This window comes from Lethenteron reissneri, chromosome 14, assembly GCF_015708825.2.
Source record: "Lethenteron reissneri isolate LAM-NWPU_2019-01 chromosome 14, ASM1570882v1, whole genome shotgun sequence".
NCBI classification, from domain to species: Eukaryota; Metazoa; Chordata; class Hyperoartia; order Petromyzontiformes; family Petromyzontidae; genus Lethenteron; species Lethenteron reissneri.
The window spans coordinates 7189469-7332542 of NC_083792.1; the positions used below are offsets into that span (position 1 = coordinate 7189469).

The window sequence follows — 143074 nt, forward strand, 5'->3', positions numbered from 1 at the left end:
TGATGGGCAAAAGGGGCCCTGGGATTCTGAGACTTGCCACAGAAAATGTCACCACTCAGCCACCAAATAACCACACGTGGAAGAACACCGCTCTCTGTGTCAACTAAAGCCGTAATTATAATATATATTGGGGGGGGGGGGCACATCCCCCCCAATATATATTATAATTATATTATAATTATATTATAATTACGGACTTGGACACATCCCCCCCCCAATATTCAAATATGCTCAAAATGTCCCCCCCCCCCCAATATTTTGCTCTAAAATTGATTCCTGTTTATATGATTGTGGTTATGGTTGTACTTTATTAATCCTTAATCTCTGCAATTACATACAATGAAACAAGAATAGGTAAAAAAGAAAAAAAACTTAGCAATGTAATACAATACACCATTAGAAATTGTAAAAAAAATCATAAAAAGTCCATCCCATGTGTTAGTGAACTTTTTAAATATTTTAAGCAGGAGATGGCAAGAAATTAGTTTTAAATTTTGATTTTTTTTTTCTGGGGGGGGGGGGGGGGGGGAGACCCCCAGACCCCCTGGAAAATTTGGTCCCCCCCAATGTTGACTCCATGGCTACGGCTTTGGTGGCGGTCGGTAGTGTGTGTGGTGGTGGTGTGGTTAGCGCTACGTTGCGCTATGAACCCGGCCACTCGAGTTCGATTCCCGCTCACGGCCAACACCGGTGACGATCATCTGAACTGGTGCAGGGCCTCCCCTGGTGTGGTGTCTAAAAAAGCATTGGGACTGGGGAGACAAAGGCGGCCGAGCGTGGTGCTGGCCACTCACCCCCTCGTGCGCCATTTCGGCCTTCATAGGTGCTCGCTAACAGCACCTACCCCTACAGTCTGCTAAGGCTACCTGGGGGATCTTTGTGGTGTGGGACAGTTGTCCGCAGTCGCCCTCCAGCAACAACGAAGGGCAGAGTAGCGACCGCTCACAACAATGAGCGGAACGCCGGGCGGATAAAATACAGCAAGTTGGCACAGTAGGGGGTACAGCTGGTGGTGCATCTGTAGTGGGTTCTTAAAGACGGCGTAGACGGATCGGTCGAGGCAACGCTGTTTATTACAGAGGGGGCTATTACAGCACAATGCAGCCGAACACGTGAAGGGGTAACGGCCCCTTCACCTGCTGCCCGAGGAGCTATGCCTCTGGACTAGCTCGCCCTATCCCTGGGGCTAGGGTCTCGGGATCCTCCGCCTAAGGGGGTCCTAGGGGAGGCTAGTCTGACCTGACCCAGCCAAGGTACAAGTCTCTGGCCACTGGGCCACTCTGGCCCGGCCCTGACAAGGACGGCAGGTCAGGTGAGTCCCAGGGTCCTGGCTGGCTGGTCTTCAGTCTTCAACCGGCTCTTCTCTTGTGCTGGGCAACACTGCCCGGACCCTCCCGGGGCCCGGCCTTTTATCCTGCTCTGTGGCTTGCTCCGCCCTTGCCACGCCTCCCTTCCCGAACCTTCCACCAGGTTCTGGAAGGGTGACATCATCCCCCCACAGCCCCCTACCCTGGGGGTTGGGGTCTTCGTTCCAGGATCCGTTTCCCCGGCTGACTGTTGGTGCCTTGGGCCATCGTCCCCTGGTACCGGCTCAGCCCGTTGACTGCCCCCTATTGGTAAGGAGTGGGTACTACCCAGAGACGGTGTACGTTCACCCAATAACACCGTTACACATCTACAGGTGATCTCAGTCAGCCAACCCATGGCACCTGCTGGGTCTGTCCCCAGACCTCCGCCTGTCAGCGAGCCTTCGACACTTCACGTGGCCCCAAAGTGCACCTAGCCTGGCACAAGCGCCGCAGTATTGGGCCTCCCCTAGATCGACTCAGCCTCAAATGAGTACCGTTGTGCGATATGTAAACATTGCTACCGGAGAGACGAGGCTGTAAGGGGGGATTTTTGTCTTTGGTGTGGGGAGCGGTGGCGCAGCGGTTAGCGCGATGCGGTACGCACCCGGAAGCTAGGAGATGTTCACTCCCTCGCCTGGTATACAGGAGGTCGTGGTTTTGATCCTGACCCTGACGCTTGCTGCTGTATATTTGGAGTTTTGCGGCGTCTCTCTCCCCTTGGTCGCGTGGATTTTTCTCCAGGTCCTCCGGGTTTTCCCCCTCCACATTTAGAATCGTGCGTTTAGCGTATCTGGCTGCTATAAATCCACGTGGTGATAAGCCACTTGGCGTTGAGCTGTCATTTGTGGCCAGGTCGCGTCTGCAAAAAAAGCTGCAAAGCTCACTGGGCCTTTACCTGGAACAATAAAAGTAGTTTACTCCAATTCGATTCTCGCTCACGGTCAACCACCGGCGACGATTATCTGAACCGGTCCTGAGCCTCCACAAGGTCGTCTCAGCCTCAAACGAGTACCTGGTGCGGTGTGTAAACATCAGAAATGGTGAGAAGACAAAGCATGTCGTATGATTCTACTGAAATTATACCCTCCCAGGATGTCGTATGGCTGATGGGATGTGTAAAACATATTTTTATTTTGTGAATTCACAGATAGGTGAAGGAGGCGGGTTGTCTGATTATAATTTATAATTAACTGTAATTAACAAAAAATAGTCACTTTTTTTAATTGACCAGGTAAGGCCTGAGTTACATAGCTCTCTTATAGAAGCGACCTGGAAACAAATAATAGATCAACAAAGTAGCTTAACACGTGGAAATGTGCTTGCCATCGACACTATCTATAGCCGTTAAGGCTATTGGGGGAATATTTGTCTTATGACACTCAACCGAGTGCGTGCAAGGGGCTGCTAGTAAACACCTCCACCTTGCACTGATTTAACAAAGAACTACGGTTAAAGGGGTGATTGTTTACCCTGCCACAATTCCAAATCCCCCGGGGAGCATTCCAGTACATATGTAGGGCTGTTACAGAGGGGCTGTTTGTGTAGGGCTGTTTGCATAGGGGCTAACGGATAACAAACACAGTGGGCGGGGACTCCGTGAGCACACGGGGTGGTGCCCGCAACGACGTCCGTACTGGACGGCGTGAGGGGGGTTTCGATCCTCTAGGGGGGTATAAAAAGGGTTGAGCCAGAGAGCTCGGGGCTCAGTCTTAGTGTAGTTAAGGGAAGAGAGAAGACCGGCCAGATAGGCCCTGGACTCCCCCTGGGACGCCGCCCTTGTAAGGGCAGTGCAGGCTGGAGCCAGTGGCGTGGTCCCGGAACCAGAGTCAGACCTCTGGGATTCCGGGTACCGTAGCCCGACTAACCAGTGTCGGGCCAGACAGCCTCCCCTAGCCCGTTAGCGGAGGACTCAGCTAGGAAGGCTAGCTAGGGGTGAATTCCCAGTTGTACGGGTGAGGGGGCCGATACATCCCTCCAGTATTGTAAAGACATTGTGCAAATAAATACGTGTGCCTTACCCCGTTGTCCACGCGTCTTCAAGAACACTTCATCTGGCGTCAGAAGAACCAAGAACATGGACACGCGCCAAACAGCTCGAGCCAGGGAACAGCAAACGGAAGACGCCGCCGAAATTGTCGAGCCCGAGATGGCTCAACAAGACGACGTGCAGCCGGGGCCGGACGCGTTCTTGCCGGAGTATCGCCATGGAGAGGAGCAGCGGACAGACCACCTGAGGCTGGCTCACGAGAGGCTGGCGGAACTGCTCTACGCCGCTGCCGCTACGCTGGAGAACATCACACGGCTGGGGGCTGGTGGTCCACCGCGGGGCGAGGGGAACCGGCGTCCGGAGCGCCTTCCCGCCAATTCTGAAGATTCGAATTTTGAATTTCCCGCCATCGACGCGGCGACCGCTAGGGGCGTGGCCAACCTCAACCTGGGGTCCGACATCGGCCGCGCTGGGGCTGCCGCATCAACGACGGAGGAGGGCGCGTCATCAAAGCTGCGACAGGCGATGCCATCTGCCGTTCGCGCCGAGACGCAGCCGGGTCGGGGAGACAGCAGCCCAGAGGACTCCACGGCAACTGCTGCGCTGCATCAAAGGCTGCCCCCACTTAAAGAATTCGTGGGCGCAGAGGGCGACTGGAGCGGCTTCCGAAGACGCTTCCTCGCCCACCAAGAAATGGCTAAATGGACAGACGCAGAAGCTCTCAACGCCCTGCCGGCGCTCCTGGACGGCGACGCGCTTGCCGCTCTAACATCGGCACCGAAGGAAAGGCGCTCTACGTTACCAATGGCGCTGCAGCTGCTGGGAGGGGTCTACGGACCATCGGCGGAATGTAGACAGGAGTTCTACGACCGCAAGCGGGGAGAAAAGGAGTCGCCCCTGGCGTACCGAACGAGCCTCCTGGCGTTGGCCAAGTCGGCCTTCCCCCGTATGGATGACGACGGCATCGACGCTATGGTGACGGAGAAAATACTCCTCCTGGCTGACGATCTTGACATCGCTGTCGTCGCACAGGAGGACGCGGAAATGACATCGCTCCAGGCGGCGCGGCTCCTCCACGCAAACCTCCTGTCGCTCCGGCGAAAAGCCAGCAGGGCATCGGCGGGGCGTGCGGTGGCTGCAGCCACCCTTCCGACGGAGGAACTCTACGCCGTCGACCACCGACGGCAACAGGCGACGAGTGCACGGCCGGGCCAGGACGGGTCGGGCCGTTCCGACCATTCGTCACCTCCGACGTCGCTCCCGCGGTGTTTTAACTGCGGCGTCCGGGGCCACGTCGCCTCGGGGTGCCGCTCTCCTCGTCAGCGCGGGACGACACCTCACCGGGACGACGGGCCTCATCCCAAGCTCCACCATCAAAAACCGGCGAGTCGCGGCACCCCACACGTTTGGCCCACACACACACCCGTCACGCACTCAAACACCGCGACGAGAGGGGGGCCGGTATCACGCACCATCGCACCATCACGCACCACTCCGGGTACCCATATCGAACCCGGCCAGTGGTCCGTGCTGGCCGATCGTGTGGTTGCCGCATCGTCGGGATCGTCGGCCGTTGTGGGGTACATCGACGGGGTTGAAGTGCGCATCCTGGTCGATACGGGAGCATCGGCGACTATTATTTCGGAATTAATTTATAATATTCTCCCCGTCCGGAGTCGTCCCTTGATGCCAGTTAACATACCATTCTATGCGGCTAACGGGGGCTCACTTGGCATCATCGGACAAATTCGTGCCCAAATTTGCATCGGGGAAATAAAATTGTCTGGGCCGATTTTTGTTTCTTCCTCGCTGGCGGTTCCGTGCCTGCTGGGGACGGACTTCCTGGCCAAAATGCCGATTGTAATTTTGATCGACCAGGGGTGCATAGAGCTTCCATCGGGCAGACGCATGGCGTTTCTGCCATCGCCGGTTGCGACTCGGACGGCGTTCGCGACGGTGCCGGCGCTCGTGGAAAGAACGGTACGCGTTCCTCCGGGGACGCAAATGCTGGTACCCTTGAAACTTCGGCGGCCCCTCGTTAAGGGTGCTGGGGCACAAGGGGTACTGTTGGGACTGTCTAGGGCCGGGGTTAGTGGACCTGACTTACTACCGGCCCAGACCATAGTGAGAGGGGATGGTGAACCCTTCATCGCGGTCCTTAATGTGGGCTCGCGGACGGTGGTGATCCCACAGGGGACCGTGCTTGCTCACGCAACACCGGTGCCGTGTGAGGAACCCGCCGTAAATTGCGTCAACACTGTCCCTGCGTCGCGACCGCATTCGGACAGCGATGAAGGGTGGCTCGAGGCGCTTTGTGCGGGATCGACGGACCTGTCCGATTCAGAGCGTCAACAACTTAAAACATTACTGCGAGAATTTTCCGACGTTTTTAGTCGAAATAAATATGATTTGGGTTGCACTCACTTGCTGCGTCACCATATTGACACGGGTGACAGCGCGCCAATTCGCCAAAATCCGTTTCGGTTGAGTCCCGCCGAAAAGGACCATGTCAAATCGGCTGTTGATGACATGTTGGCCGCGGACATCATTTCTCCTTCCACCAGCCCTTGGGGAGCGCCGATCGTCCTGGTTAAAAAGCAGGACGGTTCGTTGCGGTTTTGCGTTGACTTCCGGCGTCTTAATAAAATTTCGGTTGCCGACGCATACCCGCTCCCTCGGATGGATGAATCGCTTGACGCCTTGGCGGGAGCGCGATTCTTTTCCACACTCGATTTACTTTCGGGATTCTGGCAGCTTCCTCTGGATGATGAGTCAAAGCCTAAAACTGCTTTTCGTACACCGCACGGCTTGTTTCAATTCAACCGGTTGCCGATGGGCTTACACTCAGCGCCGGCAACTTTCCAGCGCTTAATGGAATTGGTTTTGGCTGGACTGCAATGGGAGTCGTGCCTCATTTATTTGGATGACGTTATCGTCTTTGGAAAAACCTTTGATGAACATCTCCAGAGGTTGCGGGCGGTTTTCCTAAAGATGCGGGCTGCTAATTTGAAATTCAAGCCCCAAAAATGCCATTTGTTGCGTGATTCGGTGCGTTATTTGGGGCACATCGTGGGACGCTCAGGTATTGCTACCGATCCCGCCAAAACGCAGTGTGTCAGCTCCTGGCCGACTCCCACCTCGGTGGGAGAGGTCAGGAGTTTCATTGGGTTCGCGTCGTATTATCGACGGTTTGTTGCTGATTTTGCGACAATTGCTAAACCCCTGCACGCTTTAACATCTAAAGGGGTTCGGTTCCACTGGGGTCAAGAGGAGGAGGCTGCGTTCCGCTCCCTTCGGGACGCCCTGGTGAAAGCCCCTCCCTTGATCTACCCTGATTTTTCGAAGCCCTTTTTGCTCGACACCGATGCGAGCAACACGGGTATTGGGGGTGTGCTTTCCCAGGTGGTTGATGGCGTTGAACGGGTGGTCGCATACGGTAGTCGGGTGTTGTCTCCTGCGGAGCAGAGATATTGTGTCACCCGTAGAGAACTGTTGGCAATTGTTTTTTTCATCCAACAGTATCGCCCATATCTGTACGGTCGGCATTTCACCGTCCGCACAGATCATGCGGCACTACAGTATGCCCTGCGGGTTCAACAACCATCGGGACAGTTGTCTCGATGGTTGGAGGTCCTCCAGGATTTTGATTTTGAGACAACTTACCGTAAGGGCGTTCGCCATACCAACGCGGACGCTCTGTCACGCATGCCAACCACCTCGGAATGTGCATGCCTCCTGGGGTCGGGACGTTGCAGACCTTCAGGGGACGCATCGGTTCCGATCCTGGCAGCCACCGACGACGACGAACCACTGCCTGATAATTCGATCGAACTACAGGGAAGGGATTCCCTGTTGGGGTTGCCCGTCACTGAGTGGGGGCGCCTCCAAATGGAGGATACCTCCCTCCTCGGGTGGCGTCGTCGCGTCGGGGGTGCTGGCCGGGTGAAAGGTGATTCGGGTGCATGGGAAATGGTACAGGGTCTGCTCATGCATTGGGACGCGAAATCGCAGCGACATCGGCTGGTCGTCCCTTCGGAGTTGCGAGGCAAAGTGGTGTGGGCCGCGCATGAGCGCCTGTTACATCTGGGGACTCTAAAGACCCTTGCACTGATACAACTAGATTTTTTTTGGCCTGGTATGACGAAGGATGTTGGGGATCTTTTGAATTCATGCCCGCGGTGTGCGCAACGGAAACCGCCGGCACGGGAGTCTAACCCGCCTTTACAATCAATCAAGGTGTCCAGAATAAATGAGCTTGTCGCGCTGGACATCTTGGGCCCATTTCCCGCCACCCCCAGGGGCAATAGGTATTTGCTGACAGGAGTCGAGTATTTTACGCGCTGGCCCATGGCCTGGCCCCTTGCCAACCAGTCGGCAGCAGCCATCGTGGACGCCTTTGTTCAGGGATACGTCCTGGACAAAGGTGCTCCGGAACGGCTGCTGACCGACCAGGGTAGAAATTTTTCAAGCAAATTGCTTAAACAAGTCTGTGACCTCTTAGGCACAAAGAAAATTCGGACCTCCCCGTATCACCCACAGACAGACGGAATGGTCGAGCGCCTGCATCGCACCATTTCGTCTATGATGGCACAGCAGGTCTCAGATTCTCAGACTGATTGGGACCTGCATATTCAGGGGGTCTTGGCGGCATACCGGATGGCACCCCATGCAGCTACGGGATTTTCCCCCTTTTTCCTTATGTACGGTCGCGAACCCGACCCGCCTGTTCGCGCCCAGCTGCAGATCCCCGACCCGCAAGGAAAAACTAAATTGGCTGACCACGTCAAATTTAATCTGGCTAAATTAACAGAGGCGCGGGATGCTGCGAGGTTGAACTCGGACCTCCGTCAAAAGGCGAACGAGCGCCTCAGGCTGGGTCGGGCGCATGTAATACAGTGGAAACCGGGGGACAGGGCATGGTTGCACTGTCCCCAAGTACCCCTGGCCACCTCCCCTAAGCTGGCGCGGCCGTGGCGGGGCCCTGTGGAAGTGGTCGAGGTCTTGCGACCACAGTGCGTGCGCATTCGTTGGGGGAAGCGGCGATGGTTCGTGCACCCCTCTCGGTTGAAACCTTTCGTCGCGGTACACAAACCCACTTCACACATGCGTGGCCAGACGTGTGGGGGGTCGACCGACTCACTAGCTCCGTCTCCACCGCGCTCACCTAATGCCTTGCCGGCCGTGCCACCTCCAGGTGCATCGGGACTGACGAGCCCGCACCCACCTGCTGCTGCAAGGGACGCCGCGGTTCCCGCGACGTCAGACGCGGACTCTATACAAAACGAACAGCCGCCACCGGCGGGTTCGCCACCCGGGATTGCCCCGTGTGACGGGCCTGCAGCAAGGACACGCGCAAAAATGCGCAGACTCTTATAGCGCATTGGACGAACATTTTTTTTTCTTCTTCTCTCTTACGTACGGTTGCGTGGTGCTGCGTCGGTGGGGAGCTCCTAGCACATTTTTTTTGTGTTGTGTTGCATGTGTGTTGCGAGTTCCCTGCTTAACCTGTATATATGCGTCACTCTTACGGTATTCGTATTTATTCAGGGGGGGTGCGTCGGATTGTTCCCTTCGGGGTTGTGGGTTTTGTTGTTGTCATTGTTGTTGTTGTTGTCGTTGTTGCTGTTGGTTCCTTCATGTTAGCGTTAAAAACGTTTTTTAAGGCACACGCGGGTATCCAGGGGTTAAACAGCCTTTATTAAAGTTGTTGCAGCCGGGACGGCTACGAGCTGTACAGGGGGGGGGTGATGTAGGGCTGTTACAGAGGGGCTGTTTGTGTAGGGCTGTTTGCATAGGGGCTAACGGATAACAAACACAGTGGGCGGGGACTCCGTGAGCACACGGGGTGGTGCCCGCAACGACGTCCGTACTGGACGGCGTGAGGGGGGTTTCGATCCTCTAGGGGGGTATAAAAAGGGTTGAGCCAGAGAGCTCGGGGCTCAGTCTTAGTGTAGTTAAGGGAAGAGAGAAGACCGGCCAGATAGGCCCTGGACTCCCCCTGGGACGCCGCCCTTGTAAGGGCAGTGCAGGCTGGAGCCAGTGGCGTGGTCCCGGAACCAGAGTCAGACCTCTGGGATTCCGGGTACCGTAGCCCGACTAACCAGTGTCGGGCCAGACAGCCTCCCCTAGCCCGTTAGCGGAGGACTCAGCTAGGAAGGCTAGCTAGGGGTGAATTCCCAGTTGTACGGGTGAGGGGGCCGATACATCCCTCCAGTATTGTAAAGACATTGTGCAAATAAATACGTGTGCCTTACCCCGTTGTCCACGCGTCTTCAAGAACACTTCACATAAACTAAACCACGTGCAACTCACACACCCGTAACAAAGCACAAACAAAGATACCTCAATTATCTACAGGACCTTTTTATTGGCAGTGCAGTATCAAAAATATTGAAACAAGATTCCTTGCAAGAGGTGGTCTATTTGGTGTTTTAACATCTGAGCGCGCACGTGTTACTGCCAGTAAGGCTCAAGCCCAATAATCGGCCATGTAGCCCGCCCCAGAGGCTATTTGGGGGCAAGTAAAGTGGAGTTCGGGGGCATCAACTATGAAGGCCTCCTACACGGCCGCCTTTGTCTCCCCACCAGTACTGATATTTACACACCGCACCAGGTACTTATTTGAGGCTGAGTCGACCTTGCGGACGTCCAGGACCGGTTCAAATATTCGTAACCAATGTTGGCCGTGGTGGGAATCTAACTCGGTTTGCCGGGTTCCCCATACACAAAGATCCTCCTTATAGGCTTAACAGACTGATGGGGAAAGTGTTGTTTTCGAGATTTTTATTTGGCCTTCACAAAGTTCAATTTATTGATCTTCCCCTTATACGTTTAAAATAAGGCATTTCAAACGTAAAGTACAGAACATTTACAAAACAAATAAGCAAACTACGCAAGCTGCATTTTTAACAGACTCAGCAGTAATGCTCAAATTAACAACTATAAAACTAAACTTATTTTTCATTTTACCAGGTAAGGCCCGCTGAGCTTCTTAGCTCGTTTTCAGAAGCGACCTGCCACAAATGATAGCGCAACGAAGTGGCTTATCATGCAGAAATTTAGAGCAGCCAAATTTTCTAAACGCGTGACGTCGATTATACATTCTAGAGAGGGAAACCGGGATGACCCGGAGAAAAAACAATCCACGCGACCACGGAGAGATGCAAAATTCAGGTATACAGGCGTCAGGGATCGAACGTACAAACTCCTGTATACTAGGCGAGATAGTTAACATCTCGCCACTGTGGCACCCCATTACACAGCAATGCCAAACCGTGGAACCGATTCTTTAACAACTCCGGGTCAAATCCCAAGATCTTTTATTGTTATCACGTTCGTTTAACGAGGCAAAGCCTCACCGAGTCTCAACTCTTTCTCAAGAGTGTCCTGTTCAGGTTCTGCAGTAGGGGGCGATGTTACTTCTGCAATAAACGACTTCCACGACGACTCCTGACTGGTGTCTTTTACTCTTTGGTTCTTTCGGTAAAGTCACGTAGTTAGAAATACAATAAAACAAATCACGACGTTTCGATCGCTTGTGGTGCGATCGAAACGTCTTTCTCTCTCCCCGTTCACGCCTCTTGCTAGCGGCGTGCCCGGAGGAGATGCTGCTTCGCTGGGGGGTTCGCCACGTGGTCGTTGGCGAGGAGAGGTCGAGCGGCGATGCAGTCCTGACCCGAGGCTTCCCACACCGACCCCGAGTCCTCTCCAGGCTCTCCTGCCTCTGCTTATATGCCTCCCTCTTGGGACCCTCTAGATTGTTCCCGAATATTCCCCGTAGCGCCGCCCGTTACCTTTTGCCGAGATGGAATCCCAACTCCAGATTGGATAGCGGTCACCCAGCGGTGGCCATGCAGATGTCCCCTGTAACCCCCCCCCACCCCAGGTGGCGCTCTCTCATTACACTTCTGCTGCAGCTATTTGTGATCCAAATCGAGTGAATTGCAGGGAAATTGTTCAGCATTGGGGATTTTGGCGAATACCGGCTACATTGTGTGTGTGTTTAGCTATGCGAGGAAACCAAAGACACTCATGCAGAACAGGGGGGGAGACATACAAACTCCTCAAAGACAAAGATCCCCATGTCTAGCCTGAACAGACTGTTGGGGCGAGCGCTGTTTGGCTGGCACCTATGAAGGCCGACACGGCACACGAGGGGGTGGGTGGCCAGCAACACGCCCGGCCGCCTTTGTCTCCCTAGTGGCGATGTTTACACATCGCACCAAAAGATCATTTTAGGCTGAGTCCACCTAGAGGAAGCCCATGACCGGTTCAGATAATATAATCATCACCGGTGTTGGCCGTGAATGAGACTCGAACTCGGGTCGCTGGGTTCGTCGCGCAACATGCTAATCGCGACACTACCACTCCCCACAAACTCCTCACACGCTCACCCCACACCCTCACTCGTGCTCACTCTCTGACTCCCACTCTACAGATCAGGGCAAGGGCATACAAACTCCCCGCAGAAATACGCCCGAGTCAGCAATTAAACCCACGAATGTTTTGCTGTGGGGCACAAATGTTCCCACTGTGCCGCCCTGCCACCCTATTTAGCTTCACCTCCAGTTGTTGTTGACTGTTGGAGCAGACAGTCGTTTGTGACCACGCCAGATGGCATCTCGAAGATAGCAACTCACTATCTGATACTCAACACGGTTTCCTGCCTGGTTTTTCTTCAAGATAGGCAGCATTTGAGGGCTTGTGCAAGACTCTACATATCGCCAATGGCATTGACAATTCTGCTGCGTGCGATGCAACAGCTGTTGACTTCGAGAAGGCATTTGAGGTGGTGCCTACCCCACGACTTGCTCAATATTTAAAATGGTTGAATGTGGGAGTTTACACAAAAAGGGTGATTTTTTTGGAGCAAATTATATTATTGTTGAGCAACAGGGCTGAGGCAGGTCAGAGTGGTGACATCTGGAGTCCAGCCGGGCAATATTAATGCTCATCTCCATGGATGACCTGTCAGGTGCCTTAGCTTCTTACTTCGTCAGGTATGGACAAGTAACACCCATGACAGACGCAAGCAAGAGGAGGCTTTCATTCAGCAATGGGTTGGCAAAGGGCTGTGCATTTCTATTCAACATAATGACGTCAATATTTGGACGTCTGTTACGTTATCTATTATAGTAATATGTTGTTACCCTTTTGTCTGGCACCAAAACTGACACCTTTATACAAGGGATCAAGTTTGCAATAACCACAACACAAGCAGTCAAAATGCAAACAAAAAGAGACAACTCTGATAATATGCACTGTCCTTGAAATAGAGCCTAGTCTCTTTTTGTTTGCATTTTGACTGTTTGTGTTGTGGTTATTGCAAACATGATCCCTTGTATAAGGGTGTCAGTTTTGGTGCCAGACAAAAGGGTAAAAACCTATCACTATATCTTGCTACTGGCAAAGGAGGTCTCGTAATGTAAACGTTATCTATTATCATGTTGAAAGTGCCAACATTTAAATCTCTTCAGCTCGAGTCAGGTAAGCACATTCATTATCCGCGTGCAGCCACGAACATTACTCTCACGTGGCAGGGCGGGTGGCATCTTGACGCCCCCTACTCTGTGAACCAGGGGTCACTTGAACGTAGCTCTGTGATCCCCGCGTCCGCGTGCCTTTCTCCAACACGCACGCAGGGTCGCACTGCTCGGCGAGATTTCCGCATCGATTCGTCGCCTTTAGAAGATGTGTCGTGACGCCGATTGCGAAACTCGGAACAGCACTGGAGGTGTAGAATATTTCGAACAGAACAATTAACCAGCTCCTGCTGCCACGACCACCACCCTCATCGTGCGATAAACGAGCCCAGTAAAATCAGCAACTACTGGCCCATAAAACAAACCGGTTTCCAGTGTCACATAAGTCTGGGGAACTGGGGCGAGTCCCCAATCCCATTGTGGAATTATCATTCCGGAGAGCGATGGGCAGGGAGTGAAGGATGCGGGATGGAGGGATGTATTCTAGGAGGGAGTGGAGGGGGGGCATTGGTGTACGTAGCTGTGGAGTGTGCAGGCGGTGTAACTGCACCGGGCGCAAAGGGCAGAGGGGCCCAGGCGACGGTCTGTGAAGAGAGTTGGGGGAGTGTGTGAATTGGACAGAGGGGGGCGGGGGGGGTGTGAAAAGGAGGGGGGGGGGGTAGGCTGGAGTAGGGGGGGGTATTTCATTCCTTGCAACCACGGTAGGCCACTGGGGGAAGGAATGGACGGATTGAAGGAGTGATCAACAGATGGTTTGAACGAGGGAGGGAAGGAGGTATTTGAGAGATGGACAGAGGGATTGAAGGAGGAATTGGGGAGTAATTAAAAGGAGGGACTGAAGGATTGAAGGGGGAGGAAAGGAGGGGCTGGTTGCAACTAGCGCTCATTACAGAGTTGTAGCCTCAGGGACATAGGGACCCAACCCCATTCCACATTCCTATTCACGCTCCTCCTCTTCCTACTGCTCTCCAACTCTTCAAAGTCCGTTTGCGCTGCCGTGCTGTGCTCTCCCCCTCCCAGGTTCTCTGCCGCTCTCTTCTCTCTCTCTCCCTCTCCCAGCTGCGCGTGCGAGAATCAGCAGCGCCCTTTGCCATGCAGACGAACTCAACACGCGGCTCGGCGCAAGATCCCGAGCCGCACCTGAGCCAGGACTGGGGGTCCCTCCGGGCGCAGTGCAAGAGAGAGAAAGCCCTCTTCTGTGACCCACTCTTCCCCGCGGAGCCAAAAGCCCTGGGACCCCCAGCAGGGACCACCGCGGCTCCAGAAAAGGCGCCTCTCGAGTGGCTGCGGCCCCGGGTGAGTGGTAGAGGTCGGGGTGGATGGGTTTGATTCCAGACCCGGGCGGAGTCGGTGGATGAAGTTCGTGGTGGGGTGTGTGTGTGTCTGCCTCAAATGAGTTCGATTCCCGCACACGGGTCAACACCACCAGTGACGATTTTCTGAATTCGGTCTTGGGCCTCCGCCGAGGTCGACTCAGCCCTAAATTAGTACTCTGGTTCGGTGTGTAAACATCGCCACTGGGGAGACAAAGGCGGCCGGGCGTGATGTTGGCCACCCACCCCATTGTGTGCCGTGCCGGCCTTCATAGGTGCTCGCTAACATAACTTGCCCCAACAGTCTGTTACAGGCTATACGGGGGATCTGTCTTCGGTGTGAAATGATAGGTGTGGTGTCTTTCGTGGGTGTTTGATGTACGAATGGGGGCGCGTATGTGGTGTGCGTGTGAATTTGGGGTCCGTGTGTGGTGTGTGTGACGCGTGCCATGCCGGCCTTCATAGGTGCTCGCTGACAGCACTTGCCCCTACAGCCTGTTGAAGTCTATACGGTGGGGGGGGGGGTCTTTGTTTTGGGGTGTGTGCGTGTGGGGTGTGAGAGGGGTGTGTGTGTGTAGGGTGTGAAAGGGGTGTGCGTGTGTGTGTGCGGGGTGTGTGAGTGAGGGGTGTGTGTGGGGGGTGTGAGAGAGAGGTGTGTCTGGTGTGAGAGAGGGGTGTGTGTGTGTGTGTGGGGTGTGAGAGAGGGGTGTGTGTGGGGTGTGAGAGAGGGGTGTGTGTGTGTGGGGTGTTTGTGGGGTGTGTGTGTCTGGGGTCTGAGAGGGGTGTGTGTATGTGGGGTGTGTGCGGGGTGTGTGTGTGGGGGGTGTGTGTGGGGTGTGTGTGTGTGGGGTGTGAGAGGGGTGTGTGTGTGTGGGGTGTGAGAGAGGTGTGTGTGTGGGGGTGGTGTGTGTGGGGTGTGTGTGGGGTGTGTGTGTGTGGGGTGTGTGGGGTGTGAGAGAGGGGTGTGTGTGGGGTGTGAGAGAGGGGTGTGTGTGGGGTGTGTGTGGGGTGTGTGTGTCTGGGGTGTGAGAGGGGTGTGTATATGTGGAGTGTGTGCGGGGTGTGTGTGTGTGGGGTGTGTGTGGGGTGTGTGTGTGTGTGTGGGGTGTGAGAGGGGTGTGTGTATGTGGGGTGTGAGAGAGGTGTGTGTGTGGGGGTGGTGTGTGTGGGGGGTGTGTTTGTGGGGTGTGTGAAGGGTGTGTGTGTGTGGGGTGTGTGTGGGGTGTGTGTATGGGGGGTGTGTGTGTGGGGTGTGAGTGTGTGGGGTGTGTGTGTGTGGGGTGTGTGAGGGGTGTGTGTGTGGGGGGTGTGTGTGGGGTGTGTGTGTGTGTGGGGGGTGTGAGGGGTGTGTGTGTGGGGGATGTGTGTGGGGGGTGTGTGTGTGGGGTGTGTGTGTGTGGCGGGTGTGAGGTGTGTGTTTGGGGTGTGTGTGTGTGAGGTGTGTGTGGGGTGTGTGTGTGGGGTGTGTGTGTGTGGGGTGTGTGAGGGGTGTGTGTGGGTGTGTGGCGGGACGTGGCACAGCGACGCGAACTGCGGCGACCCGAGTTCGATTACCGCTCACGGCTAACATCAGTGTCGTATTATTGATCCGGTCCTCGGGGCTCCCCTAGGACGACTCAGCCTTAAACGAGGAGTTCCTGGTGCAGTGTGTACACGTCAGCACTGGGGAGACAAACCGCCCCCTCGTGCGCCGTGCCGACCTTAATAGGTGCTCGCGAACAGAATGTGCCCATGTCGCCTACACAAGATGAACTGTGAATTTGACAGTGTTTCGTGCGTGAGGGTGTGGTGTGCATGTGGCGTGACAGTGGGTGGACGGGTGTGCGATGCGAGTTACATGGGGTGCAAAAGCGATGTAGTCGTGTGTGTGTGTGGGATGGTTTTGGCAAGACGTGATTGGTAAGTAGGTGAATGGTGAGTGTTTGGTGATGGAGTATGTTAGTGCAATATAGTCGAGTTCCATAACTGTCAACCCAAACGGTTTGCCCCGTATTCTTGCACGGCGATATTGGGTTTTCAGGTCCATATGTGGGGGTCGCTAGCCCCCGAAATCCCTCCCTCGATAATGCTAACGGCCGGGCTAGCATCATCAATCGCCCCCCCGCTGCTAAGCGAACCGCTGCTAAGTTCCTCACCCATGGTGTGGGAGCCGTCGCCCGAGGGTTCCACTCCACCGCGGGTCCGCGTAGCAGGCATGGTTAATTACGTACGCGCACACCCACACACACAGCTCTGTACGGCACTCACTCTTGCGCTTCTCTGCGCCGCGCTGGCCGCTCACGTTACAATCGCGCACCTGGGGTACGCCGATTACGCACGCCGCGAGCTTACGCACACACAGTACCACACGCGTTCCCACACGCAACCCGCGCGCTCAGCTCCGCGCAGCGCTCACTCACGTGGCGAACCACTGTGCACACAGCGCACCCACACGCTCACACTGCACGACAAGATCACGCGAGACCACGCTTCGCTATTAATGATTTATTATATGCCACCTGCGAATTGATGTTGAATCAGTGAGTCGACGAGGCTGGCCTATTCCACTAAACCTGTACCTATTCCCTATTTATCGGCTATGATTCTAATTCCCCTTCTTACTCACTGTTAAGTGTCCACGGCGGTCCGCCGATCCTTCTGTTAACCGCGTGCCTCGGTGCGTCGCACGGACGTCCGGGTCGCTGGCTCGAGCTGCGTCTGGTCGCCTGGCGCTGGAGTAAGAGAGCGATTTCCCCTCTGCGCTCCTCTATTTATCCTCCCTACCTCCCAAAGGGGATGCTGCGCTGAACAATGGGCTCGTGCACCCCAAGCCCGCGCACGGCAGTCCCCAGGCGCTGTTGATATGCTAATCAGTGTGCTGCGTGCAAGGCGTAAATCCTAATTACTCCCTTACCCTTCCTACCAATGGGGCTTGCGCGCTCAAGCGCAATTATCCCAACCCTCCATGACTATGCGCAACAGCCCCTGTGACCCCGCTATTCATGCTGTCCCGTGCCTCCCCTGCTTGCCCCGTCGACTCGTGGGGGTGTGTGTGGGGGGAAATGCGCCTCAACCGCGGTGGCCGAATGCCCCACGCCGCGACCACACCATATTAAGGCCGGCAGCAGCGCCGCGGTACCACGTAGCACGGGGGAGGTCATCCAATTCCCTGATCGCCGGAAACCGTGAGAATTAATCCCGATAAGGGTCTCTCGGATAAAAACCGGTCGATCAGGTAACCTTCCCTTCCAGCTCTATGGGGGGGGGGGGGGGGGATGCGTGCGGGTGTGTGCTTATGTGGGGCGGGTGATTGGGGGCAGTGCGGTGGGGGAAGCCGGGCGGCTCCCTGGCTCGGCAGAGCGGCCCCGTCGCTGTGGCACCACATAGCCCCCCGGGGTGCCAGTCCCCGTCCCGGGTTGACTTGAGCACCTCGCCTGGGTTGCCCCCACGAGGTATCGCCGCGGGGTCCGCGGGATTCGCCCGGCCCTTGTGGTTGGCCTCGGGGGTGGCGGCTCCGTCTCCTGGGGCTCCGGCGGGGGTCTCCTCCTCCATTCCAACGGCTCCCCTCGGCCTCTGGCACCTGCGGGCTGGGGAACAAACTCAGAGGCGGTGGGGTTTAAGGGTCGCCGTCCTCGTCGCCCCCGGCCCCGCCCGGGGCCCCTCGGAGCCCGGGGCTCCGTGGGGCCCATGTACTGCGCGAGGCCCCCGGGCACGGGGGGTGGGGGGACCCCGGGGTTTCGGGGTACTTGGACGGCGGGGCTCCCCCCCTCGGGGGCTGCTCGCCACGGCTTCAGTCGGCGGATGTTGACCACCATCTCCCGGCCCCTCTCTCCTCCCTGAATCAGCACCGTCCATGGTGAGATCTGCCGTCTCACAATCCAGGGTCCTCGCCAGTAGGTGGTCAGCTTCCCCACCTGTCCGGCACCGACGCGGGGAGTGTACAGCCACACCTCGGAGCCCGCAGTGTAGAAGGGGGGCTCCATACGGGGTCGGGCGCCCTGCTCTTGCCGCTGGTGCGCGGCCTCTCCGTGCGGGCAGGCTCGGCCCCTGGCCCCTCGCAGGGTCTCCAGCAAGTGCTCCACGGGGTGGCTCCCTTCCTCCCGTTGCGGCGGAGGAACACCGAACAGCAGATCTGCGGGCAGGCGAGACTCGCGACCAAACATCATTAGGAACGGGGTCTGTCCTGTAGAGGTGTGAACGGCGGTGGTGTAGGCGAACAGGGCATAGGGAAGGTGTTCGTCCCAGTCCTGTTGATTCGCGGCCGCCATGCGTTTAAGCTTCCCGGCCAGAGTCTGGTTCATCCTCTCTACCATCCCGTTCGCCTGGGGGTGATACGCCGTGGTTCGGTCCTTCTGGATCCCGAACTCTCGGCACAGCGCCTGAAATAATTCGGCCTCGAATTCACTACCCTGGTCGGTAATGACTCGTTCGGGGATCCCGCACTTAAGTACATAGTTTTCCACGAAGGCCCGGGCCACTACAAGGGCTGTTTTATCTGGGATAGCCACCGCCACGGGGTAGCGGGTGAAGTATTCCACCGCTACGAGAATATATCGGTTGCCCCGGTGGGATCGTGGAAAGGGCCCCTGCAGGTCGATTCCGACCAACTGATTCGTCCGACTGACTCGGAACGGCCTCAGGGGTACCTGGTACCTCGCCGGCTTTTGCCCACACTGCTGACAGGCCCGGCAGCCCTGCACCCAGGCGGCCACATCTTGTGCCAATTTGGGCCAGAGATACTGGCGACGCAGGGTCTCCCGGGTGCGCCGTTCCCCATCATGGCCCCCGAGTGGGTGGTCATGCACCAGCCGTAGCAGCTGGGGTCGCACCTGGGCAGGAACACAGATGCCCCCCGGCTGGCCGGCCTCGGTTAACTCCCGTACCACTCCGTTCCGCACACACAACCGGGCATACAAACCGCTCCAGGGTCCTGGTAGGGCGCTCTTTTCCTCCCGCAGTGCCGCCTCCACTGCCGCCAGATCCGGATCTCGCTGCTGGGTCTGTCTCAGCTGCTCGTCGTTTAGGCCCGGGAAGGCGCAGCCGACGTCCTCCTGGATCCGTCCGATCGGGTCCCGAGCCGCGGGTCCCGCGCTTGCCGGGCGGTCGACGGGATCCTCAGTGCCACCTGTGAGGGTTTCTGTGGCGCACACTGCACTCTCCCTCGCTGGGGGGGGGTCAGTGGCCGCGGCCTCTCGGGGGTCCGTTGCCTGCCGGCAGCGTCCCCCCGTGAAACACGGGCAGGCCTCCTCCGCCCTCGTCTCGAAGTACACCGTGGGTCGCCTCGATAAGGCGTCCGCGTTTGCATGCGTCCGGCCAGCCCGATACTCGATTTGCAGGTTGTACTCCTGCAACTGCGCCAACCACCGGGCCATCTGCCCCCGAGGCTCCTTGAATGTAAGAAGAAACTGCAGAGCATAATGGTCAGTGCGTACGCGACATCTCCTGCCGTACAAATACGGTCGGAACTGTTTGCATGCGAAAATCACGGCGTACAACTCTTGGCGGGTCACGCAATAGTTCAGCTCGGCCCCACTCAAGGTCCGGCTGGCGTACGCGATGACTCGTTCCGCCCCATCCTGTACCTGTGACAACACCGCGCCCAGCCCGCTGCTGCAGGCGTCGGTGTCCAAAATAAAATCGGTGGTAAAATCGGGGAAAGCGAGGGTGGGGGCGTGGGTGAGGTGGTCTTTGAGAGTGGTGAAGGCCGTCTGGCAGGCCCCCGTCCACTGGTAGGGGTGCTTAGGGGAGGTGAGTTGGGTGAGGGGGCGTGCAATCTCGCTGAATCCCTTTACAAATCGACGATAATAGGTGGCGAGCCCCAAAAATGATCTGATCTCCGTCAGATTCCTTGGCCGTGGCCACTCCACTACGGCGCGTACCTTCTCCGGATCGGTGCGCACGCCTGCCTCGCTGACGCGATGCCCGAGGTACCCCACCTCGCGTTGTGCGATGTAACACTTACGTGGCTTGAGCTTGAGATGAGCCGCTCGCAGCCGCTGGAACACCTCTCGAAGCCTGGACCAATGCTCAGACAAAGATCTACTGAACACTATCACATCGTCCAAGTAAATCAGGCACTGTTCCCACTGCAAGCCCCGCATCACCAACTCCATCAACCGCTGGAACGTCGCGGGCGCGTTAGTGAGTCCGAACGGCAACACTCGAAACTCAAACAGGCCCATCGGGGTGGTGAATGCTGTTTTTGGCCGATCCTCCTCCGTCATCTCCACCTGCCAGTAACCGGACGCCAGATCGAGGGTGGAAAAATACCGCGCTCCTGCGAGACTGTCGAAGGTGTCGTCGATGCGAGGTATGGGGAAGGCATCGCCGAGCGTGACTGCGTTTAGTTTACGGTAATCGACGCAGAATCGGGTTGACCCATCCTTTTTCGTTACTAGTACCACCGGGGCTGACCAGGGGCTCGCCGAGGGCTGAATTATGTTATCGCGAAGCATGTCCCCAACTGCCTCTTTGATTTGGGCGCGTTCGGGTGCGCCCACTCGGTACGCAGGGAGTTTGATGGGTCGGGCTGCACCGGTGTCAATTTGATGCTTAACAAGGTCGGTCCGACCCACGTCCGAGTCGTGTTCGCTGAACACGTCGGCATACTCCCGCAGTAACTCGCGCAGCCGATCGGCCTCTCCCTTAGGTAAGTCCGCCCATGGTACATGTAACGCGTCGAGCAGGGGAACGACCTCGGCTCGGGGAGTCGGGCCGACTCGCCAGGCCAGGTCCTGCTCACCCTCAGGACGACCGGGGTCCTCAGCCCAGAGTGCGAACACCGAGTCGTTAGAGTGGCGTGCGTGCAGGGGGTGTACTGTGGCTATCGGGGTGCGCCGTCGCAGTATCGCGGGGGTATTGTGGGGGTTAAACATCCGCATAAACAATCGGTCCCCATCTGCGTTTACCAACGTGGCGGATCCCACAACCCCATACCGTTTTGCCAACTCCGGGTGAGGAGTTAGCATTACCTCCCCTGATGGTCGGAGCGCGGGGTCGGTGGGGGATGTTGCCACCGGCACCAGCATCTCGGTGAGCGGGCCGATGGTGACTGCCGTCGTCAGGATAGCGGCCACAGGTGCAAAGCGGCGGCGCGTCGGTTCTCGTCCCAGGAACGGTATCCGCTCGCCGTTGCTCTCCATGGTGGCGCATCGCTGGCGGGGTTGCACGTTGAGTCCCAGCCGTTCTAAGAGGTCGGTACCTGCGATACACTCGTGACACAACGCACTCGACACGTAGAACTCCTGGGTGCACACCTGACTGCCTATGCGGACCTCTAGGGTGGCTCTCCCCAGCAGCCCCATTCCGGCTCCGCTCGCAGTGTGCAGCGCGCGGTCCGGTGCCTGCAGGTGACGCACGTCGACCCCGATCGCGCTGCAGTGCGCTGCGCTCACGAGCGAGGCCACCGCCCCCGTGTCCAGCAGGATTCGGGTACGCACTCCGTTAACCTCCCCTTCCACCAGCGACGTGGCCCCCGTGATCCCCGCCACCAGCTCCCGCAGCCAGTCGCCAGGAGTCACCGTTTCCGTGGGCGTTGTTGCTGGAACCTGTGTGGAGATCACTCGCTCGCCATTATTCTCATTATCGTCCATTTGTATCGGGACCGCGTCGATTGCACCCCTAGTTGGTCCGCTCTCTAGGGGGCGTTGGAGTTTAACCCCCCGCGTCTGTCTCGCTCGGGTGATTTCAGGACAGTCCCTCACTAGATGCCCTCGGCGATCGCACATATAACATGCCCGGGGAGGGGGGGCGGTTCCGTAGCGGGTCCCCTGTCCGCTCCCTCCCCCCCCATTACGCCGCTGTCCACCCTCCGCCTCTAGTCGGGCTACCCTCCCAGATAACCCTCCCACCGTGGCGCGTAGGTCCCCCATTTCGGATCGGATGGTCTCAACGGAGGATTGCAGTTTGGTCATATTTGTATTTGCTTCCTCGCGTACCTGGGTTACCCTTTCACCTACTTGGGTTATCATATCTCCCATGCCGGCCTGTAACCCGGCTACCCACCCCGGGGTCGTCTCGTTGGGTCTCTGTGGCTCTCTTTCCCGGCCCCTTACCGTCCTCGCGAGCTCCTGTCCCTCCTCCTCGTCTTCCGAGAGCAGGCTCGCAATGGCGCGCTCTCGTCCCAGCCCCCGGAGCTGCGCGCGTTCGCTGTGAATTCTTTCACACTTACGTGCGCGCTCGACAAGGGTGTTAAACGGAAGACGTGGGCAGCTCATGTCTGGCTGCCACCACGCCGTGCGAGACAGGTACCGCTGGATTTTCTCGGCGGCCAGTTCCTCAATAACATCAGTTGCGTACCCCGGGCGTGCGATCTTTGTTAACTCACGCACATCCTCGGCGTAATCACGTAGATCTTCGCCAGGTTGGCGCCGGCGCGCCTCTAAGGCCGATTTTGCTTCCTCCTCGTCACGCGTGCCAAAACGCTGATCGAGTCGGCGCATCAGCTCCTCTAGCTGTGTCTGTGCGCTCGCGGGTAACGCTTCTACAAAATCGGCTGCCCGCCCATCAAGATTCATATTAAGTTGACGTACTGCCTGCGCGTCCGTCCATCCATTAATTTCCTTGGCCCCTAAGAGATTGCGGGCGAATGCCTTCCACGAAGGGGCCCCCCGGCCGGTAAATATTAGTCTTATTTTAGCGTGAGGTAACGCGGGGGTCCGTACCGCTTCTGACACCAATTTGTGGGGGTCGCTAGCCCCCGAAATCCCTCCCTCGATAATGCTAACGGCCGGGCTAGCATCATCAATCGCCCCCCCGCTGCTAAGCGAACCGCTGCTAAGTTCCTCACCCATGGTGTGGGAGCCGTCGCCCGAGGGTTCCACTCCACCGCGGGTCCGCGTAGCAGGCATGGTTAATTACGTACGCGCACACCCACACACACAGCTCTGTACGGCACTCACTCTTGCGCTTCTCTGCGCCGCGCTGGCCGCTCACGTTACAATCGCGCACCTGGGGTACGCCGATTACGCACGCCGCGAGCTTACGCACACACAGTACCACACGCGTTCCCACACGCAACCCGCGCGCTCAGCTCCGCGCAGCGCTCACTCACGTGGCGAACCACTGTGCACACAGCGCACCCACACGCTCACACTGCACGACAAGATCACGCGAGACCACGCTTCGCTATTAATGATTTATTATATGCCACCTGCGAATTGATGTTGAATCAGTGAGTCGACGAGGCTGGCCTATTCCACTAAACCTGTACCTATTCCCTATTTATCGGCTATGATTCTAATTCCCCTTCTTACTCACTGTTAAGTGTCCACGGCGGTCCGCTGATCCTTCTGTTAACCGCGTGCCTCGGTGCGTCGCACGGACGTCCGGGTCGCTGGCTCGAGCTGCGTCTGGTCGCCTGGCGCTGGAGTAAGAGAGCGATTTCCCCTCTGCGCTCCTCTATTTATCCTCCCTACCTCCCAAAGGGGATGCTGCGCTGAACAATGGGCTCGTGCACCCCAAGCCCGCGCACGGCAGTCCCCAGGCGCTGTTGATATGCTAATCAGTGTGCTGCGTGCAAGGCGTAAATCCTAATTACTCCCTTACCCTTCCTACCAATGGGGCTTGCGCGCTCAAGCGCAATTATCCCAACCCTCCATGACTATGCGCAACAGCCCCTGTGACCCCGCTATTCATGCTGTCCCGTGCCTCCCCTGCTTGCCCCGTCGACTCGTGGGGGTGTGTGTGGGGGGAAATGCGCCTCAACCGCGGTGGCCGAATGCCCCACGCCGCGACCACACCATATTAAGGCCGGCAGCAGCGCCGCGGTACCACGTAGCACGGGGAGGTCATCCAATTCCCTGATCGCCGGAAACCGTGAGAATTAATCCCGATAAGGGTCTCTCGGATAAAAACCGGTCGATCAGGTAACCTTCCCTTCCAGCTCTATGGGGGGGGGGGGGGGGGGATGCGTGCGGGTGTGTGCTTATGTGGGGCGGGTGATTGGGGGCAGTGCGGTGGGGGAAGCCGGGCGGCTCCCTGGCTCGGCAGAGCGGCCCCGTCGCTGTGGCACCACACATACGGCGAACAGCTGTTTCGATATTTGATTTTGACTGAAAACTTTCGTGACTGCTGGAATTCATATTCTTTGGTTTTTTCGGTAAAGTCACGTAGTTAGAAAAAAATAACAAAAATAACAAAAATAAAGTGGATAAAAAAATAATAATAAACCATTAATGTAGACTGTAGCCTGGTTCTTAATCGGAGCGAGTGTACTGGTTTTATTTTTATTCACTTTATTATTCAAATTAGTTTCTATCTACGTGGCTTTACCGAAAGAACCAAAGAATATGCGTCTATTTGTTTGTGTTTCTCCCTTGTGATGAGACTTTGTAGGATGAACGTCGAGATGTACAAGGGGCACGGGGTGACCAATACGGTCTGAACTGCTCTGTAATGCGGTAGGGCACTGATCAGGGGTGGTCAGCTATGGAGTTCTCAGGCAGCAATGTTCTTTTTCCGCAGATTTCGGTTGCCTTAATTCCTGTACCATGTCGTGTTGTGCTCGCGTCAGTTTGGTGACCTCTTGCAAATGTGACTCATCCTCTTGCGTTCTCACGGCTGGTTAAACAAGAAAACAACCCCGCGTGGCGGTGTTTAACGTCGTGAGCGGTGTTGTGTTTGTTGTTGCTCTGTGGAGTTACACTATTGTTTTTGTAATTAAATCCGTCTCGATTGAGTCATGCAGAGCAATTATCAGACACCTGAAGCATACGTGGCTGGGTGCGTGTGTGCATTGCAGAGTTGATTTAGGGTCACGTGTAGGTGTGCGGAGACACATGTGGTCTGTGTCTTCTTCGTATGAGGGATGTGCTTCCGAATTCCACGCACAAAAAAACAGAAAACATACCAATCCCTATCCACACACGCGCGCGCATCTGCATTGAGTTTACGAAAATCGAAAACATCCCCGTAAACCCGTCCTGATATCCGGACCCCGACTACAATACTGGCCCCCTAATACTGCCCTCCTAATACTGACTGCAGACCCCCAATGCCGACGCTGAGTACTTACCATTCAATGAAGACCCCTGATACGGACAACCTCCACCCCACCCCATCCCGCAATGCAGATCCGTTTACAAATCACATGTTTAAGCCGAGCCGGAATTCTGCCGCTGTCACATCTGGATAGAATTCAAAGTAAAAATCAGCGGTCAGAGTGATTGGTGAGCCAGCACAGACGGTTCTACTCCGGGTCAAAACAACCTCGATTATGGATCATATTGGCCGCGAGAGCCAACGTGCAATAAAACGTACTCCAGTCACTGGCTCAAGTGTTACCACTTGCGCCACGTTGTAGCATAGACCACATTCACTCACACCGCCCCCCCCCCAAGCCATCGCTCACGCCCTACGCTTACCCCACTCGCCCCGATTCTCTCTCTCTCCCCCGTAGGAAATTTGCCCAAAGCCGTTCTTCCTTCTGGACGGAGCTTCAACAACAGACATATGTCAGGGAGATCTGGGTGAGAGGAGCTCACCACTGCCGATCGACACCGGCTCATCATGCACCTCTCACCACCTCTCATGTATCACGTACGCTCACGACCTCACCATTACCCACCCATTCCTCATCACGACCTCCTCACCTAAACACCCAACACCCTCCCCCCCCCATGTAACCCTCACCACCTCACCAACCTCCTCACCTTGAAGCACCGACCACTCTTCTCCCAGTAACCCTCACCTGTCCTCCCGCCAGTGACTCTAACCTCTCCCTTACCCCGCTCCTTCACCACTCCCCCAGTACCCTTCACCACCATCATACACCCTCAGCCAAAACCCTCACTACCTCCCTGCCAGGTAACCCTCACCACCTACCCTCCTCTCTCACCCCCAGTACTCCTTACCCCTCACCTCACCTTTCACCCCTGACCTCACCACTTAACTTCCCCTGACCTACCCCCTGTCTCCCCACATCCCTCTTCACCTCACCTGGTTCCCTCACCCCCCCCACCGACCCCCACCCCACCCCGTTCCCCCTATCCCTTCACCCCACCCCGTTCCCTCACTCCCCCCGGCTCCGTCTCCCCGTCTCCCCGTACCCCTCACCCACCTCACTCCCCCTCACCACCTCCACCCCAACCCTCCCCCCGCAGGGGACTGCTGGCTCCTGGCCGCCATGTCGTCCCTCACGCTGGAGCCCGCCCTCTTCGAGCAGGTCGTGCCCGCGGGACAGGACTTCGGCACGGACTACTGCGGCATCTTCCGCTTCAGGGTGAGCGGCTTCGACATCCCGGGCACCGGCACGTGAACGATTGGAGGATACAGCCCACGCCGCGTGAGGCCGTGGTAGTGTCGCCCCGGGCGGCCATCGGTGCAGAACTCTCGATGAACAAAGCAATTGGCTTGGAAGCGACTTCCAAACTGGCGTTGCCGCCGACTTACTTCGGGGGTTCGTTCACCGTTTAAGAGAGCGACAACAATGTAGGCAGCGTGGCTTGTAGAAAGGGGAACTCATGTACAGCAACTCAATCACTGCTCTTTCTCTCTCTCTCACGTAACGTTCGCGATGCACATTCATTGCCACGTGTAATTCCAGCACGATCTCTGCTGCCAACACCAACACCTGCACTGAGTCCACGTGGTGCTCCCACCCTGGCCGTGTAACCCAGACCTTTCCCTCCAGCCAAGCTCGGCCCTCTCACCCACCCAACACACGATTACCGTCGCCGAAAAAGACCTCCTCGGATCTTTCGGTGACCCGAACACCTCACCAGGGTGGGGAACCTTTTTTCTGCCAAGGGCCATTTGGATATGTGTAACATCATTCGCGGGCCATACAAAATGATCAACTTAAAAATTAGCTTGTTATATTTGGTCAAACATTTCAATAACTCACCCCTAATGTGATGGCTGGAACAGACCAAATGATTTTGCGGCAGAGGTCACAATCGGGTACCCGATACTCGTACCCTACCCGATACCCGGCTACCCGTACCCGGCCGGGTACAGGTACGGGTACCCGTTTGCGACCCTGGTGCGGCCGGGTACGGGTACGGGTAAGGAATCAAAACCCGTTTGCAACCTCTGTTTTGCGGGTCTTATACGGCCCGCGGGCCGGACGTTCCCCACCCCCGAGAAGCACACCGCGTGCCTTCTAAGCCAATCAGAGCCGAGCACCGTGTCCCGCTCAGCACTGCCCCTATGGATCATCGAGTAAACCACCGGAGTCACTACGCTCCTTCAACGAGGAGGAGGAGGAACAAAAAAACGTCACAAACTCTCCTCTCCTGAAGCCCTCTCGTCGTGGCCAGCAGACCTCGACGTTGCCGTTTAGCTCACGAACGTGTCCGTGCTATATGCAAGAATGAAACTGATCACCGATCATTATCAATTTGATTACATGCGTGGGGAGGGTGGTGGCCTAGTGGTAATGCTTGTGCCTCATAGCAAGATAAACCTTGGTTCGATTCCCGACTCGGGCGCCTTTCTGCGTACCCCCCCCCCCCCGTGCCTCCCGTGTCCCCTGTGCCCCCCCCCCCCCAGTTCTGGCAGTATGGTCGCTGGCTGGAGGTGGTGGTGGATGATCGCCTCCCGTCGCGGGGCAAGCGTCTCGTGTACACGCGCTCCAGCACACGCAACGAGTTCTGGAGCGCACTGCTGGAGAAGGCCTACGCCAAGTGGGTACTCGCACAGCTGGGTACTCACACACCGCTGGGTTCTCACACAAATATAGCACCGTATGTGTATCATTGTGTGTGTGTGTATCCCCGTGTGTGTGTATCACCGTGTGTGTGTGTGTAAGAGGTAGGGCCTTACCATCAGCCCCACCAAAACGAAGCATCTGCCTGGGTATTTTGTACCATCGGGCACTCCACCCCACAACTGCCAATCGGTGATGGGGCAGTTGTGGAGAGAGTTGGGAGTTTCCCATACCTGGGCAGTGTGCTCATGACTGGCTCCGGTTTAAGAGCAGAGGTCTCCCTCCGAATCAATCGAGCAGCATTATATTTTCATCGGTTGCATAACGCTGTTGGGAAGCTACCTGGTCTGTCGCTCCGCACGAAGCTTCAGGTCTTCTCGGCCACAGTCATTCCCTCCCTTCTCTACGCTTGAGAAACGTGGACCCCCCTAATGGGACATCTTAGCCGGTTAGAAACATTTAGGCTGGCCTGCCTACGATCAATCCTGGGTTTAACCAGGCTGGATTGTGTGAGGAGCTCACAAATCCTCGAAAGATCTGGACAAAGTCCCATCTGTGAGCACTGCCAGCAGGCAAATGCTACGTTGGCTGGGCCATGTTGCCAGCATTCCCAATCACCGCATACCCAAACAGCTTTTGTTCGGCTGGATCGAGGGGGCTAAACGGGCGCGGCACGGGCTCGAGAAGAGATGGAGTGATGTGGTACAGGAGGATGTGGAGCTGAGTGGACTTGCCGATGACTTGTACCAGCGGTGTCAAGATCGGCCTCTGTGAAGGAGGCTCGTGAAGGACGCTACTGAACAGTTGGAGGCAGTCGCCCTCCAACAACAACAGAGGGTGGAGGAGCGACGCTCACAACAACGAGCGGAGCGCCGGGTGGCTAAAGCACCGCAAGTTGGCACAGTAGGGGGCACAGGTGGTGCATCAGCCAGTCATCTCGGTCATTTCAGTCAGTCGACCCGTGGCACCTGGGTCTGCCCCGTGACTTCCTGCCAGCAGGCGTTCGACACTTCACGTGGCCTCAAGGTGCACATGACCTGGCACAAGCGTCGTGGTGACGTCACTGCCACTTAGTGGCGAATGGCGGTTGTTGTTGTTATTGTATCACCATGTCTGTGTGTATGTATCACCGTGTGTGTGTTTGTGTGTGTATCGCTGTGTGTGTACGTATCACCGTGTGTGTGTATGTATCACCGTGTGTGTGCGTGTATGTATCACTGTGTGTGTGTATCACCGTGTGTGTATCACCGTGTGTGTATGTATCACCGTGTGTGTGTGTATGTATCACCGTGTGTGTGTGTGTGTATCACCGTGTGTGGGTGTGTGTACATATCCCGTGTGTGTGTGTATGTATCACCGTGTGTGTGTGTGTGTATGTATCACCGTGTGTGTGTATGTATCACCGTGTGCTATGCGCCAGGTTGAACGGCTCGTACGCGGGGCTCAAGGCCGGGAAGATTCTGGAGGCCATGGAGGACTTCACGGGCGGCGTGGGAGAGTCGTACCGCTCCGACCCCGCGACCCCCAAACTCTGGCTCTGCGTCACCTCTGCCCTGGCCGGCAATGCCCTGCTCGCCGGCTTTATAAAGGTGATACGTACAGTCTTGATTTGAAGCTTTCGTGACTGCAGGAATCCATACTCTTTGGTTCTGTCGGTAAAGTCACATAGGTATAAAATAAAATAAATCACGACGTTTCGGGCGCAACACAAGCGTCCGTCATCAGGTGAGAAAGCGTGGTCTGCTGCTGAGGCGGACTGTTTTAAAAGGTTTGAAATGGGTGTTGCCCAAGGGTCATAAAGAAGTGTGCGGGGCTAGTGAAGTTAATGTGAGAAATTAGCATGTACCTGTAGGATCAGAGAGCGGCATCCTCGGCGAGGGCACGGAAGTGGCTATGTTAATGTGAGAGATTAGCATGATGTTAATGTAAGATCTTAGAGTGGCCTCCACGAGCCAAGAGAGAGTGTAATCCAAAGGCATGAGAGTGCAATGCATAGGACATGTGAGCATGAGAGATCTAAGAGAGAAGCATAGAGACAGAGAGAGACACAGAGAGTCGGAAATAACAGCTGTCATAGTCAGGTAGGATGGAAACATCACAGTCAGTTAAGACTTTACCTGGTTAATAACATCCTTCCAATGATTGCTCAGTTTGTACCCATCTTCTCGAGTGAAGTTGTGTCTGTGTTTATATATCTGGATGGCTTCATGAGCAAATCTCTGAAGGTAGCCGGTAGGTTTGCAGAGTACCTCCGTCTTGGAAAAATCTATTTCGTGTGAGCCCACAGCGTTAAACAATGATCAGCAACGGCCGAGGTATTGGTCCTACCATGTTTCAGATCTGCCTTGTGTTCACGAACGCGGTCCGAGACATGTCATTTCGTTTCCTCAATGTAACTGCTACCGAAGGTACAACTCAGTTTGTAGACTCCAGGATATTGCATGTCAGGAATGACCTCCTTCACGGATTTTGTGTACTGTATTGAATCGGCCCTGGATCTTGTGTTTGTTTAATATTCCTTTGCCTGATGACGACCGCTTGTGTTGCGATCGAAACGTCGTGATTTGTTTAATTTAATTAAATTTCTAACGACGTGACTTCATCGAAAGATCCAAAGAGTATGAATTCCTGCAGTCACGAAAGCTTCAAATCAAAATCGTCACTGGTGTTGGCCGTGAGCGGAGTGCTGCTAACCACTACGTCACCGATCCCAAACACGCACACACACACACGTGACACACGCGTGTGTCGTGTTTCCACGTAGGTGGCGAGTCCCGCGGAGGTGGGTCGCGTGAACGAAAGCGGGCTCGTGCTGGGACACGCGTACTCCATACTCGCCATGGACACGGTACGGAGACACGGGGACCACGGGGACACTGGGGCACGGGGACTTGGGGGGACATCGACACGGGGGCACAGAGATACGTGGACATGCGACCATGGGGACACAGGGGCATATGGACACAGGGACATGGAGATACGGGGACATGTGTACTCCATACCCGCCATGGACACGGTACGGAGACACAGAGAAACAGGGACAATGGGGACACGGGGACACGGAACACACGTACTCCGTACTCGCAACAAACACGATGCATAGACACAGAGACACGGTACATGGAGACGCCGAGCCACTCCGTGGTGTGTGAACAAGACGCTCCCCCACCTCCCCGCCACCCCCAGGTCTCTACTCAGGGGGGATCCGTGCGCCTGGTTCGCCTGCGAAACCCGTGGGGTCGCCAGGAGTACACGGGGGCCTGGAGCGACAAGTACTGATCCCCGTCTATCCCACCCTCCCTCTCTTCATCTGTCCATCTTTTCATCTCCCCTCTACTTCCCCCCAATGTCCACTATCCATCTTGGATTTAACGAAACTGGATTGTGCGAGGAGCTCACAGATCCAGACGCAGTACCATCGGGGAGTGCCTCCGGCAGACGAGGCTGCGTTGGCTGGGTCATGTAGTCCGCATGCCCAGCCACCGCATGCCCAAGCAGATTTCTGTTTGACCGGATAGAGGGGGCCAACCTGGCGTGGCACGGGCTAGAGAAGAGATGGACTGATATGGTATGGGGGGTTGGGGAGTGGACTTGTTGATGGCTGGTACCAGCGGTGTCAAAATCGGCCTCTGTGGAGGAGGTTCATGAAGGACGCTACTGTGCAGTTGGAGGCAGTCGCTCTCCGTTAGAGAAGCGATGCTCACAATAACCAGTAGAGAGCAATGGGCGGCTAAAACGCAGAAAGTTTTCACAGTAGGGAGGTTCTGTTATCTCAGTCAGTTAACCCATGGCACCTGGGTCTGTTCCGTGACCTTCTGCCAGCGACCCTTCAACACTTCACGTGGCCTCAAAGTGCACCGAGCATGGCACACGCGTCGTGGTGACGTCACCACCACTTGTGCCGAACGGCGGCAGTCGTTGTGTGTGGGTGCATGGGTGTGTACCGGCGTGGTGTGTGTGGCGTGCACCACCAGGGCCACTGAGTGGAACTCGGTGGAGCCACAGGAGCAACAGCGACTCAAGCTCAAGAAGTCAGAGGACGGAGAATTCTGGTGAAATCATCAACACCGGCATCATCATCATCACTCACACACTCAATAACCCCCTCGCCCACCACTCATCCACTTACCCACCGACTCCCTTACGTATTCACCCATTCACTCACCCCCCACCCACCCAGCTACCAATTTGCTCACCCACCCACCCACCCACCGAGCCACCCACTTTCGTGTCGATGGCGCCGTCTTCCGCCCAGGATGTCAGTGGAGGAATTCACGAAATTCTTCAGCACCATCGAGATCTGCAGCTTCAACCCCGAGGAGACGGAGGGGACCGACTCGGCCGAGGCGGCCCCGGGGACCCCAGCTCCACCCTCGTGGGCCCTCACCACTCACGACGGACGCTGGATCCCCGGCTGTTCCGCTGGCGGCTGCAGGAAATACAAAGGTGACTCCTGGGAATTATTCGGGAATGTTTTGTAAATCTTACAATGCATAGATGTAGCACCCTCCCTGATAATTGTATGATGATGATAATGATAATCTTAATAATCTGTGCACTCCGATGGCGCTTGCTTAGATACATGAGCAACTCAAAACCACCTGACGTCACATCTCATCCACAAACATTCGAGGGGCACCCCTGGTGGCAGCTGTCCCTGTGCGCCGCAAAGCGGCTCGCAGCACCTGGCCTGCAAGTGGGCATCAGTCTGCCAGTAGCGGGCTCATGATTGCTGCCGTGTGCAGTCCCAAATTGAGTTAAGAACGGTGCAAATGCCAAATTAACGTCATGTTAATTTATATATATAAAAGGGAAATTTGTGAATATGTGTGTCTGTTCGAAATGTTTAGCATACTTCCCGACATGCAACAAACTTGAAATTTGGCATGTGGGTAGCTTCCAGACTGTACACAATGCAAAAAGTATAAAAATAGACTTTTGTATTTGGGGGGGGGGGGGGGGGGGGGGTGGCGCAATAATGGATATATTTTGCACGGCAAGTTAGCGGTGACGTCACGTCTGTGATGTCACCCGCATGCGAAAGCGTCACGCAGTGTGCCTGCTGACGTCACGCATCCCCCCCCCCCCACCCTCCGCGTAGGCCGTGTATTAATCCAAGACAAGAATCCAAGTCCCGGGCGAAGCCGGGTAGTAAAGATAGTTAGAGATAATTCGCGAATCTATTTACCCAGGATTTTATTTCGGCCGGGGTTTGTGTAGGTTGATGGCCCAGACAATATCCCCGCGCACTGCATGCCACATCCAGAATACCTCCCTCTCTCGCTATGTGCTGTGGCTACCACGAGCCAAGGTGCCACGTGCTCTCATCTACCAGCAACCTGGAAGACTGCTCGGCGAGAGATGAAGCGCTGGATTTACCCGTGTGGCTTGTGAGTGACGAGGGAATGATCGCAGAATGAGTCGGAAGTCGTTTGGCCCTGAAATCGGATGAGGCAGCAATGACAAAACGCTCTCCCAGGACGCGCCCTCATCTCTCTCGAGATCTCAGAAGCTAAGCGGGCTGTTGAGCCTGGATAGTGCTCGTTGTGGGCAGCAGAGGGAATTGCAAGAAACTCTACTACTGTACTGTGCTTCTATGCCCCCACGTCTATGCTCGCCGCATTTACCAACCCGTGCTGACCAGCGTCGTGGTGAAGTATGGTCAAATAACCGCTCCCCCCCCCTCGACCTGCAGTGTGCTGGAGACTGTGGATTTACAAATCCACATGTACAGGATAGTTCTGGGATATTTCAGGACTATTGACATTCCACCTGCACCCCCCCACCCCTCTCGCGACCCCACAGTCTCGTTCTGGACCAACCCCCAGTTCCGCCTGAGTCTGCGTGCTGGGGACGAGGAGGTGGGGTCCCGAGGAGGAGGGCCAGGAGCAGCCCACCGGGGAGGAGCGGCCACCCACTGCACGGTGGTCCTGGCCCTCATGCAGAAGAACCGCAGGGGGGGGGCGCCGGCATCCAACGGGAAGGGGACCCCTGACTTCCTCTACATCGGATTCGCCGTCTACCCGGTGAGTCACCTCGCCGGGGTCACGGTGGCCTCGTGAAGGTCACGGTGACCGTGTCGGAGACGGCGAGGCGGTGTGCAGCGCGGTGGTGACGCTGGTGCCTCGCGGCAAGAAGGACCCGGGTTCGATCCCCGATTAGGGCGTTTGTCTGCGTGGCGTTTTGTATGTCTCCCCATTGTTCTGCATGGGTTTCCATTCATTGTAAACTGGGCTTGGCCAAAACATCCCAATGCTGAAAAATGTACCTGCAGATCACTCAATTGTTATCACAAAGACAAAGATCCCCTGTATAGCTTGCACAGACTTTTGAGGCAAGTGCTGTTAGCGGGCACCTATGCAGGCCGGCATGGCACACGAGGGTGGCCGGCACCACGCTCGGCCGACTTTGTCTCCCAGTGATCACACACACACACACGCAGCAGCAGCATCGCCCCCCTACTGTAAAACTTGGCAGGACCCTCCTGAACAAGGAGTCTTGAGACTCAGTGAGGCTTTCTTGGGTAAGCAAGCGGAATACTGTAGCAGTGATAATAATTATAATCAATGAATGATTTACTTTTACCCGATGCGGCAGAATGAGTAGGGTACAATACGAGGGGCATGTGGATGCTGTGAGGAGGCCCTGGTTTTAATTGAAGTGTTGTCTGTGTCTGTGTCTGCACAGGTGCCAGAAAAGGTGTGTACAGTGCAGGGTGCAGTGAGTACTGGGGCCAATCGTCACCACCACCATCACCATCAGCATCGTCAAAACATGCGGCATCATCAATCTATATCACCATCAACCGAATTAGAACATCAGTAGCTGATTTGCACATCAGTTTCATACATTCAAAATTCAAGACAAGCCACAGTAGCGCGATCGTGGCCATGCAAACCAAACTATGCACCATACACATTAAACCCATACAGACACACGAAGATGCATACAGATATACATAGAGACATATTGAGAAACAGAAAAATAAAACACAGAGGCACAGAGACACATAGAGACACACGGAGACTCATGGAGACCCACAAAGATGCATTGATAACAAAGCATATTCGTGTGATTGTGGCCTTGCAACCCAAACTATGGACCACACGGTAACCCACTGCAGTCTGTCCTCCTTCGATGTAGGAGGAACAGCAAAACGAGACCATCTCCAGCTCCTCAAGCCCTCTCGCCTTGGCCACCAGACATTGGCATTTTGTCCATGAACATATTGCCATCATGCGAAATAATAGAATTGTCATCATCGACACACACGCACAATCATCACTGCTTGCAGCAGCATCATGATGATCATCAGGGGGCTGTGTTCTGGAGCCACTCTCCCTGTCCCATCTCTGGGTCAGTGGCCACGAGCAGGAGGCGATTGCTGGCGTTGGGGCGGGGGGGGGGCGTGCCCACGTGACCCCTGCCCCCCCTTGTGTGTAGCTCCGCAAGCAGAAGGACCCCCTCCCCTCCTCGTTCTTCGTGACGACGCGGCCCGTCGAGGAGACGCCGGGGTTCTCCAACGCCCGCGAGGTCGGAGGTCACGGGGGACACGGGGGACACGCGGGAGACGCGGGACACGCGGGACGTGGGGGACACGGGGGACGTGGGGGACACGGGGGACGTGGGGAACACGCAGGGACACGCGGGGACACACGGGGGACACGTGGGACATGGAGGACACGCGGGACACGCGGGACACGGGGGACATTCGACACAGGGGCAAGGGGGACGCGGGATAAGAGAGGGGGGGGGGCATGGGGGACGTGGAACACATGGAGACAGGTGACACGGGGACACGGGGGACGTGGGGACACGCGGGAGACGCGGGGACACACGGGGGACACGGGGGACATTCGACACAGGGGCAAGGGGGACGCGGAACAAGAGGGGGGGGGGGCATGGGGGACGTGGAACACAGGGAGACAGGTGACACGGGGGCCACGGGAGACGTGGGGACAGGGGCACATGGGAACACGTGGTGCCACTAGGACACGGGGACATGGGGACGCAGGACACGCGAGGGACACGAGGACACGGGGGACACAGGGCACAGAAGAACACCCAAACCGCTGGGACACCCCCCCCCCCCCGCCTTGTGTCGCAGGTGAGTGTGCGCGCCCGCCTGCCCCTGGGCGACTACGTGGTCGTCCCCTCCACCTACGAGCCCGACGTGGAGGGCGACTTCTTCGTGCGCGTCTATGCCAAGCAGGAGAACCGCTCCCGGTACGAAGGCAAAGCTCCCCGAGGGGGTGGCTGGGTGGCCGGAACCACGCCCGCGCCACCTGTGCCACCCCACCAGTGCCGATGTTTACACATCGCACCAGGTACTTACTCACTTAAGGCAGAGTCGACCTAGGGGAGGCCCAGGGCTAGTTCAGATATTCGTTGCTGATTGTGAGCGCAGTGCGCTGACCGCTGCGACACCGCTCCCGGTACCCTCACCACCTCCTCACCACCACCTCTTCGTTCTCACCCCCACCCCCCCTCAGGAAAGCGGAGCCCCTGAAGTGCGAGTTTAACGGGAGTGTGAGTGTTGACGGACCACCACCACTACACCACAACCATAGTCACCACAACCATGGTCACCACCACCACTACACCACCACCACTACACCACAACCATAGTCACCACCACCACTACACCACAACCATGGTCACCACCACTACTCCACCACCACTACACCACAACCACCACTACACCACAACCATAGTCACCACTACACCACAACCATAGTCACAACTACACCACCACCACTACACCACAACCATAGTCACCACCACCACTACACCATAACCATAGTCACCACCACCACTACACCACAACCATAGTCACCACCACCACCACTACACCACAAACATTGTCACCACCACAACTAAACCACAACTATAGTCAACAGTTCAGCAACCACCACTAAACCACAACCATAGTCAACACTACAGCCACTGCTATCATAATCACAACCAACAACCACCACAACAACCACCACTAAACCACAACAATCACAGCCACCACCACTAAACCACAACCATAGTCAACAGCACAACAACCACCACCACAAAACCACAACCATAGTCACCACCACAGCCACCGCTATCATAACCACAACCAACAACCACCACAAGAAACCACCACTAAACTACAACAATCACAGCCACCACCACCACAAAACCACAACCATAGTCACCACCACAACAACCACCGCCAGTCACGACCATCACCACAACAGAAACCAACAACAACCACGACCACAAATCGTTGCAGACATTTGGCTACTCTTGTTTATCTGATATCGTTTTTGTTTATGTTGTTGTTTGTTTTTTATGTTGTTGTTGTTTATGTTGTTGTTTAGATTGTGTTCGCCGCTCCTGCCCCCACTGAACCCGAGCTGGATGACGCCGAGTTTCAGAAGTTGGCGGGCAGAGTAACAACAACCCCAACCATCACTACCAAACAACCACACAACCACCACATCACCAGACAACCACCACACCACAGCCACTGCCAAACAACCACACATCAACACAACCACAACAACTTCCACACTGTAAGAGCCGTAAAACTAAGGCGTAAATACACGAAGCAGCTAATGGTAGGTGTAGTGGTGATGATGGTGGTGGTAGTGGGGGTAGCGGTGGAGTTCGTAGTAGTGATGTTGATAGTATTGGTGGATATCTATGGTGGTGGTGCAGGAGATGGTGGTGGTGATAATGTTGGACATGGTGATATTGGTGATGGTGCTCGTGGTGATAGTCTTGGTGATGGTTGTGGTGGTGATTGTGGTGATTGTGGAGGTGGTGGTTGTCTTGGAGGACGAGGTGGTGGTGGCTTTCTGTAGCTACAGGGGAGATGTTGTGGTGGATGTTTCTATGGTCGTAGTGTCTGTGGTTGGTGTTGTTGATGTTGTTGTTGCTGCCCCTGGGTCCCTCCCTTCCCCCCACAGGATGGACGAATCTCCCTGTCTGAGTTCACGCGTCTCGTCAACTCAAGTAAGTGGGGGGCACAGCGGTAGTGGGGGGAGGGGATGACGGCACACTGGGGGGCACGTGGTGCATGGGGCAACGCATGGAACAAATTAGGAGTATTGGGAGCATGGCATGCAAAAGGCACGAGTTGTGGGGGTACATGGGGCATAGCGGGCTTTTGTACTGGGGGGCTATGTGAATGTGAGCGGCACGGGGCGTGGGGAGCGTGGGGGGCACGGGGTGTAGGAGGCACAGGGAATAGGGGGTGGGTGGGCGCAGGGATATCAGAGGCATCATCAGCGGCAGATGGACACGGCTTGTGGGGGGGCACGTGGACACGGAGGTCACGGGGGAGGACACGGAGCGGTCGAACGCGGACCTGAGTTACTGGACCCCCCTGCCCCCCCCCCCTCCACTGCAGGGTTACCTGCTCGGAGCGCCCTCTCCATGGACGCGTGTCGCAGCCTGGTCTCCTTCCAGCCCGGCGTATCCTCACTGCCCCGACCCCCACACCCCCCCCCTCCCCAAACTGTCGAGATTCTAATGTGGCAATGTTGCTTTTAATGTGAATGTTATTAACATTATTGTTTAAACTCGTACAATGGAGATCACAGCAGCGCGGTCAAGAGAGCAATGCAGTAATATCCATTGTTGTGCTGTACTTCTGTGCTCCCACTTCGGTGCTCCCGACCTTGGCCGACCTGCACTCACCAGAGTGGCGAGGCAGGGTTTGACGACACCCACGAATCGCGCGGCGTGGTGCGTGGGGGTGCCCTCATCCAGCAGTGGATTGACAGAGGCCTGCACACGAGTGGCAGGCTGGCAGCGCCTCACAGTCAGAAGGGCCTGGGTTGAAATCTCGACTCTGGCACCGGTCTGATAGACTTTGTATGGCCTCCCTCTGTTCTGCGTGGGTTTCCTCTGAGTTCTGTGGTTTGCTTCCATAGCTAATAAAACGCACACACACACACACACAACGTAACTGATATTGGGCCAACATCCCCAATGCTGAAACGTTATTAGCAAATGACAAAATTTTGGATCTTAAAAGGCAAAGATACCCCGTATGGCCTTAACAGACTGTTGGGGCAAGTGCCGTTAGGGAGGATCACACACAGCAGCAGCAGCAACAACATCGCCCTCGACTGCAAAAAGAGCTTGGCAGGACCCTCCCGAAGGAGAGTCTTGAGACTCGGTAGGGCGTTGCTGAGGAGGAAAAAAAAACAAGAGGGAATGATTGGGACGTATGGTCAATGACGATTTGAGTCCAGGCTTGGATTCGTGCGGGCTGAGGGGTACGGAGAGGCACCCTCAGAAAGCCCGCCATGCGTGCGAGGCAGAGGTCGCAAACGGGTTTTGATTTCTTACCCGTACCCGGCTGCACCAGGGTCGCAAACGGCTACCCGTACCCGTACCCAGCCGGGTACGGGTAGCCGGGTATCGGGTAGGGTACGGGTATCAGGTACCCGGTTGCGACCTCTGGCGCGAGGGGGCAACACGCGCAGTTCCGCACAGATGTCTGTCACGGACCCACTTGCTGTACTGCCATCTGCTGGCTAAACGTGCAGACCCAGCGGGGTTGGGAGTCTCGCAGCTCACGGTGGCATCTCTGCGTGATCCACCAACCCTGCCGTCCAGGATTGGGGAGTTCAACTCAAGACTTTAATTCTGTGGATATGTAGCTGCGGAGGGAGGGGGGGGTCGTGGCAGGGGTTGTGAATGGGGGGTCAAGGTGAAGGTCACGGGTCGATGTCGCGGTCAGTTATGTCCAGTTTTCACTTTGACAATTACAATCAACCACTGACCACCACCAAATTCACCACCCCACCACTCACCATACACATACAACCACCACACACTACACACAACCACGAACGCAATCACCACACACTACCGCCACTCACCACACACACACAAAACCGTGAACACAACCACACTGCCGCTCACCACCGCTCACCACCACAGAAGAAGAAGTCTCTGAGGAAGTTGAATCTGGAGGAAACTCACCAGTCCATGGTCGTCGTGAAGAAATTACAGGTGCCGCTCACCACTCACCATTCGCTGCTCACCGCTCACCACTCCCCACTCACCATCCACCAATCACTGCTCGCCGCTAACCACTGTGCCACCGCTCCACTCCAAATAATACCTTCATATGTATGTTATATTTGACACATATATGAAGGCAACACTCGCTACCTCCTCACCACTTCCTTCTCACCACTTATGGTTCACCACTCACCACTCCTTCCTCACCCCCCACCGTCCCCTCCCCCCCCCAGGCTGTATTCCTGGAGTTTGACCGCGATGGTTCGGGCGGCATGAGCACCTTTGAGCTGGGGCAGGCGCTCGCCCAGTGTGGTACATTGCACGATACACCACGATGCACCGCACCGCGATACACCGCACCGCGATAGACCGCACCGCGATACACCACGATACACCACACCACGATACACCACGATACATCACGATACACCACACCACGATACACCACGATACACCACGATACACCACGATACACCACACCACGATACACCACGATACACCACGATACACCACGATACACCACACCACGATACACCACACCACGATACACCGCGATACACCACGATACACCACGTTACACCACGATACACCACGATACACCACACCACGATACACCACACCACGATACACCGCGATACACCACGATACACCACGTTACACCAAACCACGATACACCGCGATACACCACGATACACCACGATACACCACGATACACCACACCACGATACACCACGATACACCACGATACACCACGTTACACCACGATACACACGTTACACCACGATACACCACACCACGATACCCACGATACCCACGATACACCACGATACACCACGATACACCACGTTACACCACGATACACCACGTTACACCACGATACCCCACACCACGATACACCACGATACACCACACCACATACACCACGATACACCCGTTACACCACGAATACACCACGCCACGATACACCACGATACACCACGTTACACCACGATACGATACACCACGATCACCACGATACCACCACGCCACGATACACCACTAGACACCACACCACGATACACCACGATACACCACGTTACACCACGATACCCACGATACACCACACCACGATACACCACGATACCACTATACCCACGATACACCACTAGACCACCACCACTTACACCACGATACCCACGATAACACCACGTTACACCACGATACACCACTATACACACACGATACACCACGATACACCACGATACACCACGATACCACCACGATTACACCACGATTACACCACAGATACACCACGATTAACCCACCCGTACAACCACGAGTACACCACGATACACCACGTTACACACGATACACCACGATACACCACGATACACCACGATTACACCCCGATACACCAACGATACACCACGATACACCACGATACACCACGATACACCACCGATACACCACGATAACACCACGATACACCACGATACACCACGATTACACCACGATACACCAACGATACACCCCGATTACACCACGATACACAACGATACAACCACGATCACCCCACGATACACCACACCACGATACACACGATACACCACGATACACCACGTTACCACCACGATTACACCACGATTTACACCACGATTACACCACGATACACCACACCACGCACATACACCACGATACACCACGATACACCACGATACACCCACGATACACCACGATTACACCACGATACACCACGAACACCCACGATACACCCCACCACGATACACCACGATAACACGTTACACCACGATACACCACACCACGATACACCACGATACACCACGATCACCACGATACACCACACCACGATACACCACGATACACCATGATACACCGCGATACACCACGATACACCACGATACACCACACCACGATACACCACGATACACCACGATACACCACGATACACCACACCACGATACACCACGATACACCACGTTACACCACGATACACCACACCACGATACACCACGATACACCACGATACACCACACCACGATACACCACGATACACCACGATACACCGCGATACACCACGATACACCACGATACACCACACACGATACACCACGATACACCACGTTACACCACGATACACCACACCACGATACACCACGATACACCACGATACACCACGATACACCCACACCACGATACACCACGATACACCACGATACACCACACCACGATACACCACGATACATCACGATACACCACACCACGATACACCCACGATACACCACGATACACCACACCACGATACACCACGATACACCACGATACACCACGATACACACACACCACGATACACCACACCACGATACACCGCGATACACCACGATACACCACGATACACCACGATACACCACGATACAACCACACCACGATACACCACACCACGATACACCGCGATACACCACGATACACCACACCACGATACCCCACGATACACCACGATACACCACACCACGATACACCACGATACACCACGATACACCCACGTCACACCACGATACACCACACCACGATACACCACGATACACCACACCACGATACACCACGATACCACCACGATACACCACGTTACACCACGATACACCACTATACACCACGTTACACCACGATACAACCACGCCACGATACACCACGATACACCACACCACGATACACCACGATACACCACGATACACCACCCACGATACCACCACGATCACCACGATACACCACGATAACCCAACCACGATACACCACGATACACCAACGATACACCACACCACGAGATACACCACGATACACCCACGATACACCACACCACGATACACCACGATACAACCACGATACACCACGATACACCACGCCACGATACACCACGATACACCACGATACACCACGATACACCACGTTACACCACGATACACCACGATACACCACACCACGATAACACCACGATACACCACGATACACCACGATACACCACGATACACCACACCACGATACACCACGATACACCACGTACACCACGTTACACCACGTTACACCACGATACACCACGATACACCACGATACACCACGATACACCACACCACGATACACCACGATACACCACGATACACCACACCACGATACACCACGATACACCACGATACACCACGATACACCACGCCACGATACACCACGATACACCACACCACGATACACCACGATACACCCACACCACGATACACCACGATACACCACGATACACCACGCTACACCACAATACACCACGCCACGATACACCACGATACACCACACCACGATACACCACGATACACCACGATACACCACACCACGATACACCACGAAACACCACGTTACACCACACCACGATACACCACGATACACCACGTTACACCACGATACACCACACCACGATACACCACGATACACCACACCACGATACACCACGATACACCACGATACACCACGTTACACCACGATACACCACGCCACGATACACCACGATACACCACACCACGATACACCACACCACGATACACCACGATACACCACGATACACCACGTTACACCACGATACACCACGCCACGATACACCACGATACACCACACCACGATACACCACACCACGATACACCACGATACACCACGATACACCACGTTACACCACGATACACCACGATACACCACGATACACCACACCACGATACACCACGATACACCACGATACACCACGTTACACCACGATACACCACACCACGATACACCACGATACACCACACCACGATACACCACACCACGATACACCACGATACACCACGATACACCACACCACGATACACCACACCACGATACACCACGATACACCACGATACACCACGTTACACCACGATACACCACGTTACACCACGTTACACCACGATACACCACACCACGATACACCACGATACACCACGATACACCACGATACACCACACCACGATACACCACGATACACCACGTTACACCACGATACACCACGATACACTGCACCACGATAACCCAGAAGTAGATTGGGACATTTCCTAGGAGTGGGGGGGGGGGGCAGTCCTTAAATGTGAAGCTTCTTCAATGGGGCCTGCATTAATACAAAAAAAAAATCCAAATTCCATTATCTGGCAAATATAAAAAAAATAGCAACTTTGGGGGTGGGGGGGGGATTGTAGGTGTGCTGACCTTGAGCCGTGTGTGGCGTGACCCCGCAGGTGTGAAGCTGCGCATGGCCGTGTACGAGCGCGCGTGGACGCGTTTCGCGAGCGCCGACTCCAGCCTGAGCCTGAGCGCCTTCGTCAGCTGCGCGTGTCGCCTGCAGAACCTCTTCAGTGAGGCCCCCATCGCCGTCCTGGCAAATCGTCGATCATCACCACCATCGCCAACATCGCCATCATGGTTATCTGATCATCACGATAGCCAGCATCAACACCACCATCATGATTATCATCGTCAACATCGTCGTCACAATAGCCAACATCAATCACCATTATGGTTATCATCATCGAGGAGCATAATCCATCATGCAAACTCCGGTCATCCGCGCAGTGGTTTTTGGCTAACCGTCGAACAAAGACGGTCACCGCATCACACGCTTTCAGATGCGCTTCTTCGGCCGTCTGGAACGCTCTTCTGTCCAATAATAGGAAGCCACTGGAGCTGTGCACTTTCAAATCTACATTGAAATCTCATTACTTTAGAACAGTGTTTTTGTATTTAGTTTATTATCCTTCCCCCACACTGACGATGAGCACGGTTGGCTACGTACGACGCGAAAGAAGTTCAACATACGTACATCATCACGATGGTCAGCATCAACATTAGCATTTATCATAATCAACATCATCATCATGACCATCATCAGCAACATCATGGTTATAATCATCAACATCATTATAATTATTAACATCATCATGATCATCACTACTATTAGTATGCGTCAACACTCATTAATTGGCTGCATTTTTTAAATAAAGGACCGCAGAACTTGGGGAATTGTTGGCAGTCCCAGCTCGATGCCTGGTTGCTGCTTTAACCACTCGTCTGTGGTTCCACAGCAATCGTGGGATTCAATTTGCGTGAGCGACGACGATGAGATGCATACAACTAATCGTTTATTGTCATCAACATCATCGTTCTCATCGCCACCATCGACAGCAACATGACCAAAGCCGTCGTCAAAAACCCACCACCACCGTGGACCTTCATAACTATGGACGCTCGTCAACCATCAGCGACCGTAACAAAATTAAAACATCAACACATCATCGGTGTCGGGTCACGTGACTTGTGCCCCCTCTCCCCCCTCCCGCCCAGGTGTTTACGAGGTGGAGAAGGAGAGAACGGGAGAGGCACTTCCCGAGTTTGACGAGGTGAGGCCAAGGAGATAGTCTCCGCCTGCCATCATCGCTCCACCCTCACGTCACCCCTTCGACATTCCACTCCGCCCATCGCTCTGCACACTTCATCACTTCATCCACACGTCACCGCTGTATACATCACTCCGTTCACCTATCCACCATCCATCCACCCATTCCTCCATTGCTCCTTCCACCCATTCATCTGCACGTCAACCCACATACCATCCACCAACGCTCGTCCTTCAACTCACACCATCTTGTTCCTGCTCCCACATCCCCTTATGCCCCCCTCACATCCTTCCCCCCCCCCCCCCCCAATTTTATCCCGACTATCCCTTCTCCCCATCCTCTCATGTCTCTGCTCCTCACATCTCTCCCCTTGCATCCCCCCCACGTCCCCGCCTGGTGACACAGTGGGTGACTGCGTACATCGGGCTGTGATGAACCCGGGTGACCCTGGTTGACCTCTGGTGACCTCGGATGACTCCAGCTCACTTCTACTTGGCTCTGGGATGGCTCATGGAGAAGTGGTGATGGTGTGATGACGATGATGCTGCTGTTGATGATTGTTAACATGCCATTTATTTACCCGGGCCAACCTTTTTATCAGAAGGGTCCTGCTACATTGGGATGTTTGGCCGTGAATTCCGTAGTTAATGAGAGCATGGCTGCATGTGGGAGAAAAGCGGTGAGGAAACCCACCCTCACCTACAGCACTTGGCAAGCCCTGGTGCTGGTCAACCCATCCAGGCCCTAGCCTGCTGAGCTTCATGATGATGGTATTTGATGGCAATGGTGATGGTAATGGTACACAGTGAAGACGATGGTGATGGTATTAACAGTATTTTGTTATAATGGCAGTAATGGTGTTGGTGGTAATGGTGCAAACATTAGCAGTGAGGTTAGTTCTAATCAATGCATTGATGGTTTGTGGTGATGGTGTTGACGATAATACAGGGATGCTGATGTTTGTGGTCGTCATGACGGCCATGATGATATTACAGTATTTGATGATGATGTTGGTGGTAATTATCATTGTGGTGGTGATGGTAGTGGTAATGATATTTCGGTAATTGTGATAAGGATGGTGACGTCGATGATGATGATGTGTACAGGTTGGGTGTTAGTCCCCTCTCTCTCTCTCCAAATAAACAACACATCGTTTTCACCTCCTAAAACCCGAGTCTGTGGTCGAACTTCGTTTTCACCCAGTAGAGGGCGTCACGCACACGCAGCTTGCATGACAATTACACTTCATCTCACGGATCCACCTCGATTATTGGAATGGGTTAATACTGGTAGGAACCCACTGGTTCCACCAGCCCACAGGGGATTATTGTGTCCGTCCATCCGTCGTGCAGGGAGGGGCTGGGTGGGGAGGGAGGGGCTGGGTGGGAAGGGGAGGCTGGGGAGGGGCTGGGTGGGGAGGAGAGGGTGGGGAGGGGCTGGGTGGGGAGGGTGGGGAGGGACTGGGTGGGGAGGGTGGGGCTGGGTGGGGAGGGGAGGGTGGGGAGGGGCTGGGTGGGGAGGGTGGGGAGGGGCTGGTGGGGAGGGTGGGGAGGGGTTGGGTGGAGAGGGTGGGACTGGGTGGGGAGGGGCTGGTCACCCCGTGGTGCCCCTATAAAACTCAACGTTTAACCTGCTCACGCCGGCTTGTGCCCGCCCTCACAGTGGGGCATATTTGCAGAATACACCACGCCGCCGTTGACCCTGGCCATTGACCGAGCAACCCAACGTTCCTACCAGCTCCCTCCGCAGGAATGTGTTTGCTTAGTAATGACTATGCAGTTAATATCGACTTAAAGCTTTCGTGACTGCAGGAATCCATATTCTTTGAGTCTTTCGGTAAAGTCACGTAGACAGGTTAAAAGAAAAAACTACGTTTCGATCGAAAATAACAAAAAATTACGACGTTTCAATGGAAACGTAGTTTTTTTGTTATTTTCTTTCAACCTATCTTCGTGACTCGTGACTGTATCGAAATACCCCAAAAAATGACTACGCAGGACAGTACATTATATTCCAATATTGAATTATCTGCGTGAACGAGACGAAGATAACATTTATTTATTTTGTTAAAAATAATCGCGACGAAGGTGGGATTCGAACCCACGCGTGCAGAGCACAATGGATTAGCAGTCCATCGCCTTAACCACTCGGCCACCTCGTCTCGTTGGCCGCGCCCCCGCCTCGCGCCACTAATAGGACGAGTTCTGTGTCCACGAGCTCAGAGCAACGCAGAAGATAACTGGGTCCATGTGCGCCTGTGGTGATCCAGAACAGAGACGGAAGAACGTACAAGTATAACCCGTAAAAACAAAGTTTTCACTATAAATCCTTTATATGCGTGGCGGCTAGAGTCCTCTCGTCCTCTGGCTTGAGATGGCTGCCACCTATGGGTCAGATGATTGCATTGCACCATTAAGCAATTGGTAATTAAATATAATATTTTTGTCCTAAAAAGTGTAAAATTTTGGAAAAAAAAATTCACGAACATTAATTGTCACGCACAACGAGTCTGTGTGGAAAATGTCAGCTCGATTGGATCACGGGAAGTGGGTTAAAAAACGACCGAAAGATTTGCACTGTCGTAAGCAAGCAAGCGAACTTAATATAAAGGATTTAATAAAGACGCAATGCCCCGATCCGCAAATCCGAAGGAGACACCGCGGCGTTCCACTCCGCGGTTTGTCTGGTCTCGACCACCTTGACTGTGACATTGGAGTTATTGCTCTGCCTCGAACATCAACCATACGAAAGGGGCCGTTCATAAATGACGTCACGCACCTAGGGGGGGTCAGAGATTTGTGACGATGTGTGACGAGGGGGGGGGGGGTTGAGAAATGTGACGTCACATCAAAATGCGCAACTTTAAATAAATATAGACAACGCGTTCTACTTAATTAAATTGACTTTTTAATAAATGTTTCTCCTACAACATCAGAGTGCAGCGCCGCATTAAATACGCACTACAATGACAATAGTTTAAAGCGATTTGAAGCATGTTTTATTTGGGGGGGGGGGGCAGAGCTTTGTGACGTCATATTTGAGGGGGGGGGGTCTGACTTTTTGTGACGCCGTGTGACCAGGGGGGGTTCAAAATTCGTCCCAAGTCGTGACGTCATCGCCTACTAATTTATACGAGTGACGTCAAAGCTCACGAAACTAACTTATCAAGTCGTGACGTCATCGCCTACTAATTTATACGAGTGACGTCAAAGCTCACGAAACTAACTTATCAAGTCGTGACGTCATCGCCTACTAATTTATACGAGTGACGTTAAAGCTCACGAAACTAACTTATCAAGTCGTGACGTCATCGCCTACTAATTAATACGAGTGACGCTTTGCCCATGATACGCGACGTCTGCCTGTGACGTCAACCGGCCACGCGCTTACCCCCGTCACGTGACGTCACCGGCGGAAGCAGTAGCGGAAGTGAAGTGCGGCGGGGCGATGAAGGCGTCTTAGAAGAGCGGAGCCGCGTCTCCCGTGCCCGCTCTCTCTCGTTCTCTCTCTCCTCCCCCCCGTTCCTCCTCTCTCCCATCGCTCTCCCATCTCTCCCCCCACCACCACCACCACCCTTCTCTCTCTCCCCAGGGGTCGCGGGGTCGCAGAACCCCGACAAGATCGGAGACCCCCCGGCGCCTACGGCCTAGCGGACAGGCCTCTGCCAGTCGACTGTAAATATCAACAACAGCAGCAGCAGCAGCATTTACACAAATATCAGTGACAACACCTACAGGGACACAATCATAGTAACAACAACAACAGCGACGGTACCAACAGCACCTATAGCAACTACAACATCGTTTATAATTACATTGACAGCAGTAACGATGATTATACAGTAGTAACACAAATACAACCGGCACTCATAGCGATAACTACACGACAACAACAACACTTATGTTGAACACGTAGCTGGCTTTCGCGACCAATATAATAAAGGTTTTTGTGTTAGATCGCGTTAAGTATAAATGTGTCACGTTTTGTGTTTACGTGACAAACCTTACCGGCTGTGTCGGGTGGTGGAGGGTTACGACACAACATTTATACTTAACGCGATCTCACCCAAAAAAATCTGTATTTTAAACAACACGTATGAGAGTAATTAACATTGACAATAACGCTTATTGCCACAGATTCTATGTTTCAAGTTAACTGGTGGCAATAATTGTAATCGCTGTACAAACAATGGTAGTACGAACAGCAGCATAAACATCAATAATAACAGCGATGGTAATAGTACATGGTAACGGCAACGCTACGACGGGTGACAACACAAACAGTACTCGTGAAAACAATATAAGCAAGCTACAGTAACAACGCCAGTCGTAACCTAATCAAGTTATAATTAGCGAATGTACGATAATAGGATTCGCAACGGTAACCCTATTAATAACATAGTCAAATTTAACATCACCAGCAATAACACTGATTCCAGAAAGAATACAAATACGAAGTCCAACGCTAAAGAAAATATTGTACCATGAATGTCAAACATAACAGTAGCACTAGTCACAACGACAATACTCCTCAACATTAAAACCCAACCATAGCCACTCTAAACACAACTAGAATACAAAAACGACGATTATAACAACAATAGTTATATAATAGTAATACTGTGTTCTATGACGAGCAAGAACTTGCTATGCTGTGTGGCGCTGGAGTATTTTGGGCGTAAATCGTTTAAAGTACAGTGGAGCTTTTACAACGTGCAATGTTTACACGACTCAAGGAAGCGTGATTTGTATTAACTTATGGCAGGGGTCGGCAACCTACGGCTCCGGAGCCGCATGCGGCTCTTTACGGGCTGCTTCTTGACGATATGTACGTGTGTACAGTATGTACTCAGATGCATTGCGGCTCTTGAAATACTGAATTTTGTACCGAATTGGAAAGAAATGGCTCTTCTTGTTATTTTGGTTGCCGACCCCTGACTTATGGGAATTTCCAATTCCTCTGGCGGGTTAAAGTTGTGGTTGTCTGTGTGCCAGACAATCGTAACTTGTGTGTGTGTCACTGCCTGTGTATGTGGGGAGCGGTGGTGTAGCGGTTAGCGCGCTGCGTTACGAACCCGGTGACCAGAGTTCGATTTCCACTCACGGCCAACACCAGTGACGATTATCTGAACCGGTCCTGGGCCTCCCCTAGGTAGACTCGGCCTCATGAGTATCTGGTTCGGTGCGTAAACATCACAACTGGGGAGACAAAGGCGGCCGGGCGTGGTTGCTGGCCACCAACCCCCTCGTGTGCCGTCCCGGCCTTTATAGGTGCTCGCTAACAGCACTGTTAAGGCTATATGGGGGATTTTTGTATTTTTGTATGTTACTGTTTGTGTGTATGTATGTATCACTACCCTTTTTGTCACTGCCGGTGTTTATCACTGGTGGGGAGCGGTAGTGTAGCCCTTTTGAGTACGAATCGTGATGGATATCTGAACTGGTCCTGGGCCTCCCCGAGGCTGACTCGGCCTCAAATAAGTTCCTGGTGTGATGTGTAAATATCGCCACTTGGTAGACAAAGGTGACCTGGTGTGGTGCTGACCACCCACTCCCTAGGGTTCTGTACCGGTCTTCAAAGTTGCTCACTAACAGCATTTGCCCCAACAGTCTATTAAGGGCTATACGGGGGATCTTTTTCTTTGTGTCGCTGCCGATGTGTGGTTGTGTCCCGGCCTGTATTTGCTTACGTCACTGCCTGTGTGTGATTGCCTGTGTGTCGGTGCCTGTGTGTGTGCTTGTGTCACACCACACGAAGCTCCGGGTCTTATTTGGCCACTGTCATGCCTCTAATGGAACATCTGCTCCACTTTGAAACTTTCAGGTTGGCCTGCCTATGATCCATCCTGGGTTTAACCAGGCTGGATTTGTGAGGAGCTCACATATCCTTGAAAGGTCTGGACATATTCCCATCAGTGAGCTCCTCTGGCAGGCAATGCTGCGTTGGCTGATTCATGTAGCTCACATGCCTAGCCACCAAATGCCCAAGTAGCTAGAGGGGGCTAAACGGGCGCATCACGGGCTGGAGAAAAGATGGACTGATGCAGCACAGGAGGATGTGGAGCAGAGTGCACTTCGTAACGACTGGTATCACCGGTGTCAAGATCGTCCTCTGTGGAGGAGGCCCGTGGGTAGTTGGAGGCAGTCACCCTCCGACAACAGTGGAGGTCAAAGGGACGACACTCGCAACAACGAGCGGAGCGCTGGGCAGCTAAAATGCAGCAAGCTGGCACAGTAGGTGGCCAGTCATCTCAGAAAACCCATAGCAACTGGATCTGTCCTCTAACCTCCTGTCTGTGAGCCTTCGACACTTCACGTGGGCCTGGAGTCCACCTGTCCTGGCACAAGTGCCTTGGTGACGTTACCGCCACTTAGTGACAAATGGCGGCTATTGTTGTGTTTCATCTGCCTATGGGTAAGGTCACCTGTGTATATTTCACCTGTCTGTGTTTCATTAGTCCGTGGGTGTGTTTCTTGGATGGGTGTGCGTTTCGCGTCTCTCTGGGCGAGGTTTATGTTCACAGATCTCACTCCTGTGCCATCCCACAGAGACAGGCTGGTGGGGGGGATGCGAGGGGGCCTGGGCCCACGTGGGGGGCCTTCCCAGCGTGGGGGACCGCTGTTCATGGGGTACCTGTCGGCCGCCCTGGGTGCCCTGCTCGTGCTCGCACCCAGCCTCGCGTATGCCGCCGTCGTCATCAGCACCCGTGCCGCCAACGTCATCAGCACAGGCGAGGAAACTCACCTGACACCGCCTGACACTGTTGGCACAACCTCATATACCATCAGACAACTGCGGAACACCAGATCGTCACTACCGGTGCTGTTGATGCTATCCAACCTTGCCCTGGCTGCTGCCAGATCCTGTAGTTGTTGCCAACTTGACACCCCACTCTGAAGGCTCCGTTACAAAATCCCACTCGCTGGTTTAGGTCTTCCCCTTAGTTACTAACCTCTGGTTGCCAATCCAATGCCTGTAACTTTCCCTCCTCCACATAGTACATGGTGTCCATCACAACCTCGATATCTACGACACTTTTCCTGCCACACTTCTATTCGGAACTTCCGAGTTGCTTACTTTTCCACATTATTCAATTCCTAGCATCCTTCACACACACCTGTATTCAAAGGCCAGAAGTTGATGTTTTTCTAGTTGCTTTACAAAATTGTAATGACAATATTGTCATTACAGTAAGTCCCCCGGGTTGCGGAACACCCGACTTACGAAAATCCGACCTTAGGGAAATGGTCCCATAAATCATGGAGATTTTTTTTATATGCGCAAGTAATGCGGGGCGGTGAGGTTGAATACCGGGGAGTGAGGCGTAAGGCGGGAAGCCGCCTTACGCCTCACTCCACCAAAACGCCACCTTCACGGAGCCCGAGCTTCACTAGGATTAAGGTAAATGGAATTTTTTGTAGCGTTACGTAATTTTTTTCCTTTTTGTAGCATTACGTAATTGTTTATTTTCTATGTTTAGAACTTTTTCCCCCATGTTTCTATTGCTAGTTTTCTTCATTTTAAGTTTATTTCACGAGTTATTTACTGGATGTACTTTATTTAACACAATTACGCTGAGGTTGCTTATGTTATCATCTAACAGCGATCGGAGAAGTTTAGGCCCAGCCTAATGCACGGTAAACGAACATTCGGAACGGAGCGCTTTCTGTTAACACTTAATATTAAAATGTTTCTCACGACGTTTCGGCCACAACGCAAGCAGCCGTCCTCAGACGCTGTCGCCTCGACAGACCTGGTTTTCACCTGAGGACGGCTGCTTGCGTTGTGGCCGAAACGTCGTGAGAGTTATTTTATTATGTTTTATTTTTATTATTTTATTACTTCCCTTCTACGTGACTTTACCGAAAGAAACAAGAAGATGAATCCCTGCAGTCACGAAAGCTTTCAATCGAAAATTCAAATGTTTCGTGGTATTGATAAACAGTTTGATACAATGATAGGGGTTTTCCCCTTTTTTCTAGCAACAAAACTGAAACCTTTTGCAAGGAATCATGCTTACATTAACCACAATACTTGCAGTTAAAATGCAAACAAAAAACAACACTGATAATTTATGCATTGTCCTTGAAACTGATTGGTCCACACCAGAGACAGCTTTCCTTAGAGCCTAGTCTCATAGAGTGTTCGACCAGAGGACGCCAAAAAGGCGTCATCTGGTCGAACACCGTTGTTGGATACAGTCTATGTTCCATTCGTTTAATTATGGGTCGTGTTAGGGTGGATATTCGATTAAATGAAAGAATCGTAGGAAGTGCAGAGCATATGTACAGCGATACGATACAGGTAACGATAGAAAACGGACGACAGCGTGATACGGTACTGAGAGAAAACGGACCTAGTAATTGGGCAGGAGAGGCACAACTATTTCCAGCTTTGGGATTTTATCGTTCATTTTGGGGGAAAATTGTTCAGTTTCCGACATACGGAAAATTCGGGTTACAGATTGTTCTCGGAAACCTAACCCTTCCGTAACCCGGGGACTGCTTGTAAATACTAATTCTGCTCCTGCCAAACACGGGAATTCCCCACAAACCAATCTGAAGTTTCTCTTCCTCGTGGGACACACAAGCCTCAGTTCTATTATAACAGTTCTCACAACCTGCTCGTCCGACCTCGGGTGTGATACCAACCGCGGAGGTATCACGCGTCACCTGACACCGCTGAAAACCACATCGCAGCCTTAGCATGTGGCTCAGCAGCAGGGGAGGTCATCGCGCTCATGGTGTCGCATTGGGCCACAGATACAATTACAGTACAGTGTAATCATAGATCTCAATGTCAGTCTGTTCGTCTCTATGTTAGCATGTGTCTCTTACCTATGTGAGTATGTGGATACTCTGTGTCTCTATCGGTGTGTGGGTCTCTGCATGAGACTCTGGGTCTCAGTGCTACTTGAGTCTATGGGTCTCTGTGTGAGCCAATAAAATAAATGCTATACAGACACAGAAGGCTTATTTATTATACAGAGAAAGGCAGTCAGTCATAGGCAGAGAAGAGGAAGGTCTTGAGCCTGGCCTGGCCTGAAGTCAACTGCACAGATGGGTGGGGGAAGGAAGTACCAAACTAGAAAAATGAGCAACCTCCTAGATCTTTTCCTCATGTCCCCTCGTGTCCCCGTGTGTCTCCTGTGTCTCCCGTGTGAGCAGTGGGGATAAAATGCGTTAGTCCTCGCATAGACCATGCGCTGCCAATGGAGACGCTATGGGAGGTCGGTGCGATGCTGGAGGTGCGGTGCTACCCAGGCTACCGCCTGCAACTGCCCACTCGCCACACCGCCCCGGATGTCGCCGCGACTCGCTACCCCGTGTGTCTCGGCAACGGAACCTGGGACTACCAGCCTGTGTGTGCCGGTGAGATGCCGGTGCCAGTGAAGGGTTAGAGTGGCAGGGTGGTGCAGTGGTTCCACTCGTGCCTCACAAGCAAGACGGCCCTGGTTTCGATTGCTGGTCAGGCACCTATCTGTGTGGAGTTTGTATGTCCTCCCCCTGTTCTGCATCAATTTCTCCTAGAATCTCCAGTTTCCTCCCAGGGCTAAACATCTCAAAGCTGAAAAATTACCTGCAAATTACTCGCGTAGTAACATCGCCCCTACTTCAAAAACTTGGCATGACAATCCAGAGTCCTGAGACTCGGTGATACTTTCCTGGGGATACATGCGTACGAAAAATAATCATTATACAGTTGTTGTAGAGTATAGAACTAGCTCTAGACGGAATATGGGCTTATGTACGGAGGCTGCGTTTTTTCTTTGCCAGGTGCCAGGCCATTTGAAACGCGAGTGAACCCTCGTTGAATATAAAACAACGGTGATAAAATAAACAATGTTAAGTATGTAAAAACGGCAATCGTCATGGCTACATCGCTCCCGTGCATGCTAATACATCGTCGATGCAACGAGAGTGCCATAACGGAACATCCAACCATTTTAGATATATATTTTAAAATATCCTGTTAAAAAAGTTTCAAACGCAGATCCTTGGGCACGCTGCCCAGGTGTGTGTGTACCTACATGATACTAGACAAAAATTCCCATCAACACTTAACAGATAAAATAACATGTTATTCCATCAGCCTCCATCTAGTTACTCTTTGGTTCTTTCAGTAAAGTCACGTAGAAAGAGCGCTTTCTCCTGCGTCAGCAGTTCTCCTGTGTTCGTCTCACCTGCTGACGGTTGCTTGTGTTGCGATCGAAACGTCGCGATCTATTAATTTTCTATCTACGTGACTTTACCGAAAGAACCAAAGAGTATGGATTTCTGCAGTCACGAAAGCTTCAAATCACTCAATCTAGTGATTCTCGAATAATCAATCATTACTTTTAGCAGTGGACAACTCTCGGCTAGTATAACTTCTCTGAGCCTCAACAGGAGGGTCTTGCCTATTAAACCGGAGCTACTGGACGACCTGCTGTTCTTGGCAAGAGCACTCCACAAACAGCACAGCGGGGGGGGCGGGGGGGGCCCATTCAGCACAGTGCAGATGGCATAAAACTCAATCTCTGCTGGCGTGGTGGTGGGAGCAAGCGATGAGGGTGTTTCGCGTGCAGGAAGGAGCTCGATGGATTGTTACATCACCGCGTGGTCACCGGCGGTGATACATTTGGGAGGCCTCATCCAGCAGTGGATATATCGTGGTTGATAATGATGTCAAGGAAGTGTCTCGCTGGTATGAGTTGCGTACAAGACAAGGGCTATTTGTTTTGATGGTGGTTGTTGTAAAACGGCTGCACCCCCAGTCGTAAGATTTCATTGCCTGTTTTTTTCTCCTCGCCCGGGGCAGCCGGGGTTTGCGACGGTGCTCAGAGCGCCATCGTCACAGGCCAGAGGCCAGGGGTCACAGCTCGGGGCTCCCGGACCCTGTGTCCCGCATGTGTGGTGGCGCTCCTGGGCGAGTTGTTGTCTTGGCGAAGTCGGGTCGGGCGGCGGTGCAGGGAACCCGGCGGTGTGTGACGTCGCTGTTGGGCGGGTTTGTGCAAGAGAGGGGAGAGCGGGGAGGCCGGTCACGCCACATTCCGTGTGGCCTCCCGTCACGTGTACAGTGCGGTCGCCAGTGTGCGCTTTGACGCCGAGACTAGAAAACCCACAAAGGCACAGATTAGTTTACCGATTAAAAACAAAAACTGCGAGTGTGAGGTGTGTTCGTGTGTGTGTCAGTGGGGAGCGGTTGTATAGCGGAGTCAGAATTAAACTTCAGACGCTGTCTTCGACAGACCTGTTCTCCACCTGAGGACGGCTGCTTGCGTTGTGGCCGAAACGTCGTGAGAATAATTTGATAATGTTTTATTTTTATTATTTTATTATTTCCATGCTACGTGACTTTACCGAAAGAACCAAGAAGATGAATCCCTGCAGTCACGAAAGCTTTAAATTGAAAAGTGTAAGGCGTGTTTGTGTGTGTGTCAGTGGGGAGCGGTTGTGTAGCGGTTAGCACACTGCACTACAAAACCAGCAGCCCTGGTCCCATTCCTGCTCACGGCTAACATCAGTGATGAATATATGAACTGGTAATGAGCCTCCCCTGAGTCGACTTAGCCTGAAATTATTACTAGGTGTGGTGTCTTAATTATCACGTCTGGGGAGATTAAAGCGGTCGAGCATGACGCTAGCCGCACCACTCCACCTCGCGTGCCTTGCCGGTCTTCATAGGTGCTCACTAACGGTACTTGCCGTAACACGTAACAGTCTGGTAAAGGCTACAAAGGGATCTTTGTCTCGTGTGTGTGTGAGTGTAGGCTGTCCGGAGCCGCAGGTGCCTGACAGCTGGGTGAGCGCCAGTGGTGTCACCCCTCCGGCGTACGGTGGTGCGGTGGACATTGAACCGAGGGACGGTCATGAGGTGGTGCAGGTGGGAGGCGGTGGGAGGAGCGTTGGCGGGGTGGAACCGGGACTCAGATATAGTGACCGATAACGCAGGGAAAGGTTTGACAGGGTAATGGGATGATGTGCCGAGAGGTGGATGGGCTGAGCAACTGATGGGTTCACTGATTGAGTAGTGGGTAAGTTGGCTGGCTGATGCAATGACAGGCTGACTGATTGATTGGTGGATGTGTTGACGGGGTGATTGGTTGACAGGTTGATGAGTTGACGGGTGGATTGTAGACTAACAGGCTGACCGGTTTACTCATAGATGGGCTGACTGGTTGACTTGTTGTTAGGTTGACTTGTTGTTAGGTTTGACTGGTTGTTAGGGTTGACTTGTTGTTAGGTTGACTTGTTGTTAGGTTGACTGGTTGACCTTTGTGTTAGGTTGACTGGTTGACTTGTTGTTAGGTTGACTGGTTGACTTGTTGTTAGGTTGACTGGTTGACTGGTTGTTAGGTTGACTGGTTGACTGTTGACTGGTTGACTTGTTGTTAGGTTGACTTGTTGTTAGGTTGACTTGTTGTTAGGTTGACTGGTTGACTGGTTGACTTGTTGTTAGGTTGACTTGTTGTTAGGTTGACTTGTTGTTAGGTTGACTGGTTGTTAGGTTGACTTGTTGTTAGGTTGACTGTTGTTTAGGTTGACTTGTTGTTAGGTTGACTGGTTGACTTGTTGTTAGGTTGACTGGTTGACTTTGTTAGGTTGACTGGTTGACTGGTTGTTAGGTTGACTGGTTGACTGGTTGACTGGTTGACTTGTTGTTAGGTTGACTTGTTGTTAGGTTGACTTGTTGTTAGGTTGACTGGTTGACTGGTTGACTTGTTGTTAGGTTGACTTGTTGTTAGGTTGACTTGTTGTTAGGTTGACTGGTTGTTAGGTTGACTTGTTGTTAGGTTGACTGGTTGTTAGGTTGACTTGTTGTTAGGTTGACTGGTTGACTTGTTGTTAGGTTGACTGGTTGACTTGTTGTTAGGTTGACTGGTTGACTGGTTGTTAGGTTGACTGGTTGACTGGTTGACTGGTTGACTTGTTGTTAGGTTGACTTGTTGTTAGGTTGACTTGTTGTTAGGTGACTGGTTGACTGGTTGACTTGTTGTTAGGTTGACTTGTTGTTAGGTTGACTTGTTGTTAGGTTGACTGGTTGTTAGGTTGACTTGTTGTTAGGTTGACTGGTTGTTAGGTTGACTTGTTGTTAGGTTGACTGGTTGACTTGTGTTAGGTTGACTGGTTGACTTGTTGTTAGGTTGACTGGTTGACTGGTTGTTAGGTTGACTGGTTGACTGGTTGACTGGTTGACTTGTTGTTAGGTTGACTTGTTGTTAGGTTGACTTGTTGTTAGGTTGACTGGTTGACTGGTTGACTTGTTGTTAGGTTGACTTGTTGTTAGGTTGACTTGTTGTTAGGTTGACTGGTTGTTAGGTTGACTTGTTGTTAGGTTGACTGGTTGACTTGTTGTTAGGTTGACTGGTTGACTGGTTGTTAGGTTGACTGGTTGACTGGTTGTTAGGTTGACTTGTTGTTAGGTTGACTTGTTGTTAGGTTGACTTGTTGTTAGGTTGACTGGTTGACTGGTTGAGTGAAATGTTTGACTAGTTGACTCTGTGAATGGCTGGATTGCTGTTGCCAGGCGGACGTGGGGGACATGCAGCAGTTTCCGGTGGGCTCAACGCTGGCGTTCTCATGCTACCCGGGCTACGTGCTGCAGGGCGCACGCTCCATCTCCTGCACAGAGGCGCTCAGCTGGTCCGCACGCCCTCCACAGTGCCTCGTCTCCCAGTGTGAGTAGTGGGGAGGGCTGGGAGAGTGAGGAAGGGAGCAGAAGGGAAAATTGGAGAAACTGGGGGAAGAGAGAAATGGGGGTAGAAGTGGGTGAGAGGGATAGAGAGTGGGAGAGAGAAACGTGCCTCGTCTCTCGGTGTGAGTGGAGAGAGTGAAAGAGAGTGCAGGATAGAGAGCGAGGAAGAGGATAGACGAGAGAATCGTGGGGGGCAGAGTCGGGGAGTGACGTCAGAGCCTCACAGTGGAAGTGAGAGCAAGAGAGAGAGAGCAGGATAGTGAGGCTGTGGGAGAGAGCTGGAGAGATAGTGGAGCAGAGAAAGGAGCTGAGAGAGGAGCCGGTGAGATATGGCTTCGGATTGGGGAGGCCTTCATGCAGCAGTGGATTCATCATGGTAGGTGATATTGCAGTGTTGTAATGGTGCCATCATGTGCATACCTGTGTGTGTGGTGTGTATGCCTGGTGTGTGTGGAGTGTATGATCGGTGTGTGTGGAGTGTATGTGTGTGTGGTGTGTATGACCGGTGTGTGTGGGGTGTGTGGTGTGTATGACCGGTGTGTGTGGGGTGTGTGGTTTGTATGGTGTGTATGCCCGGTGTGTGTGTGGTGTGTATGGTGTGTGTGTGTGTGTGGTGTGTATGACCGGTGTGTGTGGGGGGTGTGTGTGGTGTGTATGACCGGTGTGTGTGGGGTGTGTGGTGTGTATGACCGGTGTGTGTGTGGTGTGTATGACCGGTGTGTGTGTGGTGTGTATGACCGGTGTGTGTGGGGTGTGTGTGTGTGTGGTGTGTATGCCCGCTGTGCAGTCTGTGAGGTGCCCACGCGGCCGCCCCACGGTAGCTTCCTGTGCCACCCCGGCCCGTGCGACCGCTACGTGGGGAACACGGTGGTGGAGTACTATTGCGACGCAGGCTTCACCCTCAAGGGGGAGTACCGCTTCATCACGTGCCACAAGGGCGTGTGGTCGCCCCCGCTTGAAGTCGCCTGCGTGCCCGACTCGGGTCAGTGCTGCTCATGGCCCCGCGCCGGTGCCTTCAACATAACACGAGCCCCTAACACTAATGCCTAGAATCGCACTAGCCCTATCCCTAACCTTAACCCTACTCCTCCTATCACTTATCCTTACTGAATGCTAACCCATAACACTAACCACACTGAAATTGACCTTAATCCAAACATCTATTAACAGATCACCCTGAATGATCCCAACCTGAGTTGATTCTCGGCCACCAAAAACATCAGTGGCGAGTAATAATTGAACCAGTCCTTAGCCTCCGCTTCACGAAGCCGCGCTGACCAGCGTGGTGAAGTATGGTCAAACAACTCCGATGGCTGACACAGTGTGGGGAAGTTTTCATTCAGAAGGGGACTGGCAAAGGGCTGTCAATTTTATCTCCCCTCTATCGAAGCTCCCAGGAAACCTTTGCTCAGTGGAAGATCGCTCATTCTCCTCTGCTGTCCCCACAGTCTGGAATTCCCTTCCCCCATTCGTCCGTGCTATCGACTCCCTGTTCAAGTCTCGACTGAAGACCTTCCTCTTCTCCTTTGCCTGACTGACTGCCTCTTTCTCTCTAGTATAAATATGCCTGCTGTGTCTGTGCAGCATCTTCTAATGCGATCAATTTTCCATACTATAGATAGCCATAGACTCACAGACCCGTAGACGCACATATAGACCTATTGAGTGACACGGAGACCTGTAACTGAGACCTGCATCTGATTGCCTTCATAATATAAGCATGCACCCCGTGTCTGTGCGGTGTGTTGAGATGCAGTCACATTAGACGTGTTATAAGTCCACATTGTGTTGTATTCTACTTACCCACTGAATTCCAATTGTGTCCACCCCCACGTGTCCACCCTGCGTGTCACGTGTCCACAACGAGTAGCGGACCCAGGTAACGCCCGTGGCGACAAGTCGCTGACGTCGCCGTGGGCGATCGTTGCCGCGACGGCGAGCTCCGTCGTCATGGTACTGCTGCTCATTGTTGTCCTCGTCATGCTGCAACCTCGACTGAAGAGCCTGCGGCATGCACGGTGAGCAATGGCCACGAGGTGTGGGGAGCTAGGATCTGGTGTGGAGAGGGGCGATGGGGTGTGGGGAGGGGTGGCAAGGTGTGGGGATGGGTAATAGGGTGCAGGGAGGTGTGGAGAAGGCCTACGATTTGGGGGATGGGACGACGAGGTGTGGAGAGGATTGGCGAGGTATGTGGAGGGATGAGTACTTGGTGCGGTGTGTAAACATCAGCACTGGGGAGACAAAGGCGGCCAGGCATGGTGATGGCCACACCACTCCTTTGTGTGCCGTGTTGGCCTTCGTAAGTGCTCGTGAACAGCACTTTGTCCAATGGTTTTGAAATGCTAAACAGTATCTTTGTTTTGTGTATATGCGTGTGCACGTGCAGTCGTGAGCGCGGCATATCGGGCTCCGGCGCCACGCTGTTGGTGGATGGCGTCCCCGTCTCCCTCCCCTCCTACGACGAGGCCACTGGGGCCTCCGCTCTGAGCTCCCCACTCGAGACGTCCGGGGTAATCCCAGGGGCACCCCTCTCCCCGGCACAGCCCCCCACCCTGCTACTTCTACACCAGCAGCAGCAGCAGGCGCCCGCGATCCCCGGAACCCTGCTGCTTACGGGGATTGGCCCGGCGGGGTCCCCGCACGCCGCCGACAGGCGTCAGGGGCCGTCCGCGGAGGCGGGGGTCTGCGCCGCACCGGCGGGGGTCGCGTTTTCGGACGGTGACGGAAGCGAGGACGGCACCGGCAGTCTACTGTCCATGTCTCTGGCGGCCTGCGCCGAGGGTGAGTGGTGCGGTGGGTGCCGTGTGGCGTGGAGTGGTGGGGTGCCGTGTGGAGTGGTGCGGTGGGGTGGGGTGCCGTGTGGAGTGGTGTGGTGGGGTGCCGTGTGGAGTGGTGCGGTGGGGTGCCGTGTGAAGAGGTGTGGTGGGGTGCTGTGTGGTGCGGTGGGGTGCCGTGTGGCGTGGAGTGGTGCGGTGGGGTGCCGTGTGGAGTGGTGGGGTGGGGTGCCGTGTGGCGTGGTGCGGTGGAGTGGGGTGCTGTGTGGCGTGGAGTGGTGCGGTGGGGTGCCGTGTGGAGTGGTGGGGTGGAGTGTTGTGTGGCGTGGAGTGGTGCGGTGGGGTGCCGTGTGGTGTGGTGGAGTGCCGTGTGGCGTGGAGCGGTGGGGTGCCGTGTGGAGTGGTGTGGTGGGGTGGGGTGCCGTGTGGAGTGGTGCGGTGGGGTGGGGTGCTGTGTGGCGTGGAGTGGTGTGGCGTGTTGTGATGCTGCGGGGGGAGGGGGTGTGTTGGTGTGTGTTATGATATGGTGTGGAGGGTGCTGTGATGTGTATCGTGGTGTGTGTAAAGCGGCAGTGTGATGTGATATGGTGAGGAGTAGTTTGATATGGGGTGGTATGGTGCCGAGTGATATCGTGTGTGATGTGGGTTATGCTGTGGAGTGGTGTGTAGAGTGGCATATAATGATTGTGATGTATACAGATGTGGAGCGGTGCGTGGTGTATAATGTTTGTGAAGCATTACGTATGTGATGCGGAGTATAATGTTTCCATTGTCTGTGTGGTGTGGGCTGCGGTGTGCAGACACTCCACTGCTGGATGAGTGACCTCTCCTGGCTCCGACACCAAAATCTTCACCTCGCGTTCTTTAGGCTGCCAAGGCGGCGCCAATGGGAAGCGCCCCCCCCCCCCCCCACTCAGACCCTGCCCCCCTCCCCTCTCCAGTTTTAGCTTTTGTTTAAATTTGTTTTTGTTTGTAAATTATAAAATTAAAATGTCGACTTATTTATGGTGTAATGTGTGGAATCAGCAGCGGGTGGTGTGACTTGTATCGGCCTTCTTTACTCTCTTCTGTATTCTCTCATACTCTCCACCCCCCCACCCCTCCCCCCCCCATCGTGCCCCCCTATTTCCCACGTGTTGGGATTGCTGGCGGGGAGGGGGGGGGCTCTGTTGGTTTGGCGTTGGGGGGCGGTGTGTTTATCGTTTATGCGATGGAAGGTGCACGCGCGCGGTGCATGCTTTTAGCTCAGCTTCCTGTTCATTCGATTGCCGTCAGAAGAAGCCAAGGTTTACACTTTACGATTCTTATTAAAAAAAATACAAAAAAAACGGTATTCACGTTAGTTTTACTGTAACAGTCGTGATTGTGAGGAGAAATTCACGTCTGGGTTCTAATAAAGTCATTGGCTGTTTATGCGGTGGCCTTAACATTCACGCGGCTCCGAGGCCCTCCTGTACTCTCGGGGTGCGTGGTACCGGGTTTGTGTCGAACCGGTTGTGTGGTACCGGATATCTTGTACGGGGTGTGTGTCACACCGGGTATGTTGTACCGAGTTTGTTGTACCGGGTGTGTGTCCAAGAATGAGGCTCTCCACCACCTTCGCTTGGAGGTTTGGAGAGCCGTGCCGTGAGTGGTAGTTGGACATGGTAGAGATGGACATTGCCTCAACAAGCCTGCGATCATAAATCACTTGAATTCGATCCAGATAATAACTTGGTGCCATATCTCTTGCTGTCCTTAAGGGAAAGACTGGCGATCTGATCTCTAACCCCTAGGAACAGGTTTACAGATTTGCTTTTCTGTGAGGTCTTGGGGGAGGAAAAAACCCCTTGGCCCAGACAACATCGTGGGGGTAAAATGGGGCTAGACCTTGGGTTTGTGGAGCCTATTGGAGGAATTGGCCACCGCCTTTGGCAAGCTGATGTGTCATCTGCTGAGGAAGTGCCAAGAACAATCTAGAACCTGAGACCAAGTAAAACCATTGGGAAGAGATGAGCTCCCAAACGAACTTTCTAAGGGAGGGGTATGATTGCAGGCCGCCCTGCATGTCATTGCACCCGCTTAGACTCAGGGATGGGAGCCACAGGATAGGATGCCCCAGTGGTCCACAGTTACAAGAAGGAGGACCTCACAAAAACAACTATTGGGGAATCCCTGGCTTTACTGAGTTGGGAAAGTTCCTGGTAAGGACAATTCAACGTCTTGCTTGCACACACGGGGGAGGTTTGCAGAGCCGTGATATTTCAGGCTGTTGAGGTCCTACATGGATGCCATTTTCCCACTTGCTCTGCAATAGCAGAGGTTTAGAGAATTTAAATAGAATCTACATCTCTGCTTTATTGTCCTCATCTTCTTGGTTCTTTCGGTAAAGTCACGTAGAAGGGAAATAATACAAAATAAAACAAAATAATTCTCACGACGTTTCGGCCACAACGCAAGCAGCCGTCCTGAGGTGAAGACCAGGTTTGTTGGACAGTGTCTCCCCGACAGACCTTTTCTTCACCTAAGGACGGCTGCTTGCGTTGTGGCCGAAACGTCGTGAGAATTATTTTATGTTTTTATTTTATTTCCCTTCTACGTGAATTTACCGAAAGAACCAAGAAGATGAATCCCTGCAGTCACGAAAGCTTTACATCGAAAATTATTGTCCTCGTCAAGGCGTGAGATACTATTAAGAGACCAGACTTTTGCTCACGGCATGCCCAAGTAGTTTCTGTTCGGGTAGATGTAAGAGCCAAGCCGGGTGCGGCACGGGTTCCAGAGGAGATGGGCTGATGTGGTACACGACGATTTGGAGTGGTGGACTTCGCGATGACTGGTACCAGCGATGTCAAGATCAGCCTCTGGAGGAGGCTCATGGATGGCACCACCGAGCAATCGAAGGCTCGTAACGAGTGAAGCACCGGGAGGATAAAACGCAGCGATTTTGCAAAGTTGGGGGCACAGTTCGTGCATCTGCCGGTCATCTCAGTCAACTCGTAAACTTTGGCCTGTCCGCCAGCAACTGACCCACGCATCACGTGGCCCCAAAGTGGACCTCGCCTGGCACACGCGCCGGTGGTGATGTCACCGCCACCCTGTGGCGAAAAGCGGCTGTTGTGAAGGGGTGGCGTGTGTCTCGTGTACACATCGGGTCTCGGTAGCTGAGCAGAATTTCAGCCTGCATAGCGCTGGGGTGGGCGACCGCTGTGCATACCGAGGTTGGCTATAGGCGGCGGCGGCTGCTGCTGTGGGGCGATGTGGTGGCCAGCAGAGGGCAGTACACCAATTATAAATTGTTGTCCTGTACTTCTACGGTCACGTTGCCTGTGCTCCGCGCCCTGAACCACACTGCACTGACACAGCGTGCAGAGCGGTGCGACTCCGCGCGACGTGGTCAGGACCTCATCCAGCAGTGAGTGGGTTGATCAACAAAGGCCCCCCCCTGTACGACGAGTGCACGCTCCCTACGTTCACCGCTAGGGGGCGGCCGAGTCCCGGGGTAATGGATGAGGCGGCGCTGCTCACGATCTCGCTCCACCACGTGCTCCGCTCCGTGTTAAGTTCAGGCGCTCACCTCTCCCATCCCGTGGTTCTTTGCGCGCTGTCGAGCTCCTGTTCCGTTATTTCTGCAATCATCCAGCAGTGGGTCGACCCTGGTTGAGGGCGATTAGTAAACACAAATCACAGCGCTGTTGTAGCTCACAAACATTATAAAAGTAATATGTGGCCCGTACGGGGATCGAACCCGCGACCTTGGCGTTATTAGCACCACGCTCTAACCAGCTGAGCTAACCGGCCACTGATGCAGGTGGGGGTCGCTAACGCAGCAGAGATAGCAACGTCTCTCACCACATACTCACCACGCAGAGTGACATCCTCACCAAATACCGCATAAGCAGAACTAAATTGTATCTCCACAAATAACAAGAATACTAATAAATTCTAGAGTTTAAGCTTTCGTGACTGCAAGGATTCATATTGTTAGGTTTTTTCGGTAAAGTCACGTAGGTAAAACAATAAAATTAATAAAAGTAATCACGACGTTTCGGAGGCAACACAAGCTTCCGTCTTCAGGTGGAACCGTCACAGCCACGACAGCTGTATCAAGTAAATGAGAGATTGCAGGAGCTACCACTCCGTATATATAATACTCCGTATATATACTTTTATTAATTTTAATGTTTTACCTACGTGACTTTACCGAAAAAACCTAAGAATATGAATACTAATAAAACAAATGTTCGTGCATGTGGCTGTCTTTCCAGGCAAACATGACCGACCGCATTTGTTTAAGCACGTGGTTTCGACGTTCTGGGTCTCATCAGCAGAATGAGACTTGATAAAACAATTGCTATTGTGTTACCAGATCTTAATGTCAGCGCATGGCCATCACCATCATTAACAGCCATGCTCAATCCACTGCTGGATGAAGGCATCCCTCCACACCAAGCTGCCACCACCTCTCACGATTCTATTCTTCTCATATGCACACGTTTTGTTCTGGCGAACAGCAAAACATGGGATTTTACAATGCTTGTAAGGAAAATTGTGAGATTTTAAAAACTTTGTGAGGTAAATGTATCTAATTCATCCCGTATTCAATCGCTTTATCATCTAATTCATTCTTACCTCATTCACGCATATCTCTCCTTCAATTTCATTTTCACCTCATTCAATCATTGACACCTCTCATTCATTCGTATTCTTTCCTAATTGAATCACTAGTTTCCTCTAATTAATTTTCATTATTACTTAGTTAAATCACTTATGCCTGTTATTCATTTCTCATTCTGGCCTCATTCAATCACTCCCTCAAGTACCACCCACAAGACTTCCTGAGACTCCAATGACTTCGTGGCCTAGCCGTTGCTAGGGACACCGTTCCTCGGGACATCGTTGCTAGGGACACCGTTGCTAGGGACACCGTTGCTCGGGACACCGTTGCTCGGGACATCGTTGCTAGGGACACCGTTGCTCAGGACATCGTTGCTAGGGACACCGTTGCTAGGGACATCGTTGCTCGGGACATCGTTGCTTGGGACACCGTTGCTAGGGACTCCGTTGCTCGGGACACCGTTGCTCGGGACACCGTTGCTAGGGACACCGTTGCTCGGGACACCGTTGCTCGGGACACCGTTGTTCGGGACACCGTTGCTAGGGACACCGTTGCTCGGGACACCGTTGCTCAGGACACCGTTGCTCAGGACACCGTTGCTCGGGACACTGTTGCTAGGGACACCGTTGCTCAGGATACCGTTGCTCGGGACATTGTTGCTAGGGAAACCGTTGCTCGGGACACCGTTGCTCGGGACATCGTTGCTAGGGAAACCGTTGCTCATGATACCGTTGCTCGGGACATCGTTGCTAGGGAAACCGTTGCTCGGGACATCGTTGCTCGGGACACCGTTGCTCGGGACACCGTTGTTCGGGACACCGTTGCTAGGGACACCGTTGCTCGGGACACCGTTGCTCAGGACACCGTTGCTCAGGACACCGTTGCTCGGGACACTGTTGCTAGGGACACCGTTGCTCAGGATACCGTTGCTCGGGACATTGTTGCTAGGGAAACCGTTGCTCGGGACACCGTTGCTCGGGACATCGTTGCTAGGGAAACCGTTGCTCATGATACCGTTGCTCGGGACATCGTTGCTAGGGAAACCGTTGCTCGGGACATCGTTGCTAGGGACACCGTTGCTTGAGACACCGTTGCTAGGGACACCGTTGCTAAGGGACACCGTTGATAGGGACACCGTTGCTAAGGGACACCGTTGCGCGGCTGACAATTGGCCCTCTTGGCCAACAGAGAAAGGTTTTATTCCCTAGTGCACATAAGCACGTTAGCGTAGCGAGCTTTTGCATTTTGTAGTCCACATAATGAGTTTTTCGTTTATAACTCGGCAACCCAAGGTCGTATAATCTTTTTTTCTGCTTGCACACCCTCAGACAACGGGGCTATCAAACGATTCCAAATGTGATCAAGTAGCTATAAAAAAAATGTGGATTTGTATGAAGTGTTTTAAAAGTTCGTACGTCCATACAGACAGCCAAACAAAACAAACAACTAGGTTATGTGAGTACTGTATATATATAAATACAGATGGATAGATTGATCCGCCTGGCGCGTGCACGCGAGCTTTCCATTCAATGAGCTGCTCTACATCATTTCCCCGTCACTATCCTTGGCCATCTGCCTGTGCGGCGCTTCTCCACTTCACAGTGATGATATTTATTATTACTGCGACTACTACTACTACAGGGTTCCTTGGAACACTTTTCAGAGTCAATATCATTCAGTTACACAAAGGCTCCCAACAATCAGCCACGACTACGATGATGTTGATGTCTCTCTCTCTCTGTCTGTCTCGACGTGAGCCGCGTTCATAGCGGACTCCCATTTCGCTCTGTCCGTGATATTTACTCAAGGTTACAGGGGTGTTAATTCTAGATTTGAAGCTTTCGTGACTGCAATGATTCATATTCTTAGGTTTTTTCGGTAAAGTCACGTAGGTAAAAAATTTAAATTAATAAAAGTAAAATAAAAATAAAATAAAAATCACGACGTTTCGGAGGCAACACAAGCTTCCGTCTTCAGGTGGAACCGTCTCACTTGATACAGCTATCGTGCTGTGACGGTTCCACCTGAAGACAGAAGCTTGTGTTGCCTCCGAAACGTCGTGATTTTTATTTTATTTTACTTTTATTAATTGAAAAATTTTACCTACGTGACTTTAGCGAAAAACAAACCTAAGAATATTACAGGGGTGGCCAATCTGTTACAGACCCAAGGCCCAACAAGTGCCCGTGAGTTCCGTAAAGAGGCAAGTGTACAATATATAGCGGCGGGTGATTTTGGCACAGCACGGGAGACATTCGTTCTTCCTCGCTACGACTGTGAGAGCACATTCTACGTTATGCCCCTTCGACAGAGACGCGTGTGATGGATTAAAGAGCCGCATGCTTGCTGCTCAATAACTTTTCATTGGATAACTCCATCCAGTTGTTCAAATTGCTCGTGGTACTTAATTCGCTGTTTTCCACGGCTTCTTGTGGTACCTCTAATTATTTCGGTCTAACCCACACTCATATTCAGTGTTTTGTTTTCTTATTACATGTCCAAGAAATATAACTTTGGCTTGCCCCAATTATTCTCTTTCATTTTCTGAGGAATCATACACGAGCGAGAAGTCAACAGCAGCAACCAGAAGGTGAGGGAGGCAACAACTATCAACAATTGCCCAAGATCTGAAATCCTATATATATGTTTTCAGCCAATTAATGATGAGTGTCCATGCACGTCGACCAAATGTGTGATAATTTCGCTAATTGTAATTAAAATATCCGAATGGGGGGGTGGTGATAATAGCAACATGATACACTGGCTGACAGTGGCGCAGTGGTAACGCCTATGGGTTCTAGTCCCGACCCGGGCACTCTGTGTGGAGTTTATATGTACTCCTCCTGTGATGCGTAGTGTGTGAGTGTGTGAGTGTGGAGAGTTTATATCTTCCCCATCCCCTGTGATGCAATGCGATTGCGTGAGAGTGTGAGTGAGTGTGTGGAGTTTATATGTACTCCCTCTGTCCTGCATAGTGTGAGAGTGTGAGAATGTGGAGTTTATATCTCCCCCCTCTGTGCTGCAATATGAGTGCGTGAGAGTGTGAGTGTGTAGAGTTGAAATCCCCCCCCCCCCCCGATGCAATGTGAGTGTGTGAGAGTGTGAGTGTGTGAGAGTGTGTGGAGTTTATATGTACTCCCCCTAATATGCAGTGTGTGTGAGTTTGTGCACCTAGCCTGGCACAAGCGCTCTGGTGACGCCACTGCCACACAGTGGCGAACAGCTCTTGTTGCTGTTCGAATTTGCATGTGTCCCCCTGTTCTGCGATGGCTTTACTCCCATAACTAAACACGCAACACACGCGTAAGATGCAACTGGCGTTGGTTAAAAACATTCCCAATACCTAGACATTACCTGCAAATGACTCAATGGGAATTATACATCGCAGCGACATCGCTCCGTAACTGCGAAAACCTGGCAGGACCCTCCACAAAAGAGTCTCAAGACTCGGTTGGGCGTTCCTGTGTAAGCAAGCGGAATGAAAAAAACCCCAATAAAGTATACTGGGTTTGTGGTTGAAAACGAAGGCTCTTGGCTGCGTGAGTTGGCTCAGACAAAAGCGATGCCAATGGGGGGGGGGGGGGGGTGAGGTTACCTGTGCGCGAGTCACGTGGTGCGGGCTCTGGGTCGTCTTACCTGGTGAGGGGCGGGGTGAGGGGCGGGGTGAGGGGCGGGGTGAGGGGCGGGGTGAGGGGGGTTTCGCTGGGCTCCTGTTGCCTGTGTGAGGAGGAGTGGCCATGATGAAGACGTCCCCCATTAATCGGCACCGCGCAATCAGCGGCGGTGATTTGTGAACAGGAGAGAGTGGTGACAGCGGACAGGTGAGAACCTGTCTCCCCTTGTCTCTGTGTCTCCCCGCGGAAACCATTTGTCTACCTTCTTCTATCTCTCGGTGTCTCTCTGCTTCTCTGTGCCTCCCGTATCTGCCTGTCCCCGTGTGTCTCTCCGTGTCTGCTCCTGTCTCCCCGCGTATCCCTATGCCTCCTTACGTCTCACCGTCTCTCTCCCAATGTCCCCATATCTCCCTTGCCGTGTGTTCCCCCCCCCCTGCCTCCCCTTGTCTCCCCGTGTCTCCCCGTGTCCCCCCCCCCGTCCTGTCTCCCCGTGTCTCCCCGCGTCCCCCCCGTCCTGTCTCCCCGTGTCTCGCCGTGTCCCCTCCCGTTCTGTCTCCTCGTGTCTCCCCGTGTCTCCCCGTCCTGTCTCTCCGTGTCTCCCCGTGTCCCCCCCCCCGTCCTGTCTCTCCGTGTCTCCCCGTGTCCCCCCCCGTTCTGTCTCCCCGTGTCTCCCCGTGTCCCCCCCCCCCGTCCTGTCTCTCCGTGTCTCCCCGTGTCCCCCCCCGTTCTGTCTCCCCGTGTCTCCCCGTGTCCCCCCCCCCCCCCGTCCTGTCTCTCCGTGTCTCCCCGTGTCCCCCCCCCGTCCTGTCTCCCCGTGTCTCCCCGTGTCCCCCCCCCCCCCGTCCTGTCTCCCCGTGTCTCCCCGTGTCCCCCCCCCGTCCTGTCTCTCCGTGTCTCCCGTGTCCCCCCCCCCGTTCTGTCTCCCCGTGTCTCCCCGTGTCCCCCCCCCCCCGTCCTGTCTCCCCGTGTCTCCCCGTGTCCCCCCCCCGTCCTGTCTCCCCGTGTCTCCCCGTCTCCGCACGTCCCACCGTGCTCCTGTCTCCGGCAAAGGTCACAGAGAAAATACGGGAAGGGGGGCACTTTTGCGGAGGGGGGGGCACAGTGGGAATAGGAAATACGTGTAAGGGGGGTGGGGGGATAAACGAGGCACAGGGTGGGTTGGGGGGGGAGGGGGGTTAGAAGGGGTCACAGGGGTCACGGAGGCGGGGGGGGGGGAGTAGGAGGTTGGGGGGTTCAGACCCCTTCCGCCCTCCCCCTCTGGGGTCCCCGGGCGTGAGTCCCACGAGGTGGCGGATCTCGACTCAGACTAAACACAACGGCGGGGGCGGACAGGCGGGGGGCGGGCGGGTGGGGGGGGAGGGGACAATTTCCAAAATTCCTTCATCTGGGCCGAGAAAACCCGAGAGACGCGGGGGGGGGGGGGGGCAGAAGCCATGGGTGGCCCCCTCCTCCCTCCGTGAGACGTGAGAACCACGAAGACGTCTGACACAGACACAGCTGTAATCACGGCTTCATCTCTCTCTCGATCTCTTTCGGAACGCCGCAATAGGCTGGCTTGGAGTTGTGATTTTCGGCGTAAGGCACTGCCACTAGAGTGCACGAGGAATGCATATACGCATAAGAATTGTACATTGTTGTACCACCGTATAACCCTATAATCCTGTGAACAGGTTTATAAAATGGGTAAGAAAAATAATGCGAGTAGGACGTGACGCGCCGATATAATTAGCGCTAATTCGGGACTGTTATGGCTGAGATTAAGCACCCGGTATAATAACAACGCAACAATGCACGGAGCTTTCCCAATCCACTGCTGGATGAAAGCCTCCCAAGCCCCGTCGGTCATTGAATCGTCTGACCATACTTCACCACGCTGGTAAACGCGGATTGGTAAAGAAGGGAGGGGGGGCGTTAGGAACGGTGCTGATAATTAAATCGCCACTGATGTGAGCCGTCGTCTGGACTCAGACTCAGGTCGTCGGGTATCTGACAGTGCAGTGGCCGCTAACCGCTGCGCGACCGCTCCTTCGAATGTAGAACTCTTTCATGGACATCTTTTTCACAGCCCATCAGTCTTGTCGTGATCTTACCTGGCGAAATAAGGCCGTGGTGGCTGATGAGATGTGTACACTTTTTTTATTTTTTGTATGCAGAGAGACACATGAAAGCGAATGTTCTGCGAAATTTTTGTTATTCCAAAGAACACAGGATGAGATGTTACTATCCTTTGTGCAAGCACTTCTCCACAACGACGCTATAACGAACACTTTGTGTTATATAACATAATTTTGCGTCCAAACTCGGACCCACATCTTAGTGAAAGTGGGCCCTTGCCTGTAACCATCTGGCAGTTTACCAGCAATTGATTCCAGCGAGCCCCACGCTGCTGATGAGACACTGAAGGTCGAAACCGGCCCCACGGCCAGATGGGATTTTTGTAAAAAAAAAGAAATAAGTTATTACATTTTCTGTGGAAAGACAGATGTATGTTGGAGACGTAAAGTCTGCTCGTCAAGTTGGTGAAATAAAGGACGTCACTCACGGTGCGGTGATATCAACAGTCTCTCACCTGGTTAAATAAACAGCCGTAAATTACTGCCGACATCGAATCCCAGTGCTCGTTACCTTGGCAAGTAAAGGACGTCACTTACGGGCGACGTTGAATCTCGGTGTACAGTACTTTCTCCTCGTTAAATAAAGGCAGTACATTCATCTCAGTTGTGCTCTCTCAAGGTATCTCTACCAACATTAATGATGATTTACAGAGGGCAAAGTCACGTAGAAGGGAAGTAATAAAATAATAAAAATAAAACATAATAAAATAATTCTCACGACGTTTCTCACGACGTGCGTTGTGGCCGAAACGTCGTGAGAATTGTATTTTATTATGTTTTATTGTTATTATTTTATTACTTCCCTTCTACGTGACTTTACCGAAAGAACCAAGAAGATGAATCCCTGCAGTCACGAAAGCTTTAAATCGAAATTTCCAGTGGGCTTACGGTTAATTAAAGGACGTCCTCGTTTTGCGTTTGTGGTGACGGGAGGGAGCAGGGTTGGGTGCGTGAACCCCACAGATAACCCGGTCCGGTTGGACTCCCGTTCTGTGACGATCCCCTAAGTACAAGCCCATCCTATAGGAGGGGTCAATGAGAGACCCCCCCCCCCACGCCGCCTCATCACCGTGAAGGCGCCTTCGTGTGATCGGGGAGGGGGCAGCGAGTGGAAGCGAGCGTGTGTGAGAGTGTGTGCGTGTGTGAGAGAGTGTGTGCGTGTGTGAGAGAGAGTGTGTGCGTGTGTGAGAGAGAGTGTGTGCGTGTGTGAGAGAGTGTGTGCGTGTGTGAGAGTGTGTGCGTGTGTGTGAGAGTGTGTGCGTGTGTGTAAGAGTGTGTGCGTGTGTGGGAGAGTGTGAGAGAGTGTGAGAGAGTGTGAGTGTGTGAGAGAGTGTGTGCGTGTGTGAGAGAGTGTGAGAGAGTGTGGGAGAGTGTGCGTGTGTGAGAGAGTGTGTTCGTGCGTGAGAGAGTGTGAGAGAGTGAGGGAGAGTGTGTGCGTGTGTGAGAGAGGGTGTTCGTGTGTGAGAGAGTGTGAGAGAGTGAGGGAGAGTGTGCGTGTGTGAGAGAGTATGGGAGATTGTGAGAGAGTGTGTGCGTGTGTGAGAGAGTGTGAGAGAGTATGGGGGAGTGTGCGTGTGTGTGAGAGTGTGTGCGTGTGTGCGAGAGTATGGGGGAGTGTGAAAGAGTGTGAAAGAGTATGGGAGAGTGAGAGAGTGAATCTGTAAGTGTGTGTGGGTGTGAGAGTGTGGGAGAGAGTGAATGTTTAAGTGTGCGTGGGTGTGAGAGAAAGTGTGGGAGAGTGTGATAGAGTGTGGGAGAGTGTGATAGAGTGTGGCAGAGTGTGTGATAGTGAAAGTGTGAGAGATTGTGTATTGTAGTGTGAGAGAGTGTGAGAGAGTGAATGTGTAAGAGTGTGGGGGATGTGAAAGTGTGAGAGAGAGAGGACATGTGTGTGAGAGTACAGTATATGGGGGAGCGGTGGGGTAGCGGTTAGCGCGCTGCACGAAGAACCCGGCGACCCGAGTTCGATTCCTGGCCAACACTTATATAAATCGGTTCTGGGCCTCCCATAGGTTGGCTCAGCCTCAAATGAGTACCTGGTGCGATGTGTAAACATCGCAGCTGGGAAGACAAAGGCGGAGGTGGGCGTGGTGCTGGCCACCCACCCCCTCGTGTGCCGTGCTGGCCTTCATAGGTGCTCGTAGACATCACTTGCCCCTACAGTCTGTTAAAGCTATAGGGGAGGGGGGGGCTCTTTGTGTTGAGCAGATGTTCTTGCTTGGACTCAGCGTGCGCTCAAGATGTTTTGTGGATGCGCTTATACCGGAACAGATTGTTGGCGATTCCATGTCCATGGGCTGCACAGAAGTCTAACAACTTCCTCCCGTTGTTATTGAGCTGATCTGGCCCATGCCTTCCAATCACTCAAATTCAAAGTGTTTGCGTCACGACCCCACGCGGGCGTTATCGTTCACCCAACAGGACGACTCTATCCCGCGGGGCCACGTTAGCCAGCACCTTGAGCCTTGCCTGCATCCCACCAATCGTGTCCATCTTCGGTGGGGGCAAAGGCAACCACCACCATTTATCACCTCCTGTTGATGGGGAGGTGAGTTCACAGAAGCCTCGGACTGCCTTCCAAATCTACAGGGTGCGTAAAAACATGTTAACGCTTATATGGGACTATCGTTTTCAGTTGAAAAGGAACGGATAATACACTGTAACATGTTAACACGTGCCTGGAATCTTCTCCAGGTGGTCTCCAGAGCCCGGAGGCACATTTCTCGTGGTATTGTTGCAAATGCTCAGAAGTGTTAACATCTTTTTGAAGCACCCTGTATTTAACCCTAGGACTGTAGAGGACTGTCCATCCCTCGTGGTGACAGGAGCCAGAACCAGTACACAGAGGCCGTACTGGTCCAGCTCCCCACAGAGAAGTTGCAGCCTCTCCTCTCCAGTGAGCATTCGTGCATTCCACGTGGCCAGCCGTAGTAAATGGTTCCGCGAAACCGGGGTTTGGCCAGGGGACGTCATGGACGCCCGTGACCCATCGGGCCTCTGGTGCATGCTCACGGTGCATGTCCATGTGGTTGGCAAACCAAAATAACAAGAAGAGCAAACATTCGAATTCGGTAAAAAAAAAATCAATATTTCAAGAGATGCGATGCATTTGAATTCGAGACGGTGGTCCTGATTAAATAACTTCCGCGGAGCAGCCCTTGAAGAGGTGCACGCGGCTCCACAGCCGAAGGTTGCCGACCCCTGCCAAAGCACAATCTGTGGCCGCGGCTCTCCGGTTCGTGACGTGGAGGGATCATTCGCGCCTCGCACCGCACCAGAGCCCCCGTTTTCCTCTCTCGTGGCTGGCACGTTGATAACGGCCGTGGCCTCGCGGCGAGAAGGGCCGAGGTTCGATTTCCAATTCGGTCGCCGTTTCCGCTGTGGAGTTTTTGTAAGTTCGCCCCCTGTTCTTCACGAGGTTCCTCTGGGCTTTCCAGTACCCTCATATGGCCAAACATCCCAATGATGAAATTATTGAGGATTACGCCTCCGACTGTGACAACTTGATGGGACCCTCCTGAAAAAAAGTCTCGTAAGGCTTTCCTGGAGAGCCAAACATCATGCAATAACATGAAGATTTCCCCATTGTAAAGTGAGGATGCCATGAGATTGTCTAATATCAATCAGCCCCCCACCCAACCCTGTGGAATTGCTGACACTGCATTACGGGTGGTGGCATAGCCCAGGGGAAGGGGCATGGGCCAGGGGATAGGGGGCATGGGCCAGGGGATAGGGGGCATGGCGCTGCTACGGAGGAGCGTGAATTTGGGTGGATCACGCGGACGTCTGGTGGGGCAGGGCCCAATCCAACCACCCCCTAGTGCCGGCCCCAGTGGAGCCAAGCGGTGCGTGAGATCTGTCCCGGGCCTTCCTGAGGCCGACTCAACCTTACTCGAGCACGAGGCTCGCTGTTTTAACATCGCTGCTTGACAGACAAATGCGCATGGGGGTTGTTGTTGGCTGCACCACCTCAGAACTCGCGCCAGCGGTCTGCAACGGCACATGGGGGGGGAGGGTGGTCTATGTGCTTCGTGTGTTGTTTGAGAGCTGTGTGTGTGTGTGTACAGAGGACACACACACAGCTCTCAAACAGCACACGCGCAACATACACACACGACACACAAACCACTCACAGACTCCTTACAACGCGCATACACACATTGCACACTTATCTCACACACACACACCTGATATAACACCAAAGACAAAAATCCTCCGCAAAGCCGGCACAGACTTAAGCGAGCCGGCACCTATGAAGGCCGGCAGGGAACACGAGGGGGTGGGTGGCCAGCACCACGCTCGGCCCCAGTGTCTCCCCTGTGGCGATGTTCAAACACCGCACCAGGTACTCATTTGATGCTGAGTCGACCTAGGGGAGGCCCAGGACTGGTTCAGATATCGTTCGTGAGCGGAAATTGAACTCGGGTGTGCACTACCGCTGCCCACATATACATGTAACCCACACACACCCCTCTATATACCCCTCTTACACACACACACCTCTACACACCCCTCTTACACACACACACACCCCTACACACCCCTCTTACACACACACACACCTCTATATACCCCTCTTACACACACACACCTCCACACACCCCTCTTACACACACACACCCTCTACACACCCCTCTTACACACACACACACCCTCTATATACCCCTCTTACACACACACCCTCTACACACCCCTCTTACACACACACACCTCTACACACCCCCCTTACACACACACACACCCCCCTACACACCCCCCTTACACACACACACCTCCACACACCCCTCTTACACACACACACACACCCCTCTACAGACCCCTCTTACACACACACACACACCCTCTACACACCCCTCTTACACACACACACCTCTACACACACCCTTACACACACACCTCTACACACACCCCCACACACACACCTCTACACACACCCCTCTTACACACACACACCCTCTACATACCCCTCTTACACACACACCTTTACACACCCCTCTTACACACACACCTCTACACACCCCTCTTACACACACACACACACACCCCTCTACAGACCCCTCTTACACACACACACACCCCTACACACACCCCTCTTACACACACACACCTCTACACACCCCTCTTACACACACACACCCCTCTACAGACCCCTCTTACACACACACACACATCCCTACACACACCCCTCTTACACACACACACCTCTACACACCCCTCTTACACACACACAAACCTCTACACACCTCTCTTACACACACACACACCCTCTACAGACCCCTCTTACACACACACCCCCCGCCCCCCGCTGATGCTGTGATAAGCTCTGTTGGTAGGGGGTGGGCGTTAGAGGAGGGCAGGGGGATGGGGGAGTGGTGTTGATTTTCCTCCCCGATCTGATCGGGAGTCGCGATTAAAACGGAACAATTACAGAGCACGCGGTGGGGGGGCAGGAGGGGAGGGGCACCCCCCCCCCCCCCCCACTCTCGCCCCCACTGAGAGTTTGAATGAAGCCGCTTCTTCTTGGGATGAAACGGCGCGAGACGGGGACGACGACGACGATGATGGCGGCGGCGAGTTTATGATGATGAGTTAATGATGAGTTGATGATGATAATGACGGGTCTTTAATAGTGGTCATTAGGTGATTATGCGGTAGTCGTGATGACGATGGTGACCGGAGACGACAGCGGAGGAGAGCGCGAGGGGTGGGAGGGGGGGAGCTGGGAAGAAGAGCGAGCGGAGAGTTCGAGGAGAGAGCGGAGGGAGAGTGTGGGGACAGGGGAGAGTGTGGGGAGAGGGAAGGGAGAGTGTGGGTCAGAGAGGAGAGTGTGGGGAGAGGGAAGAGAGAGTGGGGAGAGGGGAGAGTGTGGGGAGAGTTAAGGAGAGTGTGGGGAGAAGGGAGAGTGTGGGGAGAGGGGAGAGTGGGAGAGGAAGAGAGAGTGGGGAGAGGGGAGAGTGTGGGTCAGAGGGGAGGGTGTGGGGAGAGGGAAGGGAGAGTGTGGGGAGAGGGGAGAGTGTGGGGAGAGGGGAGAGTGTGGGTCAGAGGGGTGAGTGTGGGGAGAGGGAAGGGAGAGTGTGGGGAGAGTGTGGGGAGAGTGTGGGGAGAGGGGAGAGTGTGGGGAGAGTGTGGGTCAGAGGGGAGAGTGTGGGGAGAGGGAAGGGAGAGTGTGGGGAGAGGAGAGAGTGTGAGGAGAGGGAAGGGAGAGTGTGGAGAGAGTGTGGGGAGAGGGGAGAGTGTGGGTCAGAGGGGAGAGTGTGGGGAGAGGGGAGAGTGTGGGGAGAGGGAAGGGAGAGTGGGGAGAGTGTGGATCAGAGGGGAGAGTGTGGGGAGAGGGAAGAGCGTGGGGGAGGGCAATCCTCTCGCTCGACTCGGCCGCTCGCAAAGAACAAAGCGCCTCTTGCCAGACCCCACCACGTTACATCGCCCGCAGCGTTACCCCTCCACGTTACATCGCCTGCAGCGTTACCCCTCCACGTTACATCGCCTGCAGCGTTACCCCTCCACGTTACATCGCCTGCAGCGTTACCCCTCCACGTTACATCTCTTGCAGCGTTACCCCTCCACGTCACATCGCCTGCAGTGGCGTTACCCCTCCACGTTACATCGCCTGCAGCGTTACCCCTCCACGTTACATCGCCTGCAGCGTTACCCCTCCACGTTACATCGCCTGCAGCGTTACCCCTCCACGTTACATCGCCCGCAGCGTTACCCCTCCACGTTACATCGCCTGCAGCGTTACCCCTCCACGTTACATCTCCTGCAGCGTTACCCCTCCACGTTACATCGCCTGCAGCGTTACCCCTCCACGTTACATCGCCTGCAGCGTTACCCCACCACGTTACATCGCCCGCAGCGTTACCCCTCCACGTTACATCGCCTGCAGCGTTACCCCTCCACGTTACATCGCCTGCAGCGTTACCCCTCCACGTTACATCGCCTGCAGCGTTACCCCTCCACGTTACATCGCCTGCAGCATTACCCCTCCACGTTACATCTCTTGCAGCGTTACCCCTCCACGTTACATCGCCTGCAGTGGCGTTACCCCACCACGTTACATCGCCCGCAGCGTTACCCCTCCACGTTACATCGCCTGCAGCGTTACCCCTCCACGTTACATCGCCTGCAGTGGCGTTACCCCTCCACGTTACATCGCCTGCAGCGTTACCCCTCCACGTTACATCGCCTGCAGTGGCGTTACCCCTCCACGTTACATCGCCTGCAGTGGCGTTACCCCTCCACGTTACATCGCCTGCAGCGTTACCCCTCCACGTTACATCGCCTGCAGTGGCGTTACCCCTCCACGTTACATTGCCTGCAGCGGCGTTACCCCTCCACGTTACATCGCCTGCAGCGTTACCCCTCCACATTACATCGCCTGCAGCGGCGTTACCCCTCCACGTTACATCGCCTGCAGCGTTACCCATCCACGTTACATCGCCTGCAGCGTTACCCCTCCACGTTACATCGCCTGCAGTGGCGTTACCCCTCCACGTTACATCGCCTGCAGCGTTACCTCTCCACGTTACATCTCCTGCAGCGGCGTTACCCCTCCACGTTACATCGCCTGCAGCGTTACCCCTCCACGTTACATCGCCTGCAGTGACGTTACCCCCCCACGTTACTCGCCTGCAGTGGCGTTACCCCTCCACGTTACATCGCCTGCAGCGTTACCCCTCCACGTTACATCTCCTGCAGCGTTACCCCTCCACGTTACATCGCCTGCAACGTTACCCCTCCACATTACATCGCCTGCAGCGTTACCCCTCCACGTTACATCGCCTGCAGCGGCGTTACCCCTCCACGTTACATCGCCTGCAGCGTTACCCCTCCACGTTACATCGCTTGCAGCGTTACCCCTCCACGTTACATCGCCTGCAGCGTTACCCCTCCACGTTACATCGCCTGCAGCGTTACCCCTCCACATTACATCGCCTGCAGCGTTACCCCTCCACGTTACATCGCCTGCAGCGTTACCCCTCCACGTTACATCGCCTGCAGCGTTACCCCTCCACATTACATCGCCTGCAGCGTTACCCCTCCACATTACATCGCCTGCAGCGGCGTTACCCCTCCACGTTACATCGCCTGCAGTGGCGTTACCCCTCCACATTACATCGCCTGCAGCGTTACCCCTCCACATTACATCGCCTGCAGCGGCGTTACCCCTCCACGTTACATCGCCTGCAGTGGCGTTACCCCTCCACGTTACATCTCCTGCAGCGTTACCCCTCCACGTTACATCGCCTGCAGCGGCGTTACCCCTCCACGTTACATCTCCTGCAGCGTTACCCCTCCACGTTACATCGCCTGCAGCGTTACCCCTCCACGTTACATCTCCTGCAGCGTTACCCCTCCACGTTACATCTCCTGCAGCGTTACCCGTCCACGTTACATTGCCTGCAGCGGCGTTACCCCTCCACGTTACATCGCCTGCAGCGTTACCCCTGCACGTTACTCGCCGCGTTACTCGCCGCTCGGGGGGCTGTTTAAATCCCCGCCTCCGATGCCAGAGTAAACTGTTTAAACGACACGGGGGGTAGGGAGGGAGGGCATTGCTGGGTGGGAGACGGGGTGAGTGGGGTGGCTGGGTGAGTGGCTGGGTGAATGAATGGTTGAGCCGATGGCTGGGTGAGTGAGTGGGTGAGTGAGTAGATGGGCGAAGGGGTGAGTGGCTGGGTGAGTGGCTGGGTGAGTGGCTGGGTGAGCAGGGGAGTGAATGAATGGCTGGGTGAGTGGCTGGGTGAATTAATGGTTGAGCCAGTGGTTGAGTGGGTGAGTGAGTGGGTGAGAAGGTGAGTGTTTGGTTCAGGAAGTGAGTGGCTGGTTGAGTGGCTGGGTGAGTGGTTGGGTGAGTGGCTGGGTGATCAGGGGAGTGAGTGTCCTGCTGGGCAATGTCTGGCCATGTTTGTCAATGGAGGCTCTGGGCCCGCGTCAATAAGAACGTGCCTCCTCACGTCACCGCGGTGAGGGACGTTACCGCGACGAGGCCGAGTACAGTCTCCAGTCGAAACATCCACCCTCACCCCCACCCTCACCCCCACCCTCACCCCCACCCTCACCCTCACCCCCACCCTCACCCCCACCCCCACCCTCACCCCCACCCTCACCCCCACCCCCACCCTCACCCCCACCCTCACCCCCACCCTGACCCCCACCCTCACCCCCACCCTGACCCCCACCCTCACTCCCACCCCCCATCCTCACCCTCACCCCCACCCTGACCCCCACCCTCACTCCCACCCCCATCCTCACCCTCACCCCCACCCCCACCTCCACCCTCTCCCCCACCCTCACCCCCACCCTCACCCCCACCCTCACCCCCACCCTCACCCCCACCCTCACCGCTGGTGTCTGTGACGAGCGCCTCCCTCCCTCTCGCCCCTCAATCCCCGCGTTCTCTCTCCCCGTGTAAACATCTCTCTCTCTCTCCACTCTCCACTTACTCTCCACCCCCCGTGCATCATCGGCTCCCCTCTCTCTCTCTCTCTCCCCTCACTCTCCACGTGTAAAATACCTCCTCTCTCCTACCTCCCTCTTCTCTCTCTCTCTCTCACCTCCTCACACCGTGGAATCCCCTCTCCTCCTCATCATCCTCACCCCCTTCTCTCTCCTCGTATATCGTCCGTCTCCCCTCCCCCTCTCTCTCCCCCTCTGAGTATTCCCGTTATACCGTCTCTCCTCTCTGCGTCTCTCCCCTCTGTCTCTCTCTCCCGTGCCCCCCCCCCCTTCTCTCTCCCCATCTCTCCCCTCTCTCTCTCCCTGTGCCCCCCCCCCCCCACGATCTCCGCCATGCGTCTCAGGTGACGCAGCCCGAGCGAGATTCGAGCCGGGCGAAGCAGGAGGAGGAGGAGCGTGGGGATTCGGGGCTCCCGGTGGCTCCCGGTGGCTCCCCGTGAGAGCCCCCCAACCCCTCCAGCCGTGAGTCTGTGAGCGCCTCGCAGGAGGAGGATGCGTCACCGCCGGCGGCGCGTGGCTGCGCTCTCCGCGCTCTGCCTCTCCCCGTTCCTCATCTCGCTGCTCAACGTCTTCCTCCTGCTTCTCCCGGGCGCCATGGAAGACACGGACGCGCCGCGCACGGCCAAGCCCCGGCACGGGAACGTGGACACGATGGACGCGATTGACACCGTGGAGCTGGGGATGCTGCCCCCGCCCCCCGGCGCCGCGGGGGGGCCCCCGGCGGAGGGGCCTGCTCCGCTCCCTGGCGCGCTGGGCGGGGGTGCGCGCCCTCGGGGGCACGGGGGGCGGCCACGCCGAGCTGAGCCGCCTCATCCGCGCGCGGCACGCCGAGGTGAGCCGCCTCCGGGCTCTCCACGCGGGGGGCTCCCCGTGGGGCGGCGGGCGCGTCTCGGACCGCCGCCTCATGGAGACGGGGGGCTACCGCCACCTGTCGAGGCGGGGGGGGTCCCCCCTCTCCGTCGCCACCACGGCCTCCGCCGCCGCCGCCGCCACCAAAGCTGGTGACCCCGAGGAACCCAGGTCCCTGGGTTGCGCCGATTTGGCCACCGTGTCTGGCCTCCAGTATCTGGGCAGCGGGTACACGAAGGCCGTGTACAAGGCGGTGCTGGGGCCCCCCTCGGGGTCACCCTCGGGCTGGAGGGGACCCGTGGCGCTGAAGACGGTGGATTTGGGAGGCCACGATATGGCGACATGCGTGAAGGAGTTTGGTGACCCGGACGGATGCTACCGGCTCGCGGCGGCCAAGCTGCTGAAGGAGATGACCATCCTGGGTCGACTGAGGCATCCCAACGTCGTGCGGGTGAGGCGTGCTGGCATCGGCTGAATCATCTACATCCATCGGCAGAATCATCGTCATCCATCGGCAGAATCATCGTCATCCATCGGCAGAATCATCGTCATCGGCAGCAACGGTAGCATCATCATAATCAGCAACAGCAGCAGAATGAGTCTGCTGAAGCAGTTGTAGCAGATGTAGAATAACCATCATCATCTGTAGCGTCATCAGCAGACATTAGTATCAGCAGTAGTAGTAGCAGCAGTTCCATAATCATGATCGTCATCAGCATCATCAGCAGGGGTAGCAGCAGAAACAGCAGCATCAGCAGTAGCTTTATTGTAAACATAATTAGCATCAAACTCCATCATCAACAACAGCTACATCAACAAAAGCATATACATTATCATCAGCAATGTTATTAACATTATTGTAATCATCGTTACAATCACCGTCATCCTCAACATTAGCAACATTCTAACCACCATCGTGATACACGCCTTCATCATGCTCCTCTTTATCTGCAACATGATCAACATCATCAGCATCCTCAACATGATTCATCATCATCATCATGGAGTCTACTACACTCCATCACCATAGATGCCATCAAAGCCATGAGTGTCGTCATATGTGTTGGTCGTACGTTTACACACCTTACACACTGTACCTTATGTACACACCTACATAAATATCACACACACGCTTCTGACATATCGTACACACACACACTCACCGTGCACACATCATACTGTAACGCATTAACCCTTCGTCACCTGCTTTGTTGTGAGTACACGCGTGTGTGTATACGCGTGATACAAACGCGAGTACGCGTGAGTACATGTGTGAATGTCATCGCGTCCGTGTCGCTGTGCGCGTGTGTGTGTACAACACGTGTGTACACCACGCGTATACACCACGTGTTGTGTACACGCGTGTTGTATACACGCGCGCACGTGTTGTACACGCCACGTGTTGTACACACGCACGATGAGTGGCCTTGGATGATGGCGCGACGTGGCCTTGACGCACAGAGCAACATTGGGGGACAATGACCCGTGAAGGACGACGCGTGGAGCGAGCGGGGTTGACGGCGGATCTCGTCTTGATGTGCCTGTCGTTAGCATGCTTGTGGGACAGGCTGCGTGTGTGTGTGTATTGAAGGGCGTGAGATCGTAAATGGACACTGTGATCGATGTTGCCACTTGCGTTTGATGGATGAGATCATTATGGAGCCGGGATTGAATTTATGGATGTGAGATTGGTTCGGGTTTGCGTTTGACATCAGATAATTGTGGTGGCTGGTGTGATATTATTATTGTTGTGATGCTCACTTACACAGAAAAGCCTCACTGAGTCCCAATACTTTTTTTCCAGGAGGGTCCTGCCAAGTGATTCGCAGTAGCGAGCGATGTTGCTATCCGTGATCCCAATTGAGTGATTTGCAGGTAATTTGTGAAGTTTAGGATGTTTGGCTAATACCGGTTACACTGTGTGGCGCTTTTGCGATGGTAGGAAGAAGATACAAACTCCACACAAGTGCCCGAGTGGAGTGATGCGAGGCACACGCATTACCGATGTGCCACCCTGCCCTGGGATTAATGTGGGTCTTGCATTTGATGGATACGAGATCACTATGGATTTGGTATTGGATTATGGATCTGTAATTGGCATTGGGCTTGAGTTTGGGTGATGTCAGATGGTTATGGTGCGAGGTGTTATGCGGACCCGGGATTGAATGCATCTGAGATTGGATGGGTCTGAGATTGAGGATCTTGGATTTATGGATCTGGAATTGGATGGATTCCCCAGCGCGGAGATTAAGCGAACGGATACGTCCATGTGCACGAGAGCGATGTGGGTGGTTTTGCAGATCGTGGGGGAGGCCTTCGATCCAGCAGTGGATTAACAAAGGCCTGTGAAATCGTTGCTGTTCGAACACCGAGGAGAGATGAGATTCGCCGGAATTCTGTGATGGGAGGAGGAGGGGCGGGAGGAAGAGGAAAATCCGCCCCCGAGGCGACCTCCCACGTAGCGGACGATGATGATGATAACGAAGATAAACGATGATGATGAGATGATGTGAGCCGGGCGAGATGATGGAAAATATGGGGGCGGGAAGGGCAAGGAGGGGGGGAGGGAGGGGGTGGATTCCACGTGTGTCTGCGTGTCTGCGTGGGGAGCGTCGTTGTTAGTGCAGCGATTAGCGCTACGCTGCACACGAACCCGCACACGGGCCAACACGACCAGTGACGATTTTCTGAATTCGGTCTTGGTCCTCCCCCGAGGTCGACGCAGCCCTAAATTAGTTCCCTCTAGTGCGGTGTGTAAACATCGCCACCGGGGAGACAAAGGCGGCGGGACGTGCTTGTTGGCCACGTACCCCTTCGCGTGCCGTTCATAGGGTGCTCGCTGAACAATCACCTGCCCCAAGAGTCTGTTTAGACGCCTATAGCGGCGGGGATCTTGTAGAGAGTTGTTGTTGCTTTGTGTCCACTCTTTGTTGTTGTGCGTGCGAGTGGGGAGCGGTGGCGCAGTGGTTAGCGCACTGCGCCACGAACCCAGCGGGCCACGGCCACCATCAGTGGCGACTTCGCTGTAGACGGCTGCCCGGCGCTTTGGGTAAACGTCGCCACTGGGGAGACAAAGGCGGCCGGGTGTGGTGCTGGCCCTCGTTGTGCCGTGTCGTCTGTAGTCGGTGCCCGCAAACAGCACTTGCCCCGACAGGCAGCTGAGGCTACGGCGGGGAGATCTTCTTTGTCTTTGTGTGCGTCCACGTGCGTCTCAAGCAGTGCACACCCAACCGCGTGTGCGGTGTGTGGTGTGTTTGTGTACGTGTGTGTGACGTGTACGTGTGTGTGTGGTGTGTGTGTAAGATGTGTGTGTGTGTACGATGTGTGTACGTGGTGTGTGTGTACGTGTGTGTGGTGTGTGTGTACGTGTGTGTGGTGTGTGTGTACGTGTGTGTGGTGTGTGTGTACGTGTGTGTGTGGTGTGTGTGTACGTGTGTGTGTGTACGTGTGTGTGTGGTGTGTGTGTACGTGTGTGTGTGGTGTGTGTGTACGTGTGTGGTGTGTGTGTGTACGTGTGTGTGTGGTGTGTGTGTACGTGTGTGTGTGTACGTGTGTGTGTGGTGTGTGTGTACGTGTGTGTGTGGTGTGTGTGTACGTGTGTGTGTGGTGTGTGTGTACGTGTGTGTATACGATGTGTGTACGATGTGTGTGTGTACGGTGTGTGTAAGATGTGTGTGTATGTGTACAATGTGTGTGTACGATGCGTGTACGGTGTGTGTGTGTACGTGTGTGTGTACGTGGGTGTGGTGTGTACGTGTGTGTGTACGTGTGTGTGATGTGTATGATGTGTGTGTGTACGGTGTGTGTGGTGTGTCTACTGGGTGTATGTGCACGATGTGTGTATGTGTGAGGTGTGTGTGTGTACTGTATGTGTGTGTACTGTATGTGTGTGTACACATTCGCGCCTTGTGGGGTAGCGTGTGTACAGTACGGTGTGTACAGTACGGTGTGTACAGTACGCGGTGAGTGTGAGGCTGTACTGTATATAATGAGTGTGAGGTCAAATGCAGTCGGACGCGTTCAAGGGAAGGTGAGGAATTGGTGGGTACTGGAGGAGGTTAATGTGAGCAGGGTGAGAGGGGTGTGAGTGGTGAGCGAGGTGTTAATGGCGAGGGAGTGGTGAGGGAGATGTGAGTGGTGAGCGAGGTGTGAGTGGTGAGGGGCAGGGTGAGGGAGTGGTGAAGGGCTGGGTAAGGGAGTGGTGAGGGGCTGGGTGAGGGAGTGGTGAGGGGCTGGGTGAGGGAGTGGTGAGTGGTGAGGGGCAGGGTGAGGGAGTGGTGAGGGGCAGGGTGAGGTAGTGGTGAGGGGCTGGGTGAGGGAGTGGTGAGTGGGTGAGGGCAGGGTGAGGGAGTGGTGAGGGGCAGGGTGAGGTAGTGGTGAGGGGCTGGGTGAGGGAGTGGTGAGTGGTGAGGGGCAGGGTGAGGGAGTGGTGAGGGGCAGGGTGAGGTAGTGGTGAGGGGCAGGGTGAGGTAGTGGTGAGGGGCAGGGTGAGGTAGTGGTGAGAGGCTGGGTGAGGGGAGTGGTGAGGGGCAGGGTGAGGGAGTGGTGAGGGGCAGGGTGAGGGAGTGGTGAGGGGCTGGGTGAGGGAGTGGTGAGGGGCTGGGTGAGGGAGTGGTGAGTGGTGAGGGGCAGGGTGAGGGAGTGGTGAGGGGCAGGGTGAGGTAGTGGTGAGGGGCTGGGTGAGGGAGTGGTCAGTGGTGAGGGGCAGGGTGAGGGAGTGGTGAGGGGCAGGGTGAGGTAGTGGTGAGGGGCAGGGTGAGGGAGTGGTGAGTGGTGAGGGGCAGGGTGAGGGAGTGGTGAGGGCAGGGTGAGGTAGTGGTGAGGGGCAGGGTGAGGTAGTGGTGAGGGGCAGGGTGAGGGAGTGGCGAGAGGCTGGGTGAGGAGGTGGTGAGGGGCAGGGTTGAAGGAGTGGTGAGAGGCTGGGTGAGGGAGTGGTGAGTGGTGAGGGGCAGGGTGGAGGGAGTGGTGAGGGAGTGGTGAGGGGCTGGGTGAGGGAGTGGTGAGTGGTGAGGGGCAGGGTGAGGGAGTGGTGAGGGGCTGGGTTAGGGAGTGGTGAGTGGTGAGGGGCAGGGTGAGGGAGTGGTGAGGGGCAGGGTGAGGTAGTGGTGAGGGGCTGGGTGAGGGAGTGGTGAGGGGCAGGGTGAGGGAGTGGTGAGGGGCTGGGTGAGGGAGTGGTGAGGGAGTGGTGAGGGGCAGGGTGAGGGCAGGGTGAGGGAGTGGTGAGGGAGTGCTGAGAGGCTGGGTGAGGGAGTGGTGAGGTGCATGGGTGAAGGAGTGGTGAGAGGCTGGGTGAGGGAGTGGTGAGTGGTGAGGGGCAGGGTGAGGGAGTGGTGAGGGAGTGGTGAGGGGCAGTGTGAAGGAGTGGTGAGGGGCAGGGTGAGGGAGTGGTGAGTGGTGAGGGGCAGGGTGAGGGAGTGGTGAGGGAGTGGTGAGGGGCTGGGTGAGGGAGTGGTGAGTGGTGAGGGGCAGGGTGAGGGAGTGGTGAGGGGCAGGGTGAGGGAGTGGTGAGTGGTGAGGGGCAGGGGGAGGGAGTGGTGAGGGAGCGGGGAGGGGCTGGGTGAGGGAGTGGTGAGTGGTGAGGGGCAGGGTGAGGGAGTGGTGAGTGGTGAGGGGCAGGGTGAGGGAGTGGTGAGGGGCAGGGTGAGGGAGTGGTGAGTGGTGAGGGGCAGGGTGAGGGAGTGGTGAGGGAGTGGTGAGGGGCTGGGTGAGGGAGTGGTGAGGGGCAGGGTGAGGGAGTGGTGAGGGGCTGGGTGAGGGAGTGGTGAGGGGCTGGGTGAGGGAGTGGTGAGTGGTGAGGGGCAGGGGTGAGGGAGTGGTGAGGGGCTGGGTGAGGGAGTGGTGAGGGGCAGGGTGAGGGAGTGGTGAGGGGCAGGGTGAGGGAGTGGTGAGGGACAGGGTGAGGGAGTGGTGAGGGAGTGGTGAGGGGCTGGGTGAGGGAGTGGTGAGTGGTGAGGGGCAGGGTGAGGGAGTGGTGAGTGGTGAGGGGCAGGGTGAGGGAGTGGTGAGGGGCAGGGTGAGGGAGTGGTGAGTGGTGAGGGGAAGGGTGAGGGAGTGGTGAGGGGAAGGGTGAGGGAGTGGTGAGGGAGTGGTGAGGGGCTGGGTGAGGGAGTGGTGAGGGGCAGGGTGAGGGAGTGGTGAGGGAGTGGTGAGGGGCTGGGTGAGGGAGTGGTGAGGGGCTGGGTGAGGGAGTGGTGAGGGGCAGGGTGAGGGAGTGGTGAGGGGCAGGGTGAGGGAGTGGTGAGGGCTGTGTGGGGTTTCCGGAGTCTGGGTATCGTCAGGAGCAGCGGTGAGGGGGGAGGGGCTGTGATAGGGATGGGGGGTCACGAGGGGAGGGGCTGTGATGGGAATGGGGGGTCGCGAGGGGAGGGGCTGTGATGGGGATGGGGGGTCGCGAGGGGAGGGGCTGTGATGGGGGGTGACGAGGGGAGGGGCTGTGATGGGGGGTCACGAGGGGAGGGGCTGTGATGGGGATGGGGGGGTCGCGAGGGGAGGGGCTGTGATGGGGATGGGGGGTCACGAGGGGAGGGGCTGTGATAGGGATGGGGGGTCGCGAGGGGAGGGGCTGTGATGGGGATGGGGGGTCACGAGGGGAGGGCTGTGATGGGGATGGGGTCACGAGGGGAGGGGCTGTGATGGGGATGGGGGGTCACGAGGGGAGGGGCTGTGATGGGGGGTCACGAGGGGAGGGGCTGTGATGGGGATGGGGGTCACGAGGGGAGGGGCTGTGATGGGGATGGGGGGTCACGAGGGGAGGGGCTGTGATGGGGATGGGGGGGTCACGAGGGGAGGGGCTGTGATGGGGGGGTCACGAGGGGAGGGGCTGTGATGGGGATGGGGGGTCACGAGGGGAGGGGCTGTGATGGGGATGGGGGGTCACGAGGGGAGGGGCTGTGATGGGGGGTCACGAGGGAGGGGCTGTGATGGGGATGGGGGTCACGAGGGGAGGGGCTGTGATGGGGATGGGGGGTCACGAGGGGAGGGGCTGTGATGGGGATGGGGGGGTCACGAGGGGAGGGGCTTTCTGGACTTTAGTTCACGAAACCCGAGCGTGGGATGTAACCTGAACTCAGACTCACACACAGACACACAAATACTCCCTCTCACACACACAGACTCACACAAATACTCTCATACACAGACTCACACACACAGACTCACACACAGACTCACACAGACACACACACAGACACACACACAGACACACACACAGACTCACACACACTCACACACAAATACTCCCTCTCACACACACAGACTCACACAAATACTCTCATACACAGACTCACACACACAGACTCACACACAGACTCACACAGACACACACACAGACACACACAGACTCACACACACACAGACTCACACAAATACTCTCATACACAGACTCACACACACAGACTCATACACACTCACACAGACACACACACAGACACACACACAGACACACACACAGACTCACACACACTCACACACAAATACTCTCATACACACACAGACTCACACACACAGACACACACACAAACTCACACAGACACACACACAGACACAGACACACACAGACACACACAAAATACTCACACACACAGACTCACACACATACACACAGACTCACACACAAATACTCTCACACACACACAGACTCACACACAGACTCACTCAGATGCACATACAAAGACAAAGATCCCCCGTATAGCCTTAACAGACTGTAGGGGCAAGTGCTATTCGCGAGCACCTATGAAGACCGGCACGGTACACCAGGGGGTGGCCAGCACCACGCCCGGCCGGCTTTGTCTCCCTAGTGGCGATGCTTACACACCTCATAAGGTACTCAATTGAGGCTAAGTCGATTAGATACATACACACATACTCATGCACACTCACATATATACACGCACACTCATACACACAGATACACTCGTACACAGATACTCATACACACTCATACACACACACACGGATAAACACATACTCATACACAGACACACACACTCACACATATATACTCAGAGATGCGCACACATACTCATAGGCAAAGATCCCATTCCATGTGTAGCCTTCAACGGACTGTTAGGGCAAGTGCTGTTCGCAGAGGTCGCAAACGGGGTTTGATTCCTTAGCCGTACTCGTACCCGGCCGCACCAGGGTTGCAAATGGGTACCCATACCCGGCCGGGTACGGGTACCCGTTCCCTACCCGTACCCTACCCCAAATGAGTGACAAATGGTTACTCACCAGTGACTCACGGCCTACCCGTACTCGGCCGCACCAGGGTCGCAAACGGCTACCCGTACCCGTACCCGGCCGGGTACGGGTAGCCGGGTATCGGGTAGGGTACGGGTATCGGGTACCCGGTTGCGACCTCTGGCTGTTCGTGAACACGCACGAAGGCCGGAACGGCACAACAAGCGGGTGGGGGCCCAGCACTACGGCCGGCCACTTTGTGTCCTCAGTGATGTTTTACACACCGCACCAGGTACTCATTTAAGGCTGAGTCGGCCTAGGGGAGGCCCAAGATCGGTACAGATAATCGTCACTAGTGTTGGCCGTGAACGAGAATCGAACTCGGGTCGCTGGGTTCGTAGCGCAGCATAGCGCTAACCGCTGCACTACCGCCCCCCACTCATTGACACACACACTGATACAAAAGACACAGATACACATAGATACCAAGATACACACACATACTCATGGATATATTCTCACGTACACACAAGCTCGTAGATACACGCCCATCGACATTCACACGTGAAGTCACACTCGCACACAGATACACATAGATACCAAGATACACACACATACTCATGGATACATTCTCACGTACACGCATGCTCGTAGATACACACCCATCAACATTCACACGTAAAGTCACACTCGCACACAGATACACATAGACACAGACGAGAGGTCGACCGAATCTGAACCGAAAAGTAAAAATTTTACTTTCGGCCGAAACCGAAACCGAAAGTTAAACTACACTTTCGACCGAGACCGAAACAGAAAGGTATATAACCGAAGTTACCGAATACAAGATTTATTAAATATGTCATGATGCAATGCTACTTTAATTAAAAATAAATCTAGAACTAATCATTGAGAGCCTGCAGTTAAGAGTCGCTTAATATCAAATCTTTAGGTGTTACTTACTGAGTAATTATATCCAAACAAACGAATGTTGTAGTTAAGAAACAACAGTTTTTCCGCATTCAGCCAGTCAGGCTGCCGTCTGTTGACCGGTCGTATATACATTAGCAGACCATGGTTGCGGCTGTAACCTCGCTCCCAAGCTGCTGCTGCTGACCTGTGTGTGTTTGCAGCCTATCGCATAGGATTGCCTAGCGCCGACTGACCGGCCGATAGGCAGAGTGATAGACGTAGCACTAGCGTTATATTTTAAAAATAGATCTTCGGTTGATGACCACCGAAAGTCAATAGAGTATCAGTTTCGGCCGAAACCGAAACCAGACCGAAAGTAAAAAATTGACTTTCGGCCGAAACCGAAAGTATGCCGAAAGAGGCCATTTGCCAACTTTCGGTGCCGAAACCGAATTTGGGTCGGCCTCTAACACACAAAGACAAAGATATATAACAGTAGCCACCATTCGCCACAAAGTGCTTTTGCAAGAATAGGTGGACTGAGGCCACGTTAAGTGTGGAAAGCTCACTGCCAGGAGGTCACGGGACCTTGTTGGAGGGCGACTCACTCCAACTGCTCAGTGGCGTCCTTCACAAGCCTCCTCCACAGAGGTCCATCTTGAATACCGCTTGTACCAGTCATCGGCAAGTTCCATTAGCTCCACATCCTCCTGTACTACATGAGCCCATCCTTCTCTTGCACGTCCCGCACCCGTTTAAGCCTCCTCTGGGTAGCATAACAGAAACAGCTTGGGCATGCGGTGGCTGGGCATGTGGGCTACATGACCCAGCCAACGCAGCCTCGCCTGCCAGAGGAGCTCACTGATGGGATCGTGAGCTCCTCACACAATTCAGTTTGGTTAAACCCAGGATAGCTTGAAGGCAGGTCAGCCGAAGTGTTTCAGGCCAGCGCACATTTTATTTTTAAAGGCGACCACATTTCACAAGCATAAATAAGAGGGGGTAAGAGTGTGGCTGAGATGCCCCGGAGCTTCATGTGGAGCTACAGACTTCCTGATAGCATTATGTAGCCATTGACAAGATAATGCTGCTCGACTCCATTCGGAATGAAACCTCTTTCGCCTTATCAGAGCTGGCCATGAGCAACACTGTCCCCTCCCCTCCCCCCCGGTACTCTTGGCAAGCTGGTCAGCGTGGAGTGTTTGTTCACACAAAGTACCCAGAGATTCGCTCTGATTTGGTGCGTCTGATGGTAAGGCTGGATCCACCTCTTCACGGCGATCTCCGGTGGGACGCGTTAACGCTTGCTGCCTGGGATCCAGTGGTGCTGTCACAAGAGGAATGGACGGTCCTCCATTCGGGCCAGGATGACATCAAACAACAGGGAGTGTGCCTTCTGAATACAATAATGAATGGGTGTGTGGGAGGCCACGAGTCCCAGGCCATTGTTGGCTCGCCTCCGCATCAACGGGAGGAATGGTGGTGGTGGTGGTGGTTGCCTACGTCCTCACCGTCTGTGGAGGGATGCAGGCAAGGCTGGTGATGACTCAGAGTCTGTCTGACCCCTTTCCCGAGCCTCGGCTAAAGTGTCCACGTGATATCGAGTCAGCTTATTGGGTAAAGTTAATGCCCCCCCCCCCCCCCCCCGAGTTTACGAGTTTAATCGGGACTCGGGCACTTGACTGTTATTGAGCCAGATCGGCCCATTAAGCAAAGGTACGAGGCTGCTTGATTTCTGTGCAACCCATGGGCTTGTGAGCACCAACGAACCGTTCGCCCATTGACACATCCATTACAGCGCCTTGCGTGCATGCGGAGTCCCAAGCAAGAACATCTGCTGGCCATGGCCTTCACACCAAAATCTGTCATGGAGCTGATCTATCCACCGACCATCGGTTTGTTGTCTATAAGATGATGCGCCTGTCAATCTTCCACTGTGGGGGTGGGGCATCCACCCTGGACCCCATTCAAAACTCACAAACACCTGGTCTCAGATAACTGTTGAATTGTCGTAAGCAATGATGTTATCATGGCTTGCAGGTAGTTGGCATCGACCCGCTGCCAAGGGAGAATGGCTAAGATTCAGGACTGCGACTCGCGCAGCTGTTATGGCTGCACCGGGGTTCCCAGTCGAGACCTCCACAGAAACCCTTCTTGGCGGAGGTGTTCCAGATGGAGCGGGCGCGCATTCTTACCGCCTTCAACATCCCACGGCGAAGAACGAGGAGGTTTACCGCAGCCTATGAACCGCGCGGTGCTGCAACGCTGTTGAGCGGTGGTCGCGGGCTGCTGAGATGGAAACGGTCTCAGAGGCACGCATGTGAACATATGAACATACAAATGATAGAGATCCCACGATGTAACGTTACGCACGAACATAACGAGATGTGCATACGTGCGCGCGCGCACACACACGTGAACACGCGCACGTAATTCACAAGCGAACATGCACACGTGACCTCACGCTCACAGTCCGTTACTAGCCTCCATGGGGAGAGCTAGGGAGACGGGGGAGGCAGGAAGGGGAAGATGTGAAGAGAGAGGCAGGGAGGTGAGCGTGGAGCAATGCAGGGTTGCTGAGTCTCGTGCAGACTCCAGGGGTCTCGGGGAGTCTCGGGGAGTGGTGAGGCAGGCAGCAGCAGCAGCGATGAGACGCGCTCGGAATGTCTCGCGCTCCTGCTGAGAGGCAACTCCCCCCCCAACTCCCCGCTGCTCCTCCAGCAGAGAGACTCGTGACTGACGAGGAGGAGAGAGTGTGAGGAACGACACGTGTACACACGTACTGTATCTAATTTAAACACCATGCACATGTAAACAAAGGCGGTGACCCCCCATATTCGCCTTTAATAGATTGCGAGGGCAAGTGCTGTTGAGGAGCACCTATTAAGGACAGCATGTTCCTGATAAACATACCCGGCCGCCTTTGTCTCCCCGGATTTGATGGGTTTTTTTATACACTGCACAACCTGGGTCATCCTAGGAGCCGCTGACCCAGGATGTGCATGGCGTGTTGTTGTGGAGTGGACACTGCTACCGGGAGGGTAACGAAGTCTCGGACTCGCTCACGACGATGACGATGTTGATGATAACGATGAGGTTGTTGACGCTGATGATGTTGTTGTTGTTGTAGCTGTACGGACACTGCTACCGGGAGAGTAACGACGTCTCGGACTCGCTCACGGCCATCACGGAGCTCGGCTCTCCACTCGAGATGATCCAGCTCCTGCAGACGTCGTGGGAGGAGCGATTCCGGGTCCGAGCCACGTGACTACCTCTGTGCCCACCTGTGTGTGACTACCTGTGTGTGTGACTACCTGTGTGTGTGACTGTGTGTGTGACTGTGTGTGTGACTAGCTGTGTGACTAGCTGTGTGACTGTGTGTGTGACTACCTGTGTGTGTGACTAGCTGTGTGTGTGTCTACCTGTGTGTGTGTCTACCTGTGTGTGTGACTACCTGTGTGTGTGTGACTACCGGTGTGTGTCTAACTGTGTGTGTGACTAGCTGTGTGTGTGACTACCTATGTGTGGCTAGCTGTGTGTGTGACTACCTGTGTGACTGTGTGTGTGTGACTACCTGTGTGTCTACCTGTGTGTCACTACCTGTGTGTGTGACTACCTGTGTGTGTGACTACCTGTGTGTCATTAGCTATGTGTGTGACTACCTGTGTGACTGTGTGTGTGACTACCTGTGTGTGTCTACCTGTGTGTGTCACTACCTGTGTGTGTGACTACCTGTGTGTGTGGCTACCTGTGTGTGTGACTACCTGTGTGTGTCACTAGCTGTGTGTGTCTACCTGTGTGTGTGACTACCTGTGTGTGTGACTACCTGTGTGTCATTAGCTATGTGTGTGACTATCTGCATGAATACCTCCGTGACTAGCTGTGTGCGTGACCGCCCTTGTGTGTGTGTGTGACTGCCCTTGTGTGTGTGTGTGTGACCGCCCTTGTGTGTGTGTGTGACCGCCCTTGTGTGTGTGACCGCCCTTGTGTGTGTGTGTGACCGCCCTTGTGTGTGTGTGTGACCGCCCTTGTGTGTGTGTGCGTGACCGCCCTTGTGTGTGTTTGTGTGTGACCGCCCTTGTGTGTGTGTGTGACTGCCCTTGTGTGTGTGTGTGTGTGACCGCCCTTGTGTGTGTGTGTGACCGCCCTTGTGTGTGTGTGTGACCACCCTTGTGTGTGTGTGTGACCGCTCTTGTGTGTGTGTGCGTGACCGCCCTTGTGTGTGTGTGTGACCGCCCTTGTGTGTGTGTGTGACTGCCCTTGTGTGTGTGTGCGTGACCGCCCTTGTGTGTGTGTGTGACTGCCCTTGTGTGTGTGTGTGTGACCGCCCTTGTGTGTGTGACTGCCCTTGTGTGTGTGTGCGTGACCGCCCGTGTGTGTGTGTGACTGCCCTTGTGTGTGTGTGTGTGTGACCGCCCTTGTGTGTGTGTGTGACCGCCCTTGTGTGTGTGTGTGACCACCCTTGTGTGCGTGTGTGACCGCCCTTGTGTGTGTGTGTGACCGCCCTTGTGTGTGTGTGTGTGTGTGCGTGACCGCCCTTGTGTGTGTGTGCATGTGTGTGTGTGCGTGTGCATGTGTGCGTGTGTGTGCGTGACCGCCCTTGTGTGTGTGTGTGACCGCCCTTGTGTGTGTGTGTGTGACCGCCCTTGTGTGTGTGTGTGACCGCCCTTGTGTGTGTGACCGCCCTTGTGTGTGTGTGCGTGACCGCCCTTGTGTGTGTGTGTGACTGCCCTTGTGTGTGTGTGTGTGACCGCCCTTGTGTGTGTGTGTGACCGCCCTTGTGTGTGTGTGTGACCACCCTTGTGTGTGTGTGTGACCGCCCTTGTGTGTGTGTGTGACTGCCCTTGTTTGTGTGTGTGCGTGACCGCCCTTGTGTGTGTGTGCATGTGTGTGTGTGCGTGTGTGTGCGTGTGTGCGTGTGTGTGCGTGACCGCCCTTGTGTGTGTGTGTGACCACCCTTGTGTGTGTGTGTGACCACCCTTGTGTGTGTGTGACCACCCTTGTGTGTGTGTGTGTGCGTGTGTGTGTGTGTGCGTGACTGCCCTTGTGTGTGTGTGACCACCCTTGTGTGTGTGTGTGACCGCCCTTGTGTGTGTGTGTGTGACCACCCTTGTCTGTGTGTGTGACCGCCCTTGCGTGTGTGTGTGACCACCCTTGTGTGTGTGCGTGCGTGCGAGTAGATCTGCTTGAGCCTGACGAGGCTGCTCCACTACCTCGCCCACTCCCCGCTGGGCCCCGTCGCGCTCCTCGACTTCCGCCCGCGCCAGTTCGTGCTGCGCGATGGGGAGCTCAAGGCCAGCGACCTGGACGACGCGGGCGCCGGAGACCCCCCCTGCCGGTGGCGCGGGGGTGCCGCGGGGGGGGCCGCGGGGGGGGCCGCGGGGGGGCCCCCCGCCGTGCTTCCTCCACTTCCCCGCGAGGAACTTCACGCTCCCCTGCTGCCCCCGCACCAGGACGTGCGCGGGCCTCAACGAGAAGCGCAACCTCTACAACGCGTACAGGTGAGCGGAGCGGCGAGGGTGTGGCGTGGTGAGTGTGCGGGTGTGTGGCGTGGTGAGGGTGCCGGGGGTGAGCGTCGTGGTGAGGGTGCGGGGGGGTCGGGTGGTGAGCGTCGCGGTGAGTGTACAGGTGAGCGATACCATGAGTGCACAGGTGAGTGATGGGGTAAGCGATGAGTTGAGTGTACAGGTGGGCGACAGGGTGGTGAGTGGCAGGGTGAGTGTATGGATGAGCGAAGGGGTGAGTGACCAGCAGAGTCATGGGTGAATGGCTTAGTTAGTCAATGCTGGGGTGAGTGCTTGTATGGTTGAGTATCTGTGTGATTATCTCAGTGAGTACCTGGGTGAGTATCTGAGTGAGTATCTGGGTGAGTATCTGAGCGAGTACCCGTGGCTCTTGCAGGTACTTCTTCACCTACCTCCTCCCCCACAGCGCCCCCGCCGGCCTGAGATCCCAGCTCAACGACATCGTCAACGCGACCGGTGAGGAGGGGGTGCCAAGGGGGGTGATGACGGGGCGGGGTGACGGGGGGGGGTGACGGGGGGATGCTGGGGGGGGGTGACGGGGGTGGTGAGGGGGGCGGTGACGGGTTGGGTGGTGAGGGGGGGGGTGACGGGGGGGGTAACGGGGTGGTGAGGGGGGGGGTGACAGGGCGGGGTGACGGGGGGGGGGGTGAGGGGGGGTGACAAGGTGCTTGGGCACTTGGGTTCGATTCCCGCTCACGGCCAACACCAGTGACGATTATCTGAACCGGTCCTGGGCCTCTCCTAGGTCGACTCAGCCTCAAAATGAGTACAGTACTTGGTGTGGTATTCAAACATCGCCACTGGGGAGACAAAGGCGGCCGGGCGTGATGCTGGCCACCCACCCCCTCGTGTGCCGTGCCGGCCTTCATAGGTGCTACTCGCTAACAGCACTTGCCCCAAGTCTGTTAAAGGCTACACGGGGGATCTTTGTTCCTGGGTATCTGCATGGGTGACTGGTATTTGTGAGTGTTAGTGTGTTAAGCATGTACGTGTGTTAACGAGGTGTTTTAACAATGTGTGTTCAGAAGGTATGTGTGTTCATGTTGTGTGTTAACGAAGTGTAAGTGTGGGTGCGTTAAATGCGTGCTAATGAGGTGAGTGAACAATGTGTGACGACGTGTGTTCATGAAGTACGGCGTGGTGAGGTTCGTGAGCTCACGAGCTGTGTGGTGATGTTAACCAACGAGCTGTGTGTTGGTGAGGTGAGATAAAGATGCATGTGGTGACGAGGTGAGCTGACGAGGAGGGTGATGACGAGGTGAGGTAACGAGGGGGGTGGTGACGAGGTGAGGTAACGAGGGGGGTGGTGACGAGGTGAGGTAACGAGGGGGGTGGTGACGAGGTGAGGTAACGAGGGGGGTGATGACGAGGTGAGGTAACGAGGGGGGTGATGACGAGGTGAGGTAACGAGGGGGGTGGTGACGAGGTGAGGTAACGAGGGGGGTGGTGACGAGGTGAGGTAACGAGGGGGGTGATGACGAGGTGAGGTAACGAGGGGGGTGATGACGAGGTGAGGTAACGAGGGGGGTGGTGACGAGGTGAGGTAACGAGGGGGGTGGTGACGAGGTGAGGTAACGAGGGTGGTGACGAGGTGTGTGTTGGTGAGGAGAGTGTGACGAGGTGATGACGAGGGGGGTGATGACGAGGTGATGACGAGGGTGATGACGAGGAGGGTGATGACGAGGAGGGTGTTGACGGGGTGAGTTGATGAGGTGTGTTGACGAGGGGGGTGGTGACGAGGTGATGATGACGAGGTGTGGCGTGGCCCAGGGGAGCTGCGGGTGGGAGTGGACGAGACTCTGAGCCGCATGGAGTCGGTGCTGCACCAGTACCAGCACGGCACCTACCGCTCCAACCACAGCCAGCAGCTCACCACGGGTGAGCCACTCCTCCTCACCACTCACTCACTCACTCACCACACACTCGCTCATCACTCACTCACTCATCACTCACTCATCACTCACTCACTCATCACTCACTCACCACACACTCGCTCATCACTCACTCATCACACACTCACTCACCACTCACACTCACTCACCACTCACACTCACCACTCACCGCTCACTCACCACTCACTCACTCACTCACCACTCACTCACCACTCACTCACCACACACTCACTCATCACTCACTCACCACACACTCACTCATCACTCACTCACCACACACTAACTCATCACTCACTCACTCACCACTCACTCACCACCCACTCACTCACCGCTCACTCACTGTGTATGGGCACGCGTGTGTATGACGACTGCGTTGGCTGTTGTCGCCTCCACGTGAGTGGGGGGGATGAGTTTAAGGGTGGGTTGAGTGAGTGAGGGAGGGGGTGAGTGGGTGGGTTGAGTGAGGGAGGGGGTGAGTGGGTGTGTGGGTGGGAGGGGGATGAGGGGCGGGGCTGGGGTCTCTCCACCCTCACGTCGTGTTCGCATTGAGCCGCACAAAGGGAGCCTCTCGTCCTCTGCCCCCCCACTCACAAAGGCAGCCCCCCCCCCTCGCTCTGCGCCTTGACGACCCAATTAGCATTACTCAGCACGGGTCACGGTGGGGGGGGGGGCATGGGGGGAGGGGGGGCACGGGTGGGGGCCATCGCCCCCCCCGTCCCACGTTGGAACTTAGATAATGTCTATGCTGTGGATATTGGGCGAGAAAGTGAGATTGTGAGTGAATGCACGAGGCGTGCTGTCCCTCCAGCAGCACCACTCGCGTTGTCGAGTCACGTGGTCGGAGCAGCCCCGTATTAGATGTTTCCACCCCCTCCCCCACACACCCGGCACACGACGTCAAGTATTAACGAGTGCCCGTGAGAGATAAGGCGACGTGGGGAGAGGCGTGTGTGTACTCACATCCACACACTCTCTCACTCGCTCACCCGCAAAGACAAAGATCCCCTGTACAGCCTTAACAGACTGTTGGGGCAAGTGCTGTTAGCGAGCATCTATGAAGGCCGGAATGGCACACGAGGGGGTGGGTGGCCAGCACCACGCCCGACCGCCTTTGTCTCCCGAGTGGAAGTGTTTTTACGCACTGCACCAGGCACTAACAAAGCAAAGATCCCCCGTATAGCCTTAACAGACTGTTGGGGCAAGCGCTGTTAGCGAGCACAGGTACTAACACACACACATTCTCAGCCACGGACTCGCACACACAGCACGTGTGCATACACACCCCATACACGTGTACACACCCCACACGAGTGAACACACACCCCATACACGTGTACACCCCCCAAACGAGTGAACACACACCCCATACACGTGTACACACCCCAAACGAGTGAACACACACCCCATACACGTGTACACACCCCTCGGCTCGCCACAGGAATGCACTCACAGGGGTCCAGGGACCCCTGGGGTCAGGGGTTGGGGTCGGGGCGCCTAATAACCGTGCTCGGGAGGGGGAGGGGTGTAGGGGGAGGGGAGGAGAGCAGAGAGAGGAGGGGGGAGCAGAGAGGAGGGGGCTCAGAGAGGAGGGGGGAGCAGAGAGGAGGGGGAGCAGAGAGGAGGGGGGAGCAGAGAGGAGGGGGTGCAGAGAGGAGGGGGAGCAGAGAGGAGAGGGGAGCAGAGAGGAGAGGGGAGCAGAGAGGAGGGGGAGCAGAGAGGAGGGGGGGGCAGAGAGGAGGGGGGGAGCAGAGAGGGGAGGGGAGCAGAGAGGGGAGGGGAGCAGAGAGGGGAGGGGGGCAGAGAGGAGGGGGGAGCAGAGAGGAGGGGGGAGCAGAGAGGAGGGGGGGAGCAGAGAGGAGGGGGAGCAGATAGGAGGGGGGAGCAGAGAGGAGAGGGGAGCAGAGAGGAGGGGGAGCAGAGAGGAGGGGGGAGCAGAGAGGAGGGGGGAGCAGAGAGGAGGGGGGAGCAGAGAGGAGAGGGGAGCAGAGAGGAGGGGGAGCAGATAGGAGGGGGGAGCAGGGGGGAGGGGGAACAGAGAGGGGAGGGGAGCAGAGAGGAGGGGGGCAGAGAGGAGGGGGGAGCAGAGAGGAGGGGGGAGCAGAGAGGGGAGGGGGGAGCAGAGAGGAGGGGGTAGGGGAGGGGGAGCAGAGAGGGGAGGGGGGGAGCAGAGAGGGAATCAGAGAGGGGAGCAGAGGGGGTAGGGATGTAGAGGGGGGAGGGGCGAGAAGTTTCGCTTTAATCCCCTTAAGCCCCCCTCCCTCCCTTCCCCCACGACCAGCCCTGACCTGCCTCCCCCCTCCCTTTGGGGTTGAGGGGACACAGAGGGATGGGATCCGGAGGATCCTGCCCCTTGCTGGGCATGGGGTCTTCGAACACGTGACATAAATAGGGTGATGATGGTGATGGTGCTGATAATGATGAGGTGGTTGTGATGGTGGTTAGCACTGTCGGCTACGTACGGTGTGAAAGAAGTTCAACATACATGCAACGGTGGTGTTGATGATAATGGTGATGATGTGACTGTAATTCGTCTGATGATGATGGAGATGTTGGCGGCGACTGATGCTGTTGATGACAGAAACACCTGTGCAGGACATCGATCCTCGCAATCACGCACCGCTCTCTCAACTCCCCTCACCCCTCCCCTGCCCCCTATCACTTGCCACCGTGTCCCCTCCCCCGGTTCCCTATCCCCTTGGCCTGTTATCCCACCTCCCAACTCCACTCATCTTCTACTCGGTTCTCCTTTCCGCAATATCTCCTACCCCCCTGCCCTTCTCTGTCTGACCCTCTGCTCCCCATCCCTGCACTTCGCTGGCTGTGTTCCTCTTCCCCATCACTTCCCTTTCCGCCGCTCACGTGCTCTGCCCTTTCTTCTCCGGCCGCCCCGCTCCGGTGCGTAACCCCCCCGCGCGCCCCACCGTGTCCCCCCCCCCCCCCCCCCGCAGACTACCGTGAGTTGCGCGGCGTGGCGGTGTCGGAGCGCCACGACTACCGCTGCATGCCCTCGTACCACCCCACGGCGTGCCTGCTGTCGGTGCACGACGCGGGCGAGGCCGCGCTCGTGTGCAGCGCCCACGCGCCCTGCCGCGCCTTCGTGCTCACCGGCACGCTCACCTGGACAGGTGAGAGCCGCGCCGGCGGGGGTCAGAGAGGGGGCTGGAGGGAGAATGGGGGGCTCACCAGGACAAGTGAAAGGGGTCTAAGATGGGCAGATTGGTGGGGGGCGTCACACACACACACACGCATACCCATGAATGCACACAGACAGGTACATGAAAATTGAGGAGACAAAGGCGGTCGGGCGTGGCGCTAAGCACCGCCTTGTACCACCATGCCAGCCTTCAGCGGTGCTCGCTAACAGCACTTGCCTCAACAATTCTTCAAGCTATACGGGCATCTTCGTCTTTGTTTGTATATGTGTATTAAGTGTGTGCCTGTGTAGTGGTTAGCGCACCTCCGATTAGCACGGTTGGCTACGTACGTTGCAAAAGAAGTTCAACTTATGTACATACATCCTGTGCTACGAACCTGCTCACAGACAACATCGGTGACGAATATCTGAAGTGGTCCTGGCCCTCCCCTAGATCAACTCAGCCTTAAATTAGTAGCTGGTGCGGTGTGTAAAAACATCAGTACGATGGAGACAAAGGCGGCCGGGCGTGGGGCTGGCCACACCACCCCCTCGTGTGCTATCCCGGCCTTCATAGGTGCTCGCTAACAGCACTTGCCCCAAGAGGCATTCATGGTTACAAAGAGTGTCTTTGTGTGTGTATTTAAATGGCATGTAAGCTTGTGTGTGTGTATTTAAATTTGTGATCACACATGTGTGTGAATCACAGGAGGCACGTGTCTGCCTTGACCGCCTTTGTCTCCCTCACGTGGCTTTCAACTCAATTTAAACATTCACTGCCAGAAAGAATGCGTCTGCAGATTTCAGTCTCCGACCCCCTCTCTCAACCACTCTCCCCCTCTCCCTCTCTCCTCCCTCCCCATCATTAATCTCTGTCTCTCTGCGTATCCCTCCCCCCGCCTCCCCCATGCTCCCCCCTGCTCCCCCCTCGTCTCTCCCACCGCCCCCAGGTCGCCAGCTTGTGTTCTTCAAAACCGGGGCTGCAGATTTCACCTCTGACCCCGACAAAATCACGTACGTGCGGGAGTGAAGATGGGGGCGGTCACGTGAGACTGTGTGTGCGCGCGTGCGCGCGCGTGTGGCATGTGTGCGTGTGTGTACGTTTGTGCGCGCACACACGCATGCGTGCACACGCATGCACTGGTTTATACAAACACAGCCGACAGAAGATGGAGGGGGAGAGGGGGAGACAGAGAGAGGGAGGGAGGCAGTGGAGGAGGAGAGTGTGTGTGTGGTGGAGGAGGAGAGGGTGTTTGGTGGAGGAGGTTGTGTGTGGTGAGGGTGTTTGGTGGAGAGGTGTGGTGGTGGAGGAGGAGAGGGTGTTTGTGTGGAGAGGGTGTGTGTGGTGGAGGAGGAGAGGGTGTTTGGTGGAGAGGGTGTGTGGTGGAGGAGGAGAGGGTGTTTGGTGGAGAGAGGGTGTGTGTGGTGGAGGAGGAGAGGGTGTTTGGTGGAGAGGGTGTGTGTGTGGTGGAGGAGGAGGGGTGTTTGGTGGAGGGAGGGTGTGTGTGGTGGAGGAGGGAGGGTGTTTGGTGGAGAGGGGGTGTGTGTGGTGGAGGAGGAGAGGGTGTTTGGTGGAGAGGGTGTGTGTGGTGGAGGAGGAGAGGGTGTTTGGGTGGGAGAGGGGTGTGTGTGGTGGAGGAGGAGGTGTGTTGGTGGAGAGGGTGTGGTGTGGTGGAGGAGGAGAGGGTTGTTGGTGGAGAGGGTGTGTGTGGTGGAGGAGGAGGGGTGTGTGTGGAGGAGAGGGTGTGTGTGGTGGAGGAGAGGGTGTGTTGGTGGAGGAGAGAGGGTGTGTTGGTGGGAGGAGGATGAGGGGTGTGTGGTGGAGGAGGGTGTGTGTTGGTGGGGGAGAGGGTGTGTGGTGGAGGGGAGAGGTGTGTTTGGTGGAGGGGTGTGTGTGGTGGGGAGGAGAGGGTGTGTGGTGGAGAGGTGTGTGTGGTGAGGTAGAGGGTGTGTGGTGGAGGAGAGGGTGTGTGGTGGGGAGGAGAGGGTGTGTGGTGGAGGAGAGGTGTGTGTGGTGGAGGAGGAGAGGGTGTGTGGTGGAGGAGAGGGTGTGTGTGTGGTGGAGGAGAGGGTGTGTGGTGGAGGAGAGGGTGTGGTGGTGGAGGAAAGAGGGTGTGTGTGGTGGAGGAGGGTGTGTGTGGTGGAGGAGAGGTGGTGTGGTGGAGGAGAGGGTGTGTGGTGGAGCAGAGGGTGTGTGGTGGAGGAGAGGGTGTGTGGTGGAGGAGGCGTGTGTGTGGTGGAGGAGAGGGTGTGTGGTGGAGGGAGGGTGTGTGTGGGGAGAGGGTGTGTGGTGGAGGAGAGGGTGTGTGGTGGAGGAGGGAGGGTGTGTGGTGGAGGAGAGGAGGGTGTGTGTGTGGAGGAGGAGAGGGTGTGTGGTGGAGGAGGAGATGGTGTGTGGTGGAGGAGGCGTGTGTGGTGGAGGAGGAGAGGGTGTGTGGTGGTGGAGGAGAGGGTGTGTGGTGGAGGAGGAGATGGTGTGTGGTGGAGGAGGCGTGTGTGTGTGGAGGAGGAGAGGGTGTGTGGTGGTGGAGGAGAGGGTGTGTGTGGTGGAGGAGAGGGTGTGTGGTGGAGGAGATGGTGTGTGTGTGGTGGAGGAGAGGGTGTGTGGTGGAGGAGATGGTGTGTGGTGGAGGAGATGGTGTGTGGTGGAGCAGAGAGAGTGTAATGGAGGAGTGAGGGGATGAGAGACAGTAGGGGGAGGGGTTGATGGAGATGTCGGCTTGTCGTCATGGCAACCTGATGTCACGTGAAGAATTCAGTCAGCTGTGTTGCCATGGCAACTTCGGGGCTCTGTGCCACGTGCCACTGGGGGCCACAGGGGTCCTTGTCCCGAATTCCCAGGGGGCCCTGCGCACACAACACCATCGCCATGGCAACAGCCAGGGAAAACACATACCCCGAACCCTGAAATCAAGGGAGGTCAGCAGGGGTTCACATGTGATGACAATGATGCTGATGACAATGATTATGACTATGGCGATGATGAAGATGGTGATATGACGATGGTGATGAAGATAGTGAGAGACAGTGACAGTGAAGATGACGGTGATGATGATGATGATGAAGCCGGTGACGACGATGGCGTCGACAATGATAAAGACGACTGTGATGATGGCGATGGCAATGATGCTGAAGACAATGCTTACTACGATGGCGTCGTTCACAGTGACGATGCTGATGAACTGTTAAGAAGATATCGCGACGACGATGAGGGTGCTGATGAGTCACGAGAGCCTCTCTAAACATTCACGTCATGTTTTTCATGTAACCACGTGTCCCTCTGATTTCGTGGCCTTAAAGGCCATGGGGTTGGGGGGGGGGGCGTGCAGGGGGTTTGAGGGGGGGGGCGGTTTAAGCGGCCATTGCTGTGTTCTACCTGGGCCGCATTTATGGCTGAGTAGATCTAGAGGTGGCTGCGCTCGCCATTGAGCCGCTACGCTCGGAGCGTAGCAACTGTTGCGACTTGCCTTGAGAAGTGGGGAGGCCATTATGTGCCTACATCTCCCAGCCCAACGCGATGGAGAAGAGGCGGGGGAGGTGGGGGGGGGGGGCGGCGCTTGTTACTGTTTGCGGGCCTGAGCCAGCGATGAAAAATTCCACATTCCTGTGGTGGGGACCAGTCTATCCGTAAGGTGGGGACTTCCGTTCACTTCCCACAGTGGTACTACTTGTTTTTTTTATCAGCCTCGCTGCGGGCGGCGCGATGGCGGTGAGCGTTCCGTGTAATTGCTCGGGAGCGTCGCGACTGCACACGTGGCCCGTCCATTGTCGGTGCTGTGACGTCACGGGCGCGCGGTGACGTCACGGGCGTACTGTGACGTCACGGCCGTGCTGTTCCGGAGCGCCTGATGTGAATGCAATAACTCCCATGTGCATGGGATCCTTGTTTGACGCTATCAAGATGATGGAAAAAGAAGATGACTGCTCCATTGCCTTCGTGGCGTTCTCTGGCCTAACACTGCTGCGGAGAAAAGGCCACAAAGGAGGCCGTGTCAATCGGTTCCCAGGACAATGCACACGATATTATCGAAGCGCGTTTGTTTGCATGTTTTACCGCAAGCGTGGATGCGTGTGGTGAATGCGGCCTTGATGCCTTGCCGACGATCGGGGTCTATTCGGCGTTTGAACATCTTAACGCCTCCTGTGCTCTTACTGGAACGGGTCAAGCACTATGCTGTTTTTTTTCCATCGGCTCTCCGTCTGGCCGCAGCGCCAGGGTCACGGCGACTCTCGCTGACGTCGATGCGACGACTTTTGACGCTCAAAAGTCGCGTTGCTGTCAGGGCCCATTCGGCCTGAAGGGCGCCCGGCCACGTGGACCGAGAAGTGCCCCCCCCCCACACCGTGTTCATGGCGTCACCGCATGGCCCACCACGCTCACCGCTTCCGATGCGTAGCGCTTCCGCAATTGCTGCCGATTAAACACTTCCGAGGACAAAGCATTATCGTTAGTTCATTCATTCATAATGATCACAATCATATTTTTTGCACGTGTTGGTTATTCACGCTGTCGTTCTTGTAGCGAGCGCACGGATATCGCTAAGGAAGGTGCTGCCGTTGGGTTTCACGGACGCGGTCTGGGGTGGTTTCGCCGTAGGGGGCGATGCTGCTTCTGCTGCCCCTGCTGAGTAATCCCTGTTGAGTAATTCGCGGTGTAATCTTTTTCCAAATCTGTACCGTGACACCGGCGCACAATGGCTCACTCTTTCCGAATGACGGCAGGGGGGGGGATCTTGAACGTCCACTGTGAAGCAGACGGCGCGTAGCATTAGTGCGGTCAATGCAAACTGCAGTATTAACTAGGGCGGCTTGCTGGATTCCAACCACGTAACCCCTGACACAAGCGGCGAACGCCGGGCCGCGTCGCCGCCACCGCGTGTGGGAAATGGTCACGGAATCCGTGCGCGTGATTGTTTTTTTCCTTCTTCCAGGTTTCTCGCCAACGAAGCCTAATTAGGTGCGGCCACAAGGGAATGTTTTGGCTGGGAAGTTAACGCGGGGGACAATCGAGTTGAGTTTGCGTGACCAGGATGAGTCTCGTTTACGTCAACACATACAGTTCATCGTCGTCTCTGATTCATAATTGGTTATTGGGGGTTAGGCCACGCCATGAGCTCACTCAATGTGTGTGGTCATGAACCCTCCACCACCCGACACGGTCAAACATTAATTTGTCACGTGGTGTACAAGCGTGTTAACCACGTGCCGATTATGATCGTTTCGGCTCGGTCGCCCGCCCGCCCGTAAGTTCAAGAGAGCAATCCTGACGGCCGATGTTGTTGAATTAAGAAGGGCAGCGTTTCGCTTGAAACTGCGTCAAGCATCTTCAGGACAAAATGCAGAAAGTCGGAGTAACAATCCAGGAAGTCGGAATCAGGATTCTAATCGATACATCTGGCACACCACGTGACAGTTTCATTTGTTTGGCTATGTCGGAGCGCAAAGAAGTGAATTCGTCATCGTCATCGACGAGCACCTCCGATTATCACGGTTGGCTACATACGATGCGAACGAAGTTCAGCATACGCACACAGGTCGTCATCTCTGCGGGGTCGATAAAGTGAGTACTCGGTGGGTGGGGGGAGGGGCTATGAGGCTGAGACTGCGCGAGCTGTACACGCCGGATGTTACTCGTCACTGTGATTCCTCCCGTATTTATTGTCGGAGCAATAAACGTCCCGTGGACACGGCCCTCGTGCACGCTTCTCGCTCCCCTCGCGCGACTTAACGCACGGTGCCGAGTCGAGAGCACGCCACGTGCACGTAGCACGACCTCGAAGCATGAGCATCCTTGTGCAGAATACAGGTAGCTGTGTAGATGAGAAGACACTGTCGCCTGCACGTACATGAACGTGCCCTCCACGTTACAGATTACAAGTATGCAGTATTTTTTTTTTACACATTCCATCAGCCGCACTGCGTTGTGGGTGTGTTGAATTTCAGCAGCACTTGGTTCAATAGCGGCAAACTGGACCGCGTTCAGACATTCAATGGCTCCGTCAGCAGAATCAGGCTCGTTCGAATCCATCGTTCAATGCAGGTATCATGACGACTGGACACACTTCTCTTGAGGTGGCACTTTATTGGAGACACGGTCACTTGACGTCAGGCAGAGACGCCCACTGCAGCAGCCCCGAATCTCCCGCGCATCTCCCCCTTATATACCGACACGAGGCCACGCCCCCCTTCTCGATCATTCTCGCTGATTGGACGGCCGCTCCACCGCCCTCTTCCGTCACCTGACCACGCCCCCTTCTCGAACATTCCTGTAGCCACCAGTCCCTTCGCACTCACAACTGACTCCCCCTGTCATTACCTCCCGTGGCCACTAGTCCACTCACACCGCGTGCAGGCTCGATTGCCATGACACAAACAAGCACATTCTCCACGAGTTTCGACATTCGGTGCCTTATCAGCATAGACAAACATCCCTCCCCCCCCCCCCGTGGCGCTAACAGACTGTTGGGGAAAGTGCTTTTAGCGAGCGCCTATTAAGACCAAACCCCGCACATCAGGGGATTGGGTGGCCAGCACCACGCCTGGCCACCTTTGTCTACCCAGTGTTAATGTTGACATTGTGCACCAGGTACCCATTTGAGGCTGAGTCGACCGAAGGGGAGGCCCAAGACCGGTTCAGATAATCGTCAACGCGTGTTGGCCGTGAGCGGTGCGGGAACTCGCGTCGCCGGGTTCGTAGCGGAGCGCACTAACCCGCTGCACTGTCGCTCCCCGCAGACGCACACAGAGACAGAGACACAAGCGAGGACAGACACACGCACTCACACGCCCCCAGCAGCCTGTCCAGCTAACACCACCCCCTGTGAGTCGTCCACACCGCCCCCTGTGAGTCGTCCACACCGCCCCTGTGAGTCGTCCACACCGCCCCTGGGATGTAGAGTGGTTGGGTGTAGAGTGGGTGAGTGGTTGGGGTGTAGAGTGGGTGAGTGGTTGGGGTGTAGAGTGGTTGGGTGTAGAGTGGTTTGGTGTAGAGTGGTTGGGTGTAGAGTGGGTGAGTGGTTGGGGTGTAGAGTGGGTGAGTGGTTGGGGTGTAGAGTGGTTGGGTGTAGAGTGGTTGGGTGTAGAGTGGTTGAGTGGTTGGGGTGTAGAGTGGGTGAGTGGTTGGGGTGTAGAGTGGTTGGGTGTAGAGTGGTTGGGTGTAGAGTGGTTGGGTGTAGAGTGGGTGAGTGGTTGGGGTGTAGAGTGGGTGAGTGGTTGGGGTGTAGAGTGGGTGAGTGGTTGGGGTGTAGAGTGGTTGAGTGGTTGGGGTGTAGAGTGGCTGAGTGGTTGGGGTGTAGAGTGGTTGGGGTGTAGAGTGGGTGAGTGGTTGGGGTGTAGAGTGGGTGAGTGGTTGGGGTGTAGAGTGGCTGAGTGGTTGGGGTGTAGAGTGGCGGAGTGGTTGGGTGTAGAGTGGGTGAGTGGTTGGGGTCTAGAGTGGGTGAGTGGTTGGGTGTAGAGTAGGTGAGTGGTTGGGGTGTAGAGTGGGTTAGTGGTTGGGGTGTAGAGTGGTTGGGTGTAGAGTGGGTGAGTGGTTGGGGTGTAGAGTGGCTGAGTGGTTGGGGTGTAGAGTGGTTGAATGGTTGGGGTGTAGAGTGGCTGAGTGGTTGGGTGTAGAGTGGGTGAGTGGTTGGGGTGTAGAGTGGGTGAGTGGTTGGGGTGTAGAGTGGTGAGTGGTTGGGGTGTAGAGTGGTTGAATGATTGGGGTGTAGAGTGGCTGAGTGGTTGGGGTGTAGAGTGGTTGGGGTGTAGAGTGGGTGAGTGGTTGGGGTGTAGAGTGGGTGAGTGGTTGGGGTGTAGAGTGGGTGAGTGGTTGGGGTGTAGAGTGGGTGAGTGGATGGGGTGTAGGGTGGTGAGTGGTTTGGATGTAGAGTGGTTGGGGTGTAGAGTGGTTGGGTGTAGAGTGGTTGAGTGGTTGTTGGGTGGTGGAGCACCAGGCTAGGTCCCCCCATGGCCTCGGTTGTACAAACAGAGAGCTGGAATGCGGTGCCGCCTCAATGGAAATGAAAACACGAGACGGGGCCCGAGGCGGGAGAGACGGGGACTCAGAGAGACACAGACAGAGACACAGAGACACACAGCATGGACACAGCATGGACAGAGATACAAACAGAGACACAGCATGGACAGAGACACAGACAGAGACACAGACAGAGACGCAAAGCATGGACACAGCATGGACAGGGACACAGTCAGAGACAGAGACGCAGAGACAGAGACACACATCATAGACAGAGACACAGACAGAGACACACAGCATGGACAAGGACACAGACACAACATAGACAGAGACACACAGCATGGACAAGGACACAGACACAACATAGACAGAGACACACAGCATGGACAGGCACACAGAGACACGGACAGAGGCAGACAGACCGAGACAGAGGCATGCAGCATCGACAGACAGACACATTGAAACACACACATAGACACAACGACCCACAGACAAACGGACAGAGCGACACGGACGCACTGACAGAGAGACACTGACAGATATGGATTGACAGAGACGCACAGAAGTCGTACACACAGGCTCATGGACAGGCAGACGCGGACAGAGACACATATACACGTGGACAGAGATAGAGAATTAGATACACGCACGGACAGAGATATTCCTATGCCTACAGACAGACACAGAGACAGAGGCACTTTCACAAAAAGGGAGATAGACAAAGATCCCCCGTGTAGCCTTAACAGACTGTTGGGGCAAGTGCTGTTAACGAGCACCCTGTGAAGGCCGGCACTGTGGTACACGAGGGGGTTGGGTGGCCAGCACCACGCCTGGCCGCCTTTGTCTCCCTCGTGGCGATGTTGACACACTGCACCGGGTACTCATTTGAGGCTGAGTCGACCTAGGGGAGGCCCAGGACCGGTTCGAATAATCGTCACCGGTGTTATCCGTGAGCGGGAATCGAACTCGGTTCGCCTGGTTCGTCATCCAGCGTAGCGCTAACCGCCGCACCACCGCTCCCCATGAAAGGCGCACGCACCAACACACACACAGAGAGAAAAACACGCGCTCACGTACAAGCAGAAACACAGGCAGACAGACGGACAAACAAAAACCCAGACATACACACGGGCAGGCTCACAACGGAGGGGGGAGACAAGCACAGACGCACCGACAAACATTCACACGCGAGCAGGCGGACACGCAGACACACACGTAGACGAACGTACACGCAGAGACACAGAAAGATGCACATACACAGAGACACTTTGAAATCGCCTCTCAGCGGCTCCTATCCCCAGCTCGTGTCAAGCCCTGCTCAGCAAGTCAAGAACCGTGTTACACTCTTATCACTCACACCTTTGGCGGTGCCGTTTGTTGCTGGTCGCGTGACGTTTTGGATGCCGTCCATAAATGATACGCGATTTTGGACGATTTTTGACCCCCCCCCCCCCTCTCGTCACACGGCATTACAAAAAGTCAGACCCCCCCCCCCTCAAATATGACGTCACAAAGCTCTGCCCCCCCCCCCAAAATAAAACATGCTTCAAATCGCTATAAACTATTGTCATTGTAGTGCGTATTTAATGTGCCGCTGCACTCTGATGTTGAAGGAGAAAACATTTATTAAAAAGTCTATTTAATTAGGTAGAACGTGTTGTCTATATTTATTTAAAGTTGCGCATTTTGATGTGACGTCACATTCCTCAAACCCCCCCCCCTCGTCACACATCGTCACAAATGTCTGACCCCCCCCCCCCCCAAGGTGCGTGACGTCATTTATGGACGGCCCCTTGGGCGATTGCTCAGTAAGTGTGTTACAAAAAAAAAGTACACAGACGCTCGCGGACACACACAGGCGCCCAGCAAAAAGCGATAACGGAATCACCCTAAGACCATTCCACATTCCCATGGCCAGAGCCGTGGCCTCCGCGTGTCTCGCACGGCCCCGGTGAGTGGACGCTGTGAGTCGTCCCACCCCCGTGTCTCGTTCCTGCTGCTGGGGTGGTGGTGCTGGTGGTGGTGGAAATTGCACGTTCCTCTGACGAGAGCAGTCGATAAATAACAACGACAGAGCAGTAGTCGTTTTATCGGCCCCGGAGCAATGACGAGCACGATGATGGGTCGAGGAAATTTTCACACGAGACCCACGGACCGACAGCGCCACCCGGCGGCACGAGTGAGTACTGCCAGCTGAGAGGGTTCACGTTGGAGTCCCGAGGTCCGTGGTGCTGAAGGATTTTGGGGTTTACATTTGGAGTTACGTTCTGGTTCGGAGTTGGGTTTAGAGGTAAGGGTTCATGTCACGGGAAGGATTCGAGTAAAAAAAGTGTTTAAGTTAATATGGTCGTTAGGGGGTTCGGGCTGAGTTTAGTATTCGGGTTTAGTAGTAGCAGTCGTGTTGGGGTTTAGCGTCAGGACTTGGGTTATTGTTGGGTGTTAGCGTTAGATTAGGGCTGGGTTAGATTAGGGCTTGGTCCTGGAATGAATTATTAAAGATTTTAACACTGGAGAAGAGGGGGTCACTGTCTGATTTCAAAGCTCCGAAAGAAGAAAATGTCATTGACCATTGGAATTGTTTTTTTAATGTTTTGTATAGTACTAGTTCGTATTGTGTGTGTATGTATGTGTATGTACGTGTGTGTATGTATCTATGTGTGTATGTGGAGCGGCTTCAGTTAAACAGCAGAGGTCTCACTCCGAATCAGTCGAGCGGCAATATATTTTCATCGGTTGCGTAACGCTGTGTGGAAGCTACCTGGTCTGTCGCTCCGCACGAGGCTTGAAGTCTTCTCGGCCACAGTCATTCCCTCCCTTCTCTACGCTTGCGAAACGTGGACCCCCCCTAATGGAGCATCTTCGCCGGTTATAAACATTTAAGCTGGCCTGCCTACGATCCATCCTGGGTTTAACCAGCAGGATGGATTGTGTGGGGAGCTCACAAATCCTTGAAAGATCTGGGCAAAGTCCCATCGGTGAGCTCCTCCGGCAAGCAAGGTTGCGTTGGCTGGGTCATGTAGCCCGCATGCCCAGCCACCGCATGCCTAAACAGCTTTTGTTCGGCCGGATCGAGGGGGCTAAACGGGCGCGGCACGGGCTAGAGAAGAGATGGAGTGATGTGGTACAGGAGGACGTGGAGCTGAGTGGACTTGCCGATGACTGGTACCAGCGGTGTCAAGATCGGCCTCTGTGGAGGAGGGTCGTGAAGGACGCTACTGGGCAGTTGGAGGCAGTCGCCCTCCAACAACAACGGAGGGCGGAGGAGCGACGCTCACAACAACGAGCGGAGCGCCGGGTGGCTAAAGCACAGCAAGTTGGTATAGTAGGGGGCACAGGTGGTGCATCAGCCAGTCATCTCGGTCATCTCAGTCAGTCGACCCGTGGCACCTGCTGGGTCTGCCCCGTGACCTCCTGCCGGCGGGCGTTCGACATTTCACGTGGCCTCAAGGTGCACTTGGCCTGGCACAAGCGTCGTGGTGACGTCACCGCCACTTAGTGGCGAATGGCAGTTGTTGTTGTATGTGGAGTGGTAGTGTAGTGGTTAGCGCGCTGCACTATGAACCTGGCAACCCGGGTTCGATTCCCGCTCATGGCCTACACCCGTAACTATTATCTGAACTGGTCCTGGGCCTCCACTAGGTCGACTCAACCTCAAATGACTACCTGGTGCGGTGTGTAAACATCGCCACTGGGGAGACAAAGGCGGTCGGGCGTGGTGCTGGCCACCCACCCCCTAGTGTACCGTTCTGGCCTTCATAGGTGCTTGCTAGCAGCACTTGCCACTACAGTCTTTTAAGGCTACACGAGGGGTCTTTTTGTGCATATGTGTATATGGCCTATTATACCATCAGTAGGCCTGGGCTGTGGGTTGTTCTTCGTGCTTTCGGAGTCCCTGACCCTCTGTTCACGCTCATTAAGGACCTTCATGATGGTGAGCAGGCCCGGGCAAAACTACGTGGCCGGGAGTCAAAGCCATTCACTGTTCACCTTGGGGTGCGACAGTGATGTCCTCTGGCTCCCACATTATTTAACATCTTTTTCGACCACGTAGTTCGTGAAGCCTTTGATGGCTGTACCAGTGGATTTTCCATCTGGTACAGATTCAATGGGAGGCTGATCGATGCCCGGGTGCGGTCAAGGGATGGCTCCCTATTGATCAACTACGTTATGTATGCCGATGATTTGGTAATTGCCGCTCACTCAGAGGAGGAGTTGGAGGTGCTGCTGTTGAAACTGGAGTGTGCCACTAAGAGGTGGGGCCTTACCATCAGTCCCACCATAACTAAACACCTGCCTGGGTATTTTGTACCATCTGGCACTCCACCCCCACAACTCCCAATCGGTGATGGGGCAATTGTGGAGAGAGTGGAGAGTTTCCCATACCTGGGCAGTGTGCTCATGACCGGCCCCGGTTTGACAGCAGAGATCTCACTCCGAATCAGCCGAGCGGCAATATCTTTTAATCGGTTGCGTAACGCTGTGTGGAAGCTTCCTGGTCTGTCGCTTCAGGTCTTCTTGGCAACAGTCATTCCCTCCCTTCTCTGCGCTTGCGAAACGTGGACCCCCCTAATGGAGCATCTTCGCCGGTTATGAACATTTAGGCTGGCCTGCCTACGATCCATCCTGGGTTTAACCAGGCTGGATTGTGTGAGGAGCTCACATATCCTTGAAAGATCTGGCCAAAGTCCCATCGGTGAGCTCCTCCGGCAGGCAAGGCTGGGTTGGCCCGCATGCCCAGCCACCGCATGCCTAAACAGCTTTTGTTCGGCCGGATCGAGGGGGCTAAACGGGCGCGGCATGGGCTAGAGAAGAGATGGAGTGATGTGGTACAGGAGGACGTGGAGCTGAGTGGACTTTCCGATGACTGGTACCAGCGGTGTCAAGATCGGCCTCAGTGGAGGAGGCTCGTGAAGGACGCTACTGGGCAGTTGGAGGCAGTCGCCCTCCAACAACAACGGAGGGCGGAGGAGCGACGCTCACAACAACGAGCGGAGCGCCGGGTGGCTAATGCACAGCAAGGTGGTACAGTAGGGGGCACAGGTGGTGCATCAGCCAGTCATCTCGGTCTTCTCGGTCAGTCGACCCGTGGCAACTGGGTCTGCCCCGTGACATCCTGCCAGCGGGCGTTCGACACTTCACGTGGCCTCAAGGTGCACATGGCCTGGCACAAGCGTCGTGGTGACGTCACCACCACTTAGTGGCGAATGGCGGTTGTTGTTGTTGTGTATGTGTGTGTGGTGATTTATTTTTGCTGACTTCTTGACACGCCCCCCTCGCGAAAGAGGGGTTAACCTTGATGTTCTTTTTTACCTGGTTAAATAAAGGTGAAATGAAAATAAGAATAGAGTTCGGGCTGGTGTTTGGTGTTTGTGCTCATACTCGGGTTCGTATCAGGTCTGTACGACGTTGAACTTATTTCGCACCGTACGCAGCCAACCGTGCTTATCAGAGGTGTGTGGGGGAAGGACAACAAACTAAACACAAAAATCATTCCTGCAAACAGTGAGTTTGTCAATCTAGATGACGAGTTGAAAGTGCGTAGCTCCACTGGCTTCCTCATCGGTTAGGAAAGAGGCGTTCCAGACGGCCGCCGCAGAAGCGCATTTGAAAGCGCCCCGCGATGATGCGGTGACCGCTGCCTTCGTTCGACGGGCGAGCCAGAATGCACTGCGACGAGGATGACTGACGGAGTTGGCGTTGATGATTCATGCTCCTTTTATTCAAGTTCATTTCAAGTTCATTAAGTAGGTATAGCCCTGTGAGCCATTCGGCTCTTGAATCGGGTGCAACCGCAACAAACAAACAAAAATGAACAAGAAAACATCTTAAAGTGAATATGTGACTAAGTGCAAACAGAAAATCCAAGAAAAGACAGAAAAATATTGCAGAAAAAACACCGTACACCAACGCTGTGTGCAAAAATCCCAGTGGGATGCAAGTCAAACAACAACAACCACAAGACAACTTAGATTAAGGCCATCAGTCTTACTCCGTACTACAACAAACAAACATGGCCGAACCAGTAAACTTTTCGAAATCACCAAAATAAAGCAATGAAACAGTGATTATAGGAACTGTGACGGAATTTTCACAATAAACGACAAACAACATGTACCACCAAACCCACCAGCCATAGCTGGCTGCATGAGTCACTCCACAACAGCAGGAGCATCAATGGGAGTATTATAATTTTTCAATGCACCTTAAAGATCAGCACACTAAATCAAAACACAGGTCATACTTTACAGCGATCATCCGGAGCGAAACATTTTATTTTAGGCCACTGAACAGCACTGGCAGCTAGGGGTGTACAACTCCTCTAGAGCAGTTTTGAGTGAAGATCTCATAGGCAGTGACTCAAGTTGCAATTTATTGGCAATAGCATTCCAGACCCTGGGGGCATCAATAGCAAAGGCCCTTCCTCCAGTATATGTACGGCAATAGGGAATATGAAGCTAGTAAATGAGTGTAGACCTTAGGTCAAATTTGTTCTTTGAAACAGAGAGGAAATCCAGCAGGTAATCTGCGGAATTTTTTTGTAAGTACATCATGAATAAATAAGATCTGGTGCACAAGCCGTCGAACATTTAGAGATGTTAAGTTTGATCCTTGACAAGATGCGCAAGGCGTTTATATCTTAGGGCAAGCTATTTAGAGTTAATGTTACGGTTCAGGTCAGAACTAGAGTGACGGGTGTATTGGTAGTGTTGGGGCTGTGGGTGTGTTAGGGTTACTTAGGTGATGAAGTTATTAATTATTGACCATTTACGTTCGTTTACACTGGTAACTGTGTTTTTTTCAGGAGGGTTCTGACAGGTTTTGCCAGAGGGGCGATGTTGCTGATGCGTGTGATCCAAAATTAAATAATTTGCCGGTAACTTGTTCAGCATCGGGACGTTTTAGCCATGATCAGTTATGTTGTTTTATGTTTGGCTCTGGAAGGAAACCCATGCAGAACAGGTCCTTCTTTCTGCGAGGCAAAAGTATTAAAACGAGGCATAAAGGTGGAATGAAGTGTTAAGAGTTGGCCCAAAGTTCGTGGTAGGTGTGTAGATGACCAGGCTTAGTGGTAGGTGTGTGGATGACCAGGGTTAGTGGTAGGTGTGTGGATGACCAGGGTGAGTGGTAGGTGTGTGGATGACCAGGGTGAGTGGTAGGTGTGTGGATGACCAGGGTGAGTGGTAGGTGTGTGGATGACCAGGGTGAGTGGTAGGTGTGTGGATGACCAGGCTTAGTGGTAGGTGTGTGGATGACCAGGGTGAGTGGTAGGTGTGTGGATGACCAGGGTGAGTGGTAGGTGTGTGGATGACCAGGCTTAGTGGTAGGTGTGTGTATGACCAGGGTTAGTGGTAGGTGTGTAGATGACCAGGCTTAGTGGTAGGTGTGTAGATGACCAGGCTTAGTGGTAGGTGTGTGGATGACCAGGGCTAGTGGTAGGTGTGTGGATGACCAGGCTTAGTGGTAGGTGTGTGTATGACCAGGGTTAGTGGTAGGTGTGTAGATGACCAGGCTTAGTGGTAGGTGTGTGGATGACCAGGGTTAGTGGTAGGTGTGTGGATGACCAGGGCTAGTGGTAGGTGTGTGGATGACCAGGGTGAGTGGTAGGTGTGTGGATGACCAGGGTGAGTGGTAGGTGTGTGGATGACCAGGGTGAGTGGTAGGTGTGTGGATGACCAGGGTGAGTGGTAGGTGTGTGGATGACCAGGGTGAGTGGTAGGTGTGTGGATGACCAGGGTGAGTGGTAGGTGTGTGGATGACCAGGGTGAGTGGTAGGTGTGTGGATGACCAGGGTGAGTGGTAGGTGTGTGGATGACCAGGGTGAGTGGTAGGTGTGTGGATGACCAGGGTGAGTGGTAGGTGTGTGGATGACCAGGGTGAGTGGTAGGTGTGTGGATGACCAGGGTGAGTGGTAGGTGTGGGTATGATCAGGGTGAGTGGTAGGTGTGTAGATGACCAGGGTTAGTGGTAGGTGTGGGTATGACCAGGGTTAGTGGTAGGTGTGTGGATGACCAGGGTGAGTGGTAGGTGTGTGGATGACCAGGGCTAGTGGTAGGTGTGTGGATGACCAGGGTGAGTGGTAGGTGTGTGGATGACCAGGGCAAGTGGTACGTGTGTGGATGACCAGGGTTAGTGGTAGGTGTGTGGATGACCAGGGTGAGTGGTAGGTGTGTGGATGACCAGGGCTAGTGGTAGGTGTGTGGATGACCAGGGTGAGTGGTAGGTGTGTGGATGACCAGGGTTTGTGGTAGGTGTGTGGATGACCAGGGCTAGTGGTAGGTGTGTGGATGACCAGGGTGAGTGGTAGGTGTGTGGATGACCAGGGCTAGTGGTACGTGTGTGGATGACCAGGGTGAGTGGTAGGTGTGTGGATGACCAGGGCTAGTGGTAGGTGTGTGGATGACCAGGGTGAGTGGTAGGTGTGTGGATGACCAGGGCTAGTGGTAGGTGTGTGGATGACCAGGCTTAGTGGTAGGTGTGTGGATGACCAGGGTGAGTGGTAGGTGTGTGGATGACCAGGGTGAGTGGTAGGTGTGTAGATGACCAGGGTGAGTGGTAGGTGTGTGGATGACCAGGGTTAGTGGTAGGTGTGTGGATGACCAGGGTGAGTGGTAGGTGTGTGGATGACCAGGGTGAGTGGTAGGTGTGTGGATGACCAGGGTGAGTGGTAGGTGTGTGGATGACCAGGGCTAGTGGTAGGTGTGTAGATGACCAGGGTGAGTGGTAGGTGTGTGGATGACCAGGGTTAGTGGTAGGTGTGTGGATGACCAGGGCTAGTGGTAGGTGTGTGGATGACCAGGGTGAGTGGTAGGTGTGTGGATGACCAGGGTGAGTGGTAGGTGTGTGGATGACCAGGGCTAGTGGTAGGTGTGGGTATGACCAGGGTGAGTGGTAGGTGTGTAGATGACCAGGATGAGTGGTAGGTGTGTGGATGACCAGGGTGAGTGGTAGGTGTGTGGATGACCAGGGTGAGTGGTAGGTGTGTAGATGACCAGGGTGAGTGGTAGGTGTGTGGATGACCAGGGCTAGTGGTAGGTGTGTAGATGACCAGGGCTAGTGGTAGGTGTGTGGATGACCAGGGTGAGTGGTAGGTGTGTGGATGACCAGGGTTAGTGGTAGGTGTGTGGATGACCAGGGTGAGTGGTAGGTGTGTAGATGACCAGGGCTAGTGGTAGGTGTGTGGATGACCAGGGTGAGTGGTAGGTGTGTGGATGACCAGGGCTAGTGGTAGGTGTGTGGATGACCAGGCTTAGTGGTAGGTGTGTAGATGACCAGGGTGAGTGGTAGGTGTGTAGATGACCAGGGTTAGTGGTAGGTGTGTAGATGACCAGGGTTAGTGGTAGGTGTGTGGATAACCAGCGTGAGTGGTAGGTGTGTGGATGACCAGGGTTAGTGGTAGGTGTGTAGATGACCAGGGCTAGTGGTAGGTGTGTGGATGATCAGGGTTAGTGGTAGGTGTGTGGATGACCAGGGTGAGTGGTAGGTGTGTGGATGACCAGGGTTAGTGGTAGGTGTGTGGATGACCAGGGTTAGTGGTAGGTGTGTGGATGACCAGGGCTAGTGGTAAGTGTATGGATGACCAGGGTGAGTGGTAGGTGTGTAGATGACCAGGCTTAGTGGTAGGTGTGTAGATGACCAGGGTGAGTGGTAGGTGTGTAGATGACCAGGGTTAGTGGTAGGTGTGTGGATAACCAGGGTGAGTGGTAGGTGTGTGGATGACCAGGGTTAGTGGTAGGTGTGTAGATGACCAGGGCTAGTGGTAGGTGTGTGGATGACCAGGGCTAGTGGTAGGTGTGTAGATGACCAGGGTTAGTGGTAGGTGTGTGGATAACCAGGGCTAGTGGTAGGTGTGTGGATGACCAGGCTTAGTGGTAGGTGTGTAGATGACCAGGCTTAGTGGTAGGTGTGTGGATAACCAGGGTGAGTGGTAGGTGTGTGGATGACCAGGGTTAGTGGTAGGTGTGTAGATGACCAGGGCTAGTGGTAGGTGTGTGGATGACCAGGGTGAGTGGTAGGTGTGTGGATGACCAGGGTGAGTGGTAGGTGTGTGGATGACCAGGGTTAGTGGTAGGTGTGTGGATGACCAGGGTTAGTGGTAGGTATGTGGATGACCAGGCTTAGTGGTAGGTGTGTAGATGACCAGGGCTAGTGGTAGGTGTGTGGATGACCAGGGTTAGTGGTAGGTGTGTGGATGACCAGGGTTAGTGGTAGGTGTGTAGATGACCAGGGCTAGTGGTAGGTGTGTGGATGACCAGGGCTAGTGGTAGGTGTGTAGATGACCAGGGCTAGTGGTAGGTGTGTGGATGACCAGGCTTAGTGGTAGGTTTGTAGATGACCAGGGTGAGTGGTAGGTGTGTGGATGACCAGGGCTAGTGGTAGGTGTGTAGATGACCAGGGTGAGTGGTAGGTGTGTGGATGACCAGGGCTAGTGGTAGGTGTGTGGATGACCAGGGTTAGAGGTAGGTGTGTAGATGACCAGGGCTAGTGGTAGGTGTGTGGATGACCAGGCTTAGTGGTAGGTGTGTAGATGACCAGGGTTAGTGGTAGGTGTGTGGATGACCAGGGCTAGTGGTAGATGTGTGGATGACCAGGGTTAGTGGTAGGTGTGTGGATGACCAGGGCTAGTGGTAGGTGTGTAGATGACCAGGGTGAGTGGTAGGTGTGTGGATGACCAGGGCTAGTGGTAGGTGTGTGGATGGCCAGGGTGAGTGGTAGGTGTGTGGATGACCAGGGTTAGTGGTAGGTGTGTGGATGACCAGGGCTAGTGGTAGGTGTGTAGATGACCAGGGTGAGTGGTAGGTGTGTGGATGACCAGGGCTAGTGGTAGGTGTGTAGATGACCAGGGTGAGTGGTAGGTGTGTGGATGACCAGGGTTAGTGGTAGGTGTGTGGATGACCAGGGATAGTGGTAGGTATGTGGATGACCAGGGTGAGTGGTAGGTGTGTGGATGACCAGGGTTTGTGGTAGGTGTGTGGATGACCAGGGTGAGTGGTAGGTGTGTGGATGACCAGGGCTAGTGGTAGGTGTGTGGATGACCAGGGTGAGTGGTAGGTGTGTGGATGACCAGGGTGAGTGGTAGGTGTGTGGATGACCAGGGCTAGTGGTACGTGTGTGGATGACCAGGGTGAGTGGTAGGTGTGTGGATGACCAGGGTGAGTGGTAGGTGTGTGGATGACCAGGGTGAGTGGTAGGTGTGTGGATGACCAGGGTGAGTGGTAGGTGTGTGGATGACCAGGGTGAGTGGTAGGTGTGTGGATGACCAGGGCTAGTGGTACGTGTGTGGATGACCAGGGTGAGTGGTAGGTGTGTGGATGACCAGGGCTAGTGGTAGGTTTGTAGATGACCAGGGCTAGTGGTAGGTGTGTGGATGACCAGGCTTAGTGGTAGGTGTGTGGATGACCAGGGCTAGTGGTAGGTGTGTGGATGACCAGGCTTAGTGGTAGGTGTGTGGATGACCAGGGCTAGTGGTAGGTGTGTGGATGACCAGGCTTAGTGGTAGGTGTGTGGATGACCAGGCTTAGTGGTAGGTGTGTAGATGACCAGGGCTAGTGGTAGGTGTGTGGATGACCAGGCTAGTGGTAGGTGTGTAGATGACCAGGCTTAGTGGTAGGTGTGTGGATGACCAGGGCTAGTGGTAGGTGTGTGGATGACCAGGGCTAGTGGTAGGTGTGTGGATGACCAGGCTTAGTGGTAGGTGTGTGGATGACCAGGGCTAGTGGTAGGTGTGTGGATGACCAGGCTTAGTGGTAGGTGTGTAGATGACCAGGCTTAGTGGTAGGTGTGTGGATGACCAGGCTTAGTGGTAGGTGTGTAGATGACCAGGCTTAGTGGTAGGTGTGTGGATGACCAGGCTTAGTGGTAGGTGTGTGGATGACCAGGCTTAGTGGTAGGTGTGTGGATGACCAGGGTTTGTGGTAGGTGTGTGGATGACCAGGGCTAGTGGTAGGTGTGTGGATGACCAGGGTGAGTGGTAGGTGTGTGGATGACCAGGGTGAGTTGTAGGTGTGTGGATGACCAGGGTTAGTGGTAGGTGTGTAGATGACCAGGGCTAGTGGTAGGTGTGTGGATGACCAGGGTGAGTGGTAGGTGTGTGGATGACCAGGGTGAGTGGTAGGTGTGTGGATGACCAGGGTTAGTGGTAGGTGTGTGGATGACCAGGGTTAGTGGTAGGTATGTGGATGACCAGGCTTAGTGGTAGGTGTGTAGATGACCAGGGCTAGTGGTAGGTGTGTGGATGACCAGGGTTAGTGGTAGGTGTGTGGATGACCAGGGTTAGTGGTAGGTGTGTAGATGACCAGGGCTAGTGGTAGGTGTGTGGATGACCAGGGCTAGTGGTAGGTGTGTAGATGACCAGGGCTAGTGGTAGGTGTGTGGATGACCAGGCTTAGTGGTAGGTGTGTAGATGACCAGGGTGAGTGGTAGGTGTGTGGATGACCAGGGCTAGTGGTAGGTGTGTAGATGACCAGGGTGAGTGGTAGGTGTGTGGATGACCAGGGCTAGTGGTAGGTGTGTGGATGACCAGGGTTAGAGGTAGGTGTGTAGATGACCAGGGCTAGTGGTAGGTGTGTGGATGACCAGGCTTAGTGGTAGGTGTGTAGATGACCAGGGTTAGTGGTAGGTGTGTGGATGACCAGGGCTAGTGGTAGGTGTGTGGATGACCAGGGTTAGTGGTAGGTGTGTGGATGACCAGGGCTAGTGGTAGGTGTGTAGATGACCAGGGTGAGTGGTAGGTGTGTGGATGACCAGGGCTAGTGGTAGGTGTGTGGATGGCCAGGGTGAGTGGTAGGTGTGTGGATGACCAGGGTTAGTGGTAGGTGTGTGGATGACCAGGGCTAGTGGTAGGTGTGTAGATGACCAGGGTGAGTGGTAGGTGTGTGGATGACCAGGGCTAGTGGTAGGTGTGTAGATGACCAGGGTGAGTGGTAGGTGTGTGGATGACCAGGGTTAGTGGTAGGTGTGTGGATGACCAGGGATAGTGGTAGGTATGTGGATGACCAGGGTGAGTGGTATGTGTGTGGATGACCAGGGTTTGTGGTAGGTGTGTGGATGACCAGGGTGAGTGGTAGGTGTGTGGATGACCAGGGCTAGTGGTAGGTGTGTGGATGACCAGGGTGAGTGGTAGGTGTGTGGATGACCAGGGTGAGTGGTAGGTGTGTGGATGACCAGGGCTAGTGGTACGTGTGTGGATGACCAGGGTGAGTGGTAGGTGTGTGGATGACCAGGGTGAGTGGTAGGTGTGTGGATGACCAGGGTGAGTGGTAGGTGTGTGGATGACCAGGGTGAGTGGTAGGTGTGTGGATGACCAGGGTGAGTGGTAGGTGTGTGGATGACCAGGGCTAGTGGTACGTGTGTGGATGACCAGGGTGAGTGGTAGGTGTGTGGATGACCAGGGCTAGTGGTAGGTGTGTAGATGACCAGGGCTAGTGGTAGGTGTGTGGATGACCAGGCTTAGTGGTAGGTGTGTGGATGACCAGGGCTAGTGGTAGGTGTGTGGATGACCAGGCTTAGTGGTAGGTGTGTGGATGACCAGGGCTAGTGGTAGGTGTGTGGATGACCAGGCTTAGTGGTAGGTGTGTGGATGACCAGGCTTAGTGGTAGGTGTGTAGATGACCAGGGCTAGTGGTAGGTGTGTGGATGACCAGGCTAGTGGTAGGTGTGTAGATGACCAGGCTTAGTGGTAGGTGTGTGGATGACCAGGGCTAGTGGTAGGTGTGTGGATGACCAGGGCTAGTGGTAGGTGTGTGGATGACCAGGCTTAGTGGTAGGTGTGTGGATGACCAGGGCTAGTGGTAGGTGTGTGGATGACCAGGCTTAGTGGTAGGTGTGTAGATGACCAGGCTTAGTGGTAGGTGTGTGGATGACCAGGCTTAGTGGTAGGTGTGTAGATGACCAGGCTTAGTGGTAGGTGTGTGGATGACCAGGCTTAGTGGTAGGTGTGTGGATGACCAGGCTTAGTGGTAGGTGTGTGGATGACCAGGGTTTGTGGTAGGTGTGTGGATGACCAGGGCTAGTGGTAGGTGTGTGGATGACCAGGGTGAGTGGTAGGTGTGTGGATGACCAGGGTGAGTGGTAGGTGTGTGGATGACCAGGGCTAGTGGTAGGTGTGTGGATGACCAGGGTGAGTGGTAGGTGTGTGGATGACCAGGGTTAGTGGTAGGTGTGGGTATGACCAGGGTGAGTGGTAGGTGTGTAGATGACCAGGGTGAGTGGTAGGTGTGTGGATGACCAGGGTGAGTGGTAGGTGTGTGGATGACCAGGGTGAGTGGTAGGTGTGTAGATGACCAGGGTGAGTGGTAGGTGTGTGGATGACCAGGGCTAGTGGTAGGTGTGTAGATGACCAGGGCTGGTGGTAGGTGTGTGGATGACCAGGGTGAGTGGTAGGTGTGTGAATGACCAGGGTTAGTGGTAGGTGTGTAGATGACCAGGGTGAGTGGTAGGTGTGTAGATGACCAGGGCTAGTGGTAGGTGTGTAGATGACCAGGGCTAGTGGTAGGTGTGTGGATGACCAGGGTGAGTGGTAGGTGTGTGGATGACCAGGGTGAGTGGTAGGTGTGTGGATGACCAGGGTTAGTGGTAGGTGTGGGTATGACCAGGGTGAGTGGTAGGTGTGTAGATGACCAGGGTGAGTGGTAGGTGTGTGGATGACCAGGGTGAGTGGTAGGTGTGTAGATGACCAGGGTGAGTGGTAGGTGTGTGGATGACCAGGGTGAGTGGTAGGTGTGGGTATGACCAGGGTGAGTGGTAGGTGTGTGGATGACCAGGGTGAGTGGTAGGTGTGGGTATGACCAGGGTTAGTGGTAGGTGTGTGGATGACCAGGGTGAGTGGTAGGTGTGTGGATGACCAGCGTGAGTGGTAGGTGTGGGTATGACTAGGGTGAGTGGTAGGTGTGTGGATGACCAGGGTTAGTGGTAGGTGTGTGGATGACCAGGGTGAGTGGTAGGTGTGTGGATGACCAGGGTGAGTGGTAGGTGTGTGGATGACCAGGGTTAGTGGTAGGTGTGTAGATGACCAGGGTGAGTGGTAGGTGTGTGGATGACCAGGGTGAGTGGTAGGTGTGTGGATGACCAGGGTTAGTGGTAGGTGTGTAGATGACCAGGGTGAGTGGTAGGTGTGTGGATGACCAGGGTGAGTGGTAGGTGTGTGGATGACCAGGGTGAGTGGTAGGTGTGTAGATGACCAGGGTGAGTGGTAGGTGTGTGGATGACCAGGGTGAGTGGTAGGTGTGTGGATGACCAGGGTTAGTGGTAGGTGTGGGTATGACCAGGGTGAGTGGTAGGTGTGTGGATGACCAGGGTTAGTGGTAGGTGTGTGGATGACCAGGGTGAGTGGTAGGTGTGTGGATGACCAGGGTGAGTGGTAGGTGTGTGGATGACCAGGGTTAGTGGTAGGTGTGGGTATGACCAGGGTGAGTGGTAGGTGTGTGGATGACCAGGGTGAGTGGTAGGTGTGTGGATGACCAGGGTTAGTGGTAGGTGTGGGTATGACCAGGGTTAGTGGTAGGTGTGTGGATGACCAGGGTGAGTGGTAGGTGTGTGGATGACCAGGGTGAGTGGTAGGTGTGTGGATGACCAGGGTGAGTGGTAGGTGTGTGGATGACCAGGGTGAGTGGTAGGTGTGTGGATGACCAGGGTGAGTGGTAGGTGTGTGGATGACCAGGGCTAGTGGTACGTGTGTGGATGACCAGGGTGAGTGGTAGGTGTGTGGATGACCAGGGCTAGTGGTAGGTGTGTAGATGACCAGGGCTAGTGGTAGGTGTGTGGATGACCAGGCTTAGTGGTAGGTGTGTGGATGACCAGGGCTAGTGGTAGGTGTGTGGATGACCAGGCTTAGTGGTAGGTGTGTGGATGACCAGGGCTAGTGGTAGGTGTGTGGATGACCAGGCTTAGTGGTAGGTGTGTGGATGACCAGGCTTAGTGGTAGGTGTGTAGATGACCAGGGCTAGTGGTAGGTGTGTGGATGACCAGGCTAGTGGTAGGTGTGTAGATGACCAGGCTTAGTGGTAGGTGTGTGGATGACCAGGGCTAGTGGTAGGTGTGTGGATGACCAGGGCTAGTGGTAGGTGTGTGGATGACCAGGCTTAGTGGTAGGTGTGTGGATGACCAGGGCTAGTGGTAGGTGTGTGGATGACCAGGCTTAGTGGTAGGTGTGTAGATGACCAGGCTTAGTGGTAGGTGTGTGGATGACCAGGCTTAGTGGTAGGTGTGTAGATGACCAGGCTTAGTGGTAGGTGTGTGGATGACCAGGCTTAGTGGTAGGTGTGTGGATGACCAGGCTTAGTGGTAGGTGTGTGGATGACCAGGGTTTGTGGTAGGTGTGTGGATGACCAGGGCTAGTGGTAGGTGTGTGGATGACCAGGGTGAGTGGTAGGTGTGTGGATGACCAGGGTGAGTGGTAGGTGTGTGGATGACCAGGGCTAGTGGTAGGTGTGTGGATGACCAGGGTGAGTGGTAGGTGTGTGGATGACCAGGGTTAGTGGTAGGTGTGGGTATGACCAGGGTGAGTGGTAGGTGTGTAGATGACCAGGGTGAGTGGTAGGTGTGTGGATGACCAGGGTGAGTGGTAGGTGTGTGGATGACCAGGGTGAGTGGTAGGTGTGTAGATGACCAGGGTGAGTGGTAGGTGTGTGGATGACCAGGGCTAGTGGTAGGTGTGTAGATGACCAGGGCTGGTGGTAGGTGTGTGGATGACCAGGGTGAGTGGTAGGTGTGTGAATGACCAGGGTTAGTGGTAGGTGTGTAGATGACCAGGGTGAGTGGTAGGTGTGTAGATGACCAGGGCTAGTGGTAGGTGTGTAGATGACCAGGGCTAGTGGTAGGTGTGTGGATGACCAGGGTGAGTGGTAGGTGTGTGGATGACCAGGGTGAGTGGTAGGTGTGTGGATGACCAGGGTTAGTGGTAGGTGTGGGTATGACCAGGGTGAGTGGTAGGTGTGTAGATGACCAGGGTGAGTGGTAGGTGTGTGGATGACCAGGGTGAGTGGTAGGTGTGTAGATGACCAGGGTGAGTGGTAGGTGTGTGGATGACCAGGGTGAGTGGTAGGTGTGGGTATGACCAGGGTGAGTGGTAGGTGTGTGGATGACCAGGGTGAGTGGTAGGTGTGGGTATGACCAGGGTTAGTGGTAGGTGTGTGGATGACCAGGGTGAGTGGTAGGTGTGTGGATGACCAGGGTGAGTGGTAGGTGTGGGTATGACTAGGGTGAGTGGTAGGTGTGTGGATGACCAGGGTTAGTGGTAGGTGTGTGGATGACCAGGGTGAGTGGTAGGTGTGTGGATGACCAGGGTGAGTGGTAGGTGTGTGGATGACCAGGGTTAGTGGTAGGTGTGTAGATGACCAGGGTGAGTGGTAGGTGTGTGGATGACCAGGGTGAGTGGTAGGTGTGTGGATGACCAGGGTTAGTGGTAGGTGTGTAGATGACCAGGGTGAGTGGTAGGTGTGTGGATGACCAGGGTGAGTGGTAGGTGTGTGGATGACCAGGGTGAGTGGTAGGTGTGTAGATGACCAGGGTGAGTGGTAGGTGTGTGGATGACCAGGGTGAGTGGTAGGTGTGTGGATGACCAGGGTTAGTGGTAGGTGTGGGTATGACCAGGGTGAGTGGTAGGTGTGTGGATGACCAGGGTTAGTGGTAGGTGTGTGGATGACCAGGGTGAGTGGTAGGTGTGTGGATGACCAGGGTGAGTGGTAGGTGTGTGGATGACCAGGGTTAGTGGTAGGTGTGGGTATGACCAGGGTGAGTGGTAGGTGTGTGGATGACCAGGGTGAGTGGTAGGTGTGTGGATGACCAGGGTTAGTGGTAGGTGTGGGTATGACCAGGGTTAGTGGTAGGTGTGTGGATGACCAGGGTGAGTGGTAGGTGTGTGGATGACCAGGGTGAGTGGTAGGTGTGTGGATGACCAGGGTGAGTGGTAGGTGTGTGGATGACCAGGGTGAGTGGTAGGTGTGTAGATGACCAGGGTGAGTGGTAGGTGTGTGGATGACCAGGGTGAGTGGTAGGTGTGTGGATGACCAGGGTTAGTGGTAGGTGTGGGTATGACCAGGGTTAGTGGTAGGTGTGTGGATGACCAGGGTGAGTGGTAGGTGTGTGGATGACCAGGGTGAGTGGTAGGTGTGTGGATGACCAGGGTTAGTGGTAGGTGTGTGGATGACCAGGGTTAGTGGTAGGTGTGTAGATGACCAGGGCTAGTGGTAGGTGTGTGGATGACCAGGGTGAGTGGTAGGTGTGTGGATGACCAGGGCTAGTGGTAGGTGTGTGGATGACCAGGGTGAGTGGTAGGTGTGTGGATGACCAGGGTGAGTGGTAGGTGTGTGGATGACCAGGGTGAGTGGTAGGTGTGTGGATGACCAGGGTTAGTGGTAGGTGTGTGGATAACCAGGCTTAGTGGTAGGTGTGTGGATGACCAGGGTGAGTGGTAGGTGTGTAGATGACCAGGGTGAGTGGTAGGCGTGTGGATGACCAGGGTGAGTCGTAGGTGTGTAGATGACCAGGGTTAGTGGTAGGTGTGTGGATGACCAGGGTGAGTGGTAGGTGTGTGGATGACCAGGGTTAGTGGTAGGTGTGTGGATAACCAGGCTTAGTGGTAGGTGTGTGGATGACCAGGGTGAGTGGTAGGTGTGTAGATGACCAGGGTTAGTGGTAGGTGTGTGGATGACCAGGGTGAGTGGTAGGTGTGTAGATGACCAGGGTGAGTGGTAGGTGTGTGGATGACCAGGGCTAGTGGTAGGTGTGTGGATGACCAGGGTGAGTGGTAGGGAAAGAGCTGGGTGTGAGTTTTGGGCTCTACCGCCACCTTCATCACAACCGAGACACTGCACATCCTACCTCACAGGGATGGTGATGTGGTTGTTGGTCAGGGTGATGGTTGCGGTGTGATGTTGTAAAGCTTATGTTGATTTCACGGCGGTGTGCCAATGGCGATTGTGATGTGAGCTATGATTATTATTGCGATTGTTTTGCTGCAGATCATGAACTCTTTTTCACTCTCGCGCCCCCCGATCCAGACTTGAGACCATGAGGTTGCTAGCCAATGGCCACAGAGTCCTGAGTTGAACTAATTTCTTTCGCACCCCCTGTTCCAGTGGTGGAAAGTCCTCATTCCCATGGGGGACATGTATTTATCTTGTTGTCCTTCCCCCGCACTTCCGATTAGCACGGTTGGTTTCGTACACGCATCCGTGAGTTAGCCACTGCTGACTTCTCACAGTGTTACTAATTTTATCGACCCAGAATGATGACAGGCTGGGCCGAGTTGACGCCCAGCCTCCTGCCTTGGTCTCCCAGTGCTGGCTGTGGTCTTAGAACCACTACCAATCAGCTGCTCCCACAGGGTCCCAGTCCCCCCCCCCCTTGCCCCTCTCTACCAAGTCCTTCTGGGTCCCCTTGCGATGTCTTCTCTGCACCCCCTTACGTCGCATACCTGGGTCCCCCGAGGCCCCTTAGGTTTTCCTCTGGATCCCCTCCATAGTTCCCACTCGGACCCCCTGAGTTATCTCTCTGGGTACCACCCCCCCCCCCCTGGGGTCACCTCTCAATGCCCTTCCGGGACCCCCAATATCATCACTCAAGCTGCCCCTGGGTCTCTTCTTGAAAAGCTCCGTCGCCGCCCCCCCCAAGTCCCCTCTTCACGGCCCCCAGGGTCCCCTCTTTGGGCCCCCAGAGTCTCGACTTGCGGTCTCTCTGAATCCCCAATGCAGCTCCCCTCTGCTCCCCTGGGTCATCAACTCCGGGTCCCTGTGAGTCTCCCCATTAGGTTCCCTTGCGTCCCCTCTCCGTACCCCCCGCCCCCCCCCCGGGACCCCTCTGGAGGTCTAGATCAGGTACCCCCTTGGTCCCCACTCTGGTTCCCCCCGGGGTCCCCTCTCCGGGTCCACCCCCCCCCCCCGGGACCCCTCTGGCGGTCTGATCAGGTACCCCCTTGGTCCCCACTCCAGCCCCCCCCCCGGGGTCCCCTCTCCGGGTCCACCCCCCCCCCCGGGACCCCTCTGGCGGTCTGATCAGGTACCCCCTTGGTCCCCTCTCCGGTCCCCCCCCCGGGTCCACCCCCCCCCCCCCCGGGACCCCTCTGGCGGTCTGATCAGGTACCCCCTTGGTCCCCTCTCCGGCCCCCCCCCCCCCCCCGGGGTCCCCTCTTTCGCTCCACGTGGGACACTCCGGGCGGGTTTTTAGGCCGTGCGTTGCTCGCGTTGTTCCAATTGGACGGTGCGAGTCACGTGCTGCAAGCGGCGCGCTCCCATTGGTCGCTGCGCGGGGCCGCGCTCGAGCGGCGCGGAGTGGAGAGGCGAGGCGAGACGCGGGGCACCCCAACAGCGCGGAGCCCCTCGGCGCGGGACCCCCTCGGCGCGGGACCCCGGACCCCGCCAACGAAACTCGGGGACCTGCGCGAGCCGTACGGCTGCCGCTGCTTCCGCTTACCCCGAGAGCCCCCGAGGGCGGGCGGTCGGGCGCCACCGTGGGGCCTACCAAAGGCTTCTGCCGGGCAGAGCGCGGGGATCGCGGCGGAGCGGCCAGGCGAGACCGCCCGACCCCGGGACCGCCCCCCCGGATCGTCGCTCTCCTGCCTCGCGCGTCCAAGCGGGGACCGGCCCGGCTCGGCATGGAGGCGGACGCGCAAAGTAAGCGGCGGCTCGCGAGCGTGGGGCGCCACGAGGCTGTGGCGGGAGTGTGGTGGTCGTGGTGGTGGGGGGCGGCAGGCGACGAGGGGGGTCGTGGGGTAAAGAGTTTTCCCAAGTCCCGGGGGTCTCCACTCAAGAGGAGTTCCGCGACTTGCGGACTGGCGGCTCCCGCGGATAAGGAGCCGAGAGGTTGAGGGGGGGGGGGTAGTCGTGGTCGTTCAACTCGTGGTCCCGACGTAAGGTTCTGACACTCGCGGTGTGGGTGTATGGGAATGTGTGGGTTCATGTGGAGGTATGGGGTGGAGGTAGGTGTGGGTTTGTTGGATATGGTGTGGCCGCATGTGGAGGTGTGCGTTTGTGGGATGGTGTGGGTTAATGTTGAGGTATGGGGTGGAGGTAGGTGTGGGTTTGTGGGATATGGTGTGGGTGTATGGGAATGTGTGTGTTCATGTGGAGGTATGGGGTGGAGGTAGGTGTGGGTTTGTGGGTTATGGTGTGCGGTGCATGTGGAGTTCCTCGGTGTTTGGGAGGGGGTGGTTGCTCGTCGAAAGGTGTGTGGGGTGCATGGGAATGTGGGGTTCATTGGAATGTGTGGGGTGCATGGGAAGGTGTGTGGGTGCATGGGAAGGTGTGTGGGTGCATGGAAAGGTGTGTGGGTTCATGTGAAGGTGTGTGGGTGCATGTGAAGGTGTATGGGTGCATGTGAAGGTGTGTGAGTGCATGTGAAGGTGTGTGGGTGCATGGGAAGGTGTGGATGCATGTGAAGGTGTGTGGGTGCATGTGAAGGTGTGTGGGTGCATGTGAAGGTGTGTGGGTGAATGTGAAGGTGTGTGGGTGCATGGGAAGGTGTGTGGGGTGAATGGGAAGGTGTGTGGTGCATGTGAAAATGTGGGGTGCATGGGTTTGTGTGGGTTCGTGGGATGGTGTGGAGCGCATGTGGAGGTGTGGGGTGCGTCTGAAGGAGTGGCTGTTTGCGAAGGTGTGGCGTGCATGGGAAGTGGAGGGGGGTGTGAGTGCCTAAGGTGTGTGGCGCAATAGGGATCAGTGGGGGTGAGCAGTGGGTTTGAGGATGTTTCGGTGTGTTGCGGAGTGGTGGTGGTGGTGGTGTGTGAGGGAGGGTGGGCACGAAGGGGGCCCGCATGTTCAGGAGAGAAGGCGCGCGGTGTTGAGGGAGTCGTGGGTGTCCAGGAAGGTGTGAGAAGAATGGGGAGGTGTAGGTGTACAGGAATGGTCTTGGGGTGCGAGAAAGTGCATGGTTCCCGGCAAGGTGTGGAATGCGCGGGAGAACGTGAGATGTGTGCGGTGTAGGTGAGGGAGGCATGGTGGGTGTGGGGTGTGTAGGGAGTAAATGGTGTTCACAGTAATGTGGACCAGTGAGCGAGTCGGGTCAATGAACGTGAGTGGTCGGGTCACCGTGGCTCAGACGTCGTCTGGGTGATGACGATTCGGGCGGTGGTGGTGGTGGTGATAGGTTGTTGTTAGTAGTCGTGGTGGTCCTGGTGGCATCATTATTGGTCAGTGGTGTAGGTTATAGCGATTGTGACGATGCTTTTGGTTGTCGTGGTGTCGGCGGTGCAGATGATTTGTCGTGTTGGTGATGAGGATGTTGGTCTCATTGCCAGACAATGCAACTGACGGCATCGCAGTGGCCTGGCTGCAAAAAGCAGAGCCGATGAAGATACTGGGAGGGAAGGGAAAGACTGGGGGGGGGGGGGGGGGGTGCTGATATGGTTGGAGATGGAGGCAGGGAGAAGGCAATTGAGGGAGGGATAGACTGGGAGAATAATGTAGAGGATAGAGACCCTGGGGGAAGGTGCAGACAGCAGTGAGAGGTGATGATGGTGCTGATCGCGATTGAGATGGTGCCGAATTTCTGTATCCCCGTCTACACGCGCTGCGGTGGCGAGATGTTTACTACCTTGCCTGGTGTACAGGAGGCCATGGGTTCGATGCCAACCCAGATGCCTGTATATATTTGGAGTTTCCGTGTTCTCCTCGTGGTCGCGTGGATTTTTTATCCGGGTCCTCCGGTTTTCCCCTCCACATTTAGAAACACGCGTTTAAGAGTATTTGGCTGCTATACTTTTAAAAACGATAAGCCACTTCATCGGGCTATCATTTGGGGCCGGGTCACTTCTCAAAAAGAGCTGCTGTATAACTCAGTAGGCCTTACATGGTAAAATAATAGTTTTGAAAATGCTAGTTTTACACGCATGTGTCATTGCAGAGTCATACCGAATCGATGTTGCTGCACCCTCTCCCCGGTGCTTGCTCTTGCAGGAGCGACTGACGGAGCCGTTAGTATTTGCATGGAATACTGGTGCTGCGGTCAATTTAATGAAATGGCTACAATGAGTTCCCGTAAGCACAACTGCGCTTAATTACAAAGCAAGGGAAATTCCCAATTGAGGTTTTTTTTTATGTAACCAGCCAGGGGCATCCATAAATCTCAGTCATTCTCATCATCATGACCATCAACAGCAGTGTCATCGTGATCATCATGATCATCATCATCATCAGGATCTTCCTCATCATCATCATCTTGATCATCATAAGCAGCAGCATCAGTGGCAACATCTTCTCTGTCAAAACTCTGCAAAAGCTGCTGATGGGAAGGCAGTGATGAGGTTGTGTGGAGTTCTTTGAGGATAATCATTGCCAGGATGATGGTGCTGCTGATGATGTCTAAATGTCCCCCTTTTTAAAACGATTTTCTCTCTCACATACCAGGTGAATGTGTGATCTTCACGTAGTCGCTATCACCGCCACCACTGCTGGTACCATAACCACCGCCACCATCATAACCATCACCACCGCTATAAATACGACCACCGTAACCACCACCATCGCTACCACCGTCATAACCATAATCATCACCACTTCCTCTGCCACCATCGTTAACCACCACCATCACCAATGCCACCACCATCATCATAACCATCACCACCACGCCTGGCCCCCATACTCCAATCTCCCGCCCCTCACCGCGCCACGGGCGATTTCTCCACATTCCAGCGCCTTAATTAAAACTGTAACGAGAGCGCGTAAACAAATAAATAAATAAACAGTGCCCCACGGCCGCCGCGGGAGCAGCGGTCCCCGTGCCGGTGACTGCGTCTCCGAGGGGTGGCCTTGACAAGCAACGGTAATAGTGCCGATGATGGCATCAATGATGGCATTGATGATGGTGCCGATGATGGTGCACATGGAGCTCATGATGGTGCCAATAATGGTGCCGATGATTCCAATGGTTCATTGCCTGGCTTCTAACGATTCACCGACATCCCCGGTGATTAAAAAAATTGTTCACTCCTTTCACCTAAATGTAACATTACCTTATAATATGTGTCCATTGTGAATCATCAATTCTCACTTGTGGTGCATCCTGAGCTTAATAATCGATTAAATTAAGTGATGCATATTGAAATGCCCAGTGTCTATAAGTAGATGTTGCATGAAGTGTACTTGTAGGCAGCGCTTTTGCAGGTGCCGACATTGATGGTGGTGGTGATGCAGCTGGTGGTGATGCAGGTGGCGGTGGTGAAGGTGGTGATGGTGGAGATGGTGGTGAAGGTAGTGGTGGTGAAGGTGGTGGTGGTGGTGGAGATGGTGGTGAAGGTAGTGGAGATTCAGGTGGTGGTGGTGATTCAGGTGGTGGCAGTGATGCAGGTGGTGGTGGTGATGCAGGTGGCGGTGAAGGTGGTGGCGGTGAAGGTGGTGGCGGTGAAGGTGGTGGTGGTGGTGAAAGTGGTGGTGATGCAGGTGGCGGTGATGCAGGTGGTGGTGAAGGTGGTGGTGGTGGTGGTGGTGGTCCAGACGAGTTCAAGATACACTTGCCAAATCGCGAGCACAATAATTAATTACAAATGTTATGCTAATTATCAATAACCGGGTGCGTTCCCAGCAGACCTCGCCGGACTGCTAATGCAGGTTTTGTCCACAGAGGTTGTCATAGCCTTCATGAACCAGAGCATGAAAGAACCCGTTGAGACTCATGAAATGGCATTGCCTGCTTTGCAAGATAGATAAACAAACAATGTCCCATTAACATATGTCTCCCTGCTTACATTTAAAAAAAAAGTATATAATCCCCAACCCGTCGGCCCCACAGCCTTGTGGGAGTGAATAATTTTAGCGGGGCACATTTGCTTTAAACAAAACAAACTCTGTACCGGTTTCGACATACAGAGTCTCACCAGCAGAGTCGGGCTGCCTGACTCAATCGCTGGTGAACTGCCAGATGTAATAGGCAAGGACCTTGTGTTTAAGAAGTGGGTCCTAGTTGGACGCAAACATTTCATCGTAACGCACGAAACGAATGAATCGTTAAGTGTCGTTCGTTACTTATATTCTCTGCCACAATGCTGCTGATGAGGATCTCTCTTGCAAGAGCGACCTGGGTTACATTGATTTAAGAATCGAATAAAACGTTAAACAAATGTTAACAAATCTTCAGGCTAAGTTCAACAAATATCATTAATACAGGACAATGTGCATAAGGCGAAGCAATAATGGGTGCAATGTTACTCGATTGTATATATATACATACATGTATAAAAAGTCTAGGAGAGGAAAGTGACTGGATTAGGCAAGTACTGCCAAGGTTTAAATCTGATAACAAAAAGTTACAAAGTGGCTTTGGCAGTTGCATAACATTGAAGCACAATCCATAAAAACGTCTGCAACGGGGCGATGCTCATCTGCCTGGGGCCTGTGCAAGTGTCGTAGGCAGCGTTAGCGTAGGGCCTGACTGCAAGTGGTGCTCATGGAACTCGTGCCGGGCGGCGATTGGGCACACGCCTGCTGATGATGCCCGTGCAGGTGGTGGTCGTGCCGGTGTCGTGCGCTGAGCTGGGTAGGAGCTGACAGTGCATGCTATGTGGGTGGTGCTGGTTGTGTGGGTGGAGGGGGTGGTGTGGGTAGTGCTGGTGGTTTGAGTGGTGCTGGTTGTGTGGGTGGTGCTGGCGGTGTGAGTTGAGTGGGTTGTGTGAGTGGTGTTGGTTGTGTGGGTGGTGCTGGCGGTGTGGGTTGAGTGGATGGTGTGGGTCGTGCTGATGGTGTGGGTGGTTCTGTTGGTGAGTGATGCTGCTTGTGTGGGTGGTGTTGGTGGTGCTGGTTGTGTAAGTGGTGCTGCTTGTGTGGGTGGTGCTGGTGGTGTGGATGGTGCTAGTGGTGTGGGTGGTGCTGGTGGTGTGGGTGGTGCTGGTGGTGTAAGTGGCGCTGCTTGTGTGGGTGGTGCTAGTGGTGTGGGTGGTGCTGGTGGTGTAAGTGGTGCTGCTTGTGTGGGTGGTGCTAGTGGTGTGGGTGGTGCTGGTGGTGTAAGTGGTGCTGCTTGTATGGGTGGTGCTGGTGGTGTAAGTGGTGCTGGTGGTGTGGGTGGTGCTGGTAGTGTAAGTGGTGCTGCTTGTGTGGGTGGTGCTGGTGGTGTGGGTGGTGCTGGTGGTGTAAGTGGTGCTGCTTGTGTGGGTGGTGTAAGTGGTGCTGCTTGTGTGGGTGGTGCTAGTGGTGTGGGTGGTGCTGGTGGTGTAAGTGGTGCTGCTTGTGTGGGTGGTGCTAGTGGTGTGGGTGGTGCTGGTGGTGTAAGTGGTGCTGGTGGTGTGGGTGGTGCTGGTAGTGTAAGTGGTGCTGCTTGTGTGGGTGGTGCTGGTGGTGCTGGTGGTGCGGGTGGTGCTGGTGGTGTAAGTGGTGCTGCTTGTGTGGGTGGTGTAAGTGGTGCTGCTTGTGTGGGTGGTGCTAGTGGTGTGGGTGGTGCTGGTGGTGTAAGTGGTGCTGCTTGTGTGGGTGGTGCTGGTGGTGTAAGTGGTGCTGCTTGTGTGGGTGGTGTAAGTGGTGCTGCTTGTGTGGGTGGTGCTAGTGGTGTGGGTGGTGCTGGTGGTCTAAGTGGTGCTGCTTGTGTGGGTGGTGCTGGTGGTGTAAGTGGTGCTGCTTGTGTGGGTGGTGCTAGTGGTGTGGGTGGTGCTGGTGGTCTAAGTGGTGCTGCTTGTGTGGGTGGTGCTGGTGGTCTAAGTGGTGCTGCTTGTGTGGGTGGTGCTGGTGGTGTAAGTGGTGCTGGTGGTGCTGGTGGTGTAAGTGGTGCTGCTTGTGTGGGTGGTGTAAGTGGTGCTGCTTGTGTGGGTGGTGCTGGTGGTGTGGGTGGTGCTGGTGGTGTAAGTGGTGCCGCTTGTGTGGGTGGTGTAAGTGGTGCTGCTTGTGTGGGTGGTGTAAGTGGTGCTGCTTGTGTGGGTGGTGCTGGTGGTGTGGGTGGTGCTGCTTGTGTGGGGACTTGACTCCGCAGGCTCGACTGAAGTAGGCGGTGCTCTGGGCTGACGCGTTTCGCTCACTCGCTTGTGTGCGGCCGCTGTGGCACAAGTGGCCTCTTGTGTGGCCACGGGCGGCCGCGTGCAATCGTTAAACAGAGGAAGCTGTGCCCGCCCGCACGGCTCAAACTTCACAGTGTAGCGTCTCAACCCTCACCGCACGCGCCCGCATGCGCACCCATGCGCGCACACACTGACACACGCGCAAGAAACGCACACACACACGCGTGGCACACACGCACTTGATCGCACACTCATGCGCTCTTGCACACTCGTGCACACTCGTGCACACACACCGCCAGTGAGTGGGCACAGCGCGGGTCGGGGATAAAAATTCCAAATATTTCGCTGGTGAGCGTGGAGGGCGGTGGCGGCGCACCGCCCTCCCCGCTCTGTTTACATTCCCCGCCGACGATCGGACCCAGACCCCCCCCCCCCGACTCCGCATCACCGGCCCCCCCCAAACCTCCTGCGCCAGTGAGAGCAACATCCAAGACCCCACACCCCCTCACCTGGCCCCTCTCCCCCTCACCGTTCAACTGGCACATCTCACCGTTGCCGCTCTCACCTGGTCCCCTCTCCCCCTCACCGCTCACCTCGCCCCCTCTCCATTCACCTGTTACCCTCTCCTTTTTATGGCTCACCAGCTCCCCTTCCCCTCACCGCTCACCTGGTGCCCGCACAGACCTGCACCTGCTGCTGTGCTTTGGCATGGGGGCTCCTGGCGACGCACATCTCTTAATGGTTTTTATAATCTCGATGACGCGGGCGTTGTGGATGTCGTGGATATGGGTAGCGGAGCGGGAGGCAGGGGGGGAGGAGGAGGAATGTGCCCTCGCTGCTCGCGATTGTTTTGTCTCTCGCGACGAGGACGATGAGGCCCCCGATCGGAGAACGTGATAGGGGCGGCGTGCGTCTTGCACCCGCACTCACACACACGGCCTCTACACTCGCACACGGGGCCTCTCCCCACTTCCACTCACACACCGGGACCCCCACTTCCACTCACACCCTGGGACCCCCACTTCCACTCACACCCCGGGACCCCCACTTCCACTCACACACCGGGACCCCCACTTCCACTCACACCCTGGGACCCCCACTTCCACTCACACCCCGGGACCCCCACTTCCACTCACACCCTGGGACCCCCACTTCCACTCACACACCGGGACCCCCACTTCCACTCACACACCGGGACCCCCACTTCCACTCACACACCGGGACCCCCACTTCCACTCACACCCTGGGACCCCCATTTCCACTCCACATCGGGACCCCCACTTCCACTCACACCCTGGGACCCCCACTTCCACTCACACACCAGGGACCCCCACTTCCACTCACACCTGGACCCCACTTCCACTCACACCCGGGACCCCACTTCCACTCACACCTGGGACCCCCACTTCCACTCACACACCGGGACCCCCACTTCACTCACACACCGGGACCCCCACTTCCACTCACACACCGGGACCCCACTTCCACTACCCTGGGACCCCATTTCCACTCACACATCGGGACCCCCACTTCCACTCACACCCTGGGACCCCCACTTCCACTCACACACCGGGACCCCCACTTCCACTCACACCCTGGGACCCCCACCCACTCACACACGGGACCCCCACTTCCACTCACACACCGGGACCCCCACTTCCACTCACACACCGGGACCCCACTTCCACTCACACACCGGGACCCCACTTCCACTCGCACACCGGGACCCCCACTTCCACTCACACCTGGGACCCCACTTCCACTCACACACCGGGACCCCCACTTCCACTCACACACCGGGACCCCCACTTCCACTCACACCCTGGGACCCCCACTTCCACTCACACCCTGGGACCCCCACTTCCACTCACACCCTGGGACCCCCACTTCCACTCACACACCGGGACCCCCACTTCCACTCACACCCTGGGACCCCCACTTCCACTCACACACCGGGACCCCCACTTCCACTCACACACCGGGACCCCCACTTCCACTCACACCCTGGGACCCCCACTTCCACTCACACCCTGGGACCCCCACTTCCACTCACACCCTGGGACCCCCACTTCCACTCACACACCGGGACCCCCACTTCCACTCACACACCGGGACCCCCACTTCCACTCACACACCGGGACCCCCACTTCCACTCACACCCTGGGACCCCCACTTCCACTCACACACCGGGACCCCCACTTCCACTCACACACCGGGACCCCCACTCATGCTCACACTATCCCTCGCCTCCTCCTCTGTGCCTCCACGTGCTCTCCCAGGTATCTGGGCACGAGGCACATGGAGCCCAAGAATATGGTTGAGTTGTGCAGAAAGGGTGGATGAAGCCAGAAACATTGGAGTAGAGATGGGGGTCGAAGGGAGAGGGGGGAGCAAGGAGTGGGTGGGAGCAGGGAGCGGGGCGGGGGGAGCAGCGAGGGGGAGTTGCGGTGGCGCGCTCCCTCGCTCCGCCCCCGTGTCGAGCCGCGCGATGAATGCCGCCTTTCACCGAACTTCCTGCCACCCGCTCTTTATTTGTGTTGCAAAATCAGACTCGGTGTTTTCTCTACAGCTCTACCTCAGCCGCAACGCCACCTCAACCCCGACTCCACCTCAATCCCAGCTCCACCTCAGCCCTAGCTCCACCTCAATCCCAGCTCCGCCTCAGCTCCAGCTCCACCTCAACCCCAGCTCCACCTCAGCCCCAGTTCCACCTCAATCCCAGCTCCACCTCAACCCCAACTCCACCTCAGCCCCAGCTCCACCTCAATCCCAGCTCCACCTCAACCCCAGCTCCACCTCAACCCCAGCTCCACCTCAATCCCAGCTCCACCTCAGCCCCAGCTCCACCTCAATCCCAGCTCCACCTCAATCCCAGCTCCACCTCAGCCCCAGCTCCACCTCAATCCCAGCTCCACCTCAATCCCAGCTCCACCTCAGCCCCAGCTCCACCTCAATCCCAGCTCCACCTCAATCCAGCTCCACCTCAGCCCCAGCTCCACCTCAATCCCAGCTCCACCTCAATCCCAGCTCCACCTCAGCCCCAGCTCCACCTCAATCCCAGCTCCACCTCAATCCCAGCTCCACCTCAATCCCAGCTCCACCTCAGCCCCAGCTCCACCTCAATCCCAGCTCCACCTCAATCCCAGCTCCACCTCAGCCCCAGCTCCACCTCAGCCCCAGCTCCACCTCAATCCCAGCTCCACCTCAATCCCAGCTCCACCTCAGCCCCAGCTCCACCTCAATCCCAGCTCCACCTCAGCCTCAGCTCCACCTCAGCCCCAGCTCCACCTCAGCCCCAGCTCCACCTCAATCCCAGCTCCACCTCAATCCCAGCTCCACCTCAGCCTCAGCTCCACCTCAGCCCCAGCTCCACCTCAGCCCCAGCTCCACCTCAATCCCAGCTCCGCCTCAGCTCCACCAAACTTCACCGAGTTCCACCATATCCTGGCTGCACCGCAGGCCACACGTGTGCACTGAGATTACCCGTGTCTGGGGCCGTTAATCCCCTATCTCTTAATCTCACCACAGCCGGCGTTTGTGCAGACAGGGTCATGGGCCATGGCCTCCTGACCCAGACATAGGCAGCAACAGGGAGGCCTACGTGGTGCAAGGATCCTCACTTCGTCATCGCCATCGTCACCCTCGTCGCCATCCCTGTCATCACCATCATCGTTGTCACCGTTGTCATCGCCGCCATCATCGTCATCGCCGCCATCATCACCATCGTCGTGAGCAAAATCATAGCCATCACCATCATTGTCGTCAGCATCACATCATCATATGAATCACTGTTGTGGCCATACTCTCCCACAATCATCTATCACACTCATGCAGTGTTTGCAGCCGCAATTGTCTTCCTAGTCCCAAGTGGACTGGTTAATTTCTGACATAACCAGCGCCCTTAGTCTCATATCCACCATCCTGAGTGTCATAGCCGGCGTTCTGAGTCTCATAGCCAGCACCCTGAGTCTCATAGCCAGCACCCCGAGTATCCTAGCCAGCACCCTGAGTCTCATAGCCGGCGCCCTGAGTCTCATAGCCAGCATCCCTGATTCTCATAGCCAGCACCCCTGATTCTCATAGCCAGCACCCTGAGTCTCATAGCCGGCGCTTTGAGTCTCATAGCCGGCGCTCTGAGTCTCATAGCCAGCACCCTGAGTCTCATAACCAGTCACGTGCATCATAGTTGGTGCCCTGATTGTCGTATGTCGTAACTGGTGCCTTGAGTTGTATCATCGCGGGGTGGTGTGGGAGTTGCTGTGGTGAGCAGAGGAGGAGGAGGAGGGGGTGGGAGGTTTCTTTGGTGGCCCTCAGGGCTCCCCGTCCGGTTTATCGACATAAATCATTAGTGAGTGGGGCTGCGCTGCAGGTGACGATTACAGGTATGCGTCCCGTGAGTGCTTGTGTTAGTGTGTCAGCACGTGTGTGTCTGTGTGAGGGAGCGAGCGCGCGCATGCATGTGTGCACGCGCGTGTGTTTGTATGGGCTGAAAGTGCACCTAGCCTGGCACAAGCGCCGTAGTGCTTTCGCCATCACTTAGCGGGGACTGCTGCTGCTGTTGTTGTACTCTGCACGCCGTGTATGTGTGCTTGTGTGTGAATGCATGCCCATGCAAGATACCCGGGCAACTCTATCCCCTCCCCCCAATTTCCATGAGCAACCACTCCCCCCCCTTGTCTATCACCACCCCAGTTCCCCCCCAGCTCACCCCAGGAGCCCCCCTTTGTGAGTGTGGAGGAGTTGCCCCGTGTCTGTGTGAGCTGATTGCACCCCCCCCACTCCTCCCCCTACGGGGGCACTGTTTGTTTGAGACATTTTTCTGCAGAGTTTTTGTTTGATCCCCACATGCCCCCACTCCCCCACCTCCTCTCATCCCCCCCCCCCCCTCTCCTCCTCCTCCCACATCGCTCTCATGGTCCAGGGCTGTATGAGCTGGGTGTATAAGAGGGGGCCTGTTGGTGGGGAGGAGGGGTGTGCGGCGGTGGTGGGGGGGGGGGGCTTCTGCCTATCAGGGATGTTTGTGGGATCTTGAGGAATGGACAAAACAGGGGTGGGTGGGGGGGAGCTGGAGTGGAGGAGCAGTGCTGATGAAAGTGGGAGCAGAGAGAGACAGGTGGGGGAGGGAGAGCGAGCGGGAGAGAGAACGGAGCTGGAGCGAGAGACGGGAAGCTGTGAGATAGACGGGGAGAGCTTCAGGGAGTGAACGGAGCTGGAGAGAGTTGACGGAGCGGGACCAGAGGTTGGGAGGAGGGGTAGAGAAGGGAGCGGTAGGGAGTGGGGAGCGAGGCGGGAAGAGGAGGTGGACAGAGAGGGTCACGGTGGTCGGGATATATCTGCGAGAGGCCGCAGGGCGTGAGAGTCGGGGGGTGGCTCGGGGAGATGGAGCACGGAGCTGGGATCTTCTACGTCTCCTGTGGGGCCCCTCTTGTGGGTGAGCATGGGGGGGGGGGGGTGAACGTCCACGGGTGAGCGTGTGGGTGAATGTAGGGGTGAGCACACATTGGTGAGTGCGTGTGCGAGCATGTGTGTTCGAGAGTGAGTGTGCGTGCTGGCGTGAGCCTGTGTGTTTGCTAACAGCGCTTGCCCCAACAGGCTGTTAAGGCTATATGGGGGATCTTTATCTTTGCCCGTATGTGAGTGTGTGTGGGGAGTGGTGGCGCAGTGGTTGGCGTGCTGCGCTAGGAATCTGACGACCCCAGTTCGGTTCCCGCTCCCAACCAATTTCAGTGGCGCATATCTTAACTAATCGTGTACCTCCCCTTGGTCGAATTATCCTTAAATGAGTACCTGGTGTGATGTGTAAACATCAGTACTGGGGAGACAAAGGCGGCCGGACGTGGTTCTGGCTACCCACCTCCGCATGTACCTTTCCTGCACTCATAGATGCTCAGCAGCAGCACTTGCCCCAATAGTCAGTTTAAGGCTACATGGGGGATCTTTGTCTTTGGTGTGTGAGAACAGCTTTCGAAGGCTCGACGGGGGACATTTGTCTTTGTGTGCTTGTTCGTGTGTGTTGGCAGCGCTGCTATTAGGAAGCCACTGGAGCTATGCACTTGCATCATCTAGATTGCAAACTCATTTCTTTAGAACTGCTTTTTGTGTTTAGTTTGTTGTCCTTCGCCCGCACCTCCGATTAACACAGTTGGCCATGTACGGTGCGAAAGAAGTTTAACATACATACATACATACATGCTGTTGCTATAGCTTCCACAGCTGATACAGCTATTGATGCTGATCGATGCTGCCACTGCTGCTCCTGCTGCGATCATTTTGAGGCCATCAGTCG

At 55.1% G+C, this 143074-nt stretch overlaps 4 protein-coding genes and 2 non-coding genes across 8 annotated transcripts in view; 4 read left to right on the forward strand and 2 right to left on the reverse strand.

The window, feature by feature from the left end:
- Nucleotides 1-13660: 13660 nt before the first annotated feature.
- LOC133342325 (calpain-8-like) lies at nt 13661-46351 on the forward strand. Its single transcript, XM_061551411.1, has 22 exons — nt 13661-14114; nt 25509-25578; nt 26212-26330; nt 27602-27735; nt 29179-29347; nt 30523-30606; nt 30945-31030; nt 31733-31810; nt 32014-32204; nt 33564-33784; nt 34446-34457; nt 35202-35291; nt 35866-35984; nt 36251-36287; nt 37112-37183; nt 37703-37748; nt 38146-38210; nt 39690-39761; nt 40007-40085; nt 44054-44170; nt 45156-45211; nt 45614-46351. The coding sequence occupies exons 1-22, from the start codon at nt 13911-13913 to the stop codon at nt 45638-45640; spliced, it is 2148 nt and encodes a 715-aa protein (XP_061407395.1). The 5' UTR covers nt 13661-13910; the 3' UTR covers nt 45641-46351.
- Nucleotides 46352-47287: 936 nt separating this feature from the next.
- On the reverse strand, nt 47288-47369 carry TRNAS-GCU (transfer RNA serine (anticodon GCU)). Its single transcript has one exon. It is a non-coding gene; the product is annotated as a tRNA-Ser (tRNA).
- Nucleotides 47370-48615: 1246 nt separating this feature from the next.
- LOC133342326 (sushi domain-containing protein 6-like) lies at nt 48616-63092 on the forward strand. The gene is made up of 9 exons (XM_061551412.1): nt 48616-48882; nt 51757-51938; nt 54376-54579; nt 56961-57073; nt 58718-58868; nt 59673-59867; nt 60756-60903; nt 61272-61666; nt 62460-63092. Exons 2-9 carry the CDS (start codon nt 51776-51778, stop codon nt 62480-62482), a joined length of 1392 nt encoding a protein of 463 aa, XP_061407396.1. The 5' UTR covers nt 48616-48882; nt 51757-51775; the 3' UTR covers nt 62483-63092.
- Nucleotides 63093-65365: 2273 nt separating this feature from the next.
- TRNAI-AAU (transfer RNA isoleucine (anticodon AAU)) lies at nt 65366-65439 on the reverse strand. Its single transcript has one exon. It is a non-coding gene; the product is annotated as a tRNA-Ile (tRNA).
- Nucleotides 65440-81545: 16106 nt separating this feature from the next.
- On the forward strand, nt 81546-103175 carry LOC133342184 (extracellular tyrosine-protein kinase PKDCC-like). Its single transcript, XM_061551152.1, is given in 9 exon segments — nt 81546-82166; nt 82168-82740; nt 94510-94632; nt 96560-96748; nt 96750-96880; nt 97281-97360; nt 98675-98782; nt 101745-101921; nt 102880-103175. Coding segments are annotated over 9 exon segments (1695 nt in total). The 5' UTR covers nt 81546-81932; the 3' UTR covers nt 102960-103175.
- A 26931-nt stretch (nt 103176-130106) lies between these two features.
- LOC133342327 (echinoderm microtubule-associated protein-like 2) overlaps nt 130107-143074 on the forward strand; it is a 32650-nt gene continuing 19682 nt past the window's right edge. Inside the window, exon 1 of one of the 3 annotated variants that reach the window (XM_061551415.1) lies at nt 130107-130489. In XM_061551415.1, coding sequence (XP_061407399.1) covers nt 130471-130489 — 19 coding nt within the window. In that variant the 5' untranslated portion in view covers nt 130107-130470. Of the gene's footprint in view, nt 130490-142088; nt 142220-143074 lie in introns of those variants that run through there. The other 2 variants (XM_061551414.1, XM_061551413.1) reach the window with 2 other exon arrangements.

Bases quoted from the DNA above. Each gene is read 5' to 3' on its own strand.
- LOC133342326 (XM_061551412.1), top strand. From the start codon at position 51,776: ATGCGAGGGGGCCTGGGCCCACGTGGGGGGCCTTCCCAGCGTGGGGGA. The intron at 51,939-54,375 runs GCGAGGAAACTC...CCGTGTGAGCAG, and splicing joins CGCCAACGTCATCAGCACAG to TGGGGATAAAATGCGTTAGT. The intron at 57,074-58,717 runs GTGGGAGGCGGT...TGCTGTTGCCAG, and splicing joins ACGGTCATGAGGTGGTGCAG to GCGGACGTGGGGGACATGCA.
- LOC133342325 (XM_061551411.1), top strand. From the start codon at position 13,911: ATGCAGACGAACTCAACACGCGGCTCGGCGCAAGATCCCGAGCCGCAC. The intron at 37,184-37,702 runs GTAACAACAACC...TTCCCCCCACAG, and splicing joins TTCAGAAGTTGGCGGGCAGA to GATGGACGAATCTCCCTGTC. The intron at 45,212-45,613 runs GTGAGGCCAAGG...CTGGTGACACAG, and splicing joins CACTTCCCGAGTTTGACGAG to TGGGTGACTGCGTACATCGG.